Here is a 140,442-nt window from a genome sequence, read left to right on the forward strand (position 1 = left end):
CCGGGAATGGAGTCTTTTGTGTGAGAACTGTCTCTAGGCTAGTATGGCAGGGATTGTAGAATGGGAGGAAGGCGGGGACTGGAACCATAGGAGGGTTGTGAAAAACCTTAAATGCCAAGACAGGAATTTCTCTCTGTTCGTAGAAGTAACCAGGAGCCACTGGAGTTTGTTGGGTTAGGGAGATGATTTGAAAATCACTTTGGCAACAAAAATGCTACCTTCTGGGAAGTCCTCTTAATTCCAGTGCTTTCCCTCTTTTAATTATTTACTTCCTATTTGCAGTTTGCTTTGTATATATTTGTTTGCATGTTGTCTCCCCAACTAAATTCTAAGTTCCTTGAGGGCAGGGAGTCTTTTGCCTCTTTGTATGCCAGTGGGTTAGCACCATGCCTACCCCATAGTAGGCACTTAATGTTTACTGATTGGTTGGAAAGTAGAGCTAGAGGAGGTTTTATAGTACTAATCCAAGTGAAAAGTGATGAGGGCCTGATCTAAGGTGGTGGCTGTGTTACAAGAAATCTAATACTAGGGATCCTTTGCAAGGAGAAACACCGTGGGGCCCAAGGAACCGAATTGACACTCATGGGTTGGACAAAATCTGGGTTCTTTTTAGGACCACCTGTTAACTCTCCTTTGGGTCGTGTGTTAATTGGGCTTTTAAATTTCTAGATAGTCCCCTGGACAAGAATCCAGCCGAGATCTTCCAGATGGATTCCACGCAGATAAAAAATGTCCGGGCTAGGCTGGCAGCCCTGAATTCTAACTTGAACCAACCAGAGGTTAATCCATTTCTACATGGAGGTCTTGCCCTGGAGTTTGTAACAGGTATGGGGGTGGCTGGGAATCTAGGGTGTAAGTTCTTGCCTAGGGGTGGGTCTGGTACCAGTCTCCGGGGACTGGATGACTTTTGGGGGGAGTGTGTACCCTAAAGATTGGCAATGGGTGATTATAATCTGCAGTTCACTGTCAATGGGCTGGCAGACACAGGTGTGACCACACTAACCCTCAGCTGGATAGCATGTTTTATGCAAAGCACTAAAGTAGACCAATTTGAGGGATACAAAACATACAGCTTTCACTCTTGGGAAAAGTCAGGCAATCTAGTGGAAAAACATTCAGGACCAAATATTAAAGTATCAAATGAATATAGTATATTGAAGAAATATATAATAGAAACAGTATGGTTGATCAAGGAAGCCTTCCTGGCAAAATCATTCGGCCCTTCATTCTAGCGTCCAAGTAGCTTATGGAATCTCCATTTGAGCTACTGAAAGTGGATTGGGAGAAGGAATTAGGTTTAGTTGCATTTTTCAAAGGGGGGGGATTGAGAGGTACAAAGTTCCATTTCATAAACCTTTAAGACTTCGGAAAAACATACAAGAGAAACCAATTATTTTTTTCTTGGTGAGGCAATTGGGGTTAAGTGACTTGCCTAGGGTCACACTGCTAGTGTTAAGTGTCTGAGGCCGAATTTGAACTCAGGCCCTCCTGACTTCAGGGCCGGTGCTCCATCCAAAACAATTATATTTAAACAGTTATAAAAGTTTAGTTTGCTTTTGGGCCGTAGCGCCTGAGGGTAGGAGCCTGGGTTGGCCTTCCGCGGTGCCCGCCGGGACAGTCCCACAAAAGAGCCTAAATAATCCGAGCTTGCAGGTAGCGGTTAGGCCGCCGCTCTTCACCCATCTCTCATTCTCGTGTTTCCGCAGCCCAAGAGGAGCGCACCGCCCAGGCGGTCCTGCTCGGCCTGCCGCCCGTCGTGCAGAGCGCTATCAGAATGGAGAGCGGCACGGGCTTCGCGCGGCTCATGGCGGCCGCCTTTCAGTGCAGCTCCGACCTCAAGGCGATGGCCGACTTCCTTTTGCAGCTGCAGGTCCCCAGCCGCCGCAGCTGGGACCGACTGCTGGCTATCGAGCGCCAGTGCAATCTCTGGACGCGGGAAGCTTTCTACGTCATGACCGGCGTGGAGCTACTCGACAACAGCCAACTACTGCAGAGTGACGTGGTGGCCAACGTCTTCTACCGCTGGCAAGGAAGCCAGTTAGCCGCGGCTGCTGCGGCTGCTGCTGCTACTGCTGCTGCTGCCCAGGGGCGGGGCCTGCATACGTTTGCTTATCCTTCAACTCCTCCTGCTTCTGATTCTGCTTCCGCTTCTGAGCCTGCAGGCTGGGTCCCGCCTCCGTCTGCGCCTGCGCCTGCGCCTGCGCCTGCGCCTGCAGGCTGGGTCCCGCCTCCGTCTGCGCCTGCGCCTGTGCCTGCAGGCTGGGTCCCGCCTCCGTCTGCGCCTGCGCCTGCAGGTTGGGTCCCGCCTCCGTCTGCGCCTGCAGGCTGGGACCCACCGTCTACGCCTACACCCAGAGGCTGGGGCCCACCTCCGTCTGCGCCTGCGCCAGTGGCTAGGGGTGGGTGTCCGTCTTGGAGTGCGCCGAGATGCTGGGGCCCCCCTCCGTCTGCGCCTATGCCGGCGCCGAGTGGGTGTCCGCCTTCGGCTGTGCCGAGAGGCAAGGGCCCGCCTATGCCAACGCCGAGGGGCGGGTGTCCGCCTTCGGCTGCGTCCACAGGCGAGGGTCCGCCTGCGCCTAGAGGCTGGGGCTCACCTTCGCCTCGGCCTAGGGCCGTCCCGAGGGCCAGGTGCCCACTTTTAGCTGTGCCAAGAGGGGAAGACCAGCCTGCGCCTAGCGGCTGGAGCTCACCTCCGCTTCAGCCTACAGCCCCGCCGAGGGGCGAGTGTCCGCCTTCGGCAGCGTCCACGGGCGAGGGCCCGCCTGCGCCTGCGCCTGCGCCTAGAAGCTGGAGCCCACCTCTTCCTCAGCCTACGGCCGCGCCGTGGAACGGGTGTCCACCTTCGGCTGCGCCGAGAGGCGAGGGCCCGCCTCCCCCTATGTCAGCGCCGAGTGGTACGCGCTGTACTGGGTATTGAGACCCCGAGCTTCTCCGACGCTAAACGTGGAATAGGATGGTGGGTTTTTTTTTTTTTTTACTTTCAGTGGGGCAGTTGGGGTTAAGTGACTTGCCCAGGGTCACACAGCTAGTAAGTGTCAAGTGCCTGAGGTCGAATTTAAACTCAGGTCCTCCTGAATCCAGGGCCGGTACTCTATTCACTGCGCCACCTAGCTACCCGGTGAGATGCGTTTTTAAACATTTTATCAATAAACTTTGCCTTGACGAAAAAAAAGGCGTCCAAAGGGCGGGACTTGTAGTCGTTCGGCGAGGTGGGTTAGGGTAGGGGAAAGGCAGCTCAGGCGGCCCGGCACGTGGGGGCCGCTCCGGAACCCAAACAACACCACGTGGCGGGGCCGGCGGCGTGACGACACGCGCACGGGACGCCCGCCGCCGTACCCTTGTTGAAGGGGCCGTAAAGCGCGAAAGGTCGGGAGCTCGAGATCCTCCCGCCCCTTCCGCACCCTCCCTGCCCTCCCGAGCCGGAGCCGACCCTCCGGAGCTCTCCTGCCGCCTCCTATAGCTCGCTCCTCGGCGGGGCCGTGAGGTAAGGCGGGGCCGCGAACCTCCCTCTTCTATCTCCCTCCCTCCCTCGGGGGCCCCCGGCTCCCGCGCGCCCCCAACAGCTCCGCCCCGCGCCCTTGGCCTCGGCCTGGCCCCGCCCCTCGGTCCTGCCCTTCCCCCGCGGCCGGCTCGAGGTCAAGTTCACCCCGGTTTGCTTCCCGCCTTTCCCCCTTGGAGCCTCCGAGACCCCAGTCGGGTTTAATGTACCACTGGTTCGGGCCGCTGTTCCCTTGTGGGGTGGCCCAAGTAGACCCTGAGAGGCCGGGGCTTCCTGCTCGGTGCCGCCGACCTGCTATTTGGGCCCGAGTGATTTCTACGCGGAGGCCCTGGGCCCAGGCCAGCCCCGGAGGGGCTTTCCTGCATCGGTAAAATAGGGCCCAGGGCCCGTCCTTTTCTAAACCGAGTAAAAAAAAAAGCTTCTTTTCTATGGACTACTTCCTGTCTTTAAACCTGCATAGTTTCCCCGTTTTTAAAAAACAGCCAAAAAAAATTAATTTCTGTTATTCGTTCCTGTTCCCTGTACTCTTTTTCCCTTTGATACCAAATTTACTTACTAGCAACTGATGCTACTGTGCCTATGTAAACTCACGCTTGCAATTTTGAATAATAAATTGTTTGAGCCTTTTAAGGCTTGGAGGCCCTCCGTGTTCTTGATCTGATCTCCTTGCGTGCAGAGTTCTTAAGTTCATTGTTTACTTGTTAGCTATATGGTGCTTTACTTAGAATATAAATTTCTTGAGGTCAAGGACTTTTTTTCTTTCCTTAACATTAAAAAAAAGGGAGTGGTGGTGGGATGAAAACAAAAAACAATTACAGATACTTAGAGAAAAATGGTTTTGTTCATTCATATAATATTCTAAACTCCTGACAACTCCTAAAAAGGCCAACCGTTTACATATTATATCTAATCTCTTCCAAAAGTTTAAATGGAAACATTCATCTAGTCGAAACCCTCATGCTCCCTCCCTTGAAATGTCATCTGGAAGGGGCAGCTAGATGGTGCAGTGGATAGAGCACTGGCCCTGGATTCAGGAGGACCTGAGTTCAAATCTGGCCTCAGACACTTAACACTTACTAGCTGTGTGACCCTGGGCAAGTCACTTAACCCCAATTGCCCTGCCAAAAAAAAAATGTCATCTGGGTTTATCTCAGCTAGGTGGCTCAGTGGATAGAGTCAGGAGGACCTGAGTTCAAATTCGGCCTTAAGACACTTGACACTAGCTGTGTGACCCTGGGCAAGTCACTTGACCCTCGTTGCCCCACCAAAAAATAAAAAAAGACGATAGACTTTGACAAACAAAAAACCCAAATACCTCTGGGTATTAGTTGTTTTCTGTCCTTTTAACTCCAACTTGATTGCATTCAATTTCCTTTCGATTACCTAAATTTACAGCTGCTTCTGCCCCTTCAGCAGTGGGAAATTCAGTGAATACTTATCCTTAGGTCTGCCTTGGTTCTATTGGACATGCTGTTAGACACTTCTGTAGACTTTTTCCGATGGCATTGTGGGTCAGAGTTGTTCAGTACAAGTGTCTCTTGCTGACTTACTATTCTCACTCCTGGAATTATGCTCTTGAATTTCCTTGGCCTTGATTTTTTTTTTTTAACTTCAGAATAGTGGCCCAATCATCAATCTCTATTCCTTATTTCTCTCCCAAATTCTTGTCCACTTGTGCTTGTCAACCTGAAAATTAATAAATCATTATAACAACTAAGGTCTTAGACATTTCATAGCTGATGCTAAGAATGTCTAAAGATGGAATCTGGGGATAGGGTAGGTTTCTCTCATTTCACAAGATAAGTTGTTTTACATAATAAGCAAAAGTACCTAAAGAAAGCTTGGGACAAAGGGAGATTTGACCAAGTCTGGTCAGCTCCAGGTAATTCATTGGCCTGAAAGTGGAGAACTGGTCAGCATCAGTCAATTCTTTGCAAATTGTCATGCTTCTGTCTTATTCCATGTAGGCGATTCCTTTAGGGATCCCATCCTTAGGGTTGACTGAATTCAATAGCATCTTCAGACATTCCTTTAGTTTCTCCTGAGGAGTTATTAATACAGGCTCTTGACAGAGAATGTCTTTGCATTGTGATCTTTTTTGATTTCCTTTGCTTTTTCCAGGCCTTCATCAGACTCACCTTCCTGTCACAGGGGAAATGGTGTTGGGGGTCCTTGGGTATTCCTCTTTAAAGAATTACATCTTTTCACACACAAATCCAATTAGAATAAAATAATATTTTGTTTGAGTGCTAGAGAAAGGAAACCTTGAGAGAAGTCTCAAGGGGATATAGATTCAGAGACACAGTTCTGTTGTCGAGCTGGAGAAAGGCCATAGCTTTTATGGAGGACGGATGGTGGAGGGACAGATGGGGTGATGACTCTAATTGGGGGTGATCACCCGAGGGTGGAACATCCCCCACTGGTGGTAGGGCAGTCAAGCCTAATGGGCTAGAGATAAGCTTGCTTCAAGGTGTGTTCGTCTTTTCAAGAAGACCCATGTCAGCTGGCTAGTTTTTTTTTTTTTTTTTGTGAGGCAGTTGGGGTTAAGTGACTTGCCTAAGGTCACACAGGTAATAAGTGTTACTTGTCTGAGGCCAGTTTTGAACTCAGGTCCTCCTGACTCCAGGGCTGCACCACCTAGCTGCCCCAGCTGGCTAGTTTAAATTTCAATAGTGCTCCTGGGCAAGTCACTTAACCCCATCGCCCAGTAAAAAACAAAAAAACAAACAAAAATTTGGGGCGGCTAGGTGGCGCAGTGGATAAAGCACCGGCCCTCGATTCAGGAGTTCCTGAGTTCAAATCCGGCCTCAGACACTTGACACTTACTGGCTGTGTGACCCTGGGCAAGTCACTTAACCCCATCGCCCAGTAAAAAAGAAAACAAATAAACAATTTAATAGTGCTAATCCCATACCATTCCTTTGCCAGACATGAGAACTCAGGCATCCACAACTGCAAGATGGTGTTTTGCAGAGGATTCAGTGATGCCAGTTTTTAGTTCAGAAGAATTTTTGTTGAAAACTAGGTTTCTAGTCAATAGATTAAAAAAGTCATAGATGAGGGCCAGCTAGGTGGTGCAGTGGATAAAGCACCAGCCCTGGATTCAGGAGGACCTGAATTCAAATCTGGCCTCAGACACGTGACACTTACTAGTTGTGTGACCCTGGGCAAGTCACCTAACCCTCATTGCCCTACCCCCCCAAAAAAAGGCTGTAGATGTTTCCACTTACGATTTATTTTTCTTGGTTTTAGAGTCCCTCCAAGTTTCCTTTTTCCTCTTTCCAGCTGTTTTTTGGGCACACATGACTTCCTTGTCACCTTTGTGCTCTTCATCTTTGTTCTCATTCTCTGATGCCTTAGCCGTCACAGGAACCCTTTCCCTTTGGCAGGTGTGTTGATAGCTTCCCCTTTAGAACCTTCCTCGTTTTCTTCATCCTTCTCTTCCTCATATTCAAGTCTCGTTTGGTTGGAATTGAACATGTTTTCATCACTTTGAGTGACTCAGGGTCTTTGTCCCCCTCCTGTTTCATTGTCCTTATCCTTGGCATTCTACCCATTTTGGGCTGTGTTTTAGTTGGAATGACCGCTGCTTCAGCCTTTCTTACCTGCTGTGACAACTACTTTGGCTGGGGTTGGGCTTTCTTTGGCTTTGGGTTTGGGTTTAACAGGGGGAGATGCTCCTTTGGTAAAGGTCAATACTCTTTTCTTGGCAGATGTGGCAATAATGGCCTTGTTGGTTGGCTGGTTTTACCTTTTTTCCTTTCTTCTGAGGGACCACAGTCTCTTATCCAGTACTCTTCTTGTCATCTTCTGACATCCTCTTCCTCACCATCTTTTCTGTCCTTTGGGGGAGGATCTGTTTTCTTTGACTCACCTTGATTTTTAGTAACCTTCCCAAGCCTCACCATTGTGGGGATCTAGGTTAGAGAGGGCGGATCCTTCAGCAGGAGCCTAAGCAATGGAGAGTGTTATTGGCTGCTGTCCACCAGCACCCTTTTGCTGGTAGAGATTATTATAGCCTGTTGTGTTCCTCAGTGATTTCATGTCATTCTTTGACTGTTTTATCTTGGTTTTCCTCATTTCTTTTTTTAAAGATTTCTTGACTCCTCTGCTTTTTTCCCTTGTTCTTGGTAGCATTTTCTAAGTTATTTTCTTTATAGTACCTTCTAAAAAGCCTTTTGAGTTTCACATGTTGCTCCTGGTGATGATTCTACAACATCAAAATCCTTACATTTAAGTTGTAGTTGTGTTATTATCTACCTATAGAATATTTCTACTTTGTGTGTTTCTCGGGGTGGGGGGTGGGGGGGGAGGAACAAATAAAATATTGCTACTTATAAATTAATGGCTATTGTACCAGTTTAGGCTGTAAGCATGTATCATCATCATCACCATCACCATCATTATTTGCGGGGCAGTGGAGGTTAAGTGACTTGCCCAGGGTCACACAGCGAGTAAGTGTCAAGTGTCTGAGGTCGGATTGAACTCAAGGTCCTCCTGAAATCCAGGGCCGGTGCTTTATCCATTGCGCCACCTAGCTGTCCCCATAAGCATTTATTATTAAAGTATATTAAATATTAGTAAAGAATTGATCCTGTGGTGTTTAACACAAGCAGAAATCCCACCAGCGCCATTTTGTTTCTACATTACCTATACTGCCCTAAGAGGAGAGTGCTCACTAACAGGGCAGCATTCAGAGCCTAGAGTGCAAACCAAGATGGCGCCTAGGGGTCTAAGTTCAGTATTAAATTGAGCTGTATGTGATGACATCAGGGTCTAATTGGAGACCCCTGAGGGCAAGGTCTGGTGAATTCAGATAGGTGTGGCTTAATCAGTTAACTGAGCTAATCAAAGAGTCTGTTCTCCACCTCTGTTGTATACCCTACTCAGAATTAGAGCTCAGTCCTAAAAATTGACCTCTGAACTGGGGAGAGGTAGAGAGAAACTGAGTCCCCCCAAAATCCATTATTTTTGTTTGTTTTAAAACTTTTAGTGAGGCAATTGGGGTCAAGTGACTTGCCCAGGGTCACACACCTAGTAAGTGTCAAGTGTCTGAGGCTGGATTTGAACTCAGGTCCTCCTGACTCCAGGGCCGGTGCTCTATCCACTGCACCACCTAGCTGCCCCCCAAAAATCCATTATTAATAATAATTTTTTCACAGTGCCCTTAACATTTGTTTTCATCATGTCTTAATTCTGTGAAACTGTTAATGGTTACTCACTACTTGCTTCAGCAAGCTCGCGTTTTTCTGTCTGGCATCTATAGCTAGAATGGGCCTACTCTAATTGCTCTACAGATGATGAAACTGAGGTCCATTGACTCTCCGTAGGGTCACCAGGCTGTGACAGCCCAGATTCAGACCTAGCTTATTTGACTCCTTCCGCTAAATTCTGCTGCCTCTAATTTGAAGCTGTCATAGTTCTGCTCTAGTCAAATCCAGTGCCTTCTATCTGCCTGAACCCTGCTAAGCCCCGGGCATACCTTATTTATTCAGCCTTAGCTTCACCATTCCTCAGGACCAACTCTGTTCTCTTGGGGCCGGTTTCTTTGCCTTTTTGCACATATATTATGGGCAGCAGCTAGGTGGCGCCATAGTGCACAGAGGGCTGGGCCTGGGGTCAGACTCCTGCTGAGTTCAAATGCAACCTCACTATTCCATGCTGTGTGACCCTGGGCAAGTCACTTAATCCTGTTTGCTTCAGGTCCTCATCTGCCGGATGAGCTGGGGAAGGAAATGGGAAACCACTCCAGTATCCTTGCCAAGAAAACCCCACAGTGGGATCATGCAGAGATGGACACAACTGAATGGCGACACGTATTCTTCTCATTCCTGTTCAGATTTCGTATTGTAGGTTCATCAGTTTAGAACCGTAAGGGAATGTAAAGGCCATTTTGCCCAATATCTCCCTTCCCCCCTCCATATTTAACAGGTGCCAACAGAGGCCAAGACATTTGCTAGGGTCACGCGGCACCTTACCCAGGTCTTCCAGGCTTCAAGTTCAGCAACAAGCATTTTGGAAGTACCTGCTATGTCCAAATTCTGTCTCTTGCTTGGTGTTCACTGGCCTCCTTCTTCTATGAAGCCTCTCTGATTCCTCTAGCCTGTGTTGATCTGTCCCTATGTTCTCTTCTTGAGGTTACTTATCTGTTTTGTACAATTTAGTACATTTCATATCCTTTTATGTCCTTTTATGGTTCCATGGACGTAAACCAGGGCTGCTTACAACAATCAATTGTATCTCCCTTGGAGGGCAATGCCTCATGAGGATAACAATTCTTTTTTTTTTTTTAGTGAGGCATTTGGGGTTAAGTGACTTGCCCAGGGTCACAGAGCTAGTAAGTGTTAAATGTCTGAGGCCGGATTTGAATTCAGGTCCTCCTGACTCCAGGGCCGGTGCTCTATCCACTGCACCACCTAGCTGCCCCAACAATTCATTTTTATATATCGATTTGCAAAATGCTTTGCTCACAGCTACTCTGTGAGGTAGAGATAGCGTTTAAGTAGTATCCCTATTTTAAAGGTGAGGAAAGTCTTACATCTCTTAACAAAATGTTTGCTGTGTAATAGATGCTTTGTTACAAGTCTTTCCAATCAATCTTGTATGCTGAATTGAATCAAACCTGTCTAGTTTCTCCCTCTCTAGGTTGAATTCTATGGCTCGCTTCCTCTTCTGTGAGTGAAGATCACATTTCTGGAAAGTTGACAAACAAAAGCCATCATGTTTTTCCGGTCGCTGTGTGATATTCGGTGGCAGAGAGCCAGTCAGAGATGGCGGAACAGGGCCCAGTCAGGGCGCCACATTTCTGCCGTTACAGAGTCTCAGCCTTCTATCTCACTCCCCAGCCATGCTCAGGTGGTCATCTGTGGGGGTGGAATTATGGGCACGTCTGTAGCCTATCACCTTTCCAAATTGGGCTGGAAGGATATTCTCCTGTTGGAACAGGGCAGGTAAGGACTACCCTGCATGACTCGCCTGCTGTGCTGCGCCAAGCGGCTGGTATTGCCTGCTTCTTTAGGCCTTTGTGTTAGAAGATCTTTTTCTTCCCAATAACAGCTGTGATTTTCCCTGCACTATTGAGATAGTATTCAAACCAAAGCGCAGATAGTACTTGTGGTTGGCCGGCGACTTATGTCCTTTTCTGGTTTTTGAAGAAAGAACATGTTCCATCAGACACGTGACACAAGTGCTTAGAAAAATGTGTGCTTTCTCTTAAATTTGGAATATTTCTAAATGCTCCTATAATGAATCAGGCAATAAATTGTCTTCAAGAAATCGACTAAAATGGGGGGGCAGCTTGGTGGTGCAGTGGATAAAGCACTGGCCTTGGATTCAGGAGGACCTGAGTTCAAATCCAGCCTCAGGCACTTGACACTTAACTAGCTGTGTGACCCTGGGCAAGTCATTGCCCTGCAAAAAACCAAAAAACCCAAGAAATCGACTAAAATTAACTGAGGGAGTTTAGGGGTTGGGGAAGGATGGACGGCTTACAGCTCTATACGTTCCCATATTCTTTTGATCTTTGGTCCCATTCCCGTTCCTGTTTGTGATTTGTCTTACAGGCTGGCTGCTGGATCCACCAGGTTTTGTGCAGGCATTGTTAGTTCAGCTAGGCACTTTACCTTAAACCAAAAGATGGCCGATTATTCAAACAAACTCTATCAACAGCTAGAGCAGGAGACAGGTATTCAGACAGGTAAGACAGTGACATCTTTGTGTCCGAGCGTTCCTCGAACTTCATTATTCTTTTCCTTCTGTCTTGACCCAGCTTTGCATGATCCAGTGTACTGGACCAGAAAAAAAAAAAGCTTCTGGGCCATTTCTGTCTATTCATCCTTTAACGTGTCAAGTAGAAGTCCAAATTTCCATATTTTTGAGAGAAATTGGGGGAAGGAAGAGCACGTGCTACCTTTGGGTGCTTAGTACCCATAGGACACTCATTGAAGAGTCATTTTCTTACTTGTGATGATGGATTTGTTTAGCTTCCCGTGGAACCCTTTAGCTCCTGGTTCTTAATCACAGGCTGCATCTCCAGACCCTGGCCCAGATGTGTGCTATTTATTACTAGGGAGATTTGGCGGGATTGTAAGATCAGCATTAAGCCACTGCTCCAACTGGTTTATTCCAATAATAGAGTAAATTCGAATCTGACCTCAGACACTTACTGGCCATGTGACCTTGGGCGAGTCACTTCACTTCTGTTTGCTTCACTTTCATCCACTGTCAGATGGGGACCTGTCTGCCAGTTGCTGTGAGGATGCATTGAGATAACATTTGTAAAAAATGCCAAGCACAGTGCCTGACATGGGTATAAATGCTCATTTCTTTTCCTTCCTTTGATAGCATGAATCGTTGATCGGTTGGCCTTGTTGGATTGGGCCTTGATAGCATGTAGTTCTTGGGTTTAGGAGACAGGGGTTTTGCCCTTAAAATGACATATTTTAAATTTAATAAGTTGTAGTTTAATGTAAATTTTTGTTTCTAGACCCATGATATGAGGAAACTTCCTGTTCCCATACAGATTAGCAGCTTCCTGCAGCTTAGAGAGTTAGAGACATGTCTGCGGGCAGTGGAGAGGTACAAGGAATGAATGAATGAATGAAATGAATGAAAAAGCATTGATTAAGCACTGACTCTGTAAGAGGCATTGTGGCAAGGGCTCAGGATACTCTGCTCTCACAGAGCTTCCCCTCTGAGACGGAGAGACAACTCAGGGAGAAGATTTCAGCTACAGGTCAGATGATGAGGCCTCTTATGCCTCAGAGGTCAGAGTGCGTATCTGTCAGAGGCCACGGTGCAACCCTCATCTTTTTGACTCCAAGGCTGGCTTTTTATCAACTACACATATTGTCTCTCAGTGCAATTCAGCTGTATCATGTAATTGCAAGGAGTTTGATCTCTTTGGATGAATCCTTTGCTTTTTAAAACTGAAATCCAGGGGCAGCTAGGTGGCACAGTGGATAGAGCACTGGCCCTGGATTCAGGAGGACCCGAGTTCAAATCTGGCCTCAGACACTTGACACTAGTTGTGACCCTGGACAAGTCACTTAACACTCATTGCCCTGCAAAAAAATAAATATAAATATAAACTGAAATCCATATGGTCAACTTCCACACTCTCTGTTAAGATCAACCATCTAAGGGGCAGTTAGGTGGCACAGTGGATAAAGCACCAGCCCTGGATTCAGGAGGACCCGAGTTCAAAATCTGGCCTCAGACACTTGACATTTACTAGCTGTGTGACCCTGGGCAAGTCACTTAACCCTCATTGCCCCATCCAAAAAAAAAAAAAAAAGATTAACCCATCTATTTAGGTACTTTAAGAGTGATTTCCCCAGATTTAAAATCCCATTCCTCCCAATTGGTTATAGGCAGGGTGTACTAGAGCCAACTGATACTGGCTCTTGGGAATTGATTGTTAAACATTCAAAGTTAACATCCACACCCCATAAACTGGCAAATACTACAGATTTGGGCTTGATTTCTTGTTTTGTTGATTGCCTAGACTTAAGAAAGTGATGGAGAAAATGTTAATAGTGTAGATTAAATTTATAGGTTTATCTAATTTTTTGTTTAAATAGTTATTGACTAGTTACCAGTATACCCATCTTTTTTTTAATTTGAATAAGCATTTATTAAATGTTTAAAATATGCCATTCCCTATATTACGCTCCAGCGATATGAAGACAAAAATAAAAACATAATGAAAATGTTTTAAGGTAATGTTATAAAATGTTTTTGTTCCTTTTGAATTTATGAAGGTTTTTTCTGTTTGTTTTTATTTCTGACCTAGGATTTCCTCACTATTATAAAATTATGATAAGGAAATTCCTGCATATTTTTAAGAAATGTTTCAAGTTTTAGAAAATTATGGAACACGTGAGAGTTTATTATTTTAGTAATTCTTTTTATTTATGGTTTTGGGTTCCAATTTTATCCCTCTTTCCCTCCCTCCCGCCTCTCTGAGTCAGCAAAAACAATCAGATATGGGTTATACATGTATGATTATGTAAAATATTTCTGTATTTGTTATTTTGTACTCTTTTGTTATTGAAATGGCCAATTATGCTTATAGTTTTTCTAATATTGAACCAGCCCTGCATTTCTGGTATAAATCCCACCTGGTCATAGTATATGATCCTTGTGATATATTTCTGTAATCTTTTTGCTAGTATTTTATTTAACATTTTTGCATCAATATTCATTAGTGAGATTGGTCTATAATTTTCTTTCTTTCTCTGTTTTGGCTCTTGCAGAATTCCTATCTTATAGGACATATTTCTGTAGGATTCTTTAGGGAGGAGGTTGTGAAGATGTAGGACTCTAGCTTTAGTTGATTAGATTTATTCTAGTTGTATTTAATTTCTTTAAAAAAGTTGAGTCACTTAAAGATCTTTTTCTGTGGGAAATGAGATTTGCCTGCATATTGGAAGTGTTTCCATTAATTCCTCCAGTAAAGTCTATTAGAGAACTTTCTCTGGTCTGACTTGGTTTTTCATGCAGGCTACATAAGGACAGGCTCAATCTTGTTGGCTCAGACTCAGGATCGACTGATCTCTTTGAAGCGAATCAACTCGAGACTGAGGTATGTCTAAGGCTGAGAGAGAAGTGTCTCTACCTGTTGGCTACTGCTTTTTGTAGTGATGCTGGTAACCTCCCTGCATCTTTGTTTTCTGTGGCAGCGTAATGGGCATCCCTTCTGAAATCATCTCACCCAAGAGAGTGGCTGAGCTTTACCCACTCATTAGCATCCATGACCTGGTGGGGGCCATGCATGTGCCTGAGGATGCAGTGGTATCACCAGCTGATGTGACTCTTGCATTGGCAAGTGCTGCCTCTCAAAATGGTGAGACGCTTGTTTGCTTGTTGATGGGGTCTCAGCTGTCCCTAGTAATAGAGTTTGTTTTCCTTTTTTTTTTTTAACCCATAAAGAAACAAGTCTGACTTTTGAAAGATTGTTTTCCATTTGGGATAGTCAGTTACCATTTAAAAATGCCTGAGTATTAGGGTTCATTAGCAATAATAGTCACTTTTTTTCATCTACTTTTCCCATTACTGTCCCAGCGAATTGCTTTCTGTACCTATTTGTATACTGTAAGCCTAGAAGGAATTTCTCACAGTTCTCAAAGCTCCAGGCTTAAACACCTTAGATATTTAATCCACAGGTTTAAAAAGTTGTAGGGAGGGGCAGTGGATAGAGCACTGGCCCTGGAGTCAGGAGGACCTGAGTTCAAATCCAGCCCCAGACACTTAACACTTACTAGCTGTGTGACCCTGGGCAAGTCACTTAACCCCAATTGCCTTACCCTCCCCCCCAAAAAAAAAAAAGTTGTAGGGAGTGAAGGTGATGGAGGCAAGGGTTGATGGGAAGATAGACTGGGCCTTGAGCCTCCCTGACTGATGCCTGTGGTTCTCATGTCTGTACCCTCTAGAAATGATCGTATTTGGGGATGAGAGTAATTCCCTGAGAGAACTGGGCATTTTCAGAATTAGGAAGGGTCCCTCCACTTATTGTCAGTGAAGCAGGTCTGCCATGTATTAAAACAGGTAGAATGTCACTTTATACTGTTTCTGAAAATTAAAGGCAAAGAGTTAGATTTTCATTCCCAATTTTTGTAGCTCATTGAGTATCTGGCCTACTGTTTTAGAGGTCTCCCTTAAAGAGAGAATGTGATTTGAAATTGGTTGGGACATAAGATGTTTGTATCCTCTCTAGTGCCCAAACTTAGGATGATATTTTAACTTGCTTCCCTTTCTTTGGCACAGGTGTTCAGATCCGTGACAGAACAAGTGTTGTTCATGTGATGGTCAAAAAGGGTCATGTGACAGGAGTAGAAACGGATAGAGGAGACGTTGAATGCCAGTATTTTGTCAACTGTGCCGGTCAGGTTAGAAGCGATGTGTCTCGATTTCGTCTTGTTTAGCCTCTTACATTTGTTGAGTTTGAGTATCCAGGATGCCACATATTTAATCATGTAAAGATGTGGATAATTATGTTATTAAGTAATTGTAAGAAAGCTGAATGATTCTATTTTGGACCAGATAAAAAACCTGGAACTAAAATTAGATATCCATTCCTTGTGTCTGAAAGAGAGTCACCTTTAGACTTGACCTTCTTACACACTTGACTAAGTGAGGTGATCATGATCAGAAACTTAAGTGTATGGCCAGCCACCCCTGTGGGTCTGGTTGTTGCACTGGGTGTCTTTTTTTAGCAGCTTCACAATTAAGTTGCTGACTTATTTCCCTAGTCAGGGGCATGGAGTTCAGTTTGGCTGTTCTAAGGAAAATTGTTTTCCTTTTTCACTGTTCACTGTTTTCACCTGTTTAAGGTGAGCTAGGAAATTCATTTATGGTTTGAAATTCATTTAGCCACTGTCGTTTTGAGGTCTATAGGTGGGACTATGCCTTATTTTGCTATTAAGAACTCGTTTTTGTTCCTAAGAGATTAGGTATCCTCTAAGCATGGAGATGAATCTTTTTCTTGTGTTCCAAAACTGAACTCATCTCTTCAATGTAAACAATACAGTGACATTTCCTATATGGACTAATGCAGGCTGAAACTGGCTTTCCATATCTGACATTGTAGCAAGAGCACAAAAGTCACTTGAAATTAAGGTTTTCAAGAGACTTAACTTGCTCGTTTGTATTTTTTTCTCCCCTTCCCACCCACAAATAAATCTGTCCATTTGTAGTGGGCTTACGAGCTGGGTCTGTCCAACGAAGAGCCGGTTAATATCCCGTTACATGCCTGTGAACACTTCTACCTTCTGACTCGTCCCCTGGAGACCCCACTGCTGAGCACCACACCAAGTGAGGACTTGTACTTTTTAAAACAAATCTTGCTCATTTATACTATTCTTTCTTCTGAAAGGGAAAAGAACTTACCCCAAGGACCTTTTCATTTTCTAGGGAATATTATAGGGAGGTAAACCCAATACCAACTTATTTCTTTAAGGTCGGTATTTATTAAAAACTAGCCAAAACATTATTTCACCAAACCACTGTTCTCTTACAAGTAAATTCTTTTTCCCAACCATCTTCCCATGCTATCTGAGAACCCTGGTAAGGAAAGAACTCTGGTTTTTGCCACAGTGATCTGATCCATAAGAGTAATTCAGACAAAATAACAAGAAAGATGTGTAGTGTAGATTCTCTGTGTGTATGAGCCTTGTGTCAGAGGGAAGATATTGACATCATCTTGGGGCCATCACCCCCAAACAGGTTCCATAGCCCCCTCTTTCGGCCTGAATTTCATTTGATACAATGGCACTAAAGTTCTTGAGCTATAAGCACCCACAGAGACTCTGTAGTCATTGAATTAAGAGTGTAGGGGAGGGGCAGCTAGGTGGCGCAGTGGATAGAGCACCGGCCCTGGAGTCAGGAGCACCTGAGTTCAAATCCAGCCTCAGACACTTAACACTTACTAGCTGTGTGACCCTGGGCAAGTCACTTAACCCCAATTGCCTTAGGGGAGGGGGGGGGAAAGAGTGTAGGGGAGGGAAGAGTGTAGGGGAGGGAAGAGTGTAGGGGAGGGAAGAGTGTAGGGGAGGGAAGAGTGTAGGGGAGGGAAGAGTGTAGGGGAGGGAAGAGTGTAGGGGAGGGAAGAGTGTAGGGGAGGGAAGAGTGTAGGGGAGGTGGGGAAAGTGTAGAGGATTAGGATAACAAGAGAAACATTCTCCACCAGCTTTGGAAATGAAGTTGACTTGGAGGTGGCTGACCAACTTCTACCCCATCACCATCCCCACCCCCCACAGAGAAATCCATCAGAAGTATCTTTTTTTTTTTTTTTTTTTAGTGAGGCAATTGGGGTTAAGTGACTTGCCCAGGGTCACACAGCTAGTAAGTGTTAAGTGTCTGAGGCCGGATTTGAACTCAGGTCCTCCTGACTCCAGGGCCGGTGCTCTATCCACTGCGCCATCTAGCTGCCCCCAGAAGTATCTTAAAGATAGAATGCCTGTGACCCAAATGGATTCTGACCTGGGTGACTTTGGCGAGTTCATCAATAAATAAATCTATTTCGTTGGTTTCCAAGCCCTGCTTTGTTAATTCTTTCTCTTTTTTGTCTAGAAAATTATCTTAACTTAAAAAATATGGAGATTCTCTTCTCCCTATTCCTTTGTTGCCATCTCTTCTCTATAGCTATTGTGGATTCAGATGGAAGGATATACATTCGGAACTGGCAAGGCGGTATCCTATCTGGAGGCTTTGAAAAGAACCCTAAACCCATCTTTACTGAGGGCAAGAACCAGCTAGACATTCAGAATCTACATGAAGACTGGGATCATTTTGGTATGTGAATAGCACTATGATAATATTGTCTCGTATTTGTGCATCACAAACATCCTATTGGATCCTTGTAACTCTAAAAGTAGATTGGGCAGTGATGTTTATCCCCCTTTTACAAATGAACCAAATGAGGCTTAAGGAGGTTATGAGTTATCTAAAGATATAACTGATTAATGACAACTAAACTAGTACTTAGGCTGCTCCATTCTTTTTTTTTTTTTTTTTTTTTGGTGAGGCAATTGGGGTTAAGTGACTTGCCCAAGGTCACACAGCTAGTAAGTGTTAACTGTCTGAGGCTGGCTTTGAACTCAGGTCCTCCTGACTCCAGGGCCAGTGCTCTATCCACTGTGCCACCTAGCTGCCCCTGCCCCATTCTTTTTTAAAAAATAAACATTCTAAAAGAGTATTTTATTTTTGAGCTGCATAAGTAGCCACCCAACAGATCCAGATTTCTTTGTGTATAGACATAATCACAAGGCTCCCAGGCAGGGGTCATGGATCTTTGACTTTGATGGTTGCTGAATCACATGACATGTTCCTGTGACTGCATCTTATTTTTTTTTTTACATTACATTACTTTTTTGTTTTTTGTTTTTGCTGGGCAATTGGGGTTAAGTGACTTGCCCAGGTTCACATAGCTAGTAAGTGTCAAGTGTCTGAGGCTGGATTTGAACTCAGGTCCTCCTGAATCCAGGGCCAGTGCTCTATCCACTGCGCCACCTAGCTGCCCCTACATTACATTACTTAAAGAAGAGAAAAAACCCATCAGCCAGGACTTTCTATAAAATTCAAGAAATCACTGGAAAGCAGTTGGATTGTTTTTCTGTTCATAGACACCTTAGGAATTCATTGCCCCTCATGTGAGAACCTTCTGCAGAATTTTTTTTTTCCCCGGGGCTGTGAGGGTTAAGTGATTTGCCCAGGGGCACACAGCTAGTAAGTGTCAAGTGTCTGAGGCCAAATTTGAACTCAGGTCCTCCTGAATCTAGGGGACCAGTGCTTTATCCACTGTACCACCTAGCTGCCTCTCTCTACAGAATTTTTAAAAACCTTTCTGTGATCCTATCTCTTTCAAATTTTCCATTTAGGTAAATAGAGCAATAGCCTCTTTGCTCTGTAGAATTTTAAAAAGATGCCCTTTCCTCTTTTGCACAGTAATTATATCACTGCAGAAATTTTCAATCATCCTTCTAAGGTGTTTTATTTCAAATAGATTTCACAGCTGATCCTCTCTTTTTTTTAATTGTAAGATTTTCCTTTTAAAGGTTTTTTTTTAAAAAATAGGTTCTATGAAAAAAAAAATAGGTTCTAAGGGGGGCAGCTAGGTGGCACAGTGGATAGAGCATTGGCCCTGGGTTCAGGAGGACCTGAGTTCAAATCCGGCCCCAGACTTGATACTTCATAGCTGTGTGACTCTGGGTAAGTCACTTAATCGTCATTGCCTTGCAAAATACAACAACAAAAAAAAAAGAGTTAAAGGGGCAGTTAGGTGGCGCAGTGGGGCAGTTAGGGGGCACAGTGGATAAAGTACCAGCCCTAGATTCAGGAGAACCTGAGTTCAAATCCAGCCTCACACACTTGATACTTACTAGTTATGTGACCTTGTGCAAGTCACTTAACCCTCATTGCCCTGCCAAAAAAAAAAGGGGGGGTTCTTATGGAAGAAGAGGAGAATGAAAAATGGGGGATTTAAAGTCTTTGCTTTCTCTGCAGTTGAGAATTATAATATTTTTTTGTATTTCTTTTCTGCTTAGAGCCTCTGCTGAGCTCCCTGCTGCGCAGGATGCCAGCCTTGGAAACTCTAGAAATTATGAAGTTGGTGAACTGCCCTGAGACCTTTACACCAGACATGAGGTGCATCATGGGGGAGTCTCCAAATGTGCAGGGTTACTTCGTACTAGCTGGAATGAACTCTGCCGGAACGTCATTTGCTGGAGGAGCAGGGAAGTAAGTAACTCCAGTACAATTGTAGAGTTCACTGTGACTGCTTCTGTTTGCTCTTTGATACACTTCTCAAATCAGTCCCTTGTAATACTAGGAGGTGGCACTGCATGCCACTAAAGGCGTGTGACTATTTTTGGTTTTGTTTTTTAAATAAACATACCAGAACTTTCGGTTAAATGTTGTCCCTTTCAAAGGAGTCACCTTCAGAGGCTAGATACTTATTCTAACAAAACCAAAAGTATTTCAGGAACCCTTCTTTGAGAATTGACTTGCATTAAAGTGCAGTGATTAAGAACCAAGTCTGCTAAGAGAGGAGTGGAGTCAGACTGAGAATTTCACTTAAGGTCAGAAGGAGCTTTGGGCTCAATGAGGTGACGGTGGCAGTTTTCCTTGTGGTTCATAAGTCATCTCTAAAGACATTTCCAAATACACTTTGAATTGGATGCTAATGTAATTTCCAAGGTTGCTCCTTTAAGGGACAGTGCCCATTTTGATATGTAAAGTATGGTGTTTAGAACTTTTTGGTCATACATAGTATAGTGCCTGTCATCAGGCCACTGGGCTGGAAGCAGCAACGTTATACTGAGGCTTCCCAGAGAAGTAAAGTGAATTACCCAAGAGCACACAAAGTCTTTAGCAAAGCCAGAAATGGACCTTGGTATCTTCATTGGCAGTGCAGACCTGTTAGACCCAGGTGGTCCATAATCATCCCATTGAGGCTGGGAAGATGGGGCACATCTCACTCTCCCTGTGGTAGCCAGTTGTAGGGCTTGTCCAACCACACCCACTTCTGTTATTCCCTGTCTCCCTCCCTCTGAGCTTGGGGTCAACTACTCAGACCCTTGCCTGGGTGCCCAAGCAGCTGCTGTGCAGGGGCTGCTGGGACAGGCCCCTCTCTGCCAAGCACTGCTCAGAAGGTTGGCTCTGTGCTGGGCAGGAACAGGTGGGATGGATTTCATTCCCCTTCCCCCTTTAAGGACACTGCTGTCCTTTCAGTCACCCAAGTTTCACTTTCCTATACCTTCTATGTCCAAGCAGCTGCCCAGTCTTGTTTCTCATCTCTGTCCTCTCCCCTGCACAGTCTACTTGGTTCCGAGCCCTTACTACCTCTTGCTTATACTTTTGCAACAGTCTCCTGTTTGGCCTCTCTGTTTCCAGTCTCCCTCCTTTGCAGGCTTCTTCCACGTGGCTGCCAAAATGATTTTCTCACAGTTCAGGCCTGACCAGGTCACTCCTGTGCTCAGTAAACTTCAGGGACTTCTTGTTAACTTGAGGAGCAAATATTTCAACTTTATCTCATCTTTAAATTCTCTTTTTTAATGTTAAGTTTTGTTCTATGGATAAAGACTAGATCAGACAAGTCCTTCATGACTGAACTTCCTGTGCCAGTGCAGGTTGGCATATTCTTTGCTTCTTGTTTTTTTTTTTTTTTAGTGAGGCAGTTAGGGTTAAGTGACTTGCCCAGGGTCACACAGCTAGTAAATGTCAAGTGTCTGAGGCCGAATTTGAACTCAGGCACTCCTGAATCCAGGGCCAGTGCTCTATCCACTGCGCCACCTAGCTGCCCCGGCATATTCTTTGCAACACATAGTTTTAGAGCCCTGAGAGGGCAGTGAGTTTGCTGGTGTCCATCCCTGGTGCCCCTCCTATCATGAGTTGGAGTAGGACTTGGGAGCAGCCACACCAGCAGGCTGTTTCTCTGAATCCTGGAATGTTTATAATTGTTAGTATGATAGTGTAGGTCTGTCACCTATAAGTAACTCTACACTTGTGATGTGTGCGTTCAAGAATGTTGTATTGTGGAAAGAGACCACTGCTTTGGACTGTTGGAAACGAGAGCTTCCTGTGCCTTTGTTTCTCGAAACAGGTACCTTGCTGAATGGATAGTTCATGGTTATCCTTCTGAAAATGTATGGAGTTTGGACTTGAAAAGATTTGGGGCTCTGCAGAGCAGCCGTACCTTCCTCCGCCACCGTGTCATGGAAGTGATGCGTGAGTGAGCCTTTTCCTTCCTCCAGCATCCCTTGCCAGTCCCTTCCCAGTAGACACACAGGCACACACATATATATTTACCAATAGATGTCAAAAGATAGGAACAATTAGTTCTCAAAAGAAAAATTATAAACTATTAACAACCATATGAAGGAATGCTCCAAATTGTTACTAATAAGAAAAATGCAAATCAAAACAACCCTGATCTTTTACCTCAGATTCTACAAATTGACAAAGATTTCAGAAGATAGGAATAGTCAGTGTTTGGGGAAGATAGACCTAGTGGTGCATTGTTGGTGGAGCTTTCGATCAGTATGACAATTTTAGAAAACAATTTAGAATTATGGAAATAAAAAATGACTAAAATTTCCAGATCCTTTAACCCAGAGATTTCCATGTTTAAGCATATACCTTAAGGAGGCTGGATTATCCCAGTTTATCAATCTCTCTCTCTGTAAGGGGCTAAAATTCTAGCTATACTGTCTAAAATATCTAATGAGTGGTCACCAATAAATTATAAGCTTTAACAAGAGTTTTAGACTTTTAGGGGCGGCTAGGTGGCACAGTGGATAAAGCGCTGGTCCTGGATTCAGGAGTACCTGAGTTTCAAATCCGGCCTCAGACACTTGACACTTACTAGCTGTGTGACCCTGGGCAAGTCAATTAACCCCCATTGCCCCCGCAAAAAAAAAAAAAAAAGAATTTAGACTTTTAAGCATTTATTAAGGAGAATAACAATTTGGTGGAGAAAGGCCTAGATTGATCTATCAAAGGGAGAGTGCATTTTTAGCTCCGCTCTCCCCCAGAGTCCTGAGGAAAGAGAGCAGAACGCCAGCCTCACCCCTTCTCCCTCCCACAAGCAAACATCAGAAGAAAAGCTGCATGGCTTGCCCTCAGGCACCTTCTCCTCCTGGTGGACCTTTCCTACAGTAGCTCTCCAGCAGGTGGCGTCATTCCAGTCGTTACAGTAGCCTTTGCTTCGTTCTTCAAAGGAACACTTTTTCTTCACTTAACTAATTGCTCCTCCCGGTACGCTCCTTACATTTGTTTTAGTCCTTTACCCTAGGCCGCGTGGGCCGCTGTGTCAGTGTGAGTTGTTTATGTACTGGATATTACTTGGAGCATTGCAAGTTTGGCCCTTCCTCCTGGGGAAGTGGGGAGGGGGTTCCCTGTGGAAGCAGGAAGGCCTTCCTCTGTTTTCCAGTGATCCCTTTCTTTTGTGATGTTCACCGACAGTGCTGACTGCCTTGGCGATCCTCAGCACGCCCGTGTTGCTGCCATCTTACAATCTGAAAGAGGCTACGTATTGCTTAGTGGGCGTTTTCCTACTTTCTAGCTTGTTTCCTTGTTATTTTGGACTTGTAAACTTTCCTAGGTAGTAGATTCACAAAATTATTCTCAGAAGCCTAATCCTCATTAATGAGGTTCCTGATTATTCATTACTCATTACTAACACAGGAGACAGCTTCTAACACATTCCTAACTTCTTATCACCATCAATTTCTCCATTTTCTCCCTTTCAGTTAAAAAAATTTGTCTTGAATCTCTTTAGATTATTGCTCACTCTGATGGAATCCATGCCCAGATTTTGCTCAACTGTTTCTAAATAGTCTATGAGTATTTATGTTCAGAAGTGTGACTGAAGCTCTTAATTTAATTTACTGTTGGTTTCAATGCCCAGGACACATGTACAATAAGGCCTTTGAGTGCCATTCCGTGTGAGAGTGCTGATGTCACATCATCTCACCCAATCCATACTGACAAGATTCCCCACTGCTGTCATTTGCAAGAATGTCCTCTTCTGTCCCAAGCACTGGGAAAGATTGAGGATTCTGAGCTAGTCAAGCAGTCCCTGTCTTCCATGTGCTTTTGAGGGGGTTGAAAGAACCAACCCCCTTGCCTCTTGTTTCTCACTGAATAAAGCCCTTCTTGCTTTAGTGAGTGTTTTCACCTGCTTTTCTGTTCATTTCAGCCCTGTTATGTGATCTTAAGGTACCGAGATGGGATTTCCAGACTGGTCGGCAGCTGCGCACATCTCCCCTTTACGACCGTTTGGATGCACAGGGAGCCAGATGGATGGAGAAACATGGCTTCGAGAGGCCCAAGTACTTTATCCCACATGGCAAAGGTGACACCTCATTGTAGTTTATGTCCTGAAAAATGGAGAAAAAACCAAATACATTGTGGCATATGAAAGGCATATTTTTTTAGAGAAGAAAAACTGCTGGATTTTAGAGAAGAGAGGCCTTGGTTCCAGTTCCCGATCCACTTTGGGCAAATCATCTGACCTCTGTATACCTGTTTCCTCATTTGTGAAATGGGAAAATAGCTTTCATTCCTTCACAGTGTAATCGTGAAGCTCCAATACGATAATTCAGCAAATGATTAAAAGGACACAAAAGTACTTTGTAACCATAAAGTGCTATATACACGCTGTTTGTGTTATTTGGGTTCAGATCTGTGATTTCAGAGGCTTAAAACAACCCCTGGACTACTAGAGCAGCAAAGGATTTGTCACTTAATCTTAGTAAATTGCCTGGGGTGTAGTAGAAAGGATAAGTGACTTGACTTGCCCAGGGACACTTAGTCTCTGTCAGAGGAAAAGACTACATCTTTCTGACCTCAAGGCCTATTTTCTCTCGTGTATCATGCTGCCTTTCATATATTTAACAAGCAAGGTAAACAATCATCTGTTCTTGACTTACTCACTGGAATATATAACAAGCCCCTCATAGGAATCCTCTTTCCTTTCCTTTTTAAACTTGATCGATCATTTCTTTCCTTTAGATCTATTGGCATTGGAACAGAGCAAGACGTTCTACAAGCCAGATTGGTTTGACATCGTGGAGTCTGAAGTCAAGTGCTGTAAAGAGGCTGTGTGTGTCATCGACATGTCCTCTTTTACTAAATTTGAAATAATGGTAAGTGTTTGGGAGCCCCAATGGCAGGTCACAAACCTTCCCTGGATCTGACACCAGCACCGGGGTTTTTAGTCTTTGTTTTTTTAGGGGTTTCTCAAATTCCTTTCACAGGTTTTGGTCTTATTTAATTTTCTCAGTTCCAAATTAACTGCTACATTTTCTTTGTCATACTTAAAAGAGATACAATCAAAATTTCTGTTTTCTCCTGTCTTCCTGATGTCAATTCACCAGGCATTAATTAAGCCCTAATTTTGTACCAAGCTTTGGGCTAAGAAAGACAGCTCCGGCAGCTCACAGTCTAATGAGGGAACAACGAGCCCATAGCTATGTACATACATGGGGTGGGGGGTAAGCTAAATGGAAGGCAATTTCAGAGGAAGGGGGGGGGGGACCCAGGAAAGCCCTGGGGGGTGGGGTTTGAGCTGAGACTTGAATATAGCACAGAAGCCAGGAGGTCCAGTGACCCAGGCTTGGAGGGCAGAGTGTCATGGGTCTGGGAGGATCAATTGTCCTGAGGAGCTGGATCACTGAGCATGTGGGGCCAGTAAAGTATTACACGCCTGCACAGGTGGGAGGAGGTTATGTGGTTGTGGGCTCTGAATGCCAGGCAGGATTTTGGAGTTGAACCTGGAGGGAGTGGGGAGCCCCAGAGGTGATGGGGAGGTGGGCTGACAAGGTTAGACCTGCCTGGGGAGTGGAGAAGGGGCTGGAAAGGGGAGAGACATGAGGCGGAGGAAGGAGGAAGGAGGAGACTTGTGGGAGTGCAGACCAGAGAGGTCCCACGGGCCCAGTGCGGTGGGAGCTGTGAGTGGAGAAGAGGGTCGGGGTCAGCGCTGCCAAACTGTCATTTTGGGTAGTGGTGCTCTTGAATTTTCTCTGCATATCTGCTTCCTCTTCAGAACTCATTGGCCTGAAGCTGTTGTGCTAACTCCTTTTCCCTCCTCAAACCCCACAGTCCCCTGGGGCACAAGACTTTGAGCTTCTGCAATACCTCTTCTCCAATGACCTGGATGTGCCTGTGGGCCACATTGTGCATACGGGCATGCTCAACGAGGGTGGCGGCTATGAAAATGACTGCAGCATAGCTCGGCTTAGCAAGAGCAGGTGAGCAGAGTCGGGGTTCCCCTGCCTCCCATGTACCCCCCCCCCCATGGTGGTACAGGGCATGGCTAGGAATGTGCTCTTTATCAGTTTGTGAACAGTTTGCTCTTTGGACACTGAGACTAAGAAGAAATCACAGAAATAGATCATTGGGTGCTCTTAATTTGGGAAGTCTCCCTATTCTGTGGAGATTCCCGCAGTCTGTCAGCCAGACCCCATGCACTTTGTGCCAGCCTTTTCTGTGGTTCTCCTCAGGTGGCATTCAGCTTGTTTGGGACAAACTGCCTCAGTTTACCCAAATAACTCGAGGAGACCACCAAGTCAAGCAGAGACAGATTTATTACATCCTCATGAAGATGGGCAAAACCCAATTACACATTGAAGTCTTGCAAAGATAGGCCCAATCCTCTAGGTTTTTATAGTAATCTTGAAAAGGACTGTCCCCATGTACACCTAGGGTGGATGAGATCACAATCTAACATCCAATCCTGTCCCACCCAAGGTGCATACCCAGCTCGTGATCCATGTATGGAGACATGTCCAAGAACAAAGGGGAGAAGGGGAAGGGGTACAAGTCTGAGGAATGTCAAAGAAAGAGGGAGGCAGAAATCACTCCCTTATCTGACTGCAGTTAATCCATGACAGGGACTGGGGTTTTGACATGTGAGAGAGGAGTAAGCTGACTGGTTTATTACAAGCCATAAACTAAGGTGTAGCTGGCATGTGGGAACTAAGCAGAAGTAAAGTAAATAGTGCTAATTGTTAGAACTGTGACAAGTGATAAAAACTTACTGGGGGACTGGATATCTCCCAGACCCCATCCCCAAAGTTTACAGAACTGTTCCAAGTCCATTATCTCAACAATAAAACTTAAAGAAGACAGTGAGAATTTGACAAGTAATTAGCTTTTAGGCAAAGTGAGAAGCTAGCTATTGGGGGGGGGTGGCTAGGTATCTTTCATTCTCCATCCTCAGAGTTTAATCTGACTCAAATCCATAATTGTCCCACACAAGCCCCAGCTACTTCTGGCTCTTGCTACACTCTGGATGCTTGGAGAAGACTTTTGTACATGGACCACCAACATTTTCTCCACTGGCCTGGAGAATAGAGAGGGAGCAGAATTCCCTGATAACTTCATTGAACATTCTTTGCCACCTGTTTTGTTTTGGTTTTTTGCCACTTGGTTTTAATTTTTTTTTGTATTTTGCTTTCCAGTTTCTTTATGATTTCTCCCACTGACCAGCAGGTCCACTGTTGGGCCTGGCTCAAGAAACATATGCCTGAGAATAGCAGCCTGTTTTTAGAGGATGTGACCTGGAAGTACACTGGTAAGGTGGGCTGGGGGCAGAGGGGAGTGGTGTCAATGTCAGAAGGTCCAGGTTTAAATTTAGGCAAGATAAACTGAGGTCAGTTTGGCTTAGGCACTTGCTTTTTTTTTTTTTTCCCCAATTAATTAATTTTTTTTTTAGTGAGGCAATTGGGGTTAAGTGAGTTGCCCAGGGTCACACAGCTAGCGAGTGTTAAGTGTCTGAGGCTGGATTTGAACTCAGGTATTCCTGACTCCAGGGCCGGTGCTGTATCCACTGCACCACCTAGCTGCCCCCTTAGGCACTTGCTAATTCAGCAGGACTGTTGTATTCACTATCTTGAGCTTCCATTTAAGATAGGTTCTGGCTTTAACAACCTAATAACAACTAGCATTTATATAGCCTGTTAGGATTTGCAAAGCACTTTATAGATATTATCTTAGTTGATCCTTCAACAGCCCTGGGGGGCTATGAATATCCCCATTTTACAGATGAGGAAACTGGGGCAGGCAAGTCAAGGGACTTGCCCAGGTCACACAGTTGTAAGTGGCTGAGGCTGGATTGGAACTCAGGCCTTCCTGACTCCGAGTCTAGTGTTCTGGCCCACCAGTTGCCTCTAAGTCACTGCAGAAGATTGAAATCAGCCTAATGGATTTTTTGGCCATAGGGAACTAGCCCTTCATGCTCTTTTGTTGTGGTCTATAAACGAAAGCTTGAGGTGATTCTGAACTTCTGAACTTCTGAAAAGAGTATGCCTAGATATTTTTAGGTTCAGTTTCCACCCTGCCCACCTGTCTGGTACCCACCAGACACATTCAGCTATTCATTTATGAATATTAATTGAAGGGTTGTTTGGAAGCTTATGAAAGGGTTTGGGGGGGGTGTTCTCTTACAAGAAGACTGGCTAAGAAAAGGGGATGCTCACACACAGTAGGCCTAAAGAAGCATAATCATCTCAGACTGGACACCTTTAACTTTTTCTTTCTTGTGTATATTTCCATTACTGAAGTTCTCAGGATAATTATTCTGTTATAAGGAAGGTGCTTCCGGGGCAGCTGGGTGGTGCAGTGGATAGAGCACTGGCCCTGGAGTCAGGAGGACCTGAGTTCAAATCCGGCTTCAGACACTTACCACTTGCTAGCTGTGTGACCCTGGGCAAGTCACTTAACCCCCATTGCCTCACCAAAACCAAAAAACAAAAAAAGGAAGGTGCTTCCTCTTCCATGTGATAGCAACACTGTTCAAGGGAGCTTGGGGCGGTTCCTGCATTGATCACAACAATGTCAGTCTGGGCACAGTATCAAGGACCCTGAGAAATGCAAGTGAAAGGGTTTTGTTTCTGCATAGTAGTCAGAAGTAGAAACAGATTTTTTTTATCTCAATATTTATGTTTCTAAATTTTATAACAAGAATAGTCCAACATGATGCCCAGTTAACTGTGTGCACCTGGAGCAAAATGGTTGTTCTGGGAAGTACTAATATTACCAGGTACCCACATGACATCATATAGAATGTGAGCCTCTTAAGCATAGAGGTTGTTCTTTTCTTTGTATTTCATATGCCCTGTGCCTGGCACACAGTAGGCACTTACTACATGCTTATTATTAAGTGTTGGATGCCTGTGTTTCTTGGTTCCCTTCCATGCCATCAGATAAGTGAACAGTCTCTCATTCTAGCAGCATTTACCACCATGCTATCTCACCTACATTAGCTCTGGTAAACTTCTTATTAACAATATTGACAAAACTCCATTGGTAATTGCTATTGTAGAAGGCTTGGTCATACTTTTCTATTTCTGTAGGGAAAGTTTGACCAAGGCATGGCAATAAATATCTCTCTATAACTCTTTAATCCTAATTAAGATTTACATAATAGTTATAAAATGTGAGTAAACCAGTCTCACTACTACGTGTGTTCCAACTAAAACGTCTCGATTCAGACTATGGAATACCTAGGCATCTTGGACTTCCTTGGGCCTTCCTGTGCAAGTGTAAAATGAATATAGAGTAAACCTTTGTCATTCACTCAGAGAGGCCAAATATTTCTTCTTTTCTCTTTAGCTCTCAATCTGATTGGCCCCCGTGCTATGGATGTTCTCTCTGAGTTATCTTATGCCCCTATGACTCCAGACCATTTTCCATCCCTCTTTTGCAAGGTGGGTAACTGTGGACTTTTGTTTCTAGATTTATGTTTGGAATTGTTTTGAGCTTTGGGTACATATTTCTCATTCAAGGTTATAGACACAGAGATGTTTTTGACTTTGAACAAACAAGGAATATAATGAGTAACTTTTTCTCCCTCTCACTATCGTATTATCTTTGTTCGTTCATCATTGGAATTCATTTAAAAAATGGACTTAAATCTTTGAATGTCACTATCGTATTAACTAATTTTCACAGCAGTGGATTTAATTTATTTTCAAACTCCAAGATTATAGGCCTTAGAAAATGATATTTTCTAATATATATTTTTCCTTGCAATGCTTCCTTTTTTTCACAGCCAGTATAAATGTGATAGTAGAGAGTATCTTCTTGAGTTAGAAGTTATTTTTTAAAAGTTCATGTATTTTGGGTGTCTCTTAGAAATACCATCGATGTTTTTAGTTTTTCATTTCCATCTTTCTCAGCTTAAACTAATTGAAACTATTTTGTAGATTAAAAAAAAGCTTGCTGCAGTGTTTCTAGAATTAAGTACACATTTAAAAAAAAAATAAAGTATTTTATTTTTTCCTGTTACATGTAAAGATAGTTCTCAACTTTTGTTTATACAAGCTTTCCAATTTCTTACGTACATATTTTTAATGCAAATATAATGCTTCTTCCTTTTGTGGGGTCTTTCCCCTCAAAAGGCCATGGGTGAGAGCTTAGAAGAGCCCTCTATCCGTTATCCAGTGACTTCTGCAGAGTGGATCTTTGCTAATGCCTACCCATTTAAGGAACAGCAAGACTTAGAGAGCATTGGGTGGACTCTGGCCCTGTACGCTTGGATATTCAGTGATCACAGAGGTGGTGTGAGCTGGGGCTTGAGGCAAAGTTCCAATCCAACTGGGCATCTTAATAGTAATGGAGGACTGAACTCTGTGGTCAGAAAAGAAACTGGTTCCATTGGGTAAATAGATTTTGACCTACTCATTTGTTTTCCTGTTGCTTCAAGGAGATTGGCCCCTTGACAGAGACCATAGGAGTTTACTGATATTTGAATGTGCTTCTGATCGTTCTCTGAATGTTTAGGGTTAGACCTCAGGTACATAGACGGGCAGCCAGATGCCACAGTGGATAGAGTACCAGGTCTGGAGTCAGGAAGACCTGAGTTCAGATTGGGTCTCGGACACTTAGTAGCCATGTGACCCTGGGCAAGTCACTTAACCCTGTTTGCCTCAGTTTCCTCATCTCTAAAATGATCTGGAGAAGGAAATGGCAAACACTCTAGCATCACTGTCAAGAAAATCCCAAATGGAGTCATGAAGAGTCGGATACGACTGAAAAATGACTAAACAACAACAAAAATGCCACTGCTTTAAAAAAAGTTTCTTAATGTTTTGTTTTTTTTTCAAAACCTGGTGGGTTTGGCTTTTTTTTCCCTGTCTTCCCCACCCCTCTTAACCATTCTGAATTTTAGTCAAAATTTCCTTAGTGGTAGCCTCTTAACAGTCTTTTCAAGTTAAACCACTGCAGCTTTGTCTATTTGCAGATGATTCATAACACAATTGTTGTGCTGTTGGTTCATTACCAGGTCACTTCTTCAAAAACTTGCCCTTCTCTTCAGAGGGTCACTTTGATTTTTATCTTTGTCGTGGAGCTCGGTTAAATTCAGTTAGCGAAGTCTCTACTGCGTGCTCTGCCTTGGTCTGACGCTTGAGTGCTTCATCAAGCCTCTTCTGTCTCAGTTATGTGGGGCTGTGATCGTGGTCATGGTTTCCCAAGTCACCTGTCAAAGTGTTGATTGACAGATGAACCCTCCCGTTCTTCTGTGAAGACTCAGCAAATAGCTGTAGCGCTCTTCCCTTTGCAGCCAGAATGAGTGGGTGAGTCTGAGCTGATGTTTCATCCCTGCCTGAGGTAGTGGCACCTTTTGATCAGTCACTTTGTGTCCTTTGAGTAAGTGTATATTCTGCTTTCAATATGTAGTAGACATACTGAAAGTACACTAAGAAGCTACTGAATTGATAGAACTGTGAAACAAGTAGTTGTGGAATTATTTGAAAGTCTGTTTTTGACAGGGATTATATGACCTTCAAATCAGAGTTGAAAGCCGTTGGCTCAACTTTCAGGCAAATGCATTTGAAAATGGTTTACTATTAGTAGTAAATAGACTCCTTCATAACTGCTTTATTAGAGGAAGGTCAGCTAGGTTTCCTATAGAGAGAGAAAATGTTTGTGTTCCTTTTCTTAAGGAAGCTGTTTGCTTTCAGGCTTCTGGGCTTTTCCACGTTCTGAATAGGAGCAGTAACTTCACTGCCATCTCATGAAATAGTTGGCAGGCAGAGTTCTGGGAACCAGTTAGGGTTCCTTAGCTTCTGTAAACACCATTAAAAAGCTAGAAGCCAGGTCACTCCTGCTATGGGAGAGAGCTAATCTGGGAGGTACAAAGTACTTCCTTTGTGCAGCGGAGACATAGGATCTATTGGCAAAGCCATCCTGTCTCTGAAAGAACTTGGACTAGAGAGGAGTCATCTTTGGCTTCTGTAGTTTTTATGAAGTGAAGTGAGTCTAGTTTTTGTTTACTGCTTGCCCTCTCTAACTCAAGAAAGAGGTAGCGCTTGGTAGGATTCTCTCCCAGTGACTACTGCTCTCCCAGAAAGGCAACAAGTTATAAACAAGATGGTGCTATTAGGAATGCATCAAGGCAGCCAGAAATGCAAATGATGTTGTTGCCTCCCTTGAGAAGCAGAGCATTCAGAGTGAGGGAAAGGCTAGTCCCACCACACTCTCTCCTGCTCAGAACACACCTGTATGCTGTTATTGGTGCCACTGTTCAGAAAGGACACTGACAAACGAACGTACCCTTCAGAGGAAGACAGAGACTGTACCATTGGAGGATTCATTGAAGGAGCTACCAAGCGTATCGAGCATGGAAGGGATTCCATCAGACTTTTCTTCTTTGGTCCTAGAGGGCAGCATGAGGAGCATTGGGTAGAAGTTACTAGGTACATTTTATATCAGTTCAAGGGAAGACTTGCTAACAATTAGAGCAGTCCACAAAGGGGACAGTGTTTTGGGAAGAAGTGGATTCGCCTTCCCTGGAGATCTTGAACCAGACACTAGATGATGGATTGATGGTATTAAAAAGGTATAGAAGAGGGGCGGCTAGGTGGTGCAGTGGATAAGCACCGGCCCTGGATTCAGGAGTACCTGAGTTCAAATCTGGCCTCAGACACTTGACACTTACTAGCTGTGTGACCCTGGGCAGGTCACTTAACCCCCATTGCCCTGCAAAAAAAAAAATAAGGTATAGAAGAAAAAGTACACATCAGAGGTCATTTCTGCTTGGAAAAAGGTCAAAACTGGCAGAGTTCATTAGAATTTTCTCTAGCCCCCATGGTATCCACTTGCATTTTACAGTTATTCTGTAACAAAAGACAAATTTCCAAAGCAGGGTAAAAGAAATGCACATAGTTTAGTTTGGGGCTTTTGATTTCCTTAAATAGAAAAAGAGTAATGTTATTGATGAAATATGTGCCCAAAGCTAGTAACTCCCTTCTTAACTCTTCCTTTTAATTTGGTCAAGAATGAACAGAGCTAATCTTAGTTTCAATGGATCACCATCCCTGTTTGAACTCAGTTGAGTCTTCTATTCAAGGATGACTAATAAGGTTTTCCATTTGGGTGAGAGTAAGGCCTGCACACTGCAGTACTGTCAAAGCATGACTACTTCTTCTTTTTTTTTTTTTTGTAAGCAATGATTTCCCCAAAGCAGCATTTATTTTATCCACTGAATTCCAAACAAAGCGTTACTTCTTAATCTTTAATGGTTCACCTGAGTCCTTAGTGCTAAATGCTTGCCAGCCTTTTAGAAACTGATTTGCTAGTAGAGTACATGAGCCACTCTCCCAAGTCCTGTATAGCTAGGCCTAATCTTTCTCTACATTACTTTGATGGACATCTCTCCCTGAAAGGGCCCCAAAGCCACCTCAGGTCTAACATATCCAAAATAATTCACCATTTCCCTGAAAAACTATCCTTTCCCTAACAACTAATAACTTCCTTTGTTTTTTTTCTTGTTTCATCCTTTTATTTATTTTTTTAAAAAGAAAAATGGAAAATTTTTATTACAAAAAACTGAAAAAGGTTTGAAATGAACAAAATATAGTCACAATTAGAAAGAAAACAATTAACTGAGAAAAAATAACAGCCTTCTTTCTTTTGAGGGCAACACCATTCTTCCAGTCACCTGGGTTTATGACCTAAATGTCACCTTTGACTCTTTCCTTCCATCACTGGCAGTATCCAGTTTGTTGCCAAGTCTTATCAGTCCTCTGTCTATAACGTCTGTCAAATCTGTCCTTTTTTCTGCACTCACAGGGCTTCTGCCTTAGTTCAAGCCTCATCCCCTTTCACTTGGTCTAATACAATAGCCTTATAGGACTCCTTTCTTTCAGTTTCTCTTCTCTCTAATCCACATTCAGCAGAGCTACCAAAGTCATCTTCCTCAGGCACATCTAACTCCATCACTCCCCAGCTTAGAAATCTTCAGTGGCTCTATGTGGCTTTGAGAATAAAATACAAACTCTTCAGCTGATCCTAATCTAGGCCCCACCTAACTCAGCAGACTTACTTTATAAATACCCCCTTTCAAGTACTCTCTTCTAGCCAAACTGGTCTGCTGGTTATTTCCTATACTCAATATGCCCTCTCCCTTCCTCATGTCTGCAATACATCTCTCTTCACAAGGTTTAGCTCAGCTTCTGTCTGTACTTGAAACCTTCCCTCATCTTCCCAGTTTTTATACATGCACACACATACATACACTCCCCATACCCATATATGTATATATATACATGTATGTGTATGTGTGTATATATGTATATAATGTATTTATTTATATGTGTGTATGTATCCCCACCCCTACCCCCACCAAATAGAATCTAAGAGTCCTGAGGGCAAGGACTGTCATTTGTCTTTAAACCAAAGACAGTACCTAGCAGAAAGAGGATTCATTCAGTGCATGATTCAGCATTTTCAGGATAGTGTAACAGTGTAGGCATTTGACAAATATTTATTAAATTAGGTTGATCTGGTGATGTTCTTGATGTGAGAAAAAATTTTAAGAAACTTGTTCTTTTTTGGTTCCAGTAGACTAAAGGGGGAACACCAGAATGGTCTAGTGTCCTTTTCATTGCAGTCTATATTTCTTAGGGTTGGAGTTAGTGAATGCCCTTTGCCTGGTAGGGGGCCTAATGGTTACCATATTACTCTGTTCCTAACTTCTTCCTCTGCCTTGGTTCCTATAGGAGATGAGTGTGGGTTATGCAAACGGAATCAGAGTGATGAGCATGACTCACACAGGAGAGCCTGGGTTTATGCTATATATTCCTATAGAGGTAAGAGAGTTACATGAGTTTTCTAGTATTAACAAAATACGGTTATTGATATTGATGCAGATCATTCCAACAGGCCGCCCAGATGGTTGGTGACTTTTAATTACTCTAGGCAAAATTTAAGACAAAGTTTAAAAAAAATGAAATTAGCTACTTGTATTCTTGTTTTTTGTACTTGATATGAGTTCATTGTGTGCCAGCAGCCTAAACAAGGTGTGAGAAATCATTATCTTGGGGGGGGGGGGCAGTGCTCTTCCGTTCTTTCTTTCTTTTTTGTTTTTGTTTTGTGGGGCAGTGAGGGTTAAGTGACTTACCCAGGGTCACACAGCTAGTAAGTGTCAAGTGTCTGAGGTGGGCTTTGAACTCAGGTCCTCCTGAGTCCAGGGCCGGTGCTCTATCCACTGTGCCACCTAGCTGCCACCTCTTCCCTTCTTTCTTTCCCTACTGCAAGGTCCAGTTCTTCTTGAAAGTAGGATTACATTGAATCTATCCTGGTCAGGCCCAACCCAAGCTTACAAGGAATCTGGGATGGAGAAATCCATTATGTCTTGCTAAAGAGACAGATCTTTTTGTCTAGATAGGAAGGCCTCTGCTCCAGTGAGGGGCTGTTCGACCTGTTAGCCCAAGCCTGAGGGTGGCCTGGTATAGCCCTTCATTTTAATATAGCTCGCCTCCAAATTAAGTTGACCAGTCAGAGGTGATAGGCATCCCTCAGGAACACTTTCTCTTTGAAAGGCATATAAGCTGTGATCCCAGTGCCATTAGGGGTCTTTGGTCTGAGAGAGACAACCATTGACGATCCTTTTATTAATAAACTGTAGGCCCGGTTAATAAAATGATTAAATTACCCAGAAACTGTGTCTCATATTTTTAATGGTAACAAAGATTAGGGTAAGTGATGCTACCTCTGTGTTCAACTTCTCCTGCATATGAGACTGTGTAGCCTCCTGTGGAGTCATATTAATTTTCTTAGATGACATCTAGTCTCCTAAATTTGCTTGTAGTTCAGAAACACCTATGTATATTTAAATTAGCTGCCGAGTAAGATTTCCTGAAACCAATTTTTTTTGTTTTTTGGTTTTTTTGCGGGGCAGTGAAGGTTAAGTGACTTGCCCAGGGTCACACAGCTAATAAGTGTCAAGTGTCTGAGGCTGGATTTGAACTCAGGTCCTCCTGAATCCAGGGCCGGTGCTTTATCCACTGCACCACCTAGCTGCCCCCTGAAGCCAATTTTTTAATGAATGAATGCATGAAAAAAAACCCACAAAACATTTATTAAGCATTTACTCTATACCAGAACTATTGAGCTAGGGATACAAATACAAAAGACACAAACAATCCCTGCTCTTAAGGAACTAAATTGTAATGTCTGGGATAACAGCCAGAGGGGCTTGGGAGGACTTGGTCTGGATAGTTACTGGAATGGTGAGTGGAGTCTCTTGGGAGTGGAGGGATACTTCTCATCCAGAAACCAAGGCATTTGATCTTGCTTCCTGAATTGAGGAAAGGGAGTGATGAAAAGGGTGCCTGCTAGGGGCAAAGAGGGGGAGGAAGAGGTCTGAAAAGAAGGTTTGAATGGAGCACGCCGAGGGTAGGGACCAGGACAGTGGGGCCCCAGGGCGAAGCCAAGAATAATTTAAATGCCTCACCTATTAAAACAAAAACTTCTTTGTTCACTGAGAGGATCTTTTTAAATTTGGGGATGGAGAAATCAGAGATTGGCTTCTTAGTTTTTCTTTTGATTACTCTATGCTCCCAGAGTTCATCTTTGTTGGTGTCTACTCAAGATTAGAAGCTGTTACACAGACCTAGAGTTATCCAGAACATTGCACAATACTCATTTTATCAAAAGAAGCAAAATGTGTGTGTGTGTGTGTGTGTGTGTGTGTGTGTGTGTGAGATGAAGACTATCTTAGTGACTTGAGAAATGGTGAGAGTTATAGTAAACCAGAATAGGATGAAAGTTGTGGAGTGGACCCTTTTGTAAGTAATAGCAATACAAATTCCACCTTTAAGCTATAAGTATATTTGTTTAACAAGTGTTTATTAAAGACCTTTGCAAAACACTCTTTGGTATTTTGGGGGGGTTAAAAGAAGTAAAAAATCTTGTCCTATCCTTCAAGGATCTCATTGTCTAGTTCAGGAGAATAGTATCCTAGTGTCTTGGTTTTCTGTTAGAGATACACTGTGTGTTGTATAAAGCTTTTTTAATGGTTCCAAATGCAAATCATAAACTTCTATTTGTGTCCTTCCAGCATGTCAGATGATGGAATAACGGGACATTTTTTTAATTGTCATTTGAGGGAGTTGGGAGCCTATTAACAGGATAGGGTATCCTGCTAAATTCATGTTTTTAAGAAAGGGAATAATCAGTGCCACCTGGTTTGGACTTTACCTATTGGTTTGGCATGGAAGGAATCTTGGGGACTATCAGCTATGCATTTGAGCCAGAAGGAGGCTTTGCAAGTCCTTTAGCCTGGTCTCATTTACCCATCAGTATTAATTCCCTAAAATGCAGCAGTAAATTCCATTTCTCCTTATAGTACGCCCTGCACGTGTACAACGAGCTGATGAGTGTTGGGCAAAAATACGGAATCCGAAATGCTGGCTATTACGCTCTTCGAAGTCTTCGCATTGAGAAATTTTTTGCCTTTTGGGGTCAGGACTTAAACCCATTCACAACACCCTTGGAGTGTGGACGAGAATTTCGAGTGAAATTGGATAAGGTATGTGGGTGGTGATGCTGAGCAGATTCCAAAGGAGGGCGATCGTAGAGGATCACGCTCAGAAATGACCGATTTGTAGTGATGGGTAGATCATTAGGGATAGGGTGTCCTTGGCCTGAAATATTTTATCCACAGGGTACAAAACTGTTATTTGAAAATACGGTGTCTAGAAAATCCTTGTTCTTAATGCCCTAGTTATGAGACCTCTCAGATTGACTGCTTTTCTGAATGCAGGGATGAGTGTGGCATCTGCATTGTCATTCATTCCACACTTAGCTGCCTCTTGTCCCAGCAGATGTGTTAAGATCTAGTTTGTTGTTTTTAATTAATGCTAGTTTGTCTTATGCCTGAAGTCTTACTTAAATATTTTAAGAAGTATTTTATCTCTGCTGTTAAAGAGGTACCCTTTGGGATACCCTTAACACTGAATGTGGCTCACCTAAAGTGTTGTGCTTTATCTCTATTGTAAGAATAAAGGTTAGAGGGTGACACTGTAATACATTGAGATCAAGGACTCTTCCCTTAGTGTTGTTTCTCAAGACCAAGTAATGGTGACCTACACTAAAGTCCTGTATTTTTTTTTCCAGGGAATGGATTTTATTGGTCGTGATGCCCTGTTGCAGCAAAGGCAGAATGGAGTGTACAAACGCTTCACTATGTTCATTCTTGAAGACCATGACACAGACCTGGACCTCTGGCCCTGGTGGGGAGAGCCCATTTATCGGAATGGGCAGTATGTTGGCGTGACCACCAGCAGTGCCTACAGCTTCACTCTGGAGCGCCACATCTGCCTTGGTTTTGTGCACAATTTTAATCAGGAGACTGGGGAGAAGCTAGTGGTGACCCCTGATTTCATTAACCGTGGGGAATATGAAATCGACATTGCGGGGCAACGCTTCCAGGCCAAGGCCAAACTTTACCCGTTCAGCTCCCTTTTTACTTACAAACGAAGAAAGGATGAGATAGAAATGAGTGACTTGCAGGGAAAGTAATCCTAGTAGGGAAGCCTACTGCCTTCCTCTTCACACTAGGATTACCTACTAGGATCATTTTGCCAGCTGCTTCTTCCTTCCTACATTGTTTCCTATTCTTTCTCCATTTCTTAATTATGAAGGTTATTTTCAAAATCTTGAGACTGTTTGAAACTTAGCCTACATTAACAGTTTTTAGCTTTGAAATCTTTTTCATCTTTTCTTCTTTAAGTACCCTATCCAGTACCCCCTCCACTTTCTTTCAGTCCCCCGAGCCCCCTAACCTTAGGTTGGCAGATGGCATATGGTACACTTGATAGTCTGAATAGGAACAAAGATCCATTCAGCAGCAATAGTTGCACCATTGTAGCTGCCCTTTGAAGAGCAGCAGTCTGATTCCAAGTACTTTGCTCTGTCCTTGCCACCTACAACCAAGAACACCTGATATTTGCTGGCTTCTACTTTAGCATGAACCCTTCTCTTTCTGCTCGGGCATTCTACATACCACTTCAATGGAGTGGCCAGATCTCATACCCACTAGGGCTGCATCCAGACAATGGCTCGAGGAGATGATCCTCTTAGGCAGTTCACTGGGGATACTCCGATTTACATTTTCCTCATGTACATTGTGCAGAGGGGTTTGGTGCAATGACACACTGAGCAATAGAACGATCAGCTACCTCATTGGTGTGAGACTTGGCAAGGGTTTTATTCGAGTAGTGTCAGAAAGAGGCGGCCTCCAACTTGGTGTTCGGGTTCTCTCTTTTAAGGAGCAATTGAAGAGATGTGCCCAGGGACGGTATCCCCGTCAATGAATGTCAAAGATGCTGTTTTTCTTTCTCAAAAGTTTAGTCCCCCCTTCTTGATTTTCTTTTCTCCAGTTGTGCTGCACTTTCTTTTTCACTAGTTCAACCTTACTTGGCCTGTCTGTAGTAATAAAAGCTTCTGATCCTTTGAGGGAAAATCAGCTGGAATTATCTGTGTGTGAGTCCAGTAGTTACACCTTGCCAGCCATGCCAAGTAATAGCCATACGTTTGATCCACTTTGCTCCATTGAAGAGGGAAGTATCCTCTCCAGTAACTTGAGCCTGCCTTCCCATCCTCTTCTCCCTCTAGGGAATCACTCCATTACTCATTCAGTTGTCTTATTTCTACTCCCGTAGCTGAGTCAAGGCTGGGAAAACGGAGCAGGAGGAGAGGAGTGTCTCACAACCAAAGAACAAAACAACAGATAGAACTGTTAGGAAAGACTTTCGAGACCAGAGTCTGGGAGTTGGGAGGAAGGTGGAAGAGCAAACATGGGCAGAAGGGCTTTTCTGGAGTGATATTCCAAAGGCCAGGCAGAGCATGTTTTACTTGGTCTTGAGGATGGTACCATTGGATATGGGTAGCATGCTGCTCCTATCTGGAGATTTTGCACTAATTTAAGTTCTTTCTTTGTACATAGAAGTTTGGACTTTCCAGGATTGTATGTATGCGTGTCTCTTTCCCCTAAGAGAGGCCTCGCCCACCCCCTTCCCAGCAGGGGTCGATAAAGTTTAGCAGTTGCATTATGACATCGCTTCACTGCTTGGAAAGAAAAATAGAAAAGAGGCAGCTGTGCAGTCATCCCAAAAGCATTCAGTTAGAAACTTATCTGGCAAAAAGGATACTTGGCTTGCTTGTTTTTTTAGTTACTGTTCCTCCTCATATCCCTGGGCAGGAAGGAGCATCCCCTTCTCACAGATAAGAAAACCCAAGGAGGGGAGAAACCAGAATGGGCCAGCGGGGGACTCCCCCACCCCCATACTTTGGCCTCCTAGTCTGCTGTGCTTGTCTTTAAAATCAGTCCACTTCTTTTCATTTGGAGGGAGGTCCAGACCACCTTTAGTTGGGGCTTCTGAAGACCAAGACGTTATTTTTTCAGTAATTTGGGATTTTCCCTTTGTCCAGCTGTAGGAAAGGCTTCTTAGGGAGTGAAATCTGAGATGCTTGTTCATTTGGGTGCAGGCTTCTTGTGGAACAGATTCAGGGCCAGGAGTGGCTAGTGGACCCGTCCATGGCAGAACAGGTTAGCTCCCTTGGAACAAAAAGGCCTCGTGGACATGATCCTGTTAAAAGGAGATCTAGGGGGCAGCTAGGTGGCAAAGTGGATAGAGCACCGGCCCTGGAGTCAGGAGGACCTGAGTTCATATCTGGCCTCAGACACTTAACACTTACTAGCTGTGTAACCCTGGGCAAGTCACTTAACCCCCATTGCCTCACCAAAAAAAAAAAAAGAGAGATCTGGATCCCAAGGGCTCAAGATGGCCAAAGCATCATCTCACCCCACTGTCCCATCAGACTGCCCCTGGCTCAGGGCGTCTGAGGGAGCTTGGTGCTGTCTGTGCAGAGAGAGTTCAGCTCAGCTCTTGGGTTAACAGGCTGTGCTCCAGCAGCAACAAAGTCAGTCCAACCAGAGTCTTCTGAGGTTCCCCTTCAGTTTGGGTGTGGTCACGTCCTTCTTGGTTATCTTCCTTTTTGCAAATGCACCAATGTTCTCTCAGGTACAGAGAACATTTGGGGCTCACGTGAACACACACGGTTGCATGTCTTCTGCGAGCCTCCTTTCCATTCAGGCCTGTGCATCTGGGTCTGCCTTCTTGTTGCATAAGTCATTTGCTTTGGGAATCTGAACTTCAGCCAGAGGGTATTCGGTTTGCTTGGCAGATTCCTCTCGCTGTGCTAAGAGGCTAAGAGACACTGAGGTCAAGGAACAGGATGACTTACTAGTGCAGAAAGGTTTGAAAAGACAAAGTACTTTGTGATTCAGAGTGAATTTTACTGACTCATCACAATCATAGAATTGAATATTGCTTGCTGTGGTAAATCAGTCTCTTGATGGAAGCTGGGAAGGGTTTAAGGAAAACAAGTTGCTTAATCTTTTCTGGATAGTTTGACTGCTATCAGTATCCCAGATTGTTGGCAACAAGTGCACTGTGATGACAAAATGAAGTCCCTGCAATAGAACCCCTTTCTTCTTCCCAGAGTAGCTCAATTCTTAGTCACTCTCTGGAGGAATGTTCTTTACTTTTGCATTAGTGCACAGACTGGTACATCATTTATATCTTGATGTATTCAGAGAGATCAGATGACAACAAATAACGTGTGTGACCTATACTTATGTTATCACTAAAATGCAGAGATTGTATTTGTCTTAACTTTTCTGATAGAGGAAGAGAGAACAATGTCCTTTTGACCTGGACTAAGGTCTCTAGGCTAATAAGGGTTTCTACTTCCATGAACCGAAGTGTGGGTATAAAATCCATTGGAACCTGAAAGAAGATCCACATGAGCAGGGTGTTTGTGCCCCACAATCAATAATTATATGTAGTCTCTAGTATTTCACACTCATTCTCTGTGTCATAAGATGAACTTTCAAGATTCATTGCTCTGAAAATATCCCGGCTTTCAGGTATTTGGACACTCTTAAGTCTTTAATTGTTAAAGAAAACATCATAATTACTGTATCAGATTGAATGAAAGTTCACATTTGTGCAATTAACTTTTTTTCTGTGCAGAAGACATGGGCCAAGCATTCTCCAAAAGGCTTTGCTTATCTAAACAGATGGGATTATAATCTAATGCTCTGTACTCACAGGCTTCTAGTGCCACAAAGCCCCTCATTTTTTTCCTTAAATGTTTTATCATAGTCACACTTGTTATTTTGAGAGTTCCTCCCTCACCCTCACGCCTTTTTCCCCTGCACACTAAGATTCCAGGAACTTTTGTCACTCCCTTACCCCCAGTTATGACTAAATCCTAAGAAGAAATTTGGCCTGTCTATTAAGGAACACCACTTGTATTGATTCTGGGTGGGGGCAGGGAGGAAATGGTTTTGTTTACGTGTTAGCATCAAATTTTTGGTGAGTGCACAATTTCTCAGGTATGTTACTAAGAAACAAGACAACCTTGAACCTCGAGAGCTGCGTAGTTATTAGACAATCCCAGTGCTAGCCAGGTTTCCTTGAATTGGTGTATGAGCTTTTGTGTCGCAGCCACATCAGGCTGAAACAACGACTACCATGTTGTTCTCTGATTTAATGACATAATTCTGAAATTGGCACAACAGGCACTTTTTTTTTTCCAGAAGAATAGAACCAAGTAGTTTAAATTTTGTAACCCCCAACACAGTTCCCCACAGTACTCTAAGGTCATTCTTATGTTTTTTCCTAGAAGACGCTGTTGCTTTACTTACTGTCTCTTCTTGTTTCAGAAAGAGAAATACCCTTGACCTTTGTGTGATCACATTAACCCCAGGTAATAGGGGGATAAAGGTATAATTGGTTATGCCAGGCGTGGGCGGGCAGCTGTCCTCTTCCTTGACCATCAAACTTAAGGACTTTGGCAGTTCCCCTAAATGGCACAACTGTTAAAGGTGAATCCATCAATAATCTCTTGGTACCATCTCTGTCCCTCCTACAGCATGGAGAGTACAGCTCTCCAGCTAAGTAGAAGCAGGTAAGTTTTCTCAGTAGTAAGGCATGAATATCATTTTGATCTCTCTTGGGCTGCCTCTTTACACACTATAGTCCACAAGGGGGCTTTTAAGAGACGCAAGGTACAAGTTCTGTTGATGGCTAATAGAAAGGGCTCCCTCTTGATATCAGTGTCGTGATACGGAGACTCCCTGGCAGGAAAGCATCATCTAGCCTGTTTTCTGCCAGATGGCTTTAGAATAAACAAGTTGCCCCATACCCATCATCTAACCCCACAACAAAAATACGGTAAAATGAGTTTTGAAATCTACCCGTCTTGTTATAAAACTCAGTTAAGTAATGAACCTGCTCCGTGTCTTCAGAACCCCAACCATCACCGAGTTGGGCCCTTGGTTTAAGGTGCTAAAATCACTAGGCTCCTTTCGTGAATGAGGGCTTTGCCTTTTAGTCGTTCTTTGCTGGTCTTTTCTCCATCGAGCACCAGAGCTACCCTTTGGGTGGTCTGTCAAGTTGGGCAAAATGAGACACACCTTCTTGGACCACTTTGCTTATTCTCTGTGAACATCCCTACGTTTCATTCTTCAGCCTTCTCCTGCCTGCTCCTAAGGACGTGGCTGACTCTGTTATGAGAACCGGCCAGTGTTTCCCCTACAGACAAGAATGAGCACGCAAAAAGCTTGCGCTCTCGTCGCTATTTTCTAGTGCCTTACACGGGGGAGGTGGCCAGCACAGAAACTCCATTTCATTCTGAGTCTCCATGTACCTTCCTCCTCATAGCCACGTTGCTCCATAGCAGGAAGAAAAAAGCTTTCCACAGATGTATTTGAATGAACATTGTTCTAGGAGCACAATTCATGCTTGAACTATCCCTTGGTCATATAAAATACCATTGTAATTACTGTAAAGTATCGTATTACATTTCATTTGTGCAGAGCGGTGAAACCCAGCCATGTCCGGCAGGCTTAGAGTGAGAACATGATCCCCAAAACACAAAGCACTTTAGCAAATTGGAATCCTTTGGTCCACTGACTTGTGGACCCTGTCCACAAGGCTGGGTTAGCTGAACATTGTGCACTGTGCTTATATGGAGTTGTATTTCAATGAAGATTTTCTGGTCTGTTCACATATCACAATGTTTCTTTATGAATAAACAAGCATTTAATTACTCTAGCCCTAGTGCCTGGTGGAATGATTTCTCTCTTGACCTGGTATACATATCTAGGACAATTCCATATTATTGAGGTGCCCTCCGAGCTCTTAGAGCAGTGGAGGAGGAGTGTTGAGACTCAGAATGGGGAGAAGTCCTTGATTCGAATTCTGCCTTTTGGCACTTGCCACATGACCCTTCTCTGAGGCTCAACATCTTTTGTACAATGGGGATAAAAATACTTGCTTCACAATGTTGTTGGAAGGATCTAACGAGGGGTCAGAGTGCTTTGTGTACTTTGAAGCATCGTATAAATGCCAGTGATTGGTTATGCCAGTGGGCCACAGGCTGTGGAGATTCCTACCAAGTTGGTGTGAGAAAATAATTAATAATGGATTTCTTGGGGGTAGCTAGGTCAGAAGGACCTGAGACACTCAGACCTCAGACACTTAACACTTACTTGCTGTGTGACCCTGGGCAAGTCACTTAACCCCAATTGCCTCACACACACACACAAAAAGAATAATGGATTTCTTGGGGGACCCAGAGATCAGTCCTTTCTCTCCCCTTCCTCCCCATACCAGAAAGTCCTGTTCTTATCTGGGACAAACCTATGGAAACAAAAGACAGAAATGGAGACTCTTACTAGCTTAGTGAAGGATTGATGAGATCAGATAGATGATGGACTTTGCCTAGAGGAACTTGAGGAGGGTCTTTTTCAATTCACATTCTTCCTGATGTCATCTGTAGAGTTCATTTTAATGTAGACCACCCTCAAGTCATGTCAACCAATGGAATTGAGTGATGCTAACCAATTAGCTTTGATCACTCTATAATGACTCACCTCTACCTAAAGAGGATAAAAATTGGAAGAGGCCATGATCTCTCTCTCTTGGCATTTGTGTGCTCTTGGCTTGGCCCTCTCTTTTAGGACAGCATAGGTCTGACGGCCAGAGACCCTGAGAAGTTAGGGAGACACTTGGTCAAGCCTTTGCTGGTATATATAGTAATATTAGTTAATAAAGGCTTGTTGCCAAAACTGGTTTCAATAGCCATAGCAATTAATTTAAAAACCAGTTTTAGCTTAATTTAAAAAAGTTTATTGGTGAGCCACATACCTGAAACTTCTGATTTTAATCTTCAGTCTTCTGGGTAAGAACCTCTGCCTATATGTCTGCCCCTATTTTTGATGTTTTGGGTCCATGCCTGTCTGTTTAAATTTTCATGTGCTTTTATGCCTGCTTCTGTCTAAATATTTGGGGAATTTCACTCTCAAACTGTCTGATTTAGCCTTCAGAATGCAGAGAGATTTGGACTTTGCCTTAACAAGCCAAGCCCAAACCCTTTTACAGAATAAGTTCATAAGAAGATTTAGTTAGGTTATCTGTAGAAAGGGTGATTTAAAATTATATGTAATGGGGGCCAAACAGTAAAAAGTATGTACCTGGGGGGGGGGTGGGCAGCTAGATGGTGCAGTGGATAAAGCACCTGTCCTGGATTCAGGAGGACCTGAGTTCAAATCAGGCCTCAGATACTTGACACTTACTGGCAATGTGACCTTGGGCAAGTCACTTAACCCTCATTGCCCTGCCAAAAAACCCAAAACAAACAAAAATGTACCCCAAGGAACCCCCTTAGAAAAAATCCTTATAGAATGAGATTGGGGCTCTTTACTAATCAAACCAGGAATGAAAAAGAAGCAGTTTATTAAACTCTGTTACACCTGGTATGAAACTTATGTTAACTTATCAAGGGGACCTTTGTGGTTTAAATATGATTCTGTTAATTATCAGACGCTGAGGGATTTAAAATTAGTCATAGGGAACAGAGCTCCCAAAGAATTGGTTTACTGGTCTCTCTGGAGCAGATTAATGGACTGGGAGACCATGCATGGGAACACGGGCCCAGCTTCTCCCCCAGCCTCCCGACTAGAGCTGTGTCAGATTGGGCTTCCACCTTCCCAATCTGCCTCAACTCCTCGGGCATCTCACTGGACTCATCTTCCTCTTCCTTCACCTCCAAAGCCTTACGCCATAGCCTCCATTTTACCATTCTTTTTATGACTTCCCACTTAATCGTCCTAATCCCTCCTCTGTCCCCGACCCCTCTCTACTTGCTGAATTTCCTCCTTCTCCCGAAGTGGCCTCAGCTCTTCCTCTTGGCATGGCCAAGACAATATCTCTGATTCAGCCTACTCCACCCTGCTGCTCTTCTGAGGCACTAGATTGCTGCCCTACAGTTGCTCCCCTCACTGGCACCCCCATGACTTCAATAGCCATGAGGCCACCTTTTACTACTGATCCTTCCTGTTCCTGGTCTTCTCTTGTATCCTCTAAATCAATCTCAACTGAGATTCTAGCTTTCTAGAGGAAAGAGAAACCAAGTATGTGGAAGAGATATCCCTAAATTTGATGAAGATCCAGCAACAGTTGTAAGCCATTTTTTTTTTTAGTGAGGCAATTGGGGTTAAGTGACTTGCCCAGGGTCACACAGCTAGTAAGTGTTATGTGTCTGAGGCCAGATTTGAACTCAGGTACTCCTGACTCCAGGGCCGGTGCTCTATCCACTGCGCCACCTAGCTGCCCCTGTAAGCCATTTTCAAGCAATATTTAGGAGATTCCAGTCCACTTGGGGTGATGTAACAGATCTCATGCAAACATTATTTTCCCCAGGAGAAAGAGCAGATATAGAAACTGAAAACTCCTTAGTAATTACAGGGAGGCAGCTACATGCTGGCCTTTAGAAGATCCTAACTGGGACCCCAATTTCCCTAAGCATTTTTTTTTTTTTGCAGGGCAGTGGGGGTTAAGTGACTTGCCCAGGGTCACACAGCTAGTAAGTGTCAAGTGTCTGAGGTTGGATTTGAACTCAAGTACTCCTGAATCCAGGGCCCGTGCTTTATCCACTGCGCCACCTAGCTGCCCCCCTAAACATTTTAATAAATTAAAAGAGGCAAGATAAACATTGTTAAAAGCAATGGAATTACTTTTAGGTCTTTTTCCCAAAGAAATCATGGAAGGGGGAAAGGGACCCACATGTACAAAAATATAGCTGCTCTTTATGTGGTAGCAAGGAATTGGAAGTTGAGGGGGTGCCCATCAATTGGGGAATGGCTGGACAAGTTGTGGTATATGAATACAATGGAATACTATTGTGCTGTAAGAAACGATGAGCAGGAGGAGTTCAGAGATACCTGGAGGGTCTTGCATGAGCTGATGATGAGTGAGATGAGCAGAACCAGAAAAACATTGTACACAGTAACATCAACATTGAGTGTTGACCTACTGTGATGGACTATATTCTTCTCACCAATGCAATGGTACAGAAGAGTTCCAGGGAACTCATGATAGAAGAGGATCTCCAAATCCAAGAAAAAAAAAAAAAGAACTGTGGAGTATAGATGCTGATTGAACCATACTATTTCTTTTGTTTTGGGTGCTGTTGTTTTTTTTTTTTCTATTTTGAGGTTTTGCATCACTGCTCTGATTTTTTCTCTTGTAACAGGATTAATGCATAAATAGGATTAATGTTATTATGTGTATATATATATGTGTGTGTATATATATATATATCTATATGTGTATGTATATAGATATATAGATATAACCTATTTCAGATTACCTGCTGTCTAGGGGAGGGGGGAGGGAGGGGAGGGAGGGAGAAAAATCTAAAATTGTTAGCTTGTATAAACAAAAGTTGAGAACTATCTTTACATGTAACAGAAAAAATAAAATACCTTATATGTAAAAAAAAAAAGCAATGGAATTATGTGCTAGCAAAACAATTGGCAAAAATTTCTAGACACAGCTCAGGAAGTTAATGAAAGGCCTAATGGATTTTATGATAGATTATGTAAGAGTGCCAAGTAATATGCTGGATAAGATCCGTTAAATCTTAGAGATGCACATTTCATTTGTTGTCATTTTATAAATAAATCTTTACCAGAAATAAAGAGGTATTTTGAAAGTCATTGTCCAGGATGGAATATTATTAACTAATATTAATATATAGACCAGCAAAGGATTGACTATGTGTCTCTCTAACTTCTCAGGGTCTCAGACCATCAGACCTGTGCTGTCCTAAGAGGGAGGGTCAAGCCAAGAGCACACAAACACCCTAGAGTGCCAGGAGTGGAGTGAGAGGCCTCCAAGCCTCTTTCTATCTTTAAAAATGATTCTGTGAGGGGGCAGCTAGGTGGCGCAGTGGATAGGGCACTGGCCCTGGAGTCAGGAGTACCTGAGTTCAAATCTAGCTTCAGACACTTGACACTTACTAGCTGTGTGACCCTGGGCAAGTCACTTAACCCCAATTGCCTCACTAAAAAAAAAAAAAAAAGATTCTGTGACCTAAATACTTGAAAGAGCTTTAGACATTGTGCCTGGGTATTTCAGTGACTTACACATGTATTTATTGATGGGTGGAGAAAGGACAAAATTAGTCCCAGTATTTTGGGAATTTACTTTTTAAAATTCTCAGGCAAAGGGTGTGACCTTCTTTGAGAGGAAATACATGATTGTGCCCAGAATTGCTGCCCATCCTGCATTCGGTTCAGCATGCCAACTGGTATAGTGCTAGGTTGAAATAACCTTCCAGCTATTTCCACAAATTATCTCTGTAAGTAAGGTATATATGCTGGTAATAAACCTGAAAATCTTTAACCCTACTGGTCTTTCTCATGGTTCCCTGAGTCAGTGTGAGGCTCTTTTTTTCTCGGCTGTCCCCTAGGTTTAGCATTAGGCAAAATTGCCCCAATGCCAGATGCTGGTGGTGATAGACAGAAGAAAGATAGAATCTGCTTATCTCCTTTGTTATCCTAAAAAGAAACCAGCAGGTGGCACCATTTGCACGTAAATTGAGAGGACCAGAGTGTGACCACCGAGGAAAATTAGAAACCTGAACCAAGGAAACCCAGTTTGCTCTAGCTAAGGGAAATGGTCTGGCCCATCAAAGAAAGCCTGTTGAACTGTGTTAGGGGTACACTCCTCTTTGGCTTTTTTTGGTTTTGGTTTGGTTTTGGTTTTTTGGTGAGGCAGTTGGGGTTAAGTGACTTGCCCAGGGTCACACAGCTAGTACGTGTCAAGGGTTTGAGGTCGGATTTGAACTCAGGTCCTCCTGACTCCAGGGCCGGTGCTCTATCCACTGCATCACCCAGCTGCCCCTGGGGAAGGCTTCTTATAGGAGTAGCATTTTGTTCATTCTCTAAGAGGACCAATGACATCAGGAGGGTGGGATCCTGATTTGGAAGTTAATTGGATTTAAGTGAGGCAAGACTGTGCAAAGTCATCAGCCTCACTCTCCTCCAGAGCCATCTGGGTCCAGTGACAAGACAAAGGTCAGGATGACTGGTTTCAAATTTTGTTTCCATACCTGTTGTCATGGGGTGCAGAGCACCCCAGAAGTTCTCTGGGGCACATCAAGGAAGCTTCTCCTAGAGAAACTAAACCAGAGGACAGATAACACCTAGAGAGATAAGCTGAACCAAATCGGACTGATCTAGCTTGGGATTCCTACCCTTCGTTCTGGTCTCCCTTACCCTAGGGAGATAAATTTGGGTGTGGCTGCGGCCTTTGTGTTATGAAAAGGGATCTGTAGCCACCCCTCACCCAATTCCTCTAGTCACTACCAGTGGGGGATGGTCCTCCACTCCTCACCCAATTCCCCCAGCTACCACAAGTAGGGGATGGTCCTGCCTCACTAAAGGAACTTTTCACGGGCAGATGGTCCACCCCCATCAGGCCTCTATAAAAGTACTTTCCAGTCTCCTGTTCGGGGAGATTTGGTACCTCTGAGCTATGTGCTTTATGCCAATCTCCCCATGAAAAGTCCAAGGATTTCTTTTATGGTTTCCCTCCCCCCACCCTTTCCTTCCCTTGCTCCTAAATAAACTACCACCTTATTCTAACTACTTTTGTGTGCAAGAGGGTGTAATTCTTTAAAGAGGAATTCCTAAGAACCCCAACTCCTACCCCAACCCCGTACCCCATTTCCCACTATATCACTGTCTTCCTATGAAAAAACCCCAGATCAGAGAACTGCTAGGGGAAAACATAGTAGCAGAGTATTTATCCCAAGAACAAGCAGGCACAAATCATGCAGAGACCCCTTCCAAAGAAGAAGCTCAAAGACTCCCTCTGAGGATATATAAGATTTCTTTGCTCGCTGGTTACAGGGTGTTATCAGTTTCATTAGCATGATACAAATCAAGCTAAAAGCAAATACTATAACAAGAACGGACAATCGACAGAATACAAATCAGTTGAACGCTTTCAGTTATAACAAGAATGTAGGAAATACCAATCAATTTAATAGTTTGCCTTAACAGAAACACTGTGATAAAATTATGATTCCCCAAAAATGGGGTTTGGCAAGGATGAGGATGCCCAGATGTTTTTTGTTTTTTTTTTTAGTGAGGCAATTGGGGTTAAGTGACTTGCCCAGGGTCACACAGCTAGTAAGTGTCAAGTGTTTGAGGCTGGATTTGAACTCAGGTACTCCTGACTCCAGAGCCGGTGTTCTATCCACTGCGCCACCTAGCTGCCCTGCCCAGATGTTTTTAAAGATAGGGACTAACTCTCCTGGGGAAAGAAGTCGGCAGATAGGGACTTACCTGCTAGCTATCTGGGTTCAGTTTGAAGTTCAGTCCAAGGGCATTTTGTTCCTATTAATCCAAGGTTTCATAAAATCCTTTTGGATAATAAGGCAGCTCCATCAAATCCAGGTGGTCCATACATTCATCATAACACTGGAGATGGCCCCCATGTAGAATTTTAGGATTTGAAGGAGACCAGGGGGGGTCAGTTGTTGAACGGGAGCTGGGGGAGCATCCCAGTCATGGGGAAGAGCCAGAGAAAATGCCCAGAACCAAGAGATGGAGCGTCTTGGTGAAACAGCCAGGTGGCCTGTGTCACTGGGTCTAAGAGTGTGTTTTGGGGAGTAAGGGATAAGAAGACTAGAAAAGTAAGAGAGGGGATTAGGTTATGAAAGGTTTTAAATGTCAAATGGAGCATTTTGTATTGGTTCCTGGAGGTAACAGGGAGCCACTGAAGTTTACTGCATAGGAGATGGGGTAGTGACATGATCAGATCTATGCTTTAAGAATAGGTCTTTGGCGGGGCAGCTAGGTGGCGCAGTGGACAGAGCACTGGCCCTGGATTCAGGAGGACCTGAGTTCAAATCCAGCCTCAGACACTTGACACTTACTAGCTGTGTGACCCTGGGCAAGTCACTTAATCCTCATTGCCCTGCCAACACACACACACACACACACACACACACACACACACGCACACACACAAGAATAGGTCTTTGGTAGCTGAATGGAGGATGGATTGGAGTGGGGAGAAACTAGGGACAAGCAGACCCTCCAGTGGCTATTGTCATAGTCCAGGTGTGAGGTGATGAGGGTCTGGACCACAGAGTTGGCAGTGACAGAGGAGAGAAGGGGGCATATTTGAGAGATTTTACAAAGCTGAGATTGACAGGCCTTGGCAACAGCTTAGATTTGGGGGATGAGAGACAGGAGTGAGTCAAGGATGACTCCTAGGTTGGGAGTCTGTTGAACTGGGAGGATGGTGGTGCCCTCAACAGCAATAGATAAGGTAGGAAGAGGGGAGGGTTTAGGGGAAAGATAATGAGTTCTGTTTTGGACATACTGAGTTTAAGAGGTCAAGACAAAGCTTGAGAAAAGGCCATTGGACATGTCCATTAGGAGACTGTTAATAACTCTGGAGAAAGCAGCTTCACTGGAGTGATAGAGTGGGAAGTCATATTGTAAGGGGTTAAGAAGAGAGAGGAGAGGAATTGGAAGCACCTCTTGTAGACACCTTTTTCAGTTTAGCTACATAGGACAAGTTAGCAGGGAAGGCAGGATCAAGTGAGGGTTTCTTCAGAATGGAGACAGGGGCATGTTTATTTATAGGCAGTAGGAAATGAGCCAGTGGGGGGGGGTCGAAGATTGAAAAATAAGTGAAAGAGTGGGGATCGCAGAGGGGGAGGAGACAATGGCATGAGATTCCTTGTATAGGTAGAGGGATTAGCCTCAGCCAGGAGTAAGGATATTTCATCATGGTAGAAAGGTGTGAAGGAGGAAAGTGGCAGAAGACACCTGAGTGATAGATGAGGAAGAGGAGAGAAGAGGAAGCTCACCACAAATGACTTCATTTTTTTCCCCTGTAAAATTGGGGGGGGCAGGGCAATGAGGGTTAAGTGACTTGCCCAGGGTCACACAGCTAGTAAGTGTCAAGTGTCTGAGGCCAAATTTGAACTCAAGTCCTCCAGAATCCAGGGCCGCTGTTTTATCCACTGCGCCAAGTAGCTTCCCCTGTAAAATGTGAGGCAAGGTTCACACCTGAGAGAGTGGTGGTGGTGGTGGGGGGACAGGGAGCCCCTGAAGGTTTGAGGACATGAGAAAGTTCAGGAGCTGCTGTGGAAACTGGGAGAGTTAGTGGATAGGGGATATCTAGTAGGATTGCCGAGCAGTGGAGAGTGCCTAACTGAGGTCATGTAACCTAAATTTTCAGGGTTAGTGATTTTCTCCACTTTTCTTCTGCTGCCTGTGTGGAGAAAGTGATCAGGGTGGGAAGCATGACCTCTGCTCCTTCCTAGCTGCCAACCAAGATGTTCCTGAAAATAGGAGCTTGGCTTTGTTGCCAGTTTAATCCTGGGAAGAGTGCAAGTGAGTTCGATGTAAACTGAAGAAACTGAGATTTTTCCTGTGCTGAGGTAGATGCCTCTCTCACAGCCCTGCAGGAGACCCCCACCCCCTGCATCTATGTACCATCTGATTTTCTAGGGTACAGAGTGTGTAGCCTCATGTTTTCTTTTCTGTTGCCCCAGGGTAGCCTCGCACACTCTGCCCGGTTGTGGTCTCTGGGCCGGCTCCCCTAGGAGAGCTGCTTAAACACCCTCCCTTTCTTCCTGTAAGTCTGGGATGGCCAAGACACAAAGCACCTATACAGGGATGGACTGGACCTGCCTCCTGAATCTCGGTTTGGCTTGGACATCTCAGGAACTGAAGCTTAACTTGCTCTGGCACTGAGCCCTTCTCTGGCTGGTCCCCAAAAGATGCTGGTTGCTGCTGATTGAAGGATCAAGAGAAGCCACCCTCCTTGCTTAACCAATGAATGAGGCTTGCTGTTTGTTGGGCCCAGGAAGACTTTTGCTACAGTAGCAGACCCTACCTTTGCCATAATGGTCATCTTTTTCCTACCCCATGCCACCCAAATGACTAAATGATTTCATCTTAGCTAAGGCATGATTGAGAGGGACCCAAATGTCATCACGACCCTCTAGAGGACCTGGTTAGGGGTGGGGGGGAAGCCCTTTCCTTCCCACCCAAACCAGCTGCTTTTTTTTCTTAGCTGCTTTTCAATCCCCTCTCTCCTGCTGTCTCAGTTCCCCAACAGATCCCTAGGGGAGTTGACAACAAGATCAAGAGTGGCAAAAGGGGCAGCTAGGTGGCACAGTGGATAGAGCACCAGCCCTGGAGTTGGGAGTACCTGAGTTCAAATCCGGCCTCAGACACTTAACACTTACTAGCTGTGTGACCCTGGGCAAGTCACTTAACCCCAATTGCCTCACTGGGGGGGAAAAAAAAAGAGTGGCAAAAGACTGAGTGGTTGCTTCCAAAATATATGGAGAACAGAAGGAATTGTGAAGTGACCCTCAGAGTGAACAGTGTATTATGTCTTTCTTCTGTGATCAAGTAAATGTTATCCATAATTAAATAAATGTACATTGTTATTCAGTCCTGTCTAACTCTTTGTGACCCTATTTGGGGTTTTCTTGGCAAAGATACTGGAGAGGTTTGCCATTTCCTTCACCAGCTAATTTTACAGATGAGGAAACTGAGGCAAACAGGATTAAGTGACTTGCCCAGGGTGATACCCACCTCTAGGAAGAGTCTGAGGGCAGATTTGAACTCATGAAGATGAGTCTTCCTGATTCTGAGCCCAGTGCTCTATCCACTTTGACACCTAGCTGCCCTTTAACCTACCAAAGCTACTAATTATTGTTCTATTTAACCCCACTCTTTCTCGGCAAAACTAAAAAAAAATTTGTCTACACTTTGTGCCTCTACCTCCTCTCTTCTCATTCTCCAATAAAACCTCTGCAATCCAGCTTCTCTCCTCACCACTTAACTGAAACTTCTCTCTCCAATGTGGCCAGTGCTCTCTTAATGGCTAAATTTAATATCTTTTTCTCATCCCTCATCCTTCTTGGCTTCCTGACACATTTGATGCAGGGACCCAGAAGAAAATTTCCTAAAACTCCAAGGAGATTGCTTATGGTACAAGGACCCCCTAAAAGGATTTGAGTGTGCCCACTGTGGAAAAAGACACCTAGAGATTTTGTTTGGATTTCCTATGTATTTCAGGGATCTCTGGAGAAAATAGGGGTTCACTTTTGTTGTTTCAGGAACCCAGAGGGATTTTTTTTTTTTAGTGAGGCAATTGGGGTTAAGTGACCCACCCAGGGTCACTCAGCTGGTAAGTGTTAAGTGTCTGAGACCGGATTTGAACTCAGGTACTCCTGACTCCAGGGCTGGTGCTCTATCCACTGCGCCACCCAGCTTCCCCAACCCAGAGGGATTTTAAGATTTTGAGTTCCAATATTTTCTGCCTCTCTCCCTCCCTTGTCTCCTCCCCAAGACAAGAAGCAATCTGATATAGGTTATACATATGCAATCACATTAAACATATTTCCACATTAGTCATGTTGTGAAAGAAGAAACAGAGCAAAAGGGAAGAAAAACATGAAAAAAAAAACCCACAAAAGTGAACATAGTATGCTTTGATCTGCCTTCAGACTCCACCCATTCTTTCTGTGAATGTGGAGAGCATTTTCCATCATGAGTCTTTTGGAATTGTCTTGGAGCATTGCATTGCTGAGAAGAGCTAAGTCTATTACATTGATCATCAAACAATGTTGCTATTACTGTGTACAATGTTCTTCTGGTTCTGCTCACCTCACCCAGCATCAGTTCATGTAAGTATTTCCAGGTTTTTCTGAAATTTTCCTGCTCATCATTCTTACAGCACAATAGTATTCCATTACATTCATATATCCCAACTTGTTTGGCTATTTCCCAATGGATGGGCATTAGAGGGGTGTGCTCTTAATATAGGAGTTCTTAACCTCTTTTGTGTCATAAACCCTCTTTGCTCTCTGAAGACTGTGGTGCCCTTCTCAGGATAACATTTAAAAAAAAAATTTTTTTTTTGAGAGGCAATGGAGGGGGGGGCAGTTACGTGGTGCAGTGGATAAAGCACCAGCCCTGGATTCAGGAGTACCTGAGTTCAAATCCAGCCTCAGACACTTAACACTTACTAGCTGTGTGACCCTGGGCAAGTCACTTAACCCCCAGTGCTCCACAAAAAAAAAAAAAAAAAAGAGAGAGGCAATGGGGGTTAAGTGACTTGCCCAGGGTCACACAGCTAGTAAGTGTTAAGTGTCTGAGGCCGGATTTGAACTCAGGTACTCCTGAATCCAGGGCTGGTGCTTTATCCACTGTACCACCTAGCTGCTCCAGGATAACGTTTTTAAAGCATAAAATAAAACGCATAGCATTATAAAGAAAACCAGTTATATTGAAATATAGTTATCAAAATATTTTTTAGAAACAAGTTCATGGAGCCTAGTTTAAAAATTTTTGCCTTAGTGGAATAGAGAAAGGGTGAGGTGTCCCAGCCAAATTAATTTGTTTTTCCCCTTGATCATGAGGAGATGACTTCCAAGGGAGTCTGGGTCCCTAATTGCCTGTGGATAAAACTCCACTCGATCTGGGGAGCTCTTTAGGGAGTGGGTTTTTCTTATGAAGTAGGAAGCTCCTTTCCTTTTGAAGTTGGTCAGTTATTAAATCTTCCCTGTGTGTCTTGGGGATGGGGGTGGGTCTAGAGTAAAGGGGCCCCTTTAGAGGGAAAAGGGGAGGGCAAAGTATCCCCGTCCTCCCTAGCCTCAGTGATGGTTTTGTGGTAGCACTTGGTGCCCGGCAGAGATCAGAGTGCAGGAAGAGGGCAAGGATGAGGACCCCAGCCCCACGTGGAGTCAGAGGACACATGTTATTACACAAGCAGCAAACCAAACTGGTTTGATTTCTCATCTGAAGGATAAGGTGGACATTTCCACTGAGGCACATTTAGTAAAGCAGATTCATGACTCTTCAAGGAACCTAGCCAAGAAACAACAGAGGTATGGGCCCCTTTGCCATATCATGTGGCTCAAAACCCGAACCCTCTTTATCTATCTGTGTCTCTCGAGGTGCTTGTGGGAAAGACCATCTTATCTAGTCAATAGTCAGTCAGTAAGCATTTATTAAGTGCCCACTATGCTTCAGGCATTATATCAAGGCTTTAGCTTCCTAAAAGCTGGCTAACTAAAAGAAATCAAAAGATCATGGCAGGAAGCACACCAGTGGGGGGCTTGCGGATTATGGCATTAGGGAAAAAAACCACAAAAAAACCTCTACCTCCATTAGAATGTAAATTCTTTGAGGGCAGGGACTGTTTTTCTTTTTGCTTTTATTTGTATTCCTAAGCACTTGGTATAGTGCCTAGAACATAGTAAATCTTATTAAATGCTTGTTTTCTCCCTCCCTCCCTTCCTTCCTTCTTTCCTTCCTCTCTTCCTTTCTTCCTTCCTTCCTCCCTTCCTTCCTCTCTTCCTCCCTCCCTCCCTTCCTTCCTTCTTTCCCTCCTTCTTTCCTTCCCTTCCTCTACCTACTTCTTCCTTGTCCAGTCTTCCATATGATTTCTTTATGCATTCTTTATTCTGATCAATCTGTCCTGTCAATTGCTCTCCATCTATAACCTTCCATCTTTCACCTTTACATAGACCATTCTCCATGTCTTGGATGTGCTTCTTCCTTCCACCTCAGAATCACCGGCTTTCTTCAGAGCCCAGCTCAGGTGACACCTCCTACACCAGTTCTTTCCTGGGCCCCCTTTCCCTTTTGAAACTAGCCTGTATTATTTTATTTTATTTTTTATTTTTTGTGGGGCAGTGAGGGTTAAGTGACTTGCCCAAGGTCACACAGCTAGTGTCAAGTGTCTGAGGCCAGATTTGAACTTGGGTCCTCCTGAATCTAGGGCCAGTGCTTTATCCAGTGCACCACCTAGCTGCCCCCGCCTGTATTATTATTATTTTTTTACATACTTTGTGTTTGTTTATGTACTTCTTGTGTCCTCCCAATAAAATGGGAGCTCTCTGAGGGCAAGGATATTTTCATTTTTGTGGATGGCACTTAGTAGGCATTTAACAAATACTTATCGATTGATTGTCAAGGAGGATCCTCCTGGAGCTAAGGCCAACTTCGATGTCCAGAGTCATTAAGGAGTCGACTCCCATCCAAAGTTGGTGCCTTAGGGAAAACTTGCTTTTCTCTCTTTTCTCCCCATCCTCACCCCTTACAAAACAAAAATGATGGCTGGTGGCAGGTATCTCGAGAGAGTCTTTTTAAACTAGTGTCTTCCAAGCATAAGCTAGTGTGGAATGAGTCTTGGCCTGGGAGTTAGGTCACTTCTGTTCTAATCCTAAACTGACCACTAAGTAGAAGCGTGGGTAAATCACTTCAACTCTCAATTTTCTCTTCTGTAAAAATAAGACAGTTGGTTAGAGTGATCTCTAAAACTCCTTTCCAGCTCTAACAGTCTATGACTCCCCTTTCCTCCCAGGAGCCCCAGAGGCCTTGTGGGGCTTGGCAGGGGAGGCCTGCTGGACCGTGCAACCTCTGCAGCTCTTGGGCCTGGGCCTTTGAAATGGTTTACTGCTCCATAAGGCAGCCTTTGTAACTCACACCCCTCCTCCCCCTGCTTCACCCCTGGCTGCTCACATCTTCCTTTCTTGGTGGACAAGGGCAGCTCTGTGTGAAGGGCAGAACCGAGGAGGGTTGAAGCAAAGGTGAAGGAGGTTGTGCTTATTGGGGTCAGAGCAGGGAGCTGAGGGTAGGAGTTAGAACTAGGGAGTGACCCGGCTCAGGTGGGCAGCAGTTATAGGATCAAAATCACAGACACAAGAGCTGGAAGAGACCTTCAAAGTCATCTTATCCAGTGGCTTTATTTTACAGATAAAAAGACTGAGGTTCAGAGGGGGACACTGATTAGGTGTCACACAGAGGTTTATTTCTTCTCCCTGATGTGATTTGTCCACAGCTATCTGTAACTCCCGTCATCACTTAGGACCGCCTATTTTGATTCCTCCCCTCTTCTAGCCCCCTCAAAGTCCTAACCCTTGGGCTAGATGGAGATCTTGTAAAGTGCTGATATTAGCATATTGCTGACTAACCATGTTCCCCATATTCCCAGATCTTTTCATTTCTCCCCCCTTTCCCATATTCCCCAACTTAACAAGCTATAGTATAGTCCTGGGTGAACTGAACCCCCTCTTCTAGCCTAAAACCAGGGTTGATATTTAGGAAGAGAATGTCATTTTCTTCCCCCAAACCCCAACCTGGTCAGGGTTTAAATGTTGGATTTTCTTCTGATGGCTCAGCTTCTCATGATCATTTTTTTTTGGTGGGGCAATGAGGGTTAAGTGACTTGCCCAGGGTCACACAGCTAGTAAGTGTCAAGTGTCTGAGGTCAGATTTGAACTCAGGTCCTCCTGAATCCAGGGCCAGTGCTTTATCCACTGCACCACCTAGCTGCCCCCTTCTCATGATCATCATTAATGGGTACAGTCCTCCTCCAGAAGTCTCTCTATAGATTTCTTCAGACCACAGCCATCACCTCTCCAACTCCACCTGCTAGGATCCAGCTTCTCTTCCCTTATCCTCGGTGGCTGGACGAGGCCATATGAACGATGGAAGTCACCCTTGGGTAGGGGAATGGAAGAAGGAAGTAAGTGAAGGTTAGCTTCTGCCGGGACTCCTCCAGAGGGACCTTGATGGATGATCCTTTGGCCCAGACTTGCTTTTGGATGTGGGACTCTTGGCCTGCTCCCTGCCCCTTCAAGGTCTTCCTGTTTCATTGAGCATGTAATGAGAGATCCCAAAGGCTGGAATGGTATTTCTGTGTTCTCTGTGGGATTAGCATCTTGGAACTGACCTTGGAATTTGGAATTTGACCTTCTAGGCAAATTTGCCTAGAAGGTCAAATTCCTGGCCTATAAAGGATCAGAGGAGCTAATCTCTAAGGGGATCAGACTTGGAAAAGACTCTCACTACCTTGAATAGTTTTGGTGGGAAGATAGGAGTCATATAGGTGGCTTGGCAGAGGCAGTCTCACCAATTCTCCGCTGATGTCTGATTCACTCCAAGGTGAGTCAGACTCATTGGCTCTTTTCTTCTTCTTCTTCCTTTTGCTGGAAGGGGGAGATGGAAGGTGGGAGTCCAACTTAATCCTTTGAGCCTCAGGTCTTAGTGACCCCCAACGAGTACCACAAAATACATGCAGACAACCAAGATATAAAGATTTCCAACTACCCCTTCTTATGTTTTTGTATGTCAAACGGATGTGGTTTTATTTATTTATTTTTTTTGGTGAGGCAATCGGGGTTAAGTGATTTGCCTAAGGTCACACAGCTAGTAAGTGTTAAGTGTCTGAGTGGATGCTGTTTTATATGTGAGGATACAATGACGATTTGTCCTGGCCTGAAGAGGTGGAAAATGTTGCAGGCAGTTACATAATGTGAGATTTAAAATTGGATATTAGATCATAAATCTCCCCTACTTAACCTTTCCCTTAATTTATCTCCCAAACTAGTAAATGGAAGCAGCTTTTGGTTTTCTAGATAGACCTTTTTATTTATAGTTATGATAGTCACAAGGTGATGTTGGTTAGAAGGATAGGAAAGTAGAAACACAATACAAATCGTCTTAAGTCTAAGCTTAGTCTATATTCCTTATAAAAACTCACCAAACCGAAAAAAGGCCACCTTTGGAGAGAGAGTCTGTGCCGCGCCGTCAGGAGTCCCACCAAGCAGGCAAAAACGCTCCTCTCCTTCTCTCCACCCCGGAAGTCCCAAAAAACCCGGCAGGCAGTCTGACATGCGCAGCAGGCGCACTGTACCTGGCAGGCAGTCTGACATGCGCAGCAGGCGGACTGTACCCGGCAGGCAGTCTGACATGCGCAGCAGGCAGACTGTTCATCTCCTCCCCAAAAGGGTGGTCCTTGAAAAACTGGCGTCTTTCAGTTATCCTAACCGACTGTTAAAAACTTTCATATTTTACCACATTTCCCCCCTTTGCTTCCTCAAGAAACGGAATGTTTCCTTGATGGAACAGTAAAAAGAACATAATAACTTTTGCTGACTAATAATATGCGAACAACAATACAGAAAAGGAAGAGAGGAAAGTTTTTGTCCAGAGGGGCGATTTTTTTTTTTTTTCCTCATGAACCAACGCTTTGACATTAGTCTTGCAAAGGGAGAGCCTCTGCAGAGAGTACATGTTACAGATAGTATATAACAGAAAGGAGATAGTAAAAGCTAATAAAGCAAAACAGTTCATATAAAGTCTCTGAGTTCTCTTGTCTTCTTGAAGTGGTAAGATGTCATCAGGAGGAAACTGGATTCTGGTCTGGAAAACTGGATTCTGGACTCTGGTCTGGATTCTGGATTCTGGTCTGGAAAGCTGGATTATCTTCTTTAACTGTTTGAATTGCTGTATTTTTAAAACCTTAGCATAGCATTGTCAATGATCAAATTAATAAATTCCATTACATTCCCTCCTTTATATGGTTAGACTTGTAATAGAGGGTTGAGGTAGTTATGCAATGTGTAACACTTTTTACCACCATGTGTCTGGATCAAAGCCAAATTTAGTATGTGTTCATGACACCTGAAAATGTTATGGAAAGGTTATCATACCATATCTCATGGTTCTGAGACAGCCAGTGATTGTGCTAGGCCACAGGTGAATTCAACTGAGATAAAAAGATAAATAAGTTCAGTTAAATTAGGTTAAATTAGGAGGGAGAGAGGATGAATACTGGACTGTGCCTAGTAATTGTGCTCTACATAGTCACCATCATAAGCAAACCATGGACTTACGTATACCTGTCTCTCCTTTTGTTGCACATATATTCTCTCCAGGGCCTGCATCAGAGTTCACAGCAAGTTAGTCTCTGAAATGATAAGTTTCCATATTTCTGAAATCTCATTAATTTCACCAAAGACAATATGATGGTAAAAATGTGTGCTATGCTGCATAACTGAGAATATATTAGTGATATATACAATAATTCCAAACCATACCCAGAGTATAATGACATATAAATAATAAACGAATGTAAATAGCTGATTATATTAGACATTGTTACATAATCTTCTTCTAGCAAGTAGACCACATCATCTTATACATGAATTCTCTAGTATAACAGTAGCAGATACTTAAAGTGGTGATTAATTCATCAAAAAGAAATAAGACTTCAATTAGCAAGATTCAATATTCAATGTTTTCAGTGAGGTATCAAGCAATTTCTGGTACTTTTTAGTTAAACAGAACAACATACAAGAGAAAGGAGAAAAATAAATAAATAAAACAAAACTCATTAGAACTCATGGTTCTCTCAAAAAGAAAGAGTAAATAATAATCACTTAGTTTACAAAATTTAGTTTTAAAGAAAAGCAAAAGAAACAAAAGTAAAAAAAACCAAAGCAAAACCAAAAATAAAAAATAAAAAGCAAAAGATTCGCTAAGCACCCTTTTGTGCTCTTAAAGAACTTAAAGGTGCGGTCAATTCCAGGTCTTTTCAGTGCCTTTCAAAAGTCAAAACAAAAACAAAAAAACCAAAAATTAATAAAAAAAAATAGTTGAGGTAGGCCAGAAAACTAGGCCATGTACTTCAGTGCTTTTGCCTGTAGAAGGAAATGCTTGTTAAATTATAAGGTATTTAAGCTGCTAGAGTTTGGGGTATGCCACATTGTTTTAACTGGTTCCCCAATTCTCTGCATGCCAAAGTGGCAGGGGTTTCTGAATTGTCATTGATCTTTCTAATGCTGTCATAATGTTCTTTATGGTAGAAAATGTGGAGTTCTCTAGCATCAGTTTTGTCTGTGCCACTGATTTTCAATAAAGGCTGATTTAATTGATGAACCACAACATTCAGCTGATGCTGCTTAGCAAATGCTACAATTGTATCATTTCCTCCCCACTTTCCAAATTTCTTTAATTCATCAACATATTCTTCAAAAGGGGAGTCATTTACTCTAAAAGACTCAAACTCTTGTCTATGGTTAATCATATAAGAAGCAGCTTCTTGTCTGTGTCTGAGATGATTTCTACAGTGACCTTCTAGCTGGTCTGCTAAAGCCCTAAAAAGGCAATTTCCGTCTCCTGATACTTTACGAAGACTGAGTCCCAGAGCATTTAACTGATCAGTGGGATTATCAAATGGGAACTGCCTGTTTCCTCTGAACTTTCTTTGCTCTTTAACAGTTGCTATCGTTAGGGTTTTTACCTCTTTAGCGCCTACCTCAGGTCTATCTGAAATCTCTTCACCTATGAATGGTGCAGGCTTTATATGAGAGCAATGAATCCATGAGTCTTTTTCACCAATTTTAATGGCAGTAGGAGTTGTCAATAATACCTGAAAAGGTCCTTCCCAGGCAGGTTGAGTTCCACTGGTTCTCTGAAAATTCTTTACATATATTTTATCTCCTGGGTTGAAGTTATGCAATGAAAAGTCTAATGGTCCTGCCTGGACCACAGCTCCTGCCTCATGGAGTTCACGTAGCCTGGTCTGTAATTCCTGTATATAGGAGGCAACAGAAGTATCACCTCCCACCAGTGATGTATAAACTGGGGAAAAAGTTTTAGCTTGGATAGGAGGGTGACCAAAAAGCATTTCATAAGGAGATATATGAAGTTCTCCTCTTGGTCTACTTCGTAGATAGAATAATGCCAATGGTAGAACATCAGGCCATTTCAAATGGGTTTCAGTACATAATTTGCCAATCATACTCTTAAGCTCTTTATTCATACGTTCGACTTGGCCTGAACTTTGTGGATGGTAGGGCGTGTGGAATTTTGGAGTCACTCCCAAGAAAGAGTAGATTTGGGATAAAATCGAATCAGTGAAATGTGTGCCTTTGTCAGAATCGATGCGGGCTGGTGGGCCAAAACGAGGTACTATCTCTTTAAGAAGAATTTTGGCAACAAAGGCAGCTGTGGCTCGGGGGCTGGGAAAGGCCTCCACCCACCGAGTGAGCTGATCAACTATAACAAGGCAAAATTTATAATGTCCTGCTTTTGGCATAGTAATATAATCAATTTGTAAGTGCTCAAAAGGTGTATATGCTAGAGGACGCCCTCCATAAGCTTTGGCCTTAAAAGCATACTGATTATAAGACTGACATGTGGAGCAGCCCGAGCAGATTCGAGATGCTGTATTAGTCACACCTGGTGCTATCCAGGTTCTCTTAATAGAGTTACAATGCCTTGTGTACCAAAATGGCCTTTTCTGTGAACAGAGAGGCATACCTGGTGGTAGAATTTCCGGGGAAGAAATGGCTTACCTTCCGGAGACACCCAGATGCCATTGATCTGTTTCGCCTTAAATTTCTTCTCCAAGTCCTACATTCTCTCAATTCATGCCCCTCCTTATGACAGTAACAACACACCTTAGTGTCCTTGTTCCGGTGTTCACATGGCTGACAGGAACAACACACCTTAGTGTCCTTGTTCCGGTGTTCACATGGCTGACAGGAACAACACACCTTAGTGTCCTTGTTCCGGTGTTCACATGGCTGACAGGAACAACACACCTTAGTGCCCTTGTTCTGGTGTTCACATGGCTGACTAGGAATCACCGGTGCCAGAATGCTCTGTTTGGGGTGATCTGGACCTATCTCACGTGAGTCAAAGACATAATTTGCAAGTTCCTTAAGTCTATCAGCTGTTAAGCTCCTCCAATCTGGACATTGGGTCAGAAAATATTTGCGTACTTCTGGCAGTGAATTACAAATAAACATGTTGAGAATAATATAAGAATCTTTTGAATCAATTGGATCTAATCTGGTGTATTGCCTGGCGGTCTCACAAAGCCTATCGTAAAATCTGCTTGGTCTTTCATTAGCCTCCTGAAATGTGCTCATAAATTTCGTCCAGTTTTCGGGTTTTCTAGAGCATAATTCCATTCCCTTCAGAAGTGTTTCCCTAGCATCCTTTAATCTTTGGAAATCCCTGTCATTATTATAATTCCACTCTGGATCCTTTAGAGGCCATTCCTCATCGGCCTTACCCTTCGCAACAAGGGCATTTCCTGCCGAGATAATATCTGTCATCTCAGTTGGGGACAGTAAAGTTTCCATAAGGCAAGTAACATCAGCCCAAGTGGGTTGATATATATTAAATATAGTCCTTAACTGTGAAACTACACCATTTGGATGTTTCTCAAAACTAGGGAAGATTGTTTTCCATGAGCTCAAGTCAGTTGCTGTAAAGGGGTGATATTTTCTAACCTGAACTGATACTCCCTTTTTATTAAATTCTATATCTTCCTGCAAGGGAAGTAGTTTCAGCTGATTTGATTCTAAAGACTGGCCAATATCCGTTTCTGTAACTGGGTTACCTCCAGTAGGGGGAGCTATCTTAGCGTCTCCCTCGCCACGTGGTGAGGCTGGGTTACCTTCAGCAGAGGGAGCCATCTTAGTGTCTCCCTCGCCACGTGGTTTACCTTTAATCTCTTTCCATATTACAACTATGATAATACCCATAATGAGAGTTACAGTCATGTGAACTATCGTGAGTATGGTATTACAATTTATTTCAACTGCAGGCAAAAAATTCCTACTAATATTAAACACATTTTCAGTGGAGACAGTTACACTCATACCATTATACCAAAAAGATTTTGCTGTGTGAGTGAGGAGGAGACCTATAACACAATGAAGGAATACCGAGTAAACTAGATGTCTAAGTCTGGACAGTATGGTACCCCAACATGCTCCAATGCAAAAAAACGAAAAAACCAAAGGGAAAATGACATATTCGATCATATTTTAAACTGGGCTGGCTTTTTCCTTTAAAACAAGGCTTTTAGAGGCTTAAAGTCTTTAAGGGAGATTAGACAAAGGGAAAGTCCGTGGGGGGGGGGGGGTATTTGGAAAATCCACCGAATTAGCCGGCTTATGGCCAAACTAGGGAGGGTGGGAGGGTCCTTAAGGTCCCTTCGGGGTCGCCAAACTGTGAGATTTAAAATTGGATATTAGATCATAAATCTCCCCTACTTAACCTTTCCCTTAATTTATCTCCCAAACTAGTAAATGGAAGCAGCTTTTGGTTTTCTAGATAGACCTTTTTATTTATAGTTATGATAGTCACAAGGTGATGTTGGTTAGAAGGATAGGAAAGTAGAAACACAATACAAATCGTCTTAAGTCTAAGCTTAGTCTATATTCCTTATAAAAACTCACCAAACCGAAAAAAGGCCACCTTTGGAGAGAGAGTCTGTGCCGCGCCGTCAGGAGTCCCGCCAAGCAGGCAAAAACGCTCCTCTCCTTCTCTCCACCCCGGAAGTCCCAAAAAACCCGGCAGGCAGTCTGACATGCGCAGCAGGCGCACTGTACCTGGCAGGCAGTCTGACATGCGCAGCAGGCAGACTGTACCCGGCAGGCAGTCTGACATGCGCAGCAGGCAGACTGTTCATCTCCTCCCCAAAAGGGTGGTCCTTGAAAAACTGGCGTCTTTCAGTTATCCTAACCGACTGTTAAAAACTTTCATATTTTACCACAATAATAAAGACTTGTGAGAAACAATTATTACTAACTGATATGCTGGGGTCAATTAAGTGCTCTTCCCTTCTTTCTTTCTTTTTTTTTGGGGGGGGAGGGGTTGGGGGCAGGGCAATTGGGGTTGAGTGACTTGCCCAGGGTCACACAGCTAGTAAGTGTCAAGTGTTTGAGGCTGGATTTGAATTCAGGTCTTCCCGAATCCAGGGCCAGTGCTCCATCCACTGCTCCACCTAGCTGTCCCTCTTCCCTTCTTTCTTAGTTCTTGTTTCCTCTAGTTCAGACCCTTATCTCCTCATTATTGCACTAGCTGCTAGTGGGTCTACCTGCCTCAAGTCTCTCCCCATCCAGTCCATGCAGCCACTAAAGGTATTTTCCTAAAAGCCTACATCTGATCATATCACTCCCCTATTCACTAAATTCCAGTGGCTTCCAGGATCAAATACAAAATGCTTCAAAGTCTTTTATAAGCTAGCACCCGGCCCCCATCACACACACACACACACACACACACACACACACACACACACACACACAAAACACAGAGTTGTCTCATACTTTCCAGTTTTCTTATATTTTCTTTTCTCTTCCATTCAATGTTGCCAGTATCCTTGTTGTTCTTTGAACAAGACTCCCCATCTCTTGACTCTGGGCATTGTCTCTGAGCCATCCCCCATGCCTGGAACATTCTCCCTCTTCTTCTGGCTTCCTTGACTTCCTTCAAGTCCCAACTAAAATCCCACCTTCCACAGGACACCTTTCCCCGATCCCTCTTTTTATTTATTTATTTATTTATTGTGGGGCAATGAGGGTTAACTGACTTGCCCAGGGTCACACAGCTAGTAAGTGTCAAGAGTCTGAGGCCGGATTTGAACTCAGGTCCTCCTGACTCCAGGGCCAGTGCTCTATCCACTGCACCACCTAGCTGCCCCTGGCCTCAGACATTTATTAGCTGTGATTGTCACTTAACCTCTGCTTGCCTCAATTTCCTCACCTGCAAAATGGAAATAATAATAGTATCCTCACAGGTTTTTGTTTTTGAGCATCAAATGATATAATATTTGTAAAAATGTTACATATTATAAATATTTTTTCTTTTTCTTTTCTTTTTTAAAAAATATTTGTTATTTTTCAGTCATGTCTGACTCTCTGTGACCCCGATTGGAGTTTTCTTGGTGAAGATACTGGAGTGGTTCGCCATTTCCTTCTCCAATGTTATAAATAATTCCATATTATTTTTAAAATGCTAAGTGCCTGGAACTATTTAAATGTTTATTCTCTTCCCTGCCCCGCCCCCCCCCCCCCCCCGTAAATGCTTATTGGCTCACTGACTGACAGTGGACAAGCTAGATTTGGATATTGGCCCGGCCACTTCTAGATAAGTGACCTTGAGCAAATGGTTTTGCCTCTCAAGCTTTAGTTTTATCTGGGAGGTCACCTAGTTAGATGAAAGGAAAGGGGATGTCCAATAGGCAAAGGGAATGGTGAAGCTGCAGCTATAACAACCTAGCACCAAAAGGATTGTACCTGGATGTGCATTCTTATTGAGCTTTCTTCTCATTACTCTATTTAAAGGGACAGGGCAGAAGCATCCATTTAGCCTATATTGGCCTATCTGTACAGGGCTGAATTCGCAGTATAAAGCAGTATAAATGTTTGAGAGACACTCTATGGTCAGTCTATGGTCCTGGCTCTAACATCCTTCTACTCACTCAAGTTCATAACCTTAGAGTCATGCTTGACCCTTCATTCTCACTCACCCCAACATCCAGTCCATTGCTGCCTTGTCAATTCCACTTCCATAATATGCCTCATGTCCTTCTCTCTCCTCAATCACCAACTTTGTTCAGACTCTCATCAGCTCTGGCCTGGAAGACAGTGATGGCCTCTCTGCCTTCAGCTTCTCCCCTCTTCGGTCTGTCCTTCACAAAAAGCACAGACCTGATCATGTCCCTGCTCTGCTTTAGAAGCTTTTAAAAATGGTTCTCTATGGCCCCTAGTAGAAAATATTGACCCTTCTGTTTGGCATTTTAAACTTTTCACAATCTGGTGTTGCCTTGTGTTCCCAAGTTGATTACATATTAATCACCATCATGAACTCAGATCAGCATACATTATGCTCTATCTTCTCTCTCCGTTTCTTTGCCAAGCAGTCCCCCATCCTTGCAGTGGCTCCTCACCACCATCTTTAGAATCCCTGGCTTCAGAGGCAGCTAGGTGGCGCAGGGGATAGAGCACCGGCCCTGGATTCAGGAGGACCTGAGTTCAAGTGTGACCTCAGACACTTGACACTTACTAGCTGTGTGACCCTGGGCAAGTCACTTAACCCCCCATTGCCCTAAAAAAAAATAATAATAAAGAATCCCTGGATTCTTTTAAAGCTCAGTTCAAGTATCATCTCCTTATGAGGCCCTTTCTGATTCTCCCAGTTATTTATTTTTGCCCATTATCTTTTTTTTTAGTTTTCAACATTTGTTTCTATAAGATTTCTAGTTCTAAATTTTTCTCCCTGCCTCCCCTCCCTCTCCCCTCCCTGAGACAGCAAGCAATCTGATATGTGTACAATCACATTAAACTTATCTCTGCATTAGTCATGGTGTGAAAGAAGAATCAGAACAAAAGGGAAAAACCTCAAAAAAGAAAACCAAAAAAAGTAGAAACTGTATGGTTCGATTTGCATCTAGATTCTACAATTCTTTTTTCTGGATTTGGAGAGCATTTTCTATCATGAGTTCTTTGGAATTATCTTGGACTATTGTATTGCTGAGAAGAGCCAAGTCTATCACAGTTGTTCATCACACAATGTTGTTGATACTGTGTACAATATTCTCCTGGTTCTGCTCATCTCACTCAGCATCAGTTCGTGTAAGTCCTTCCAGGTTTCTCTGAAATCCTCCTGCTCATCATTTTTTATAGCACAATAGTATTCCATTACATTCATATACCACAGCTTGTTCAGTCATTCCCCACTTGATGGGCATCCCCTCAATTTTCAATTCTTTGCCACCACAAAAAGAGCAGCTATAAATATTTTTGCACATGTGGGTCCTTTTCCCTTTTTTATGATCTCTTTGGGATAAAGACCTAATAGTGGTATTGCTGGGTCAAAGGGTATGCCAGTTTTATAGCCCTTTGGACATAGTTCCAAATTGCTCTCCAGAATGGTGGATCAGTTCACAGCTCCACTAACAATGCATTAGTGTTCCAATTTTTCCACAGCTTCCCAAACATTTATTATTTTCCTTTTTTTGTCATATTAGCCAATCTGATAGGTGTGAGGTGGTACCTCAGAGTAGTTTTAATTTGCATTTCTCTATTCAATAGTCATTTAGAGAATTTTTTCATATTGCAATAGATAGCTTTGATTTCTTCATCTGAAAACTGCCTGTTCATATCCTTTGACCATTTCTCAAGTGGGGAACCCCCATTATCTTTTTTTTTTGGTGTGGCAATGAGGATTAAGTGACTTGCCCAGGATCACACAGCTAGTAAGTGTCAAGTGTCTGAGGTCAAATTTGAACTCAGGTCCTCCTGAATCCAGGGCTGGTACTTTATCCACTGTACCACCTAGTTGCTCCCCCCCCCCATGATCGTTTTTTGTGTGTAAGGCAATTGGGGTTAAGTAACTTGCCCAGGGTCACACAGCTAGTAGGTGTTAACTGTCTGAGGTCGGATTTGAACTCAGGTCCTCCTGATTCCAGGGCTGGTGCTCTATCCATTGCACCACCTAGCTGCCCATTTTCTTTTTCTCCACCCCCCCCATTATCTTTTTTTTTTTTTTTTTTGGTGAGGCAATTGGGGTTAAGTGACTTGCCTAGGGTCACACAGCTAGTAATTGTTAAGTGTCTGAGGCTGGATTTGAACTCAGGTCCTCCTGAATCCAGGGCCAGTGCTCTATCCACAGTGCCACCTAGCTGCCCCCCCCATTATCTTTTTTAAAATGCTTAGAATTTTGTTTTTCCCCAGCTACGTTTAATAACAATTTACAACATTCATTTTAAAAATTTCGACTTCCAAATTCTCTCCTCTTTCCCCATCCTCCTTATTGAGAAGGCAAGTAATTTGATATGTTATACATTTGTACATTTGTTATACATATTGTATTGAAGCCTTTTTTTTTTTTTTGGCAGGGTAATGAGGGTTAAGTGACTTGCCCAGGGTCACATGACTAGTAAGTGTTAAGTGTCTGAGGTTGGATTTGAACTCAGGTCCTCCTGAATCCAAGGCCAATGCTTTATCCACTGTGCCACCTAGCTGCCCCCCATATTAGACATATTGTAAAAGAAAACATTGACCAACCCCCCCCCAAGAAAAATCAAGTTTAAAAAAGTATGCTTTGCTCTGTATTCACCCCATTATCCTTTTAATTTTCTATGAACTTTCCAGAAGATGTTTATATTGTGTTTGCTTATCTATGTTCTCCTTTCTTCCAGAAGAATGAAAGCCCCTTGAGAAGAGGGACTCTGTCACTTTCATGTTTATATTCTGGGTGCCTAGAACAGCGCCCGGCACCAAAAAGATACTTCATCCATGTTGGGCAATTGAACTGAAAAGCTGGTCAGCGGCCAGAGAATGTCCTAGACTGAGGATAAAAGAGACCTTGGTGTCTGTGAAGCAGGCTTGTCATATGTCCTTACAAAATCCATTTGTAATATGAATTATGTTCCCTGAGGATGAACTGCGTCTGTCTCCTCAAATCCAGAATCCACTTGGCATGATATGGCAAATGTTAGTGCCCTGCTAATAGGACACTAACCACCCAGGGGAATGTTGGGAGGATTAAATGAAGCAGCAGAGAGGAAAACCCTTTAGGAACTGCATAGACTGTGGAGAAGTGAGGGGTGAGGATGAGGATGGCTACAGTTAGGTTCTGACAATGAAGAGATTTGAAAGATAGGGTAGATGTGGCCTTGGTCTCTCCCTCATCCGGTAGAGAAAGAAGTCCATCTTCTATCAGACTTCTGTTCAAAGGATGGACCTTTGACTCTGCAGTGCCCGGTCTATGTTGGCAGCCAGGGTGGCCCAGTGGATAGAACACTGGACCTAGAATTAGACCAGAATTCAAATCCGGCCTCAGATACTTCTTAGCTTTGTGACCATGGGCAAGTCACTTAACTGCTGCTTGCCTCAGTTTCCCTGTCTGGAAAATGGGGGTTTCGAGGATCAAATGAGATAATATGTGTAAAGTGCTTTACAAGCCTTAAAGCTCTATATCATCACCATCGTCATCGAGGAGCCCTAGCAAATGTTCCTTTGGGGGACCTCCATGGGAGCAAGGAAGAGCAGAACCCCCAGGGCCATGCTGACTCTAGTGAGCAGAGTAGACTGTTTGACCAGCAGTCACGGGGTGGGAGCAACAGAGACAGTCACTCTGGTCCCAGGAAAATATTCAGTTTCCACACCTCGGCTTCTGGGAAGGGGGTGATAAGGGTAGACTTCCGGTCAGAGAGAAACAAGGCAGGACAAGCCTGTTCCTTTTGTCTCAGGGACTTTCATTCCTTCCAGACCCTAGTTCATAACCTTGGGGTCATCCTTCATCCTTATTCTACCCTATCCCGCATATCAAAATCATTGCCAAATCTCACTTCTTTCTCTTTGACGTTTCTCATATGTCCCTTTTTCTCTGCTCATGTAACCACACCTTGGTTTGGGTCTTCATTGCTTCTTCTTCTTCTTCTTTTTTTGTGTGTGGGGCAATGAGGGTTAAGTGACTTGCCCAAGGTCACAGCTAGTAAGTGTCAAGTGTCTGAGGCTGGATTTGAACTCAAGTCCTCCTAAATCCAGGGCCAGTGCTTTATCCTCTGCGCCACCTAGCCGCCCCTCTTCATTGCTTCTTGCCTGGATTATTGCCAGAGTAATACACTTTTTTGTAATGAATTTTTCTTTGGTAATAATTTAATTGAAGACTTTGCCTAAGACATTTGTGTTCAGGCTAGGATGGAGGAGTGGTGGGTTTCAGATGTAGTGGCCTGGGTTAGGGGACATAGAATGAGCTCACAGATGGGAAGACTTTGCTGGAATCTGAAATACACAGGAGATGGGGAGCTGGGGGCAGGGTCCAGGGCTTGAAGAGGGGGGCAGCATGAGAGAATGTGGGATTGAAGCAAACAGGGAAACAGCAGCAGCTACCTGAACCTTGCCATCGTGGCTGAGTTTCCCGGGGCCTTGCCCATCATTTTCATGGAGCTCCTTCTGTACCCCATTTCCCTCTTTAGCCTCAGGGGATGTGGACAGTCTGGTGACAGAAAGAGGCTCTGCAAGGAAACAAGGAAAGTCCAGACTCCAGGCTAGTGATATCACCTTAGAAGTCATAGCTTCCCATTGGGTCTGTTTCCCCCTTTGTAGAGGAAGGAGAATGGTTTTTCCTTGAACTTCTCTCTCCTTTCCTCCTCTTCCACGATGCAGAGGGGTGATGAGAAGATGATAAACAAGGGACTTGGAACTCTGGGCCACAGAGGTGTGAGACAGACTGAACAAGGGCATTTCCTAGGTGTTTACAATGGGGATAATGATAGGTCCCAGACACTGGGGTCTGTGCATGACAGACTGGGCTATCAGAATACTGGACATTGCCAGTAAGGTCCATGTGTCTGATCAAGCTGAGATTGGATTGGCTGAGATCTATCTACAGGGCCACGCAAAGTGCCTGGATCAATTCTGTAGCTCAGGGAACAATGAGCCAGGATTGCACCTGTGAAGACAGGCAGGATGAAGATGACGTTGGTGATGAGAACTGTCATTTGCATATCTCTTTAAGGTTTGAAAAGCATTTTACAACAACCCAATAATTTAGGCCTTACAGGAATGATGGCCCTCCCCTACTTTACAGTTGAAGAAACTGAGGCTCAGAGAGGTTAAATGTCCAACAGCAAGTGTCAGAGACAGGATTTGAACCCACATCTTCTTGAGTCAAAGTCCAGCACTCTACTGGGAAGTGGGGTGCCCAAGGTAATAAAGGCTTGATTTGGGGAGGGGGAATACAGAGACATGGAAAGACAACTGTAGGAGATAAAGAGAATGCTGGGGAAAGGCATCTGGACGATAAATAATTGTGTGTTGTATGTAGGGGGGAGAAATAATCAGATAGTGTGGGAGGCAATGAGTAGGTGGCATGGTCTACCATACTGACTCTCAGTGTCTATTTTTCTTTTGTGATCTGGCCTGGAAAGGCCAGAGTGACATCACTGGATTCCTTTCTCCCAGTGATGACTGGAAGGGATTCTAGTCCCAGAAGCCTTTAGTTTCCATAGTAACAGATGCTTACATCAGATATCCTCTTAACTCTGGGTTATATCTTTGCGGCTTAGGCGCAGGTTTCTCCAGGCCTCTCAGTCAAACCCTTCTACATTTTCAGAAATAATTGGTGTTTACCACTGGACCTTCTAATGGTCTGGTGGCTGGTTTTTCCCCGCGTGTTTGGGGAGGGAGGTGTGATAAGGGAAGCCACTCACATTTCTTCTGCAGAGTTTGAGTCATTTTAGGTTTTTATTTTCTTGGAAGCAGAAGGGACCTAATGTAGTCTAACCCTAGAGACGAGGAAACTGAGGCCCAGGGTAGGGGGAGTGACACTCTCAGGCTCATACAGGTCACAAATGGCTGAGTCAGGGCCTGAACCCAGGTGTCCTGATCCGCAGGTCATGGTTGTTGTCCCCACCCCCACCCCCAGCATCCCAGTTCTGCATACTAGGGCAAAGAGCAAGGAAGCAAGAAGAGCAGCCGCTGCTTCCAGCTGTGGGTCTTACTTAGCCCTAGCCTTGATGTGAAGCAGCTGCGGACACAGAGGAGGGCCCCCACTGCCAGTGAGCTAGAACTCATAGGGGGAGATGAATGCGGTGATCCGGAAGATGTGCTTTCCCAGCAGAACCTTCTTGGAGAGCTCGCTCATCTCCAGCTGCACCTCCAGGGTGGCGGGGCCCGGCACGGGACTGGTCAGCACCAGCTCCCCAGTGTGCCGGTCTGAGCGCTGCACAGCGAAGGCCCCAAGGCCCCGGCCGCCAGTGATGGCAAAGCGCAGGCTATCTCCGAGGAAGCGGGTGGTGGACATCCTGAAGAGCACTCGGGGCACCGTGCGGTTGGACGGAAGGGGTAGGTAATGGAAGGAGATGGAGTTGGCCGCCTGTCGGCAGGCCTGGTTATCCACTGGGCACGGGTTCCGCTCACACTGGCTGGAAGAAGGTGGAAAGGGAGAGACAAGCTGGGGCCTCCTCCCCTGTCCCTGCCTTTCTGGTGAGGACAGGTGAGGCCAGGCATTAGCCTGCTTTGCACCAAAGAACTCCTACCTCCCATCTCCAACGGGGATAATAACTGCTTAGCATATACAACAAACATTTCATTTGATCTCCATCTTTCTTTGTATCCTTGCCACTTAGTAGGATTTTCCCCCCCAAGGGACAACAGGAGTTAAGTGACTTGCCCAGGGTCACACAGCTAGTAAGTGTCAAGTGTCTGAGGCCAGATTTGAACTCAGGTCTTCCTGAATCCAGGGCTGGAGCTTTATCCACTGCACCACCTAGCTGCCCCCCACTTAGTAGGATTTTTTTTTTTTGCGGGGCAATGGGGGTTAAGTGACTTGCCCAGGGTCACACAGCTAGTAAGTGTCAAGTGTCTGAGGTCAGATTTGAACTCAGGTACTCCTGAATCCAGGGCCGGTGCTTTATCCACTGCGCCACCTAGCCGCCCCTAGTAGGATTTTAATAAATGAAAACAACCCTAGGAGCTAAGTGCTATCACCCTCACTTTACACATGAAGAAACTGAAGCAGATAGCAGTTAAATGACTTACCCAGGGCCACTCAGCTAGCTAGGGTCTGAGTCTGAGTCTGGATTTGAACTCAGGTCTTTCTGACTCTAGGTCCTTGAAGAGCTATCCACTTTGCTAGCTAGCTGCCCCTCCTTCCAATGGGGGCTGCAGTGGTCTGATTTAGATGGTGGTTAATGGAATCGGGGGAAGGTTAAACTTGACAGTGGCTCTTTAGGAAAACTGAGGACTGCAAAGTGATAGCTGCCTCCAACTGAATGTACTGGGATAGAGGAAAGGAGTGATATCCCAGTCCTTCTGGGGCAGCCTAGCTGAACCGGCTTCCCGTTACTTCCAGAATCAAATCTAAGATCCTCTGTTTGGTTTCTGAAGACTCATAGCCTGGCCCCGTCCTACTTTTCTATCCTCTGAAGTCTTCCCCTCTACACCACCTGGTGATCTAGTGATCTTCCTCTCTGTTCCTTATGAAAGGTGTCCCAACTCCATTCATTTTCTTTTTTCTTTTTTGGTGAGGCAATTGGGGTTAAGTGACTTGCCCAGGGTCACACAGCTAGTAAGTGTCAAGTGTCTGAGGCCGGACTTGAACTCAGGTCCTCCTGACTCCAGGGCCGGTGCTCTATCCACTGCGCCACCTAGCTGCCCCCAACTCCATTCATTTTCACTGGCAGCCCCACCACCCTTGGAATGCCACCCTCCTCTTCATCTCCTGGCTTGTGTGGCTTCCTTCAAGTCCCAGCTAAAGCCCACCTTCTGCTAGAAGGCTTTCTCGGGTTCCCCTTCTAGACTCTCTCCAAATTATCTTGCACGTGTGCTGTTGGTTGCTGTTTTCTCAGCGTGGTGTTTCTCTTATTAGAGTGTAAGCTCCCTGAGGGCAAGGACCTTTTTTTCTCCCCTTTCCTTTTCCCCATTTCCAGTGCCTGACACATAGCAAGACTTAATAAACGGCTTCTCGACTTGACTTGGATAATGGGCCCCTCCCAGGAGAGTGGGGCCAGGGGGGCTGGAGATGGGCGACAGGGAGATGGTGGGCAAGACGGAAAGGCCCAGGCAGTCACTCACAAGGCTGATGTCTTCACATAGCTGGTGTTGTGCCGGGGCCGAGGACATTCTGGCCGCACACATTGGAAGCCCCCAAAGACATTGATGCACAGCTCACCTCGAGTACAGTTGTGCTGCTGATCTGCACACTCGTCCACATCTGGCAGAAGCAAGACAAACATTTCTCTTACATTCACTGTCTCTCTCTGTCTCCCTTTCTTTCTCCCACTTGCTCCTCTTTCTCCCTCTTTCCCTCTATCTCCCTCTCATCTTTGTCTCTCCTGTCTGTCTCTCATACCACACACACACACACACACACACACACACACACACACACACACACACACCAGGATTCCTTCAGTCTTGGGCTTATAGAGTCAGGACAAGAGAGAGTGGGAGGAAGCATGATCATGTGGAAATAGCTCTGAATTTTGGTATCAAAGGATCAGGGTTTGAATCCTGACTCTGCCACTTGCTGTTATGTGACTTTGGATAAGTCACTTGACCTTGCCAGTCCCGTTTCCTCATCTGTAATATAAGGAGACTGAATTAGATGGTCTCTCGGGTCCCTTCCAGCTCTAGTTCTATCCTCTGATGATCCTCGAGATAACCAGTCCTATCTGGGTCCTTTTCAGCAAAGGCTGGGAGTCTGACCTTTCCCAACTCAACCTTTCCTTGCGGCCGAGGGGAATGCACAGAGACAAGGGGAGAGGTCTCAGAGCAGGAAGTCCGTAGTTCTCATCCTGGCTCACTTGGTGCTACCCCCACCCCCTCGCCTCAATGTCCTTTTATACAGTAGGGGGTGTATAAAATCCCCCCCAAAACCCTAAAAAAAAACCCCACAACTCCCCTCCAAAATCCTTCCCAAACCCCTGGGGACACGGGGAGGGCCACGAAGAGACTGTCCCTAAGCCCTGAGGAGAGTTAGAGTGTACCACGTGATGTGCAGGCTTAGTCTCTAGAACCTCTAGAACCTCTAGAACCAGGGCTTCTCAAGTAAGAGGAGGTTCGCGCAGGAGAGAGCAGAGGGGGCGGCTCCCGTAGAGGAGACGTCTGAGGGCCTAGGGCTCCAATAGCCCTTGGGGAGGAAGGGGGCAGCTGAGTAGGAGTGCCCACCTTCGCACGTGTTTTGGTCCGGGTTGAGCAGGTAGCCTGGGGGGCAGATACAGCGGTAGGACCCAGGTAGATTGATGCAGCTGTGCACGCAGATCCTGTTCTGCTGGTTCAGCTGGAAGATCTGGCACTCGTCCACGTCTGAGGTGAGCAGCAGAGGGGCAGGTGATGAGAAGGCCTGAGAGCGTTGTCCTCCCTCTCCAGCCCCTCCCACAAGGCTGAAACCTCCACGGCTACTCCTATCAGAGCCTCTGAGGCTGGAATGGAACTTAATTGGACCAGAGCCCAGCCCCTTCCATTTTTTTTTAAAATTTATTTTAAAATTTTTATTATTTTTTTGTGTGAGGCATTTGGGGTTAAGTGACTTGCTCAGGGTCACATAGCTAGTAAGTGTCAAGTGTCTGAGGGCGGATTTGAACTCAGGTTCTCCTGAATCCAGGGCCGGTGCCCTATCTACTGCGCTACCTAGCTGCCCCCAGCCCCTTCCATTTTAAAAATGAGGAACTGAATCCCAGAGACATGGACTTATCCAAGGTCACTCAGTAAACAGCAAAGCTGGGATTTGAACCCAGGTCCTTGGACTCTTTCCACTACATTCTGTTGCTCAGAGCCATGGGTCTCCAAGATTTTGGCTAGAAGAGACAGGATGCAGATGGATCCTTTGTCTAGAACCCTATACTAAGCTGAGTTCCCTTGTTCCCCTCTCCCTCCCCCGGGGCTCCCAGGGAGTGGTGGTCCAGAGGAAGGAGTATTTATTGGACTGGGGAGATCTGGAGAGCAGGGTTCCAATCCCAGCAGTCCACTTGAGCAAGCATAAATCCAGAGTATGCTCCAGATTGGAGGGTGGGGGTGGGGATACAAAGGGATAGGTGCAGGACCTATGATTTCTTTGGTATAGGTTGCCCTCAAGGGGCTTACGTTCTATGAAGATCACGCACAAACACAAGGATCGACATGATCATTGAGAGGAGAGAGCGCCCTGACAATTTTCCTCAAGGTGCTAAAGTTCATAAGTCAAGAGGTTCCCGAGTTGGAGATGAGGAGGGAGAGGGTCTGCCAGTGCATGGGCACCAAGGTGTGGTTTGGCTCTGAACTAACTCGCTAAGGGACCTTGGGCAAGAAAGGGCCGGTGCCCCTTCTGGGGACTCTATTTTTTCTTCTGTAACATGACAGACTCAGGTGTCCAAAGTCTTTTCTAGGACTAATGTCTTCCAGGGGCAAGTTTGGCCTTTCTCACCTTGACACAAGCCGCCGGCACGCATCTGGAAGCCCAAGTCACAGCTGCACTGACGGGCACCCTGCCCATTCTCAGCACATCGGGGCTGGCGGCTGAAGGATGAGTTACTCAGAGACACCCAGTCTGTGAAGAGTTGGGGTGGAGGGTAGGCAGAAGAGGTCACAGTCAGAGAGAGCAGCCTCCCCTAGGGTACCCTGCTCTGTATGACTTAGCATGATGCCCAAGGGGTCTCAGCATGGGCATTGGGAGAAGGGTGCACAAAGAGCCCCAGATTCAAGCTATCTCTCAAGCCACCTAGGTCTTGAATGGTCCAAAGTCCATCCTCAGGGTAACAAACTTGAAGAGGAAGATGCTGAGGGTCAGAGAGCCCAGCAAGGGATTGGCCTAGGAATAAGGGTGCGATAAAGCTAGATGGAGCTTGTGGAGATTAGCATAAGGGTTACGTGTGTCCATGTAAGCTAAGTTTGTCCATGTGGGCTCATGGATGGCATGACTAGATGCCCAGGTTCCGTCAGGCCAGGGTCCTGTGCTGTAACTTCTTAGGACATCCTCAGCTGATCTCTGTTGGATGTAAATGTATGAGAATCCCTTCCCCACTCTGCCTACATTGTCGATGCTTTTTCAGTTCCCCTTCAAATGGCCCGTGGTGGCGCCTGATCTCCCCCTTGCCCCAGCCCAGGTATCAGTGACAGCTCTGCCTCTGGGAGACAGAAGCTTCTTCTTGTCCTGCCTGGGAGAGGTGGAAGTGGGGCCGTTTCCTGGGGATGGTCCTGCAGGGGTACAGTAGGTGGGGGCACTCACAGGAGGTGGCTGGGGTCTGACAGTTATTTCCGGTCCAGCCACTCGGACAGAGGCAGGCGTATTGCTGCACTTCATCCACACAGGTGCCCCCGTTGGTGCAGGGATGGCTGGCACAGTCATCAATACCTAGGGGCCAGGAGGGAGAGGGAGTCCTTCATCTCATGCCCTGTCCTGCCCCAGAGAGCCCTTGGTACACTCCCCAAAACTGATCCCTGGGGGCAGCTAGGTGGTGCAGTGGATAGAACATGGGCCCTGGATTCAGGAGAACCTGAGTTCAAATCCAGCCTCAGACCCTTAACACTTACTAGCTGTGTGACCCTGGGCAAGTCACTTAACTCCAATTGCCTCACCAAAAACAAACAAACAAAAATCCCCCAAAACCAAAAAAACTGATCCCTGAAGTTTGATTTGGTTCTGCGACCGTCCAGTGGTGGGGACCTGGAAGGGAGGGATTTGTGCTTGGCACCTGGGGATAGGGGTGTGTGTGATTGTCTGGAACCCCTTCACTGGGGCCAAACAAAGAGCCTGGATCAGATCCAGCATTTAGGACTGGGAGCCTGTGCCCCCTTCACAGCTCAGACATTCTTCAGCATTCTTTTGTCCTGTGACGACCCCCTCCCCCACCCTCCAACACACTTGCCCATCCCTTGGAGCTATGAATACGTTACTCTTGCAAACGGGCTGCTGTCCACTCCACGTTCTGTTCTCCTGACACAGCCGAGATTCAGAGCCCACCAGCTGGAAGCCAGCGTCACACAAGAAGTGCACCTCATGTCCTATGCCCACTTTTCTCCCAAGCTTCCTGCCGTGCGTTGGTATAGCCAGATGGGGGCATGTTTCTGGGGGAAGGGGAAAATAATAATTCACATTTATGCGACGATTTGTGACTAACACTGCTCACCTCAGAGGTATTGCATATCCATCATCCCCATTTTAGGATGACAGAACTGAGGCATGGATGCCTTACCCAGGATCACACAGCTAGTATATTTCAAAGTAGATTTTTATTTTATTTTGGTGAGGCATTTGGGGTTAAGTGACTTGCCCAGAGTCACACAGCTAGTAAGTGTTAAGTGTCTGAGGCTAGATTTGAACTCAGGTCCTCCTGAATCCAGGGCCGGTGTTCTATCCACTGCACCACCTAGCTACCCCAATCTATTTGGGGGGAGGGGGCTGGGCAGTGAGGGTTAAGTGACTTGCCCAGGGTCACACAGCTAGTAAGTGTCTGAGGTCAGATTTAAACTCAGGTCCTCCTGAATCCAGGGCCAGCACCACCTAGCTGCCCCAGCTAGTATATTTCAAAGCTGGGATTCAAACCCAAGTGACAACTAAAAATCCAGAAATCCCCCGACTAGATTGCAAAGGCTATTAAAAATATTTCCTACCCAAACTTTGCTTCACTTTTAGATCTGAAGGGGTCAAGGTCCAAGATCAGGGAGGCCTGGATTTAAAGCCCAGCCCAGATGCTTACTAGTAAGTGTCCAAGGCTGAATTTGAACTCAGGTCCTCCTGACTCCAGGGCCAGTGCTCTATCCACTGTGCCACCTAGCTGCCCTTATGAGGGGACTAGATCCAAGCACGGGGTAGAAAAAAAATCCTTATTTTTTCAATTTTAAGAGTTATTGTTGGGGGCAGCTAGGTGGCACAGTGGATAAAGCACCAGTCCTGGATTCAGGAGGACCTGAGTTCAAATTCGACCTCAGACACTTGACTGTACTAGCTGTGTGACCCTGGGCAAGTCACTTAACCCTCATTGCCCCGCAAAAAAAAAAAAAAAAAAGAGTTATTGTTAGAGGAAAATCAGAAGAGAATAGAAGCACGCTGTCTTATCTCAGTTATCTACATCTATGGGAAGACTGTCCAGCCAAATCATAAGATTGTGGGATTTCGGGGCAGCTAGGTGGCACAGTGGATAAAGCACCAGCCCTGGATTCAGGAGGACCTGAGTTCAAATCTGGCCTCAGACACTTGACACTTACTAGCTGTGTGACCCTGGGCAAGTCACTTAACCCCCATTGCATGGCCAAAAAAAAAAAAAAATTGTGGGATTTCAAAGTTGTAAGAGACCTTAGAGGTCATCTAAGTCAGTTCCTTCTCTTTTACAGGCGATGAAACTGAGATCCAAAGAACAGAAGTGACTTCCCCAAGGTCACACAAGGCCATTACCCAGGCCCCTCTAATCCTTGGGCAGTAGTTTACCCAAATGGGAGTTGGTCCCTCTTATATTCCCTTACTTCTGCACCCCAACAGCCCCACGGAGGCCCCAAAGCTGAGTCCATACAGAACAACTTAGTCTCATGGGAATGTTTACGTTTGGGGACTTGATACCTGAGTAGCTGGGGCGGGTCCACCCAGCCTCTAGCACCAAGCAGGGCTCCCAATTTACCCTGGAAACCAAACCCTCTCACAGGTCCGTCCCTAGGGCTGTCCTTCCGCAGCCCTGAGGATGAACAAGGTCAGGTCCCTGGGGAGCCCAGCCCCTCTCCAGCTGCCTCCCCCGAGCTTCCGCCGTTACCGTTCCTCCTCGTGGCCTGTTTGTGGACGCTCCCCTGGAGCACGGTGAGCTGCTTCCTGAGGCTGCGCAGGCCCTGCAGCTGGGCAGCTTCCTGGCTGGACAGCAGTTTCTGCATCTGGCGAATGGTAGCAAGCACGGATCGCTTGCTCAGGCAGCCCTGGAGGAGGGAAGGAATCGAGGAAGAGGGACCCACAGAACCCACCATCTGCCCCCTGCAAAAGACCACAGATGCTTGTCAGAGGTCTGCAGAGGTCTGTGCTCTGAGGCCAACACTGATGGAGGACAAAAACCTGGTCCTTTGCTCCTCGCTTGCCCCAAAGCCCTCCCCTTCCCAGAGTCCCCTAGTCCTCTGGGGCCAAACAACACAAAACTAGCTCCTCTTCTCATCCTTCTGCCCAGTTTCTTTCTTTCTTTCTTTCTTTCTTTCTTTCTTTCTTTCTTTCTTTCTTTCTTTCTTTCTTTCTTTCTTTCTTTCTTTCTTTCTTTCTTTCTTTCTTTCTTTCTTTCTTTCTTTCTTTCTTTCTTTCTCTCTCTCTCTCTTTCTTTCTTTCTTTGTTTCTTTCTCTCTCTCTCTCTTTCTTTCTTTCTCTCTTTCTTTCTTTCTTTCTCTCTCTCTTTCTTTCTTTCTCTCTTTCTTTCTTTCTTTCTTTCTTTCTTTCGTGAGGCAATTGGGGTTAGGTGACTTGTCCAGGGTCACACAGCTAGTAAGTGTTAAGTGTCTGAAGCTAGATTTGAACTCAGGTCCTCCTGACTCCAGGGCCAGTGCCCTATCCACTAGTGCCCTATCCACCTAGATGCCCCCTTTTGCCCAGTTTCAAGGATCTGGAGGGACCTCAGAAATCATTGAGTCCACTCCTCTCATTTTACGGATGAGGAAACTGAGGCCCAGAAGTTGAAAGTTAATCTCCTGAAGTCGAGAGGCAGCTAGAATGTCACAGTGCACTAGAAGACCTGAATTCAAATCCTGGTTGTATGTTCCTGGGTGAGTCACTTAACCTCTGTCTGCCTCAATTTGTTCATCTGTAAAACGGGATTCTCTGACTCCAAGTTCCTTCGACCAATTCTGGTATGGCATGGCCTCCAGCCCCTATCTGTTCTGGTTAGCCTCATCTGGACACACAACTGCTGAGGGCCAAATATCCCCATGGTGATTCTGCAGAGCACAGCAGATATCTGTCAATTTCCTCATCTTGGACACCCCATTACACTGTTGACTCATGTGGTGTCTCAGGAGACGCTTTCTGTCAGCAGATGGGGATGTAGTAGATAGAGCATGGGACTCAGGAGTCCGGAAGACCTGAGTCTGAATCCTGCCCCAGACACTCTCAGCTGTGAGGCCCTGGGCAAGTCACTTAAGTTCTCCTACTTTTATCTTTATCCATCTGTAAAATGGGAATAATCAGGGGGCAGCTAGGTGGCGCAGTGGATAGAGCACTGGCCCTGGATTCAGGAGGACCTGAGTTCAAATCCGGCCTCAAACACTTGACACTTACTAGCTGTGTGACCCTGGGCAAGTCACTTAACTCTTGTTGCCCCACAAAAAAAAATAATAAATTTTTAAAAATAAAATTAAAAAATGGGGATAATTAGGGTTTACCTCAGAGGGTCATTGTAAGATCAATGAGATAATCAGTAAGGTGCCAATTAAGTGCTGACTATTCTTATTGATATTATTTTTGCCAAAGAGGTCCACTTAATTAAATTTTTTTTTCTTTTAGGACAAAAGGTGTCAGAGACAAATGGCGGGAAAGCCTGATCAAATTCAAGAAGGCTGGGTACTAGGTTTGATTCTTCACATTGACCTCTCGTTGTCTTGATTTCACCCTCTGGGAAATGGGTGTGCTCATCTTCCAGTTCGGAATGTGCCCCTTTGGGCATGATGCTCCCTGCTTGCTCCCCAAGGGGAGGGTTAACAAAGAGAAGTCTTGGGGCAAAATGATCGAAGGGACTCCCCTTACCTGCGCATCGCTGAGAGGGACCTGAAGGACGCTCAGGGAAAGAAATAGCAACCTGAGCATCATTGTGTCTGGAGGAGCGAGCCCTGGGGCAGGGGAGAGCCGAGGCAAGATAGCCTGAGGAGAGAAGAGATGACTGGTTAGAGGTAGGGCATGAGGGCGTGGGCACGAGGGAGCCTTCCTCCAGAACTCTGTTATTCTTACTCCATCCAGAGCATAGAAGGCTGCCCCTTGCTGGCAGGGGACGGGGGAAAGGAAGGGAGACTTGGGGTGGGGGTGGGGCTCAGGAATCTTCTGCCAAGGACCAGTCAAAGCAGCCTCCTGAATGTCTGTGGCAAAGAGATGGTCACTGACTGTGAAGAACTTCCCTGGGGGGATGGTTGGAATCCACTACGCTCTCCCAGGGCTGGCACCTCTTTCCTGCTGCCTCCTGGAGGCATCTCCTCTGGGGTGTCCTTGGCCGCTCTCCACAGTGGGCATCTTCCAGCCCTTTTTGTACGGCCGTCCTGTCTGGCTCCAGTCTCACAGTGTCTAGTTAAGAGCCTCCCTCAGGACCAGAGCCTTGGAGCGCATTCATTTCACTCACAAGAGGTCCAAGATTCCCATGCCTCCCTCCTCCCCTAAGATGCACCCCTTTCCCAAACACCTTACCAAGGTGGGGTGTCCTGCCTGGAGGCACAGCTGTGACCTGGGGTCCCTGGGTGCTGTTCCCTCTTGCTGGCTGGTCCTTTGGTCTGCTCTGAAGGATCTTGCCACCTCTCTCTCCCTCTGACTTTCCAACTTGAGGGGGCGGGGCCAGGGAGGGGCTGCTGCCTTCCCTTTCCAGGGTCCCCCCTACCTACCACCAGAGATCTGCCTGTAAGGGAGGGGCTTGCGGGCAGGCCAGACTCCAAGGGGGCCTGGGAGCTTTCTGGTGTGTGTGTGTGTGTGTGTGTGTGTGTGTGTGTGTGTGTGTGTGTGTGTGTGCGCGCGCGCGCGCGCTCGTGTATTCCTTGGGGGGGGGGCTGAATTTTCTCTCCACCCCCCAAACTTGTCTTCTCCTCATTCCTCCCGCCAGCATCCAGGGAAAAGGTGAGGCAGAGAGCAAAGAGCCCACAAGCTTGTTTGGATTAAAGGCCTCTCCCTGAGTCCCTGGCCTGGCACCAGGCCCTTGCTCCTGCGGCTGTGAAGATGGAGAAGGGCAAGAGGGATCCTGGAGGCTGCTCTTGTCCATCAACACATGATTATGGAGCCCTACTATGGGCAGCACCTTGGGCCAAGCTCTGTGGGGAATGCAAAGAAAATGAGGACATGGGCCCTATTGGGGGGGAACCCGAGAGCTAATGAGTCAAGGCTGGGTCTACTGAATGAGTGAGGACATTTATCAGCTACTGGATCCCAACCAGGGGATTTCCTTTATCTTCATCTTAATCCTCTAATAGTCATCACTGCCCCCCCCCCCCCCCCCCCCCGCCCCAGTTTTGTGAGCATCAAATGAGATAAGGCATGGAACGTTCTTCTACAAACCTCAAGCTGTTAGCATTGTTATTGGGGAAGATGATATGTACATTTATAGGAATATAAAAATAAATACAAGGTGATGGGGACAGAGAAGCAAGTCTGGTTTCATTTTGCCCTCTCCTGCCTTCCAACATTGACCATTGTCCCATAATCCCTCCCTCTGCCTCCCCCCTCCCCCCTCATCTCTTCTTGTATGCATTTGGGTGCTTATGTGCTGGATGGATTGTAAGCTCCTTGAAGGCAGGGACTGTTTTTGCTTTTTATTTATTTATTTACCTATCTATCTATTTATTTTTGGTGGGGCAATGAGGGTTAAGTGACTTGCCCAGGGTCACACAGCTAGTAAGTGTCAAGTGTCTGAGATCACATTTGAACTCAGGTCCTCCTGAATCCAGGGCTGGTGCTTTATCCACTGCGCCACCTAGCTGCCCCCTGTTTTTGCTTCTCTTTATACACTAAGAGTTTAGCATGCAGTAAGCACTTAATAAATGCTTGTTAACCAATTGACTAAGGTGTGGGTTGGAATAGCTGGCTATTAAGGTTCCTTCTAACTCAGAGACTTCAGGATTCTGTGATCCTTGAACCTTCTGCTTGTTCTGGAGAGCCCTGACATGGAAGAAGGTTGCCCTAGAAAGGGTCATTAGCATCTGGGGCCCTGATGCTCTGGGTCTGGGCCTGGAAGGGAGAGGAGTTGGCAAGGAATTGAGTGAGAGGCTTGAGGCCTGAGCTGCTGCCAAGTCTGCCCAGCCCCACACACTGTGCCCATTCAAAGGAAAATAATCATCCATTCACACCCAGTGGGGAACTGCTTGGCAATGCCCACTTTTCCATCAGAGAGGAGACGGCGCCCTCTGCTGGTGGGAGGTAGGAGTGCGAGGTGTCTCCCTGGGACACACCCCGGGATTCTGGGCCATGAGGTCAGCAGGTCTAGATTCAGAACAGGAAGGTACCTTAGAGGTCAACTAGCCCAACCCTATCTTTTTATTTGTTTTGTTTTTGTTTGTTTTTTTCGGGGCAATGGGGGTTAAGTGACTTGCTCAGGGTCACACAGCTAGCAAGTGTCAAGTGTCTGAGGCTGGATTTGAACTCAGGTCCTCTTGAATCCAGGGCCAGTGCTCTATCCACTGCGCCACCTAGCTGCCCCAAAATTTCCTTTTAGAAATTATTATGTTACTCTGAATTGAACAGTAGCATAAGTTTCATTCTAAAATGTCATAATGGCTATAAGATCTCAAAAGAGTCTTTAAGTAGTTTTGGTAATATGTAAAAATTTTTTGGTAAAGAATGGAAAGAAGGGGTTTTCCTGTTACTTAGTGACAAGGCTGCTTGTCACTGGGCTGGTTTGGATGATGCATCATGGATCTACCTGTGTTTATGCACACAGACACCCAGACACCCTATCCTTCCCCCATTTCCCCCTCCCCTCCCCAGCCCAGCCCACTACAGAGCACAGAGCCTTGGGCTAGGAGGTCCTCGCCTGTGACCCTGCAGAATGAATCAGTGACCGCCCTCTTTGTGGGAGGAAGAATGCAGGGGAGAGCTCATTTCCCACTCTCCTTGGGCCGTTCCATACTAACATTTTGGGCCCCAGGAAGGGGAAGAGAGGAAAGTGGGCAAACATTTATTAAGCCCCTTCTGTGTTCCAGGTGCTAGACTGGGCCTTCACCGGAGGTCAATCCCCCTAGGGTGGGACTCGCCCACAGGGCATCTGTGTCCTCTCCACCCCAGCAACATCCTCCAGGTCAATTGGCCCCAGACCCTAGAAGCATCAAGGAACCGTGGCCATCTGGCTGACTCAATGCAATGGTGCCTGAAACAGCTCTTTGTTTGACTCAGCTCTGACTTTACCTGTTCTTGCCTCCTGTTCCGCTGAACCAAGACGTTTTTCTTGCTCCCTCCCAGGGGTACCACAGAGTTGGGCCGGGACCCAGCTTCCTTCCTTCGTGGCCTGGACAGCCTAGAATCAAACAAATGCTGAGATGGCCCCTCTGCTCCCACCTCGGATGCCCCTTGGCACCGGCACAATCCTGACCCTGCTCCTCTCTGCTCTATTCTTCTTGTATTGTTACCTCCCGGGCCCCAGCCCTCCCAGGAGTTGGGCCCTTCCAGCCTTGTGAGGGGAGCTGTTTGCCCCTTTTCAGATGGCACACGGTGTGCTGTTACCTTCTGCCCATGTTTAATTCATGGCAAGGTTGGGGCGAATTTCCTGGGAAAGAGAACTCCCTTGGGATCTTGCCCAGTCTTTCCAACCTCCCACCATAACTGACCCTCCTAATCCCCAATATTCTCCACTTTGATTTGGGGGGGGATTTAGGAGTCACCCCCTGGCAGGAGCTGGTATGGGCTCAGGTACCGTAGCAAGTACCCCCTAGTCCTGCCAGCCATTCATTAATCCGCTGCCTTGGAATGTCTTCTAGCCAATCAGCAGGGGCCTCTGGGACTCCCCAGCATTCTAGTAACTCTCCAATGATTAGCAGGGGCTGGGTCAGTGCACACTGGGCTGGGTGGACCGGCTGGGAGGACAGAGAGGATTCTGCAGCTCTATCTGTCTCAGTTTTGCCTCTCTCCTTTCAAGAAGCCAGCAACTGTTTGGACAGAGCGGGACTGTTTGGACAGAGCGATTACTCAACAGTCTCTCCCTTTTGTCTCCCCCTGCCCAGCCCAGACTGTCTAAAGTTTTGAATAGACGTGAGTGCCTGGGAACGGGACTGGAGAACAGAGACGGGCATAGCTCAGAGGCCCAGTCCCTCTCTCGCTGTCCTGCTCTGCCTAGCCCTGTACCAACATATCCAGTGCCCGAGCGGGAGTTGCCCCACATGCAGGAACCATGGGGGTCGTGCCAGAGGCTCCTGACCTTGCTCCTGAGTTTCCTTCACTTGACCTGGGCAGAAAGCCAAATGTCCCAACTGCAGGAGATTCCTCTATATCAAGGTAACGGGGGTTGGGGTGAAGGGAGGTATGAGATCTTTGGAAGTCTGGGCTGTGGAAGAAGGTGGGAGATTTGGGAGCTCCACAGGATGGGGTTCAGAGACCACAGACAGCCACCTCTGCTTCCCAGGGCAGGAGTCTAATCCCCTAGAGATTACTTCATGAGATTTCCCTGAAGGAGACAGGGATAAACAGAGCCCTGAAAGATCAGTGGAGGTCCTGGAAGGATCAGGATGGGATGGTGGCCCACCACCTTTTCTCTCTGCTGGGCTCCCAGTGCCCACTTGGATGCCTGCTCCTGTGGCTTCTTGAGCCCAGAGGTACTTCAACCGATTCCAAGGCTGGGTTTGATTCAGTTTAACTTTCTGACCTGAAATGAGCAGCCGAAAGACCAGGACGGGTCCCGGGGCTGGACGGGAGAAAAGTGCAGGAAGTGTCCCTCCCGAGAGCCCCCTCGGCCTGGTTCTGGGCTATTCGTTTCCACCCTCCCTTCAGATGGAAGATGGTCTGAGGTGAAAAACCAGGGCGTGGGTCAGGGTTGGGGTGGGGCGTAGAAACATTTTAATTTGTGGGATCATAAATTTAGAGCTGTCCCAGCCCCTCTCCTGATTTATGGAGGGAACTGAAGCTCAAAGCTTAAGGGACTTACCCAAGATCACAGACGTGGCGAAGCCAGAATTCAAACACACTTTAAATCCAGTATTTTTTTCCCCACCTGAAGCTTGCCAGGGAATAGTCTGCCAGATCTATGCAAACCACATGCAAATCAGATCCCACTATATGCAAATTTGGGGTGGGTGTGGGGGATTTCAGGTGTTCAGATGTTGGGTCTCTTAGTCTCCTGCATTCCTACCATCTCCCAGGGCCTGCTGTCTGTCCTCATCTCCCCTGCTTCCTAGATTGTTCCAATGGGGCCTCCCTGGTCCGTGTGTGGGCTGGGAGGAGGGGCAGGGAGTGGGACTGAAAATCCCATCATAGCTTAGCTGTGGATCCTTTGGGGGCTCCTGGAGGAGTCACTTGGCATCTCTTTCTTCCTGCCTGTGACTTCTCAGGGATTCCCCCCCCCGCCCCCCCCCCCATGGACAGTCTTTTGGGCTTTCCTATATTTCTTCTTGGCATTTCTTAGATCCTTGGGGACGATGTGCCTGATTCCTTCTGACCCATTACCCTCTGCCATCCCCTGAGTGCTCCCCAAGAGAGAAAAGCCCTTGCAGCCTCAGCCCCTGGCCGCCCCCCTCCACCCTCCCCACCCCCGTCTCTGTCTCTGTCCCTTTGTGTCCTGCTTCCAATGAGAGGTTTCTCTTCCCCACCCCTTCCTCCTCCCTGTCTCCCCCTTCCCCATCACCATGGAGATCTGCCTGCCTCCTGTTGCAATCTGGGAGACAAGTGTCGGGCCCCTGCTGGGCTCCGGGCTTTCAATTGGCCTCCCTGTATCCTTGACTGACTACGGCCTGACTGTCTGTCTGTCTATGTGTCTCCCTCTGCTCTACCACTGCTCATCCCAGCTCTGAGCTTGAAGGAGAGTTTCTTGCTTCTTGCCCTACACAACAGACTTCGGAGCAAGGTCCACCCGCCAGCTGCCAACATGCAGAGGATGGTGAGTATCCAGAATAATAATAATAACAACAACAACAACAATAATAATAATTAGCATTTACAGAGCTGGGTCCTGGATTAGTGTAAATTTATGGCTCCCCTGAAGTGATAGCAGGTATTCAAATTCACACTATTTACAGTTAAAATTCTATAAAATATGGCTCTTGGTTCCAGCCCAATGCAAATGCGTAGTGAAAATTCAAACAATGGGATGACTGGACTTCCGGTGTGTTGATTATTTGCACTTATCAACACTTGGCTCTTTTTTTACTTCATGGTCATGAGTACGGACCTTTCTTCCTGCCTCCCTACTCCACCACAGGAAACCTTCCCCACCCTATCCTACCCTATCCTCCCTAGCCCCTGGAGAAGGGCAGTGAGGGTGATCCAAGGTGTTGCTTTAAGCTAGAACCCCAAATGAGGAAAGGCTAAAGGGACTGGGGGTGTGTACTGGTAAAGAGAAGACTTGATTCTATTCACTTCAACAAACATTTAACTGAGCACCTACTATTCACAGGTTGAATGCTAGCTAAGTGAGGAGAAGTGGAATTTTTTTTTTTTAGTGAGGCAATTGGGGTTAAGTGACTTGCCCAGGGTCACACAGCTAATAAGTGTCAAGTGTCTGAGGCCGGATTTGAACTCAGGTACTCCTGACTCCAAAGCTGGTGCTCTATCCACTGCGCCATCTAGCTGCCCCAGAAGTGGAATTTTTTGCTAAAAAATATTCCCTGCCCTCATGGAACTTACAGTCTAATAAGGATATCAATCTCTCTACAAGCATTTTTTTAAGCCCTAACTATACACCAGGCACTGTGTGAGGTGATAATTTTACAAGGAAAAAGCTAAAAAAGGTTCTTGTCTTCAAGGATCTTAGATTCTAACAGGAAAGGGGACAACATATGCATATAGAAATATATGCACATACATATACATATGAAACAAATGTCTCATATATGTACATATGTATATATATATTCATATATATGAAACAAAATGAATGCAAGGTAGTTTGGGGAGGGGGTGCATCAGGAAGCCATGGCGTCTTAACTGAGTCAAGTCATCTCCCCTCACCGCTTTGCACACAGTAGATACTTACTATTTACTGAAGGAATAATAAATATAACATATTGTGTAAGAGCATTCAAGGTTATGTGAGGTGTGAGAGAGGGTGAGGGTGGCTATGGAATCTATCAATGCCCTCTGCCTGTTCCCAGTTTACACTTAATAAACTTAAGGCCTTGGCAGTCTGGTTTCACAGAGGCTGCGCTGGCGTTAAAGCAGGCAGCTTTCCCCCGAAGGAGGGTGGTTTAGCTTGTGACTGAGGGAAGGATGAGGATCTCTTCTCCTGGGACACTTGAAAGCTGTGTCAAGCTGTTCCATCTGCTTAGAGTCGGGGGAAAGGACAAGGGCCTCCCCACCCACCTCCTGGGAACCTGGGCAGTGACTTGTCGATGATGAGGCCATATACAGGATCCCTCTGCTCTGGGAGGGTGATGGAGACCATGCTGGGCTTTGCTAGAGGCCAGGCCTGGGGCCGAAGGATTGTTTCTCCCTCTTCCCACTCCCTGCTGGCTGAGCCCTTCGTGCTTAGCTCCAGTCCTCATGCTTCATCAACCCTGTCAGAATTAGTTGCAGCTGGGGGGGGGGGGAAGGAAGTGTGTGTGTGTGTGTGTGTGTGTTGGGGAGAATGGGAGGGGGGCATATGAAGCTCTCAGGAGAACCAAATCCTTCCTGCCCCTGTGGCAAATAAAAATAGCTAGCATTTATATAACTAGCTTTTTAAGGTTGGCAAAGCACTGTATATGTATTATCTCATTTGATCCTCACAACACCCCTTCCCAGATAGAAACTCCTCTCTGGAACCAGATGAAGGCTTGGGCAAACTACCAAGCTAGGGGTGGGTATGGAAGAGAGAGAGAAAGAGAGACAGACAGACAGACAAACAGAGTGAGACAGAGACAGAGAAAGAGACAGACACAGACAAACAGACAGATGGAGACAGACAGAGACAGAGAGACACACAGAGAATGAGAGAGTGAAAAAAGTCTGAATCTCCACATGGTGACCATGTATATGAGTCGAGGGAGGAAGTTGTGGCAAGATCATTAGGTAGAGGGGGCAGCTAGGTGGTGCAGTGGATTAAGCACTGGCCCTGGATTCAAGAGTACCTGAGTTCAAATCCGGCCTCAGACACTTAACACTTACTAGCTGTGTGACCTTGGGCAAGTTGTTGCCCACCCAAACCCAACAACAACAACAACAACAAAAATCATTAGGTGGGACTAGCTGTTTGAGGTGTCCTTCCTGAATAAATCATTCTGGGGACCTCTCATATATCCCTAGAGGCCCATGCCCAGCTCATTTGTCTATCTTCACCCATAAGTGATGAAGGCAAGGATAGTTCAGTGGGTAGGGGACCTAACTTAGGGAACTATGGAGAAATCTAATCACTGCAAATAGTCCAGGACTTGGTCAGGGACACCAGGGATAGCTGGGTCCACCTCATACAACAGTCAGGAGCTTCTGTAGTGGGGGCACACCCACAGCCTCATGTCTCCACACTTGGCTCTCTCCTTGAAAGATTTCTGAAGAGTTTCAGTGTCTACCTGGCCTCCCAGGCTGAGGGTTTTTTCTACTATAAGGGCTGGGAGGAAGAGACTACAGCCTTCTGATTTCCCCTGCCCCTGGGAGGAGGGGAGGCATCCAACTACAATTTCAATTGAGGGAGACTAAGCAAGGGTACCTGGAACCCACCCTGGCTTGCTCCATGGGGGAGATACCCAGAAAAGGTGTCACCCCCAGACTCTAGTCCCAAAGAGACCTTCCATCTGACCAGGGTGGGCAAAGGCAGGGGCACAGGGATAAAGCACCAACTCTCCAAGGCCCCAGGGTTCTTTCTTCTGGGCCCTGGTACAATGGTTAACTAGACCCTGGGTGTGAGGGGTTCTCCCTGGCTGCTTCCCTAGGAAGTGAACATTCAGTCATCATCCATCTGGCTGGTTCAGCCCCCAGCTGTGGAGGCTGGGAGACAGGCCATAAATGCCTTCCCAGCTCAGCAATGACCTTGAATGCCTGGAGGTGAAGTTCCCAGGAGGTGGGGGTGGGAGTATCCTGTCTCCTTGGTTCCCAGGTCTCCTCTCCCTTCCTTGTTGCTAAGCCAGCTTGAATCTCCTTGGTGTATGTAGCCCATGATCAAGGTCATCACCAAGGTCAAAGTACCCAGAGCTGTCCATGGTGGAATGTATCCACTGCTGTTATCCACACACTGTGCACCACCAGACACACCTATTAACCTTCATATGCACATACACAACCCGGCCCCCAAGCCATGAATATTGAAACAACCTCCACACATAACCTACCTCCTCCTGCAAACTCCTGTAAATACTCAGAAGCCCCACCACCTATGTATGCATGTATGTTTGCATGTATGCATGCATATGTGTATGCATGTGTGTTCATGTGTGTATTTGTATATGCATATATACAAATACATTCCTCCTTACCTCTATAAACTCTCTCCACATACACATATTGCCCACTCACAAACCCATACACATACTTACTTTATTTTATTTCCAGTTCTAAATTATCTCCCTCCTTTCTCCTTTCCTCCACCCATGGAGAAAGCAAGAAAACCAAAAGTGGTTGCAAACAGGTATAGTTATGCAAAATAAATACTTGCATTAGCTGTGAGAAGAAGAAGAAGAAGAAGAAGAAGAAGAAGAAGAAGAAGAAGAAGAAGAAGAAGAAGAAGAAGAAGAAGAAGAAGACAGAAAAATGTACTTCAATCTGCACTCTGAGACCATTAGTTTTCTATTTGGGCATAGATAACATGTTTCATCATGAGACCTTTGAAATTGTGGTTGGTCATCATGTTGATCAGAGATACCAAGTGTTTCAAAATTGATCATAAATTGTTCTGGTTCTGCTTACTCCACTTTGTGTCAGTTCATACGAGTGCCCCCAGGTTTTTCTGAAACTATCCCCTTCATCATTTCTTACAGCACAATAGTATTCCATTGCATTCATATGCCATAACTTGTTCAACCATTCCCTAACTGATGGACATCTCCTCATTTTCCAATTCCTTGTCAACTCAAAGAAGAGATGCTATAAATATTTTTGTGCATATGGGTCTCTCTATCTTTGATATCTTTGGGGTACAGACTTAATAGTGGAATTGCTGGATCAAAGGGTATGAACAGTTTAATAGCTTTTGGAGAATAGTTATAAATTGCTTTCCAGAATGGTTGGACTAATTCATAGCTCCACAATAAGTGCATTAGTGTCCATGTTTTCTCATAGCCCATCCAGCATCTGTCCTTTTCCTTTTTTTGTTATCTTAGCCAATCTGATGGGGGTGAGGTGGTACCTCAGAGTTATTTTAATTTGTATTTCTCTAATTATTAGTCATTTAGAGCATTTTTCATATGGCTATTGAAATTTTGGATTTCTTCCTTTGGAAACTGACTATTTATATCCTTTGACCATCTGTCAATTAAAGAATGGCACTTTTTCCTGAAAATTTGAATCAGTCCCTCCATATCTTAGAAACATCATAGAACTTGCCACAAAGATTTTGCCCAAGTTTCCTTATTTTCTTCTAATTTTAGCTGCATTGATTTTGATCTCTTTGTGGGGGTAAATTTTTAATTTTATGTAATCAAAATGATACTTTTTACTTTCTGTGGATATCTCTATCACATTTGATTATGGACTGTTCCTCTCTCCATAGATCTGCTGGATAATTTCAACTCTCCACTAAATTGCTTATGATGTTATCCTTTTTGTCTAAATCATATAGCCATTTTGAACTTATCTTTGTATATCCTACAAGATGTTGGTTTATAACTTACTTCTGTCAGACTACTTTCCAATTTTCCCAACAGTTTTTGTTGAATAGTGAGTTCTTACCTTAATAGCTAGGATCTTTGGGCTTATCAAACATTAGGTTATTGTGCTCATTTGCTTCTGCCTGTGGGGTAATTAATATGTTCTGTTGATTAATTTCTCTGTTTCTTATCCAGTACCAAACGGTTCTGATGATTATAGCTTTGGAGTATAGTTTGAGATCACCTACATTACCATTTAAAAAATTACTTCCTTTGATATTTTTGACCTTTTGTTCTTCCAGATGAGTTTTATTATTTTTTGTAACTCTTTAAAATAATTCTTTAAGGGAAGTTTGATCGACATGGTACTGAGTAAGTAAACTAATTTAAGTAATGTAATTTTTTATTATGTTGGCCTATGCCCAATTGATATTCCTTCAGTTATTTAGATCTGTCTTTATTTGTCTTGGCAAGTAAACTCCCAACTATTTTATGCTGTCTGTAGTTATTTTAAGTGGTATTTCTCTTTCTAACTCTTCCTGCTGGAAATTGTTGGTAATATACAGAAATATGGATGATTTGTGTGGGTTTATTTTATATCCTGCAAATTTGTTGAAGTTGGTAATTGTTTTGGTTAGTTTTTTTAGTTGACTCTCTAGGGTTCTCTAAGTAATCCATCTTATCATCTGCCAAAAAACACAATTGATAAAAAATTATATTTTTAACTGAACCGATGCCAAATAAAAGGAACATTTGCATCATTGCAGTAGAATAGAAAATGAGGATTGTACATGAACTTGTGACTATTATATACAACTGTTTTTTTTGGGGTGGGGCAATGAGGGTTAAGTGACTTGCCCAAGGTCACACAGCTACTAAGTGTCAAGTGTCTGAGGACAGATTTGAACTCAAGTCCTCTTGAATCCAAGGCTGGTGGTTTATCCACTGTGCCACTTAGCTGCCCCTGGGTTTTCTTTTTAAGTGAAGGGCAGGTTCTGGGTCTGTAATACCAAACTCCCATTCATACTGTCAGGTGAGTTCCCATAGGGAAGTTGCTACTTCTCCCCTCTAAATGTCTTTGTTTGGGTCAGGGCAGTTTTCTAATGCTTTTGCTCACAAGCTCCTAACAGTGTGCTTCCCCCATTGAGTATCATTTGATATCAACTGGTCAACCAGATGCTACTAGATTTTAGAAATGTGTATTTACTAAAGTGGCAGTTAGTATAAAACATTCCCCCAAAAGTCTGGGACATACTCTCTATCAAGTGTATATAGAGTCCAAGGGAGAGTGAGTTCAAGCTTACAGCACATGTAGCAAATAGGGTAACTCTTCTTTTCTTGGAGATCCTTCTTAATGTTCCCCCTTAGACAGGCACTGTGCTGAATGCTGGAATGAGTCTTTGCTTTGATGGTCAGTATAAAACTTCAGTGATGATAATAAGAATCTTTTTATCTAATGCAGTAGACTCTGCCACAATCATTTCAGAATCACAGTAAGAAAAAAGGAAGAAACCCTAGAGATCATTCAGTACTTAGGTGGAAACAGTTTTATTTCTCACTCTGCAAAGTCCAGAGGAGCCTGGTCATTTTCAGGGGTCAAAGGGGCTACCAAGAACATCAGAGGTTCACTGTGTGACCTTGGAAGCTGAGTAGCAGCTAGCTATTTTGGAACTAAAGGAGACAGCTCTAGGACACATGGCATGAAATTCGCCCCCAAATTAATTTTTTTTTTAAAGTGAGGCAATCAGGGTTAAGTGACTTGCCCAGGGTCACACAGCTAGTAAGTGTTAAGTGTCTGAGGCCGGATTTGAACTCAGGTACTCCTGAATCCAGGGCTTGTGCTCTATCCACTGTGCCACCTAGCTGCCCCCCAAATTAACTTTTAAAGACAAATTCAGTTGTGTGTGTTGGTGGGGAGGAGACCGCCATCTGTTCCTATTTTAACTTATGATCCTTGCTAATTACTTGCTAAACTGAGTTGTTGTTGGTGAAGTCCAAGTGCTGTCACTGCCCTCTGAATTTGGGGATTGATGTAAATACAAAAAGCATCTCTAAACATATTTGTTTTAAAATTATTTAATTTTAATGAAATTTTACTTCATTTAAAAAATAAATAAAGAAAAGGAATTTCTGTGCCCTGGACCAAAGACCTGTTTGCTCCACCTTAGTTGTGGCCCTGCTTGGAGGTTTCAGCCTCTCTGGGTCTTTGTTTTCCTTTAATTTTCAATTTACTCCATAGGGAATATGAACCCTTTCTCCTCATCTATTTTTTTGGGGGGTGGGGCAATGGGGGTTAAGTGACTTGCCCAGGGTCATACAACTAGTAAGTGTCAAGTGTTTGAGGCCAGATTTGAACTCAGGTACTCCTGAATCCAAGGCTGGTTCTTTATCCACTGCACCACCCAGCTGACCCTCTCCTCATCTATCTTAAAGAGGCAGTGGTGTGTGTGTGTGTGTGTGTGTGTGTGTGTGTGTGTGTGTGTGTGAGAGAGAGAGAGAGAGAGAGAGAGAGAGAGAGAGAGAGAGAGAGAGAGAGAGAGAGAGAGAGAAAGAGAGAGAGAGAGAGAGAGAGGGATGGGGTTTGGGGGACATTAAGGTCTAAGTTCAATGAGGAATAACTATTATCATTTTATGTGCAAGTGGGACCATATGCCTGGGAGAGGAGAAAAAAAGTCTATCTCCAGCACTAGTAGATGCTTACAAAGCAAAGGCTGAATTAATTAAATTGAATTATTTTAATTAATTCCATTGAATTAATTAAAGGTAGTTTAAAAGGTTCAGCGGTTTTGTGATATATGGTAACTCAGTTCTGGAACTGGATCCAAAATATGTGGTCTATGGGGAATGTAACAGATGTGACTTTGTGATCTTTTCTAGTAGAACAATAATCCTGCTGGCACCCTGAGCTCTGTGCAGCCTGAATAGGTTGACAGGGAGAGCCTGGGTGCTGCACCCATGTGCCCCCCTCCTTGCGCTCCCTCACTGAGAGGGACCTGCTGTCTGAGTCCTCTGCCTCTGCCTCTCCTCCAGGACTGGAGTGATCAGCTGGCCAGGCTGGCCCAGGAACAGGCAGCCCAGTGTTCAGCCCAGGGCATACTCCCTGCCCCGGCCCTGGCCCTGCAGGTGGGCTGGAACATGCAGCTCCTGCCTGCTGGGGCTGCCTCCTTCACCGATGTAATCACCTCGTGGTTTCGAGAGGGGCAATGGTATACCTACTCGGCTGCTCAGTGTGCCAGTAACTTGACCTGTTCTCACTACACTCAGGTAAGTGCCCACTTGGGACCCAAGGTCCTGTTTTCCTAGGGATTCAATCCAAACACCAACTCAAGGTCATATGGTAAAGATCCAGAGCTGGAAAAGACTTCCAAGGTCATCTAGTCCAGGTCCCTTATTTTACAGAAGAGGAAACCGAGGCTCAGACAATGACGTGGCTAACCCAAAGTTGTCACACTAGTAAAATTTGAACCCAGGTCTTCTGAATTCAGTCTTTCCGCTTTCCATCTTGTAGCCTCCAATTAGTGGAAGGGCTCTTTAATATATTAATGATCAATTTTAATAGTAAGAGGTGGGACAGCTAGGTGGTTCAGTGTTAAATGAGGAGTCAGAAGACCTGAGTTCAAATCTGGCCTCTGACACTAGCTGTGGGACCCTGAGCAAGTCGCTTAATCCTGTTTGCCTCAGTTTTCTCATCTGTAAAATGAACTGGAGAAGGAAATGGCAAACCATTTCAGTGTCTACCAAGAAAACCCCAAATGGTGTCACAAAGAATCAGACATGACTGAGCAACATATTTTTTTATGTTTTTATATGATAGTAAGAGGGAGATGGCATAGTGGCTAGAGAAACCTCCCTTAGAGTTTGGAAGACCTGAGTTCAAGTCTGATTTCAGACATATTCTGGGTAATTGACCTTGGGGCAAGTAAACTTTTCATAGTCCTATATCAATTATGCAGACTATAGTCTTGGAATAGCTGCTGATTCACACTGGTAGAGTTTTCTTATCTGGAGTTCCCTACACTAAAAAATCATAAGTCCAGACAAATGATAATGATGAAGATGTTGGTGGTGGTGGTCATGATGATGAAGATGATAGGTAAGTGTACAGAGTGTAGACTTGGATTCAGGAAGACCCTGAGCAAATCTCTCTGGGCCTCAGTTTCCTCTTTTGTAAAATGGGAATAATATTAGCACCTATTTCTCAGCATTGTGAGTCAAATGACATAACATAGGTAAAGTGCTTTGCAAACTTTAAAGTGCTACATAAATACTAGCTATTATTATGTATAAGGAATATTAATTTATAAGAAATAACATATCTTTTTGCATGTCTGTGTAATCTATAATAATATTATTTAAGGTTAAATTAAGAATATGACTTAATTTAGTTCAATTAACATTTAGGAAGCATCTATTCTCCTGACTCTACTATTTTTGGGGAGACAATTAGGGTTAAGTGACTTGCCCAGGGTCACACAGCTAGTGTCTGAGGCCGGATTTGAACTCAGGTCCTCTTGACTTCAGGATCTATCCATTGCATTTCTTACTTGCAGGACCTTAGGTAAATCACTTTAACTCTATGGGCCTCAGTTTCCTCATCTATAAAATGAAAGAGCTGGGCTAGAACATCACCGATGTCCCTTCTACCTCTAAAGTCATGCTATATCGGGGCAGCTAGGTGGAGCAGTAGAAAGAACACTGGTCCTGGATTCAGGAGGACCTGAGTTCAAATCCAGCCTCAGACACTTAACACTTACTAGCTGTGTGACCCTGGGCAAGTCACTTAACCCCAATGGCCTCACTAAAAAAAAAAAGTTAGCTAAATTCATGCTATGCAAAGCACACTGGTCCTCCTGGCCTGCTTGCCTGCTTGGGACACCCCACACCACCTTCTCTGCCCATTGCTGTCTCTCTTTTCAAATTTCAACTCATCAGATGAGCTCTCCCCAAATCTGTGTGATGGGGAATGTGGGGATATGCAAATTGAGACATGTTCTCCTTTATGGTTCCCTCTACATGGTTCCCATCTTGAAAGACCCTCATCACACCTTCTCCTCTGGGGGGTATGGATTGGGCCATACCCAGAAGGGGCAGAAGATGGGGGTGGGGGTGGACTATGTCCAGTGACTCTAGGCCTGTAGACCCTCTCTTTCTCCTGCAGCTTGTGTGGGCCACTTCAAGCCAGCTGGGCTGTGGGAAGCACCTGTGCACAGTGGGCCTCCTGGAGATGGAAGCATTTGCTTGTGCCTATTCTCCTGGGTAAGGTCCCCCCATGTGTGGGCCTGGGGGATGTGGTCCATCCCACATCCATCCTTCTGGACATCAATTTTCCAGTTGTGTGTGGGGGAGGAGTCAGCCCATAATGAACGTTCCCTACTTGTCCCCCACCCTCCCATCCAAGTCACCAGATCCTTCAGAGCATCATGGGTCTAGACCTGGAAGGGTCTTTAGGGACCAATGCGTCAATTGTCATGTCCTGATTGGGCATCAGTCTGGTGAAGCCCATGGACCCTTCTCAGAATCCTGTTTTTAAATGCAGAAAATAAAACACAAAGGATTACAAAGGGAGCCAATTATGTTGAAATATACTTATTGTAATATTTTTTCACTCAACAGTATTTTATTCTTCCCAATTACATGTAAAGATAGTTTCCAACATTCATTCATAATATTATAAAAACAAATTCATGGACTCCTGAAATCTATCCACAGGACCCCAGATTAAGAATCCTTGATTCTAGTCCAAGCTTCTCATTGGGCTCCAGACATAGTTAATGACTTGACCATGGTTATACATGGTACACAGTTCATGGTAGAAGAGTCAGAGGTTATGTGGCTTCAAATGCAGCACTTGTTCAACACCCCTCCACTTTTGTGTTATCTCTCGTGCAGAGGCAACTGGGAGATGAATGGGAAGACTATTGTCCCTTACAAAAAGGGGGCCTGGTGCTCACTCTGTACTGCTGGTGTGTCAGGCTGTTTCAAAGCCTGGGATCATGGTGGTGGGCTCTGTGGTGAGTGTTTCCCTGGGTCTCTTTTTTGTTTGTTTGTTTTTATTTTGTGGGGCAATGAGGGTCAAGTGACTTGCCCAGGGTCACACAGCTAGAAAGTGTCAAGTGTCTGAGGCTGTCCCTGGGTCTCTTTTTGCCCTCTTCTTCTTCCTTCTTTGTGTCCTCCTAAACTAGCATTTCAGGTATGTTTTTCTGATGACTCAGAGGAAGCTAAATCTTCTGGATGGAAGTGATGTGTCGGGGAGATGCACATTCTGATGAGTAGCTAATGATTTCTATGCAAGTCCTTCCCCTGGTGATAGCACCTAAGATGCCATCAGGCCCCAGAAATGCCATCCTGAGGATCCTGGCATCCCTGGAATTGGCCTGGACTAGTGGGGTTGTGTGCTGCCCCTAACCCTTACCCATTCATCTCCTGTTCTCTCTCTCATCAGAGGTGCCCAGAAACCCATGTCGGATGAGTTGTCGGAACAATGGACATCTCAACATCAGCACCTGTCACTGTGACTGCCCCCCAGGTTACACCGGCAGGTACTGCCAAGGTGAGGAGGTTCCTTGATGTCTGTGGGGACTATACAGTTTGGAATGAACAGAGGTGGGGGTGGGCCACAGAGAGCTGAGAACTCAGTGCACATGGTACATCCATGGGCAGAGCTACTGGGTGGCATGGCTCCCTGTTCCACTCAGCAATTTAAAATTGCTAGAGATGGGATGCAAAGACAAAATGAAAAACAGTTCCTGCCCTGAAGGAGCTTCCAAACAATTGGCCAGACAGAGGCAGCATGCACACAAATGGCGGAGAAAAAGGCAGAGACAGAGATAGAGAGAGACAGAGAAAGACAGAGACACACAGAAAGACAGAATCAGAGAGAGAAAGTGAGAAAAGGGGAGAGATAGAGACACAGGGAAAGACAGAGACAGAAGGAGAAAAGGGAAAGGAAAGACAGAGGCAGATAGAAAAAGGGACAGGGACAGAGAGAGGAGGGAGGGAAAGATGGACAGAGAAAAGGGGGGAAGGAGACAGAAACATATACAGAGAGGAACAGAGAGAGGTGTAGAGAAGAGAGAAAGAAGAGAGAGAGAGGAAGAAGAGGGACAGAGACAGAAAGAGCAGGATGGAAGGGTGAAAGGAGGGAGAGACAGACAAAGAGGGAGGGAGGGAGGGAGGGAGAGAGAGAGAGCGAGAGAGCGCGCTCCAGCGAGAGCGTGACAACAACTAAGATGATGAAGATAGGCTTCGCAGAGGAGGCACCCTGAGAGTAGCCTCAAAGGAAACTAAGGATTCTTAGAGACCAAGATTATCCAAGTCTATCTAAGGAAATAGAGTTGTAATTAGATTTTTTTTTCACTTGGGACAAAAACAGAGGGTTTCTTGTTGATGATATGTTTTTGAGATGGCATAGCCACAAAAAGGAAAGTCTACTATGGGGCATACCAGGAGATAGGGAGGTTCCATCTTGCAGGAGCCTGGAGAGTGAGGTGAGCCCAGGGGTAGGACCCTGGGGGTGGCCACTGTGCTGTGTGGGGGTTGATGAAGCATCCCACCGAGGCATAAGGACAGTGGTCACTGTGAAGAAGAGGCAGACCTTCCCAGGGAGAGAACACAGGGGCCAAAGTGTACTCTTCCAGATATAGATGCTTGGGGCAAAGCCTCACTTGTTCTGGGAAGAAGAGTATTATAGGCATATTATAGGGAACAACTTGACCAAAACCATGGAGTTGGGAGATGGAATGCAGAGTTTATGGAAAATGCATTGGTTGGTTTGGCTAGATCATAGAATGCATGAAAAAGAATAATGTGAAGTGAGTCTGGAAAAATAGACCAGTGCCTGATTGTGAAAGACTTAAGTGCCAAGCTAAGAATTTATATTTTATCCTAAAGATAATAGGGAGCTGCTGAAATTCTTGAAAAGGGAAGTCACATGATCGGATCTTGTCCTTTAGGGTTATTTTGACAGCTATGTGGACAAAAGAGACTGGAAGCAGGAAGTCTAATTAAAAGACTTTTGCTATAGTTTAGGCAAGAGCCAAAAAAAGGGAATGGACTGGGAAGATTTTGTGGAAGTAGGATTAATAAAACTTGATAAATGATTGGATAAGGGGCAGCTAGGTGACTCAGTGGATAGAGTACCGGCCCTGGAGTCAGGAGGACCTGGGTTCAAATCCGACCTCAGACACTTAACACTTATTAGCTGTGTGACCATGGGCAAGTCACTTAATCCCAATGGCCTCACCAAAAAGAAAGAAAGAAAGAAAGAAAGAAAGAAAGAAAGAAAGAAAGAAAGAAAGAAAGAAAGAAAGAAAGAAGCAAGCTTGGAGACAGAACAGATTTGGGGTTAAAGATAATGAGTTGTGTTTGGGGCATATTGAGTTGAAGATGTCAAGGATGTGTTGAGATGGAAATGTCTACCAGGTATTTAGCTGGGCAGAGCTGGCATTCAATCAGTCAATCAATAAACATTTATTAAGTGCTTACTATGTGCCAGGAAGGTAGCTAGGTGGTGCAATAGATAGGGTGCCATGCCCAGGGTCAGGAAGAGTCATCTTTTTGAGTTCAAATCTGACCTCAGAGAAGTCACTTAACCTTGTTGGCCTCAGTCTCTTCATCTGTAAAATGAGCTGGAGAAGGAAATGGCAAACCACTCCAGTATCTTTGCTAAGAAAACCCCCCAAAAAGGGTAATGGAGAGTTGGACATGACTGAAAAATACCAGGCACTGTGTTAAGCACTGGGGATACAAAAAGGCAAAAGACATTCCTTGCCCCCAAGGAGCTTACAATCTAATGGGGGAGACAACATGAAAAAATATATACAGGATATATAGGATATATAGGCTATATATAGGATAAATAGGAAACAACAGAAAGAAGGCACTAGGATTACCATTCAAAAAAGAGAAGAGATTAAGGCTTGGTATATAGATTTGGGAGTCATTTGTATGGATGTGATAATTTAATAATTGTATGGGCACTGGATCTTAAGTTAGGAGTTCAAATCTTGCTTCAGATACTAATGGTGTGACCCTGGGCAAGTTACTTAACATCTGCCTGCCTCAATTTCATCATGTGTAAAATAAGGATAATAATACCTCTCAGGGTTGTTGTGAGGATCAAATGAAATATTTGTAAAGGATTTTGCTAACCTTAATTTGAGAGCTAATATGATTATCATAAAGATGGGAGGGTCTAGGACAAAGTATGATTAGAAGGTGGGATATAGATAATGATCCAGAAAAGACCAAGAAGGAGTGGTCAGACAGGTAGGAAGAGGACCAAGAGAGAGAAATGTCATGGAAGCAAAAGGGAGGAGAGGGTGTTCAGGAGGAAATGGCTGTTATACATCTTCAAATGCAGACAGAGGTAAAGAAGGATGACAGCTGAGAAAATGCCATTGGATTCATCGATTAAGAGACCACTGGTCACTTTGCAGAGATAAGTTTCAGTCCAGAGGTGGAGCAGGCAGCCAGACTAGAAGGGGTTGAGAACTGAGTAGGAGGTGAGGAAGGTAACTGGATGGGAGTGAGGAGCACTGAGCTGTAACTAGTGATTTCAGCACCTGGGACAGCTACTGCCCTGGGCAAGGACTACCAATTGGGGACAAGCAGCAGGGAATGAGCCCTTGAATTCACTTTGCCATTCATGATGTGAAAATAATTTGAGAAGTAATTAAGATGAATTCAGTTGAGTTGGAGGGAAGAATTAATTATTCAGGTGACTCAGAGTTGGAAGACACCCCTCAAGGTTAAAGGATCCCATGCTTTCTTCTCACCAAAGAGGCTTTCCTCCCACACAACCTACAGGACAGATGATAGACTTGGGATCCATACTCACCCCAGAGTTGGATACGGTCTTCTGTACCCTCCACTAGCCTTGTCCTGGGTTTGCAGGATCCCCTTCTCCTGGGTTCCTTTTAGTCTGCCTGAGGAGGAGTACAGGTGTTGAATTTTTGCTTCCTTTCAATTTTCCACCTTGGGCTAGTTTTGGCTCTGGGAAGTAATGAGGTGGACTCTTTCAGGGAGAATAAGGTAGGGAGCAATACCCACACAAGCAAAAATATATTCCTTGAATGCTAGGGTGTTGGAGGCAGGGATCAGGGATGGGAGTGGCGGACTGGCCTGGGTCAGGGCCAGCTTGCCCAGGCTCTGGGTACTTTCCAGTCAGGTGCAGTGTCCGCTGTCAACATGGCCGGTTCCGGGAAGAGGAGTGCTCCTGTCTCTGTGATGTTGGCTATGGTGGAGCTGAGTGTGCAAGTGAGTATGGCTTTCCAAGTCGTTCTCTAAAGTCAGACCAAACCTGGGGCTCTGGATTCTCCCTCAGGACTCAGGGAAGGCAGGACTTGCCTGCTGAAACTTGCCAAGACCTCTCTGTGTATATGGTTTCCTGAGTATGCAGGAAAGGTTCCCTTTCCAGCTTCACTAATGCTTTTCCCCTTCTCACATTCAATGGTTCAGACTAACTCTTCTTGGGCTGTTTCTCATACATAGCACTTGACCTTCCACTTCTTTGCCTTTCCACCATGCCTGGAATGTACCCCTCTTCACTTTTACTTCAGAGAATCCTCTGCCTTTAAGACTCACTTCAACTACCACTTTCTACATGAAGCTTTCCCTGATTTCTCCTAACTGCTAGTGCTCCTCCCTCCCAAACAACCTCATGATTATTTAGTATTTAGTACTGATATGTGGACACGTTGTCTCCCATGATTGACTGGAAACTCCTTACGGGCAAGGACAGTTCCATTTTTGTCTCTATAGCCCCAGAGTCTGGCACAGTGCTGGCCTAGGGAGCCTGACACAGTGCTTACTAAATGCTTGTCAGTTGACTGACACAGCCAGGTGCTCCTGTCCTGACCTCAGGTCAAGACATGTGGGCAGGGCAGTTAGATGATGCAGTGGATAAAGCACTGTCCCTGGATTCAGGAGGACCTGAGTTCAAATCCGGCCTCAGACACTTGACACTTACTAGCTGTGTGACCCTGGGCAAGTCACTTAACCCTCATAGCCCCACTGCCCCCAAAAAGACATATGGGGCACTCAAGGGCACTCTTCTTTCTCAGTCAAGGTCCAGTTCCCCTTCCATGCCTGTGACCTTTGGATAGATGGCAGCTGCTTCATGATCTCCCCTGAGGCAGATACCTACTATGGAGCCAAGAGTAAATGTCAGGTGAAGCTCTTGTTCCTATGGGCCCTCTGGGCTGGGGGTGGGGTCCTCTGCTTTTCTGGGACCTGAGTGAAAGGGAGGGAGGTCTTGCAGCCCCTGGCAAAATATGAAATCTGAATCCTCTGGGAGAAGCTAAAGCCTCTAAAGTGGCTGATGGCATGGAACTAAGCCCCAGAGAGTATGGGTAACAATCCCTTTGGTGTGATGGGTCTTCTCCTCCAATGCTAGACCTTATTTGAGTGCTATTGTCCATTTAGAATGGAGTTGGCCTATTTTCTCAGGCTAGGGTGCAGCTCATGGGAGCCAGTATGATACAGGGGAGACAAGGCAGGATTTGGAGTCAAAGGACATAGGTTGAGTCCTGGTTCTGTCAATTACTACCTTTGTGACCCTGGGCAGGTCATTTAACCTCTCTTTGCCTCAGTTTCTTCAACTGTAAAATGGGCATATTAGCACTTACCTTGAAGGGTTGTTTTTTTGTTTTGTTTTTGTTTTGTTTTTTGCGGGCAATGGGGGTTAAGTGACTTGCCCAGGGTCACACAGCTAGTAAGTGTCAAGTGTCTGAGGCCGGATTTGAACTCAGGTACTCCTGAATCCAGGGCCGGTGCTTTATCCACTGCGCCACCTAGCTGCCCCCCCGAAGGGTTATTGTTTTGAGGATCGAATGAGATAACATGTAAAGTTATGCACAGTGCCTGGCACATAGTAGGTATTATAGAAAGGCTTATTCCTCCCTGCTTCCTCCCCTTATTCTCGTGATTACCAGTCCCAGAAAGCAGACATTGAGGAAGCTGCTTTGGTTTAGTCAGTTGTCAGTCGGCTTTTAGGAGATTTGGGTGGGTGGGTGGGTGGGGGACAGGGAAACTGCAGAAGAGACAAACTGTCTATTCAGTTTAATTCAACCAATATTAATTAATGACAATGCACTGTACCAAGTGCTAGGGATACAAAGACAAATCAGCCCTTGCCCTAGAGAAGCTGATCTTTTTCCTGGAAATGTCTGTGCTTCCTATTGTCTATGGTGCTTGGATTGCACTATTATGTGGAGTAGATTGGGAGTTGTAATTGATAGGTTGACAAATAGGCAATTTAAAGGAAGAGAGGGAGGGAGAAGTATTCTCCTGGTACCTGCACCTTGGTTAGGAGACCCCTGGGTGACAGGAGAAAGACCTCTCCTCATACTCTAATTGGGAGAGACAACATAAAAGGAAAATGCAGCTTCAGGGCAAATGGAAGGCCTGGAATCCTAAGGATGTGACAGTGGGGAGGATGGAGAGGTCCTTAATGAACCTAAGCAGGCCAGACTACAGTTCTGGGGGACTACAGGGACTGGAGATAGGGCACATGGTAAAGCCAGGAGGACCTTAGAAGGCAATGGCAGGAGACAAGGTAAGTCCTGGTGGCGCTTCATCTCACTGGAAGGAATAGAATTGTTGACTCCCATCCCATCCAAACAGTGATCAGTCAAGCAACCTGGATGCAGGACAACCTGGATGGAGCCCCCATTGGTGATGCTGCATGGTGTCCCCATGAGGGCCAAATGGAGACTAGGCACTGGAGTTGGTCCCTACTGGTTGCCTGGTCCCAGAGGCCTTTCTGAAGCTTTGCTCTGGGAGGGGGTGGGTAACCTCTTAACAATAACAACAGCAACAACATCCAGCCTTCGTGTGGAGCTTTAAGTTTTGCAAATTTCTCTACAAATATTATTTCATTTGATCCTCCCAACAATCATGGGAGATAGGTGCTCTTATTCTCTTCGTTTTATAGATGAGGAAGCTGGGGCAGACAGAAGTTAACTGATTTGTCTAGCAAGTGTCTGAGACGAGATCTGAATTCAGATCTTCCTGACTCCAAGTCCAGTACTCCATCCACTGCACCTCATAGTTGGGAAAATTCACTGATATTTTCTTGATCTTTTTGAGGCGTAGATAATGGGGTCTCAGGGTCTTTCTGAGGAAAAAAGCCCCAGAATGCCTTGGGTTCCCTGGGGTAAGATGGTACCAGTGACAGGGCTAGTGACTTTTAGGAGAAGGGTGGAATGCTGGCTCAGATTGAGAATCAAAAAGTCCAGGACATCCTCGCCTTTTACCTGGGACGCTTGGAACCACGCAACGAGGTGACCGATTCTGACTTTGAGACCAGAAACTTCTGGATTGGTGAGCACGGTGGCTGGAAGTGAGGGGTAGGAATAGGGCCCTGGAGACTCCCCAGAACCACCCCTGCCCACTTCTAGAACCTCAGGGAAGATTCCATAGTTACACTTAGGATCTTGGAATAAGAGTGGGTGGATCCCAGAACCCCATGTGGAGATAGTGGGGATTGAAAGCAAGAGATGAGGGGAAGGAGATCAGGAATCTGGCCAGCTGTTGTGTTAGTGACTTTTCACTGGGAAGGGCTAAGGGAAGAAGAAGAAATGTCTTCCAGACAAGATCAAGGAAGGTGGAATGGATGGGGGTGGGAGGGGGGAGTCAATGGGTGTGAGTGGGAGAGGTTCCTCAGTGGGCAAGAGCCTTCAAGGAAGACATGCAAAGAAAAGAAAGAAAAGGCGACATGGGGCCCCTAGACTCAAGATGGTAGGGCAGGCCTTCCTAATCCCTCCCTTCAGTATTGATTTAGGGTTGAGGGTAGAGGCAAAAATAGAGATCCCAAGAGTGGTAGATGGTGAAAACGGACCTGATGGTGCTGTCTTTACATAGGACTGACCTATAAGACCTCCAAGGACTCTTTCCGTTGGGCCACAGGAGATCGCTACTCCTTTACCAGTTTTGCCTTTGGACAGCCAGACAACCAGGGGGAGAGCAGGGAGTATGCTGCGTAAATGTTTAACAACAAGCTTTCAAGGGGGGAAGAGAGGAGAGAGAGAGAGAGAGAGTGAGAGAGAGAGAGAGTGAGAGAGAGTGAGTGTGAGTGTGTGTGTTGTGTGTGTGTGTGGTGTATCACACTATCCATATAATCAATCTTTAATTAATTGTTTTGGTTGATTGTTTGGACTTAAGAAAGTGATGGAGAAAATATTAATAGTGCAGATCTAAACTTAAAAGTGTCTTGTGGCTATGTGTCTATATTATATGATTTTATATATAGTTATATATGATATAATATATACATTTTAAAGTTTCATATGTTGTCTATTAAAAGTATGTCATGGATATATATATATATATATGTATATATATATATCACATTAGTGTGTGATTACTTTATATATATACCAGACACATTTTTGTGATATAGAATATATAACCTTTTCAGTTTAATTATGCATCATTAACATTTTCTCCATCACTTTCTCAAGTCCAGACATTCTGCAGCAAATGAATTAAAAACTAATGTGTGTGTGGGGTGCAGCTAGGTGGCACAGTGGATAAAAGCACTGGCTCTAGATTCAGGAGAACCTGAGTTCAAATCCAGACTCAGACACTTGACACTTACTAGGTGTGTGACCCTGGGCAAGTCACTTAACCTTCATTGCTCTGCAAAAAACCCCCAAACAAACAAACAATACCCCCCCAAAAAAACTAATGTGGGGGGCAGCTGAGTGGTGCAGTGGATAAAGCACTGGAGATGTAGTATTCCTGTGGTCAGAACCTAGAGCTGGTTCATGGGTGGATATTTACAAAGTGCCTGTTCTGTGCATAGACCCATGCTATGGACCATCTATCATCTGGGGGTCTGAGTGTTGGGGGGAGGAAGGAGGCAGAACTCATCTCTAAGGATCTCAAGATCCTCATCCCTGACTGGGCTTTCTCTCTGAGATTATTTTACCACGCTCCTCTTCCCCATTAAAATATAAACTCCTTGAGGGCAGAGACTGCGTTTTTGCCTTTCTTTGAATCCCCATTGCTTGGCATAGTGCCCGGCACATGGTAATACCTTAACAAATGTCTCCTCCAGACCATACATTTTTTTTTTTTATCACGGCCCTTGGTTTTAATAGCTGGCTAGCTAGCTAGCATTTCTACTTGGAGGTATGTAAACCCCTTTACATAGGCTATCTCATTTGATTCCTCTAACCCTTTCTCTTATTCTGTTCCCTCTCTCTCCACAAACATCACCAGCATGGCTAAACACTGGGGGAAGTGATGGCAGAATAGGAATGCTCTGTTGTCTTAAAGGGTTTTTTGTAATTTTTTTTTTTTACAAAATGGGTGAGAATTTCCCCAGAGTCCTCCTTGGATCCTCTGAAAACAACTTTGAATGTTCCCAGCCCTGGGGTGGTGGGGGTGAGAGGCTAGAAAACAGGAAGAAGAAACTACTTGCTGGGTTTGGGGGCAGGGATTTTCAGTAATTAGCAGGGTTCTTCACTCCCTGCTCCTGCTCCAGGTAGCCCTATGGGTCTTGGTAGGGACAGCATCTTCTGCATTGCAGACTATTTAGTCTGCAGTAGATTTGTAAATTGAGAGTTGGGGCTGCCTACCTGCATGGCACCTCATCCCCCAAGCCTCCACCCTGATCACTCCCCATGGGACAGTTGTCGATTCTCTCTGTCTGGGACTCTACAGGTTTGGTAACTGTGTGGAGCTGCAGGCATCAGCTGCTTTCAATTGGAATGACCAGCGCTGCAAAACCCGAAACCGTTACATCTGCCAGTTTGGTGAGTGGCCTCTCTTTCCCCCAGATCTCACAGTTCTAGCCCTTCCTTTTCCCAGCCTTGTTTCCATGGGAACAGGGAAGCCAAGCAAAGAACTCCCGGCTTAGCTCCCTCCCCCATCATTCTGTCCCTCTACTTCCTCCACTGGCTGTCTTCCTTTGCCCCTTATTCTCACCATGAAGGCTCTTCTCGGGTAGACACCTAGTCCCCTCCTTGGTTCTTCTTTGTTTTCTAGCTCTAGCAGGGTTATCCAAGAGTATGGGGAGGTGGGAGGATCCCTGGGTCAGTTCAGGCATAGAGATGATGCTCTCTATGCCCTGGGCTGACGGTCTGAGCTGATTCTATTATGAGAGCACAAAGCCTGAGTAGCAGTTTGGAGGCAACATTGGATCTCTTGGGCAGAACACAGCCAGCATCCTTGCGGGGGGGGGGGGGGGGGGTGTGTGTGTCTCCAATTCATCTTTCCTAGGTTGCCTGAAGGACATATCTTTCCCACTGTGGACCTCAATAAATGTGCCCTACCTTTCAGCCTGGTCTGTTTGAAATGGGCTGTCCAAGTGAGGTCCAAGTGGGTCTTTGACACTTGACTTTGGGGTCCTTCACAGCCCAGGAGCACATTTCCCAGTGGGACCTGGAGCCCTGAGGTGGTACTACCTGTCATCTCTGCCAGCTTCCAGCCAATTCCTCCTTCCCCCTGACCCAAACCTGTGACACCCATCTGGAAGAAGATGATTTAGGCAGCTCAGAAGATGCTTCCGGCTCTAGGATACCCCCACCCGACATCTTCTGTGCTCATCTGGCATCTCTGTATTCCCATGAAAGAGTGATGGAGCCCAATGAATGAGGCAGAAGGGAAAGGGAGTGTGCTAGGGCACGTGAGTGTTAAGTGAAGCCAATAGAGACTTGGCAGGCGGAAGTAACCACCAGAGGCCCCTAGTCACTAACCACCTCACCTTCCTTGTGCCCTCTTGGATACAGGGTAAGGGGGGTTTCTGGGCCACCTTTTTCTCTTAATGCTTTTTGCTTTGGTATCTTTCCTTTTGCTTTTACTGGTATACAGTGAGAGCCAAGAGATGTGTGCCAGCCCCAGCTTTGGCCATCCTGGAAGGATCTGCCTCACATCATAAGCATTGCTCATTAGATCATTCAATGCCTGCCCCTGGCAGGAAGCATGGGTAGAGAAACCACACCCCAAGCCCCTCTTGTGTGTGTGTATGGTAGTGAGTCTGAGTCCCACGACCTGGCTAGTGATGGGACTGGGCAAGAAACGTAGCAAAGCAGCAGCTCTGGGCACTTAGAATGTATCTTGTGAAGGAATAAACTAATTTATGCCTAAACATGGTGGTGTTTTCTTCACTCTTGACCCTCCCTTGTCTCCTGGCCTGGAGAACAGAATTATTTAGACTTGACCAATGTCTCCCCTAGGTTTTGGAATGGGGCTGCTTTCTTCTCTTCCATGCCCACGTCTGTGCCCACTCAACTGAAGGAGTCCCTAGGGGTTAAGAGAAAAATGTAGGAACAGGGCAGGGTGGGAAGTGGGGGAAAGTCTCAGCTCAGTTGGCAAGAGCAACAGCAGCAGTATCAGAAAAGTTTCTCTTAGCTGTGAGCAGCAGTGTGTGTGTGTGTGTGTGTGTGTGTGTGTGTGTGTTGTGGTCCCCTTTGGTAGACTGTGATGAAGCCTTTTGACTCCTCTCAATAATGCTTTTAAATTCATAAAATAAAATACACAGGAGAATAAAGGAAACCAATCATATTGAGATGCATTTTTGCCATCCAGGTTTGTCAATAACCCTGAAGTCTATTAACAGTCTCAGGGACAGCTAGGTGGCACAGTGGATAAAACACCGGCCCTGGATTCAGGAGGCCCTGAGTTCAAAGCCTGCCTCAGACACTTGACACTTACTAGCTGTGTGGCCATGGGCAAGTCACTTAACCCTCATTGCCCTGCCAAAAAAAAAAAAAAAAGCTAACAATTACTATGCACCAGGAACAACACTAGGAGCTGGGAATGCAAAGACAAAAATGAAAAAAAAAAAAGGTGTCAAGTGTCGTCAGAGAGTCTATATTCTGTTGGCAGAGACGATTTGTAATCATACTCACAAAATAAATGCAAGGCAATTGGGGAAGGGGAGGCACCAGCATGCTCAGATCAGGCCAGGCTTCATTGATCTGGTGGCATGAACTAAGTGTTGAGGGAGGCTTGGGACCCTAAGAGGTGGAAGGGTAGGGGAGGTATTACAGGCATGGGGGACTGCCTGTGTGTGTGAGGAAGAGCAACAAGTATTAAGTGCCTACTATATCCCTAGATGCTGGGGATACAAAGAAAGGTAAAAACAGCAGCCCACAATCTAATGGGGGAGACAACATGCAACTGACTGATAACTATGTACAAGCAAGATCTATGGAGGATAAGTTGGAGATCACCCAAGAGGGAAGGTTCTAGCATTGAGGGAGAGGCTTTTTTTTTTTTAAGTGACTTGCCCAGGGTCACACAGCTAATGTCAAGTGTCTGAGGCTGGATTTGAACTCAGGCCCTCCTGAATCCAAGGTCAGTGCTTTATCCACTGCGCCACCTAGCTGCCCCGAGGAGGAGGCTTCTTGAAGGAGGTGGGATTTTAGGAGATTGGGGGGGGGGGGGGGGGGGACAGCCTGAGATAATGCCGGCAGCTGGGAGGTGGAGTAGCTTATTTGAAGAACAATGTCATTGGATCATGGAGGGGGACTAAAGTGTAAGGCATAAAAGGTAAGGTTACATGCAGGTTACATGAAGGGCTTTAAAAGCCAAACAAAGAACAGCAGGAAGACAGTCTGTCTGGAGTCCAAAAGCAGATTACTAAGACTGGAAGGTAGGTTAGAGCCAAGTCATAGAGGTCTCTAAATGCTAAATAAAGGCGTTTTGCATTTGATTTTGAGAAGCAGCAGGGAGCCACTGGGGTTTATTAAGCAGGGCAATAACACAGTCAACACTTCAGGAAAATTACTTTGGCAGCTTTGTGGAGGGATGGATTTGAGACATGCCACGGAGGTAGAACCCACAAGACTTAAAAAACAAACAAATAAATAGATAGCTAAATAAATAAATAAATGTTCAGATAAATAAATGAGTGAACAAACAAATGAACAAATGAATAAATAAAAAGGAGGAAGAAAAGGAGAAAGGAAGAAGAAGATCTAGCCTTTATATAGTGCTCTCATCTGATTCTCAGAACTGACTTGGGAGCTAGGGGCTATTATTACAGTGGAGGAAACTGAGGCACCCCCAAGGTTAGGTGCCTTGCTCAATATCACACAGCTAGTATCTGATGCAGAATTTGAACTCGGGTCTTCCTAACTCCACATCCAGCACTCTTACTTATTCTGAGACCTAGCTGACAACTGATTGGTTATATGGAATGAAGGTTAGATTAGATGAGGACTTCTTAAACTTTTCCCACTCTTCCATCCCTTTTTATCTGAGAAATTTTTATGTGACCCTGGGTATATAGGTATATAAAATAGGTATACAAATGAAAAATTTACTGCCAAATTTTTTGCAACCCCCACATTGTTATGTGACCCCATATGGAGTCGAGACCCACAGTTTAAGAAGCTTTGGATTAGATGAGCTTGAAGAGCCCTTGCAGCTGTAATTACCTATGACTCTCCTATTCTACAGCCAGCTTTGTCTCTTGTCTCTGCTGCCAAAGTATGGCTGGAAAATGAGGGAACTGAGATTGTGGGACAAGGGGTATCTTTTTTTTCTTTTTCTTTCTTTTTTTAATTTTTAGTGAGGCAATTGGGGTTAAGTGACTTGCCCAGGGTCACACAGCTAGTAAGTGTTAAGTGTCTGAGGCCGGATTTGAACTCAGGTATTCCTGACTCCAGGGCTGGTGCTCTATCCACTTCGCCATCTAGCTGCCCCGACAAGGGGTATCTTTGAAGAAGGGCAAGAGAAATCTGTCCCTTTGGGCTAAGCTGTAGGAGGGCCTGCAGGCGGCTGGGGTGGGATGGGGTCTGATTCTGAGTCTAATATTCTGGGGTTCTCTGAGTAAGTTAATGGCTCAAGGTACCAATCTCTGATTCTGTAGACCCAAGGATTATAGCAGACACTAGAGGGCACTCCAGGTTCTTAGCACCCTAGCAAGGGCCCTGGGAGTTGCCCCCTCCATCACTTACACGCCTGGCTGTTAATGAAACAGTCAACAAACATCTGTTGAGCCCCAGAGTGCTTTGAATGGTGCCAGGTTTTGGGCAGCATGCCTATAGAAAAGAAATAAATATAGCTACCTATGTGTCCTTGGGCAAGCCACCATACCTTTTTGGGCCTCAGTTTCTTGATTTGTAAAATGAGGAAGTTGAACCAGATGACCTCCAAGGTCCCTTTTACCTGTAAAATGATAAATCACAAAACCCTGAGACCTCCAAGAGGCCTTGGAGGTGTAGTTCATCTAGCCCTCCCCTTCAATCTAGTTAATGTCAGTCACTAAAATCTTCATCTTTCAGCTTCCACTTTTCCTGGCTCCAAATATTTCAAAGCCCTTTCTCTTTTGACCCTTACACAACCATCCTGTGACAGAGATTAGGGACGGTGTAATTATCTCCATCTTATAGATGCAAAAACAGACGCAGGAAGGTTAAATCATTTCCCCAAGGTCACAGACTTCCCACTGTTGAAATCTGGGCCATAATTCAGATTTTCTGTCTCCTAGTCTAAGGGTCTTTACACTAGAAGAAATGTAGCCAGCTAGAGAGCTTTAAGCACATTTTTTTTGGGGGGGGAACCTCATTCTCACTGCTGCCTAATTTATTTATCCAGTTAATCATAGTTGTACACGTGTGTCCTTGTTAGCTCATGTTTGATCACTCATTCCTTGTTTAAAACATTTTAATCTGAACTTAGATGCCAAAAAAGAGCATTTCCATAGACATAGCAGAACACACAAGAAGATTCTATATAAAATTGTGAATTTCCATTTCATATGGCTTGATTTTTTTTTAAAAAAGCACATAAATTCTACATATTATTTCTAAAATTGTTCTGCTTATCTGTTCTCCCTTCTAAATTTGATTATTCATTTTTGCAGAGGGAAGGGGAGTTTTGGGTCCTTTCCTTCTCACTCATCCCAAGTCCTAATAGAATCTCCATCAAATCTCCCCTGGAGCCACCCTCTGTCTCATCTTCTCAAGGTGCCATCAGTGTCACCAGTACAGTGGAACATCTTTGCTCCTGAGGCGAATGGTCCTTTCTCCCAGAATCTTAACAAACCCACTACATTCGATGACCAGGTTTGGTAGGCTCAGCCCCTGTTGCCTGGTCTGTGAAATGCTTTAAACTCTTTGAAGGTGGAGATGGAGGATATATTTTCTTCCTCCTGCGTCTTTTGATCTCTCTTCTTTTCTCTTCTCCACCTCCCCCACAGAGAGCCAAGGCATGACGGATGGTTATTGGCATTAATCTGGAAAATGACTTATGAAGATGGATGATGTGAAGGTTACTGGTTCCTCTTTGCTAGGCTTCAGTAACTTTTAATTTATTCTCCCCACCCCCACCCTTGGCTTCAATCTTCTTCCCGTCTGGATCAGTTTAACCTGTGATGCTTCCCATCCAAACCCAGGCAAAGGCATTGCCATGGGTTCACACGTTTACACCTAGGAAAGGCTGCACGCTATAGGTCACATTGACACACCCACACCTTGGTGAAAACCACTCATCTACCTGCAACAGAAACACAGCATCACAGGGTGTTTGATGTGTGCATCAACAGGCCGATCCCTGGCGCCCAGCACTCAGTAGGTGCTTAATAAATGCTTGTCCATTAATTGATCCCTTGAGAAGCAGAGGAACAGATTGAAAATCAAGAAAACCAAGGGTGGCCCATGGGGAGGTCAGAACTGAGAGACCATTTTTAAGTCAGTCCCCTCATTGGTCAGAAACTGAGACCTAGGGAGATTAGATGAACTGTCCAAAGTGACACTGTTAATTAGTAGCCATCCTGGGAAAGGGGTCCGGGTCTCCTGACTGGTCCTCTATTCCTTCCACAACCCTCCTCCACCCATGGCAAGACTCTGTAACGGAGGGATTGATTTTGCCATTCAGAGGAATTAACCTTCATTAGAGCCTTGGTCTTTTAAAGGTGTGAAGTATGCTAATTGACAAGAGACCGAGAGAGGGAGAAATGCCTGTCTGCCCATCTCCCTAAAGTCCAGCTAGCTGAAGGGGGAGGAGCCCTCCCTGCTGTCCTGACTCATCCAAATCTTTGCCAAGGGAAGCAGGCCCAAGAGTGGCTCACGGCCGGGCCTTCTGGTTCTCGTCTATTCCAGTAGACATCCTCACAGGTGGGCACTGAGGTTTGGGCTTTGACATAACGTATGTGAAGTGCTCTGCGAACCTTAAAGGTGATTTACATGTCAGCTATTCGAATGATTATTTTTTATTATGATCACACCAATATTCTCCTTCCCACCCGGACGAAATAGCCGGAGAAATGCATGTGGATTCATTACGTGGACGTGCTTGTGTGCTCCTGGATAAGCAAGTCTGCGCCTGGGGGCGTCGCGTCGAGAAGCAGACGTGCACGCGTGTGAATATGCACGCGTGGCCCCAGAGCCGGTGCTCACGCATGCAGCATATGAATAGGCACGATTGTGCCCGTGATGCATGCAGGCAGGTAGGCATAAATGCATGCAGGCGCGGGTCTCTCAGGAGGCACGGCTGAGCACGCACGCACGCACAGGTGAGTGCTCACAGGTGCCTGCACGAGGGAGGCACCGGACAGTTCGGGCCCCCTCCCGCCGGCTCCTCGCTCGCTTCTCGCGGGCAGCAGCCCCGCCTTCCCCGGGAGCTGGCGCCTGGCCCCGCCCCCTTCCCTCGAGCTCCGCCAGCCCCGCCCCTCGGGCCGAGCCTCGGCCGCCGCCGCCGCGGGGGAGGGGAGGCGAGGAGGGGGAGGAGGAGGGGGAGGAGGGAGGCCGCCCGCCGCCCCCGCCCTCCCTGTGCGCTCTTCGGCGGCGGCCCCATGTCCCCGGGCCCGAAGCCCCGCGGCGGGCGGCCCCCCCCGCGCGCGGCCGAGGTGGGGCGCCTCGTGTCCCCGCCCCGCGCTACCGCGCTCCCCCGCGCCCGCCGGGGACATGGTACGTTCCAGTGGCCCCGCGCTCAGCCCCGCCGGGGGGGCTTCGGCGGCGGTGGGGAGGACGCGGCGGCGGCGGACGAGGGGCCAGGGCTCGGGCCGGCGAGCCGGGGCCGAGGGCGTAGCAGCGAGCCGAGAGCCGCACCCCCGCCGTCCCGGGCCACGGCCACGGCCACGGTCACGGCCACGGCCACAGCCGGCAGCAGCAGCGGCGGCGGCGGCGGCCTCGCCCCTCGCTGGCACCCGGCGGGCCCCCCGCGGGCTGGCATGACTCTGTTCGGCAGCGAAGAAGCGTGTCGGAGATGTGAGTGCCGCGCGTGGGCGGGCGCGTGGGCGCGGGCGGGGGGCGCGGGCCGGGAGCGCGCAGCGCGGCCCCCTCCCGGGCCGGGAGGCCGCAGCTCGCGGGAGCGCGCAGCGCACCCCCCCCTCCCTCCCCCGGCCGTCCCCACGCGTGAGCTCCGCGGGGCCTTTGTTCGCGGGGCGGGGGCCCTGCTCTGGACCGTTGGGGGGCGGCGGTTAGCGGGGCCGGGCCCATCGGGCTGGGCCGGCCGAGCCGCCCCGCCCCCTTTGCCCTGCCTCGGGTGCCCCAGCATTTGACCATCCCCGCCCCCCGCCCAGATCCTGCCGCCCCCTCCCCCAGGATCTCCTCGAGGCTCGTCCTTTCCCCGGGGAAACTGAGGCCCGGGGCTGGGAGGAGACTTGGCATCCAAGGAGGTTATGGAGAGGGGGACGCGGGGGGGGGGGTCACGCCCCAGGACCTTCAAGTTCAGGCCGTTGCACACGTGCAAGGATCGAGCTGTGGCCTGGGACTCCGGGGGTGACCTCGAATTTCAGCCTCTGTAGTCTATAAAATGGGCCGTGCTTTACGGAGCCGGGTCCGGGGGGTCCTGGCCAGTAGATTCCACTTTCCATGGAGGTGGCGAGGACCCCCGTTCCCCCCCCCCCGGGGGGATGATACACCGAGGACAGAGACGCAAAGCACCCAGCATTCTAGATGCTCAGGGAGAAAGGCCTAGGGAGTGGTTCACTTGGGCTCCCACGCTTGGCCCTTCCAAGGTCCATCCTCAGCATGGGGATAAGAAGTGCTTCCAAGCTGTGTCCTTCTGGCCAGATTTGTCTTTGTTGTCTCCAGCCCACTCAATGGGTAGAGTTGGCAAATTAATGAACTTAAGTGGGTCCCAGCTTCTTCATCTGTAAAATGGGCCGGTTGCACTTGACTAGAGGGTTCTTTTAGGCTCTAAATCCATGATCCAAGATGGACCAAGGAGAAATTAACCCCACTAATACTATTCACCCCATGCCTATTAGCAGCAACCTTGTCAGCCTCTGACTTTTTCATGTGCCTTTTTCTGTGCTATTATTGTGTGAATGTATCTTTGAGTCTTCATAAGTATATTTAATTTCAAGAAAACCTGTCACTAGGTGGAAATTGGAACTTGAAAACAGATAAATTAAGGGGTCTTAAGTGTCTGCACCACTGATGAATTCCTAGTCGACAGAGCTGCTCTCAGGCACCTGAGAGCCAGTACTCAGCTTCTCAGAAATCCTGGTCGCCTCCAGCAGGGTGATTGTACACTGTTGGACTGCTTGTCTTGCTTGGGCTTCCCCTCAGAGTGGTGCTAGTTGAGGTGATGTTTCACATGGGTGTCCCCTCTGTGTCTGATGGTACAGACCACTGCTGTCCACAGGCCTCCAAGGGCATTTTGGCAGGCAGGTGAGCAAATTCGACCTCCCCAAGGGGAAGGAACAGCCGAGATCAGCTGGGTGTGTTTAATGCTGACTTGTAGCAGGGTCTTCCTGGGGTTACTGGGCCTCTGAGATCACGGAGGAATCCAGGCCGGCAGACACATGAAGAATCCATTAGGTCACATTTTGTTCTTCCCATGGTTAAAGGTTAAAAATGGCTCCCTTTGTAGTTGACTTAGTTTGAGACTAACCACCGTGGGGGGTCTTTCCTCAGAGAGAGACCCTCTGCGACTCATTATTTTGGAATCTTTTATCTGTTGTGCTGGGCTTTCTGCCCTAACCTCTGGGGAAAATCTCTTGTTCCGCAGCTCTCTTTTCATCTAAAACATTTAATCACTTGTCTGCCTCATCTTCCTCTTCACATTTTTCACCCCCCTCGTTCATTCCTATTCTTGGAGTTTTGTGTCCCTTCTCATCTCTGCAGCAAGCAGTCTGTCCCTAGTTTTTCCTCTAATCTGGTCTTTTACACTCCCATTTTTGTCATTCACTCCTTTCTCAGCCCTCTTGCTCTGCTTTTGTAGGGCTAGCCTAGGGTGTAATTCAGTTGGGGACACGAGGCCTTCGTCAGTCCATTACAAACAATTGGCCCTTGTTAGGATCCTGGGTGTCTCTGAGCTACTTCTCCAGGAGGGGAATGATTGGTGCTGTGTTATGGCATTTCATTGGACACAGCCGATAAGGATGTGGTGGAGAGGGCCTTAGATTTGGGACCAAAGGGTGGGCCCCGAGTTCCAGCCCCATCTCTGCTCTTTGTTACCTGGGTGATGCTGGGCGAGTGGCAGCTCCTCATTGTCCAATGAGGGGGAGAGAGCTCCATGGGCCTCCCAGCTCCAAATTTAGGACCTCATACTCCTAAGCTTGTAGCCATAGGGCAGAGGGAAGGAAGCTAAGCTGTCTATCCAGGCCCAGCCACTGCAGCTGGTGAAGTGAATCAAGAATGAAAGGAATGACCAATCAGGAGCCCATCAGCCTGGGTCTTGTGTTCATTGTCCTTGGGGTATAACCTTGAGCATTTAGTGACTGAGCCTCAGGTGGTCCCTCCTCAGAGTTGGAAGGGCCCGATGCAGAATGCCCTCTGTGACATCCCTGCAAGGGGGAGCCCACCACCTCCTGAAGCAGACCGCTTTTCCTTACAGTTGAGCAGACTGCCCGTTCTGGGCAAGGCACAGAGCCTTCACAGATGCAATCAGGGCTTCAGCCTGGTGCTAGGGATAGGAGAGAGGGTTATGGCAGCCTCAGGGAACTTACACATCTTAAGCACTTAATAAATCCTTCATCTTTTCGTTCATTCCCTGGAGGGAGACACTGTGGATGTAATTGTTAGGAGGGTGGTTCTTGTTCCAGACCTAGAGTTGCCCTTTGCCAGTCTCCTCTTTGTTCTCACTCTGCCCTTTTGAGAGGAGCAGAACAAACCTAATCTCCTTCCACATTCAGATACCTGGTGACCGTTACTGTGTCTCTCTGAGTCTCCAACATGCAACCTCTGCCAGACTGAGGGAATCAGTAGGTAGAAAGCCTGTTTTTCTATGTTAGGGGTAGTGCTTTTCCTCCTTCCGTAACAATACTGTGAAAATTAATGAGAAAGAATATGTGACATGCTTTGAGTTCCTGTGAAGAAAAATGGCCGAATAATTATGGGTGGTGTTTAGTTAGCATCTGGAGATGCCCGGATGACTGTGAAGGCTTTTGTACTTAAGTCCTTTTACCCTTAGTGGCAGAGTTTTTAACCTGGGGTCCACAGGAACACCCCACCCCCCAAGATTTCTAGAGGCCTGTGACCTCAGTGGGGGGAAAATGATACCTTCATTTTCACAGATCAGTAAATGAAATGAACTGAGCATTGCCTTTAATTACTAAAACATGATTGTGAGAAGGGGTGCTCAGGCTTCACCAGCCTGCCCAAAGGGGAGGGGAAACGTGCCTGCTTAGGCCCCTTGATTATCTATTTCTGCCTTGCCACCCTTCACATGCCCTGTCACACACCTCTTGTTCCTTAACTATTCCCCACTGTCTCTGGAAACCCAAGGGTGAGTTGGATTCAGGTGCTAGTTGGGGAGTCCCAGAGGGCCTGGACCAGCCAGCTGCCCGCTGCTGCTTGTTTAACAGGTGTGGGAGAGGTGTGTCAGGGTTGCCCCCAGGGAACCTTGGGCTCCTCTTAGTGAGAAGTGACACTACTTTTGTAGTTGGAGTATTCCCTTGTAGAGAGCCTGGCTGGACTTGTAGGTACAGCCCTCCTAGATAGAATAGTTCTCAGTGAAGTGGGTTGGCTCATCTCGGCATTTAACCTGTGGCCTCATTGGTCCCATCTTTCACTTGTTAGTTCTGTGTATTCAGCTCGATATAAACAGTCAGATGTTTGTCATAGATGGCTCAGGGAGAGTGTGAAATTCACAGATAATCAAAAAACCTCATCTTACTAATAAGTTACTAATTTAAAAGTACTGAAGTATACCCAGGACTGTCCTGGGGGGGGGGGGGCGCGGCACAAGGAAGGACTGAGGCGTGTCTCAGATGGTTCCGGCCGACATTTATGGGCAGTCGAACTGAACAGATGTGGAAATCAGACCATTCGCCAGTGGTGACCAGTAGGGAGCAATTGCTTTGGTCCTTCGTACTTGTGTGGTGCAGAGCTCTGTGACTCCCTCTCCCACCTGGTAAATGGTTTTAAAGAGTTGCCAGGGTCCAAACACTCATCCCACCATGTGTGGCAATTGTTTGATCAGATAACAGTTTGTCCCAGGGCCTGTGCTCATACATTTAGAGCTGCAGGGTGCCTGCTTCATTTTACAGGTGAGGAAACTGAGGCTGGGATGTTCAGGAGCTTGATCGTGATCTCACAGCTAGTGAGTATTGGCGTTAGGGCTACATTGACAATGTTCTGTCCACTAGACCCAGTTGACTCTCAAGAGGTGAGATGAAGGCCTGGTGAGGCACTTGGAAGTCCAGTCCATAGCTAACAGATAACCACCTTGAGGTCATTGAGGTACTCTTTTCTTGTTGCTTGTTCACACCATGTAGAGCTGGGTCAGGTAGTGAATGCCAGCAGAAAGATGGGCAAGAAATGAAGGGCACAGATGAATCGCTCATGACGCAGCAGCCCATGGAAAGCCAGTGTGTAGCTCTGTTTCTGTGGGCCTGCCCTGTGCCTTCTGGCCCAGCATGCTGGAGGACCAGGCTGCTCTAAATTAGAGTCCCTGGCTTTCTCATCCAGCCGTCCCCTGAAACAGATACCAAAGTCAAAGTAGAGGGGCTTTCAGAAGAGCCATCAGTGGTCACCAGCCACATGAGATATGGGTGTAGGCCAGGGCTTCTTAAGCTTTTTCCACTTGCCCTGGGTATGTGGGCATATAAAATCGGTAGACATCACCTTTTACTCTTGGTCAGATTTTTTGTGACCCCCACATTGTTACATGGCCCCCTATGGGGTGGCGAACCACAGTTTAAGAAGCCTTGGTCTAAGTCACTCTAGAGAATGCACATCAATATGTTGATGTACTTAGAGAATCCTGAAGAATCAACTAAAAAACTACTTGAAACAACAACTTTAGCAAAGTCACAGGATATAAAATAAACCCACATAAATTGTTAGCATTTCTATCCATGACCAACAAAGCTCAGCAGCAAGAGATAAAGAAATTCCATTTAAAGTAACTGTACAGAGGCAGCTAGGTGGCTTTGTGGATAAAGCACTAGTCCTGGATACAGTAGGCCCTGAGTTCAAATGTAGCTTCAGACACTTGACACTTAGTAGCTGTGTGACCCTGGGCAAGTCACTTAACCCTCATTGCCCTGCCCTCCCCGCTAAAAAAGTAACTGTAGATAATATAAAATACTTGAGAGTCTACCTGCCAAGACAAACCCAGGAACTCTCTGAACACAATTACAAAACACTTTTCACACAAATAAAATCAGATCTAAATAATTGGAAAAATATCAATTGCTCATGGATAGGCTGAGCTAATATAATAAAAATGACAATTCTACCTAAATTAATTACTTATTCAGTGCCATGCCAGTCAGACTACCTAAAAATTATTTTATAGAGCTAGAAAAAATAACAAAATTCATCTGAAGAACAAAAGATCAATATCAAGGGAACTAATGAAAAAAATACACAGGAAGGTGGGCTACCCCTACCAAATCTGAAGTTATATTGTAAAGCTGCAATCATCAAAACTATTTGGTACTGGCTAAGAAATATAGTGGTGGATCAATGGAATGGGTTAGGCACAAGAGACACAGTAGTAAATGACTATAGTAATCTACTGCTTGATAAACCCAAAGACTCAAGCTTCTGGGGATAGGGACTGAGTATTTGACAAAAACTGCTGGGAAAACTGGAGAGTGCACATCAAGAGAATTTTGAGGCTTCCATTTCATACTCAACAAACTGTCCAAGATGATAAAAGATGAAAATAATATTGGGGGGGCTGTGGGAAGTCAGATACAGGAATGTTGGCGAAGCTGTGAATTGGCCTAACTGTTCTTGAAAAGTTTGAAGTGACATGAGAAAAGGCTCTGAACTGTTTCCATCCTTGGTTCCATGAATCCCACTTGAGGGCCACATCTCCAGGCCTTCAGGGACAGAAAGCCCCAGTGTTCACATGCATGTTAAAAACACTGCTTTTTATGGGAGTATAAACGTGAATGGGGGAAAAACTGAAGACGCTTCATTTTGGGATAGAATGGAATGAGTCATGAGATGTGGAAGCTGTAGGACAGTGGCTGATTTTCAGGGGTGGTGGGAGTTTCTTGACTGAGTGTTTCCTGTACCAGTGAAGTCATGGACCCAAACTCTTAAGGGAAACACCAAGTATCATTGTGTCCTGGGTGCTGACCACCTTCCCAGTCTCTCTGGGCTCTTGTCCCTCTTCTAGGCTCACTCCCTCTGCGTCTCATACTGATATTCATGCTGGGAGGTTAGGGTCCCCTAAAGGGGTGACTGCTGCTTTGGGTTCTTAGGAGTAGCCATCCTCCTAACATGGTAGGTTGTGGGCCCCCACCAGTGTGCTTCCATGGGAAATTCAGAGACTGTGTGTAAAGTCAGTGGAGTCAGGAGCCCAGTGACCACAATCAGGGAAAGGAGAAACTCAGAAGTAAGTCCGACTCTGATGTGGTGGTTCCAGAGAACAGAGCATGGGGAGTCCTTCTTTTTGGCAGAGAGGCCAAGAATTCCTCACGTTGCATCCCTGGTCAGGCAGAGTGAAAACAAGGCATCGGGAAGACTTTTGTTTTTTAAATAAGGTACCTAAGATATCCTCATTCAGCCTTAAAGACTCTTACTGAGGGGAGACCTACCCACTTTGGAAAGGCCCGAATGATTGGGAAATTTCCCCTTACAATAAAACCTCAGTCGGCCTCTTGACACTTCCATTCTTGGCTGCCGCTGTTGCCATCTGGTCCAGACACAAGTCTGGCCCCTCCTCTCCATGCTGGCTGTTCAGGTGTTTGAAGTTGAGGGGAGGGCTTGCTGCAGGGAGGTGGGTTTCACTGGCATCAGTGCTGGCCTCCACTAACCAAGATAGTGCTTCTTCTCTACCAGAGCCCTGGGTCTTGAGTTGCAGCGGCTGAAAAATTAATCATCCAGCAGCTCAGCTGCTTCTCTCCTTTCCTCATTGGTTCATTCGTTGGGCCAGATGTCAAAGCTGCACCAAATCATTAGGTCAGACCTGGAGGTGATTAGGGTGTTCCTTAGAAAACTTGTTTTCTCTTCAGGGTTAAGTTCAAGAGCTGCTCTAGCTATGAAAAAGTAAATTAGAAAGACTTACCTGGGACACGGGTGGAATTCCAGAGAAGAGGTGAGGACAAGTCGGGTGATCCTTGATTTGAAAGTTGGGCAGTGAAGATGTCTTGGGCACCACACAGGCTGCCCCGTGTTGCATAGCTTTCCCGGGAGTTTGTCTTTGTGGCAGCTCCTTCAGCTCTCCAGATTGCTCAGGCTGTCCACTCCACTTGCAAACACGCTCTGGGTTCTGTCTCCACCTGGTGGGCATGTGTTATCTCCCCCTCATTTGTCTTTGCAGAGTGCTTGTTGATGATCGACTGACTCCAGAAACACTTCCTGGAGGCCTTCACTTAGACAGATTCCTCAGAACCCAGCAGAAGGAGACGCCCAAGGATTCAGCTTGCTTTTAGCTCCACCTCCTGACTTTCCACTTCTCTGAGTCCTTTTCATTCGGTCGCAAGCTTGTAAGTTGGTGTACATTTTTATGTTTGCACCAAAGAAAGGGGGTGCCTTGGAGTCAGGAGTTGGCTTTGAATCTGGGCTCAGGTGCTAATGAGCTGTGGAACTTAGACCAAGTCAATGAACCACTCAGGGCTTCATATATTGAAGGGATGGGGCAAGATGTTCTCTCGGGTCCCTTCTAGCTTTCCATCCTACCAACTACGAACATCAGAGTTTAGAATCTAATGGCCAGTGGCTCCCAGAAATGTTCTGAAAAAGGCCACCTTTTTATGCCTTCTGTTAAATCTGATACAGTAAACATTAAATGCCACATTGCTAAGGCACTAGGGGTACAAAGACAAAACAATCCTTGTTCTCAAGGACCTCACCTTTTACTGGGGGGATACATTGTGTACGCAGGTAAGTAAAGATAATTTGAGAAAGAACAGAGGGTAGAAAAGGAATAAGAAAAGGCGTACTGGAAAAAACGACATCTGAGCAGGATTTTGAAAGGGGCTAAAAGGCAGAAAAGTATATTCTGTCCTGATTCAGTTTGCCAAGTGTTGAAATGCTTGGCTTCTGCTGTGGGTGGAATATTGAGTTTGGCCATTTAATTCGGAACATAGGTGATGTGTGTGAAGTGTGGTGACTTGAAATCAAGCTGGGGAGGGAGGTGTGAACCAGATTGTCGAAGAGAGAGTATGCCAGTCCAGTAGGTATTTCATCCTAAAGGTAGTAGGGAGCCATTGAAGATTTTTGAGCAGGTGAGTTAGTGGCATGGGCAGAATTGTGTTTTAGACATATTAACCTGCCCACGGTGGAGGTTGGATTGGAAAGGGGAGAGCCTAGAGACACCGATTAAGAGACTCTTGTAATAGCCTCTGAGAGAAGGAGGATCCAAATGAGGAGTGTGACCATGTGACATAAGAGATCTTGTGGACATAGGTTGGAGACTGGCCAGGCTGGAAGCGGGACAGCACCTGGGGAGCTCTTGGTTCCCATATGACATCAGTGCTGACTCTGTGGAAGTGATGTCCACACTTGACCCACCAGTCTGCTCCAGTACCAACGCTGGCACCCTTTGGGATGGGAGAGGTGATGTTCAGGGCAGAGTATACTTTTTATTTATTTATTTATTTATTGCAGGGCAGTGGGGGTTAAGTGACTTGCCCAGGGTCACACAGCTAGTAAGTGTCAAGTGTCTGAGACTGGATTTGAACTCAGGTCCTCCTGAATCCAGGGCCAGTGCTCTATCCACTGCGCCACCTAGCTGCCCCCAGAGTATACTTCGGAGTGCTCAGTGAAGGGCGGGGAGGGCTGCCCACATCTTTAGAGGTGCCATGCCCATCTTGACCCTGCTTTGGTGCTCTATGCCCGGTCTTCTGGGGGTCTCTGTGTCCCAGGAGCATCACCTCCCTGGCCCTCTGCAGAACGTTCTCCCTTAGAGTGCTCGCCACACAGGAGCCTCTGAAAACATGTTTCCTGTGGCTTCACTCTCCACTGCTGTTGCCCGCTCCTCAAGGAAAGCTTTCTTGCTGACGTCCCTTGTGCAGTGCCTCCCACTTGATAGATGGGGGTGCATTTGGTGTGCTTTGTGCCCCATTCAGAGAACACTTCCTAGCAACCTGCCTGAGTGCAGATAGACTTTAAGGCTGGGCCATGGCATCCTGCCCTAAGCCCTTGGTTCCTTTGGTGATTGTAGGTTGGTGCCTCAGGAGCCTGCTCTCTCCTTCTGGAAGGGCTAGGACTGGATGTCCTGGGGACCCCTCAGACTCCCCAGGCTCCCTCCCCCAGGTCCCTTCCACAACAACCTTTACAGGCTTCTCCTGCTGCACTTGGCCCCACGCCCTTCGTTCAGCAGCACCGGCCTGCTTACTGCTCCTCCATGCCTGGCACCCTCTCCACTTACTTCCTCCTGACGCTTCGGCTCAGGCCCCTTTTCCCTCATGAGGCTTTTCTGGGTCCCTCCCCTTCCTTCTGAGATCACCTCCCAGTTACCCCTTAGGTCTTGTACTTAGGACCGTGGCGAGTCTTTCCTGGTAGAATGTGACCTCTGTGAGGGTAAGAACCTGCTTCCTTGCTTTGTCTCCCATGTTAGGACTGCCTGGGACGCGATCTGTGCCCAGGAGATGCTGCTTCTTTCTTTATATCATGCCAGTAATCCTGGGTTTTGTCTTAAAATAATTCTCGCTATGACATCTCCTTTAGTCAAAGTGATTTTAAGTATAGAGTGAGTTATCTAGTAGAGAGAACTGAAGTCAGAAGATCTGGGGTCATCCCAGCTCTGATCAGAGAAAGAGGAACAGGGCCCCCACATACAAACATATTTGCAGCTGCTCTTTGTGTGGTGGCAGGGAATTGGAAATGGAGGGGATGCCATCAACTGGGGAATGGCTGAACAAGTGGCGGTAGATGAATGGGATGGAATTGAGCTGTAAGAAATGGAGAAGGGGCTGGTTTCCTGAGAAACCTGGGAAGGTTTGTATGAACTGATGCAGGGCGAAGCGACCAGAACCAGGAGAACAATTGGTATGCAGCTTCAACACTGTAAAGAAGGGCACCTGTGAAAGCCTTGGGAGCTCTTCCAAAGGATTCTTCCTGACCGAGGGGACAGCTATAAGGGTAGGGGGCTGGGGGAGAAGGGCCAGGGTGGGAACATGCTTTTTTCTTGACTATACATTTTTGTAAGTTTAACATGTATTTTCTCAATGAATGAGGAGGGTGGAGGTGGGAGGGAGAGAATTTGGAACTAAAAATAAAATAAAATTGAATTAAAAACAAAGTCACAGCTCTGTCACTAAATTGTGTGGCGTTGTCCAAGTCACTGCATCTTTCTGTCTCCATTTCTCATCTGTAGAGTGAAGGGGTTGGACTGGGTAATCTCTGACATCCTTTACAATTCTGAAGCTGTAGACGATCTCTACCCTAAACTCATTTTTTAAAAAATCCAGAGTCGTTGGGGGAGTCTGACATGAGTTGTCAGTTTGCTGAATTCATGTCATTTCCCCTCTGAACTTTCCCTGAGGACCCAAGCCCAGCCTGCCCTTCTCACACAGTTGGTGGAGCCCAGCAGGGAGGCTGGGACTGGCAGGACCTCCTCGGCAGCTGACTGAGCCTCACCCCTCTGAGCAGGGGGCTGGACCCTGGCCCATTGTTGTCTGTCCAGCCCTTCTGGGTTTGGGAGGGTCAGGGGAAGGGGTGATGGACTGGGCGGGGCAGGGGGGTGGAGTAGCTCTCGAGCCTTTTTCCCTGTTAGAACCTTTGCATTTAGGTGCTCAGTCTTTCCCCCACAGAGATGAAGGCCCGGGTGCTTCTCTCCTGCCCTTTGGTTCCAGGGCCTGCTCCTGGAGAGATGCAGATCACTGACCTTAGGTTGGGGAGGGAAGGTCTAATGTTTCTTCTGGCACTTTTCTTTTCTGAACTCAGCATTTTCTGGAGGGCCGGGGAAGCACTAGTCAGTCTCAGGTCCTTTTGATTTGGGAAGGCCCTGGCCCATGGTCCCCATAGGGGGCCGGGGGATGCCACACCACTTTGAGCTAAAGCCTCCAGCTACCTCTGGTGGCGTTACACATTTTAAAATTTTCCGTTACTTTGATGGCCTCCTTCCCCTCCCCTTCTTGACAGTGCTAGCCTGCTTTCTCACGCTTCTGATTGCTTTCTCCCTCCTTTCTCTCTTTCTAGATTTAGACATGGCCAGAGACCCCAAGGGGAGCCGGGCCCGGCCTGGCCAGAAGCGACAGCACAGCGCTACCCTCTACCAGTGAGTCTCTTTCAGAGCTTTGGGGGCAGGCTGGCCTTGGGACCCAAGAAAAGTGGGGGGGTAGGGTGGGGAGGCCAGGGTGCCTTTCATTCCACTGCCCAGGGCTCATGACTTGTGCCAACCAGGGGCCCAGAGGCCACTCACTCCATTCCCCTGACCCAGGGCAGAATTCCCAGGGCTAATGGCTGTTGATACAGCACCAAGCAGGGTTCTCTAGCAAGAGTGTGTGCTAGCCAGACTCGGGATGGGAAGCTTCAAACCAGGTAGGACCAATTGGGAACATTCCTACAGGGGAATCTGGGGGCTGATGCCTTTGAAGTCTTGGCTGTGGCTGGATTCATAAAGCCGGCCAGACTTTCCCCTCCAGCACCCCTGGAGATGGCTCCTGATCTCAGCTCTCTCCTGTTATCCTCCCACTTGACTCAGCCGATCCCAGGAAGGTGGGCAGAGGTGTTGCCACCCTCCCACCAACCACTGGGGCATTCCCGAGTCTCTGCTTGGTTACTCACTCTTCATTAGCCTTGGGTGGGGCATTGAGAAATCTCCCAATGGGGAAACGAGTGGATGGTGGTGAGCCCAGCATGAAGGGAGGCCAGGCTTCCTTTTCATTAGGCTGCCGTGGAACGGGATGGGGAGGGAAGGGAAAGCAAAGGAGAAGCTACCGAGTGAAATCAGGCCGAGAGCCTTCTTTCTTCCAAGGGACAATGAGGCCGAGTCAGCAGGGGCAGAGAAGCCAGGGTGCCCAGCTGGGCATTGGTCATTCGCCCGTGCGTGTGAGAGTCCAGCCTCTCGGGGCTGACTGCTTTGCTTGTTGCCATGGGAATGGCCCTGGAGTGCTCTGGCCCAGACAGGGAAAGGGCTGCTTTCTTTCTCATGACCGCTTCTGTGGGCAGCTCCCTTCTTCCTCTGTCAGTGAGGTGAGCCAGCCCCAGCCAGTTAGACCTGGACGCCTTCCCTCATTGGTCTGTTCTCAGCGTCATCCATCAAGTCGGTTAGTCGAGTGCTACTGTCGGCTGTTCTCCACTGACCACACCTGCCCCTTCCCCCAGTCATTTCTATCTCCTGGCCTTCTGTTTGTCCATGTTATTCTCCACACACCCTCCCCACCTCCTTCAAGGTGTTGACTTCAGAGGTCTGTGGGCTTAAGCTTTCATTGATTGTCCTGTGGGGTGGGATCCGATTGGATGGGCAGGGAGAGTCAGAGAATGGTGATTGTGGGGAGGTACACAGCGGTTGGTCGTTCCAGATTTTGTCATCATGAGGGTGGCCTGGCTTTTGATTGGGGTGGGGTGGGGAGATCTCTGCAGGCAGAGGCTCGTTGGGCTTTCGGCTCTCCAAATTGAAGACCACATGACTGCTTGATGACTGAATTTTGGTATTCTCACCTCCATTCCCCCCATTTATTAATTGCCTCCTGTGTTATCATTGGGAAACATACAAATTCTGGATAAGTCATATTGTCTACCTTTATGAAGCTTTACCAAAGTAGGGCTGAGGGGAATGTGATGATTTCAGGGTCAGTGAGAGATGGACTGCAGAGAGATTTCCCTACTGTCTGTCCTCTTTGTTCTCCCTGTAACAGAAAAGGTTCAGCAACATCCATCAGACGTGCTGATCCGGGTTTGGCCTGGATGCTGAACTTGAACCCAGGCCTCTTAGACAGTGCTTGAATAATGACCGTCTGCTCACTCTCCCCTCCTAGCTGCCCTATCCCCATCAACACCAGCCTCCCATCCCCATGGCTCTCAATCTAGGAGTCATCCTGGACTCCTAGATATCTCTCCTTCCCCCTTCCCCAATTATCCAAGTTGTTGCCAAGGCCTCTTGCCTCCCCTTTGTGGCCTCTCCCAAACAGGCCTCCTTCTTTCCTCTGACACCCCTACCACTATGGAGCAGGCCCTGGTCACCTCATGCCTGGACAATTACAACAGCCTGTTGGGCAGCTCTGCCTGTCCCAAGTCTCTCCCCATTCCTGTCCATCCTCCATTCAGCTGACAGTCATCTTCCTAAAGTATGCCCAGGAGCACCCATGTCACCTCCCCCACCCCCTTGGCCCCCTCTCATCCTAGGACCAAATACAAAGTGCTCTGACTGTCGAAGCTCTTCATGACCTGATGGTCTCCTACCTTTCCAGTCTTCCTGTACTTCAGTCCCCATCACATACTCTTCCACGCAGTGACACAGGCCTCCTGGCTGAGCTCTCTCCCTCCTCATTTCCCTGGCTTCCTTCATATCCCAACTGAAATCCACCTTTTACAGCAAGTCTTTCCCAGCCCTTCTTAACTCTAGGGCCTTCCCTCTTTTAATGATTTCCTATTGTTCCTGTGCATAGTTTGGATCGGTTTGTTTTGCTTATTCTCCCCCCATTAGATTGTGAGTTCCTTTTTTTGTGCCTGGCACATAGTAGGTGCTTGATGGATTTCAATTGCCTGACTGGCAATTCATACCGAACTCTTGGCTGGTGTCTTCACACTGCTTTTCTGTTTGCAATGCTGCTAGCCCTGGGCGGAGAAGGCAAAGGGCGGGGCCTGCACACAAATGCACTTGTTCGGGAGGGTTGTCCTGTGGGCACTGGGAGAGATGCAGGGACTAAATGTAGAATGGAGGAGGGAAAGAACCTAAAAATGCCCAACTCTTGCATTGGCCGGGAATCGAACCAGGGCCTCCCGCGTGGCAGGCGAGAATTCTACCACTGAACCACCAATGCTCCGGCCGGGAGGGAGCCTGCTCCCAGCTGCCCAAGCAGTCAGCCTGAGGCCCCTGGTGCACAGCCTTGTGTCTTACAGCAGTAACTGCCCTGAAAGGGCCAGCGGAGGAAGAGGAGAGGGTGAGAGGAGGGCCCAGGGGAGGGAGTCAGCCTCCGGAGCAGTCCCTAGCTCTGGGTCAGAGGAGGAGCAAAATCAGCGGCAAGATAAGCGAGAGATGAGAGAGGAGCTCCATCTCCTCCCGGAGGGTCTCTGAGGGGCGCGGCCTCCTCTCCCCTTCCCCCTCCCGTCATCCATGGCTCCTCCCCCTGGAGGGTTGGGCCAGCATCTGCCGGGGGAGAGAGTCTTGTTGCTCGGATGCTTCCCTTGATGCTTGTATTTATTTTCTTTTGAAAAAACTCCCCTTGCTTCTTCAAAGCCCAGCCCTGGCCCAGATTTGTGAGGAAGGGGGGGGGGTCATTCTTGCCTCTCTTGGCCTGCGAGGCAGCCTTTGGCAAAAGCTACCTGGGCTAAGGCGGGCCCTTCCTGCCCAGCTGTCAGCCCCTCTCCTGACCGCTCCCCTGTACCTAAGCCTTCCTTCCCTCTGTTCTGAAGGCGGAGTCCAGCAGCCTTGGCTAGATGGGGAAGCGCCCTGAGTACTCCAGCCCCGACCCAGCGCCCCGTTCTGGGGCTGGTAGGAGGCGGGGTGGGCTCTCCTCTCAAGGCCACTCCTTGTAGGCCACAATAAGAGGAGGGGGAAGCTCAGCTGGACTAGCCCGGCATCAGCCTTCCCCGCAGGCAGTCTCCTCGCCGGAGCCCGCAGGGCTTCGTTGTTTTGGGTGGCGTTTCTGTGCTTCCCGTTTGCAAGGCTGGCACAGTGCCTGCTGTTTACCTGCTTCACTTTGCATCAGTTCAGAAGCCTTCCCACCCTTCTCTGTATTCTTCCTATCAGGCTCCTCCAAGAGCAGTGGCTACAGCAAGGCTGTCATTCAGCTAACCCTGCCCCTGCCCCTGTGGGGCATTGGCATTTTGTCTGGTTATGGGGAAATAGGTGGGGGTAAGGATGGGGGTTTTAGGAATTCCTCTTTAAAGAATTACAGCCTCTGCCCTGGCCTCATCTCCCTGCCTCACTTTCCCCTGATGTCACTTGCTTAGGGGCCCAGTTAGGGAGCATTTCTTTGGTGCTGGATGGTGACCTTTCTGTTTGGTCTGTTTTCTCTGCAGCAGTAACTGTGACCTGAACTATGAGCTGTATCGGGAAGACTTCCCCTACAGGTGGGTCCTTCCTCCCTCTCAGCTCTAGCCCCTTCCAGGAGGTGATGCCGGGGGAGGGGCACTCACCCAGCCTGAAGGCCTCCCAGGGAAAACGGGGGAGCGTGGCTGGAACTCCATTCAGGGAGCCCTCCACTGTCTTTTTTAGGGTGTACGAGTATCAGAGGATCCCTCCACTCATCAACCGTGCGCCGGTCAAGAGCAGACGCACCCACATGGGTTCAGGGGGCAAGAGTGGCCTCAATCCCCACATCCCTCCGCGAAGCAACAACCCGCCCCCCGTCCGGACAAAGTGTAAGCTGGGAGACTGGAGGCCCTTGGGTGGGGGTGGGGGGTCCTCAGAGGCGCACTGTCTCAGGAGTCTTCTTGTAGGGCTCTTTCCCGTAAGTGGTTTTCAGGCGGGGTGCAGACATGAGGTGTCGGCTTCTCTAGAGACCTGCACTACCTTCCCTCCCCTCTGCTTCCAGCTCTCTGGGACCCCTCCCAGAACGGCGAGAGAGTAGGCATTAGGGAAGGGGGTCTGTGGTAGAGAGCTAAGCCTGGGCCCCCTTCCCCGGGCCTCCTCTGGAGTCCTGGCCAGGATGCCTGCCGCCTCAGCCTCGGGCCCAGCTCTGGGCCACTTTTCTGAGCACAGGCCATTGCTCTCCCTGCCCCTCCACAGTAAGAGCTGAGGAGCTGCACTCCATCAAGGGGGAGCTGAGCCAGATCAAAGCGCAGGTGGACAGTCTGCTCGAGAGCCTGGAGCGCATGGACCAGCGGCGAGACCGGCTGGGAGGTAAGGGAGCCCTGGGGGAACCCCAGGTCAGGCATCTCATGCTGCTGCCGGCCACCCTCCCCATCCAGACCTCCACCCCCTCCCCTTCATTGTGTCCTGCAGATGCCCCCTTGTAGAAACGCCTGGAATGGATGAAGGGAGAGATCCCAGACTCCTCAGGTTCATCACTGTGCCTTACGCTCACATAGCGCCTTACAAGCATCATCTCATTTTATCCTCACAACTCTGGCAGGGAGGGGCTGTCTCTATGCCCATTTTACAGGTGAGGAAACTGAGGCAGGCAGCGGTGAGGTGACTCGCCCAGCTGGTAGGGGCCAGAAGTTCCATTTCAACAAGGGGCTTCCTGACGCCAAGCAAGGCACTACCCACTGCTCCACCTGAGTCCTGTCACATCTGGGCTCCAGAACATCATGAATCCCAGTTTTTACCAAGTTCATTCCTACCAGTGGCAGGCAGAGGGGCACCGGTCACAAGTACCTGATGACACGTGCTTACTGCTGCCAGTCTGATGGTGAAGAGGGGGCCCATACACCCAGGCCTTGCAAGTAGGGCCCAGCCTCCCACTGCTGGCCTGGCGCTGCCCCGCAGTCAGGAGAGGACTTATCCTTCTGATCAAGTTGGTTCTTCTTGCCCAGGGGCCCAAGACAGCGAGAAGAAGACGGCCTCGGCCAGCGGGGAATGCTCCAGCGCAGTCGCGGAGACCCAGCGAGAGCCCCGAGGCAAAGAGAGCCCTGAGCCCAGGGCCCGCGGCCGCAGGGATGCCGACAGTGCCGAGGAGAGCACAGACACGGAGGAGGCCGCCAGGGTCTGTGCCCTCTGAATTCCTCTCCCATCCCACAGCTGCTGTAGAACTGGGCCCGGTGACCTTGTTCCTCCCCTACTCCCTCCTGCCCCTGGGCTGGTTGGGGGAGGTGCTGAGCTCCCATGGGCCTGGAGCCCACGAGAGGGAGGAGGAAGGGGCTGCTGTACACCTTCATTCAGGGGAGGGAAGGATTGGCCAAGCTCTGGGATGAAGGCCCTATGAGGGGCTGAGATGCACCAGGCCAACCATAATGGGAAGGGCGCCAAGGTTGGGGGAAAACCAGATCAGCTCTTGGGATCACACACTTCTGAGTTAGAAGACTCAAGAGATCAGTTAGTTGAGGTCTTCCCTCCCTCCCTTCCAGCTGGCTCATTCAGCTCTTTTTTGGGGGGTGGGGAGGGAGGGGAGACCAATTACACTGAGGAATTCTCCTTTGACCCAGCCTTGGATGCTGGATGCTAAGGTTCTTGGGGATTCAGCTTGGCGGTCTGAAGAGAGAACAAGGTCCTGGCATGTGGCTGGGCACAGATCCCCATCTCCATCCACTGGGGCCTTTTGCCTGGTGAACATTCACATTAGGAGAGGTGCTTTCATAGTGGCTCTGAGTTAGATCCAAGGTCGATGTTTGGGTCTTCTTGGAAACAAGTTTTTAGAAGCCCACATCTGACTTAATTTTTTTTCCCCACACATTTAACTCCTCTGAACTCTTGACTTGGGACCTCCAAAAACAGCCGAGAACCCTGGGAAGGTCTAACTAAACCTTTTTTCCCCTTACAGATGAAAAATCACACATCAGACCCTGATGGGAGCCAGTAGAAGCTCGGGGGCCCTTTCCGTGGCCTCCCCAGGTTGGATCCTTTCCTTTTCCTGTGTTTGTATTTCTTTGCGGCCCCCCAGCCAGTGCCACGTGTAACCTGCCCTCCAGTCTCCCTGCAGTTACAGTAGAACTGGTGTTCTCCAGCCAACTTTGTCTGCTCCTTGACCACGGGAGCTGCTGGGTGTCCCTTGTCCTCTACAGAACCTGGGCCGAAGTCCCTGAGACCCAAGCCTAAAAGTATGGCTCTGGGGAGGCATGAAAATCCAGCAGGTCTAGCATTCCCCTTTGAAAATCACCCCTCCTTTCCTCTGTGCTGTTTTCCCCACCTCATGAAAAAGGGGTCCCCTTGGTAATAAGACTTGGCACATCAGGGGCATCTGGGGGAAGAGTCCGGGCAAACGCCTCACTTTCTTTACAAAGATGCTCAGTGATAATTTTCAGTTCCCCACCTTTCCTGGGTACCCATTCAGCATCTCTTCTTGGGGAAACATTCCCGGGGTAGAACTGGCACCATCCCAGCCCCATGACCTCTCTGGCACAGTCAGCTTGTAATAGTATTGGCTCTTTTCCTGGGTCCTCCTGGGCTGCTCCCTATGTCAGCCATTTAACACAGAAAGCCCATGTTCCTTCTGGGGCTCCCTAAAGCTGTCCTCCACTGCAGCTGGTGTGCGGGAGATGTTGGCCATCTACCCCCTGGTCCCAGCAGCCTGAGGAGTTGGCTTTGGTATCATTCTGTGCCGCCTCTAGTCCCTGAGAATGCCAGCCAAGTCAAGCAGTGGACAGTGCCACCTCAGCTCCCCGTGGCTCCCCAGGGTGTCTCCTGTTTTGCACTACTAGCCTTCACGTGACCCCTTTCTCTCCCCGTCCCTACAGAGTTCCGTCCCCAGTGGTGCATGGGAAATGTAGTTCTGTTGCTGACAGGTGCGTTTCTGCCCCACAGAAGATCCAGTCAGGCTCTCGGTCAGTGTCGCCCTGCTTAACCCTGTTATCTCTGCTTTCCCACCTTCCCCCCAGGCTGTCCTTTCACGACAGGTGTAGTTCATTCTCACGTTCAGTTTCTAGCTTGTCTCTTTGCTGGTCCGATACTGTGTCTGTATTTCAAATCTGCTCTGGAGAAGTGTATTGTGTTGAAAGGAAAAATTAAAAGTTTGTATTTCTTTTCTCTGGTTAAACGGGTGTCGTGGATGTATGTGTTCCTTCTCCTCTGCTCAGCCATATTGTGGCCCAAGCAAGTGGAAGCCTGTGGGCCCCAAGGTTTCCTCTCCTGTGCTGGAGATCCCAGAGCTGGGCCCCAGAAAGAAGTCCAATGGAAACGCCGTTAGGGTCTTTGCCCTGCCCCACCCGCCTGCTCACGATTGCCAACAGCTGCTTCCTTCTTAGCAGACCCTGGGATCTAAGACCCAATAAAGTCACACTTCCTAGTGCCCTTGGCCCAACCTCTGCACAGGGACCAGGCCGGCCATGCTCCAATCCCTCTTCAAAGTGACTCAAGTGGAGCTTTCCTGCCTTTAGAGGCTTCTAGAGCTGTCACAGCTGTGACCACCCGGGACAAAAAAGGACCTTCAGTTAAACTAAATGTGGCTTCCCAAGAACAGCTGGAAGCTGGCTGCTCCCCTCCCTTGATGCCGGTGGGCAGTTCGTCCCTATCCCTAGGCTAGGCTCCCCATCTGCCCAGCCTCTCAGCCCTCCCTCTGCTAACCGCCCCATTAGGGCTTCAGAGGTCTGGGGGCCTTTTGTATTTTGTTCCCTCTCCCCCCTCCTTCCCTATGCAGCTTTTTCAAGTCCCACCAATACCCAGCCCTGGGAGGGGCTGCATGCACAAGCGCCTCTCAAGAGCAGAAAACAGTGCAGGAGACCCCCCCCCCCAAGACACCAGACAGAAGCTCTGAAAACATCAAACAATCTTTTCATCAACAATAACAAATGGCTCAGTGGCTCAAAGTGCAGCGTCCCATCCCCCATAGTGCTCAGTCCTTTCCCAGCCTGCCCCCCAAGTCCGGAGAGTCTGGTCCGATGGCAGGCGAGGTGCGGGTCCCCAGGCTATGGCGGGTCACGCGGTGGTGGTGTGGGTGGATCCTCCACTCGAACTCGGGGGTCCCAGGCTGGGGTGGGTCGGGTGGTGGCGAGATCGAGGTGGGGGTGGGTGTAGTCCCCCGATCTCGCTCTGCAGGGGCGGGGGAAGATGCCGGTGGGTGGGTGGTGTGGCCCCCCCCCCCATCTCGAGCTCTTTGGTGGGTGGGGATGGTGGCGATGAGTCTGGTCCCCGCTCTTGAGCTCGGGAGGGGGGGGTCCCCGGGGCTGGGGGCTGGTCGGGCGGTGGTGAGATCGAGGGGGGAATGGGTTCGGCCCCGATCTCGAGCTCAGGGCGGGGGTGGTGGTGAGAAGTGAGATGGGGAAGGGGCGGGGCTCAGGCCTCAGGGTCTCCGGCCGCGGCCGGGGTCTCAGGGGCCGCAGCGGGGATTTCAGTGGCCGCGGCCCCGGGGGCGGGGGCCTCAGTGGCTGGGGTCTCGGCGGCCGGGGCGGGGGCCCCGGGGACGGGCGGCCCCCGTCGGCGCGCGGCCTTGACCAGGCACTGCTGTAGCACCGGGTAGAGGCGCTGGCAGCCCTCGAGGCCCAGGCGCACGGCGTCGGCCCAGCTCTCGGCCGCGCCGGGCTCGCCGCTGCCCAGCAGGCCGGCCACTTGGTTGAGCACGGGCATGAGCGCCACCGTCAGGCGGGCGGCGGCGCGCTCCTCCTCGCGCCGCGTGGGGTCCAGGCGCCAGGCGGCGGCCGGGCCCGGGCCGCGGCTCAGCGCGCAGCCCACCACCAGGTCGTACATCTCGACGCCCGCGTCGGCCAGCGCCAGCGCGGCGGCCGTGAGCGCGGCGGCCAGGGCCGAGCCGCCGTCCTCCAGCAGCAGGGCCGACACCTCGAGCTGCGCGCGCGGGTAACGGCTCAGGCGCACGGCCGGCTCCAGGGCCTCTTGCAGCGCCAGCGCCAGCTCGCGGTCCTCCGCGCCGCCGCCGCCGCCGCCAGCCGGGCCCGGGCCCGGGGGTCGCCGCCGCCGCGGGCCCGAGAAGGGCGCCCGCCGGAACTCGCACACCAGGCGCCCGCCCGCGCCGCCCGCCGCCGCTCCCGCGCGCTCGCCTTCCGCCGGCCGCGGCCCGGACACGGCGCACAGCACTTTGGTGCGGCCGGCTTCCAGGTAGGCCGAGCCCTTGGCCTGGCTCAGCAGCCCGGCGCGCGCGTACACCGGCCTTAGCCGCGCGGGGTCCCGGGGCCCCGCCGCCCGCCCCTCTCCGTCATCCTGGTCCTCGTCGTCGTCGTCGGGCCCCGACCGCACCACGTACAGCGAGGGAGGCTGCGACTCTTCGGGCCCGCGGATGCGGCGGTGGTCCCCCGGCATGGCTGAGGTAGGTGTCTGACGCAGGTGTCTGACGCCACCGGCCGCTTCCGCCCCCGACCGCCCAAGAGCCCCCGCGGCTTCCGCTCGCCTTCCGCGCTGCTGCCCCCTGCTGCCCAAGGGAGAGAGCGGCCGTCGGCCCGGATCGCGCAGGCGCCCTGAGCCTCCGAAGGCACGCCCGGCCCGCACCTCAGAGGGCGGCTCGTGGGGGCACGCATGCAATGGAAAGCGTCACGTGGGGGCACTCGTGCACCTCGGATGGCGGCACGTGCGGCGCGGGGCACCTCGGAGGGAGGCACGTGTGGGCACTCGTGCACCTGGGAGGACGGCTGCCTGGGTGCCCGCAGGCATGCATGCACCTCGTGGCACCCTCGGGCACGCGTGCCCCTCGGAGGGCGGCACCTGCGGTTTCGCATGCGCCTCGTGGGGAAGGGTGTTCCGTGCACGCTCTAATAGGATCACTGGGGTTTACGGAAAGCTTTCCTAGGAGGCTCCCGCAGTAGCCCCAGCAAGCACGGAGAGCTCCCGACCCAGAGGGTGGTCCCCTGAGTAGGGCCGTGGGGGTGGATGCAAGTGGCCTGCGGACAGGCCGGCAGGTGGCCGTTTTTAGAGCCCTGATCTGGGAGTCTCCAAATCCGGCTTGGAGGCAAACTCCCTTAACCTCCCTAAGCTCCGTTTCCTCCTCTGCCACGTGGGACCAATCGTCATTAGAGCGCCCCTCCCCCAGACTGGTGGCGATGACACCGGAGACCTGGGGAGTGGTTTGCAGCCCTTGGCACGCTACGTCATTGCCGAGAGAGCCCAGGAGACGAGAAAAGCTCCCCCCATTCTAGTCTGGGCGGTTGGGGGCGGGGCGGGGGATGAAGGATAGTGGAGCCCACCCTGGGCAGAGAGGCTCGGCCCTAGGGTGCCTCCCAGAGCCTGTCCCAGCACTGCGCATGCAAGGCGCCTAGGCTCCCGGGTTGGCTGGTTGGTTCTGCACGAGTGAATCACACACGTCCTTCTGCGTGGGGGGCCCTTGAGCCAGGGGCCGCCTGCTACTCCCTGCATTCCTGGCACTCCGAAGAGCTTGGGGCACATTTGGTAGAACAGAGGCTCCCTGAAGGCAGGGGCTGGCCCCCAGCCCTGTGTGTAGCAGGAGCTTCAAGCTTTTTCATTTATTTATTAACTTACTATCCCCTTAACCGCTGACTCATCTACTTTATTTAAAAAAAAAATTAATTTAAGGGGCAGCTAGGTGGCACAGTGGATAGAGCACTGGCCCTGGATTCAGGTGGACCTGAGTTCAAATTTGGCCTCAGACACTTAACACTTACTGTGTGACCCTGGGCAAGTCACTTAATCCCAATCGCCTCACCAAAAAAAAAAGAATTTAATTTAAATTAAAAAAATTTTAAACTTAAATACAAAATGAGAAAAGGAAAAAAAAAGTTGCCATGTACACAGCAGAACATAGGAGTGGATTCAGTATAAAACAAATTTATTTCAAGAAAACAGAGGGCAGCTGGGTTGGGCAGTGGAAAAGCATAGCCCTGGAGTCAGGAGGACCCAAGTTCAAATCCTGTCTCAGATACTTGACGCTTACTAGCTGTGTGACCCTGGTCAAGTCACAACTCTCATTGCCCTGTCCCCCACAAATAAAACCTATAATAAATACTAGTTTTCAAATCTGCCTGGACTTTCTTCGTCCCCTCGTTGGTTTTCTGTTCTGTTGTGTAATTTTTACTTTATTCGTTTACTCTCCCTCTCCCCAAAAGAAGGCTACAATTAAGCATGGATACACAAAAATCTATACACATAACACACATATACTCATATACATATATGTAAGGCCATACTGTGCTTATTTCCATTCATCATGCCTCTCTGAAGGTGGATAGTATCTTCCTTCACAAGTCCAAGTCTTTCCACACCTTTCCATGTCAACCAGCTCATCATTTCCTACTCCACAGCAATATTTCAGCCCCCTCACGTCCTATCTGATTGTCCCTGGAAAAAATCCTCCCCCCCATTTTCTTCATTCCTTCTCTTCTTGGATGCATAGGTTTTATTTATACAAGAAAATGTTAATTTGAAATAATTGAAATTACCCATTTTAACTTCAACAATGCTCTCACCTTATTATATAGTTTAAGGTCCAGTATGGCTGAAGCTATTTCCTTTACATCTTTTTTCCTGGTCTTTTTTAAGTTCCTGACCTTTTCTTCATCCAAATGAACGGTTATTTTTTCCAACTCAGTAAAATAATTTTTTAATAATTTAATCGGGATGACATTGAGTCCGTAGATTAGGTAAAATTGTCATATTTAAAATTATATTGGCTTTACCTACCCATGAACAACTAA

The 140,442-nt window shown here is 46.7% G+C and overlaps 5 protein-coding genes and 1 non-coding gene across 11 annotated transcripts; 3 read left to right on the plus strand and 3 right to left on the minus strand.

Moving 5' to 3' along the window:
• The first annotated feature begins 2,379 nt into the window (after positions 1 to 2,379).
• Positions 2,380 to 43,914, plus strand: PDPR (pyruvate dehydrogenase phosphatase regulatory subunit). Of its 6 annotated transcripts, none has more exons than XM_043983211.1 (18): positions 2,380 to 2,399; positions 10,145 to 10,449; positions 11,062 to 11,195; positions 14,003 to 14,084; positions 14,182 to 14,345; positions 15,266 to 15,387; positions 16,195 to 16,312; positions 17,642 to 17,791; positions 19,543 to 19,735; positions 21,600 to 21,724; positions 23,697 to 23,852; positions 24,512 to 24,645; positions 25,601 to 25,749; positions 26,962 to 27,074; positions 29,114 to 29,208; positions 34,504 to 34,593; positions 37,134 to 37,316; positions 37,904 to 43,914. In XM_043983211.1, the coding sequence occupies exons 2-18, from the start codon at positions 10,220 to 10,222 to the stop codon at positions 38,306 to 38,308; spliced, it is 2,643 nt and encodes an 880-aa protein (XP_043839146.1). In that variant the 5' UTR covers positions 2,380 to 2,399; positions 10,145 to 10,219; the 3' UTR covers positions 38,309 to 43,914. The 6 variants fall into 6 exon arrangements, with proteins under 6 accessions (XP_043839146.1, XP_043839144.1, XP_043839145.1 ...); XM_043983209.1 differs by lacking the exon at positions 2,380 to 2,399 and adding an exon at positions 2,867 to 2,956; XM_043983210.1 differs by lacking the exon at positions 2,380 to 2,399 and adding an exon at positions 2,868 to 2,956 and having other exon boundaries at positions 10,130 to 10,449.
• Positions 43,915 to 73,055: 29,141 nt separating this feature from the next.
• Positions 73,056 to 83,849, minus strand: LOC122744059 (fibulin-7-like). Its single transcript, XM_043989388.1, has 9 exons — positions 83,625 to 83,849; positions 82,977 to 83,090; positions 81,019 to 81,175; positions 79,172 to 79,342; positions 78,504 to 78,629; positions 77,703 to 77,825; positions 76,469 to 76,606; positions 75,374 to 75,512; positions 73,056 to 73,722 (listed from the first exon to the last, which is right to left on the minus strand). The coding sequence occupies exons 2-9, from the start codon at positions 83,037 to 83,039 to the stop codon at positions 73,362 to 73,364; spliced, it is 1,278 nt and encodes a 425-aa protein (XP_043845323.1). The 5' UTR covers positions 83,040 to 83,090; positions 83,625 to 83,849; the 3' UTR covers positions 73,056 to 73,361.
• A 3,125-nt stretch (positions 83,850 to 86,974) lies between these two features.
• Positions 86,975 to 111,090, plus strand: LOC122741601 (C-type lectin domain family 18 member C-like). The gene is made up of 12 exons (XM_043985250.1): positions 86,975 to 87,404; positions 88,907 to 88,998; positions 96,863 to 97,096; positions 98,991 to 99,088; positions 99,722 to 99,843; positions 100,275 to 100,382; positions 103,997 to 104,089; positions 104,896 to 105,002; positions 107,026 to 107,155; positions 107,696 to 107,792; positions 109,502 to 109,593; positions 110,196 to 111,090. The coding sequence occupies exons 1-12, from the start codon at positions 87,290 to 87,292 to the stop codon at positions 110,231 to 110,233; spliced, it is 1,326 nt and encodes a 441-aa protein (XP_043841185.1). The 5' UTR covers positions 86,975 to 87,289; the 3' UTR covers positions 110,234 to 111,090.
• A 5,492-nt stretch (positions 111,091 to 116,582) lies between these two features.
• On the plus strand, positions 116,583 to 135,881 carry LOC122739482 (RNA-binding Raly-like protein). Its single transcript, XM_043981213.1, has 7 exons — positions 116,583 to 116,997; positions 128,287 to 128,365; positions 132,274 to 132,324; positions 132,470 to 132,615; positions 132,983 to 133,096; positions 133,732 to 133,901; positions 134,676 to 135,881. The coding sequence occupies exons 1-7, from the start codon at positions 116,583 to 116,585 to the stop codon at positions 134,712 to 134,714; spliced, it is 1,014 nt and encodes a 337-aa protein (XP_043837148.1). The 3' UTR covers positions 134,715 to 135,881.
• Positions 131,002 to 131,072, minus strand: TRNAG-GCC. Its single transcript has one exon. It is a non-coding gene; the product is annotated as a tRNA-Gly (tRNA).
• Positions 135,882 to 136,599: 718 nt separating the features above from the next.
• On the minus strand, positions 136,600 to 138,199 carry EXOSC6 (exosome component 6). Its single transcript, XM_043980706.1, has one exon. The coding sequence runs from the start codon at positions 138,098 to 138,100 to the stop codon at positions 137,123 to 137,125; it is 978 nt and encodes a 325-aa protein (XP_043836641.1). The 5' UTR covers positions 138,101 to 138,199; the 3' UTR covers positions 136,600 to 137,122.
• Positions 138,200 to 140,442: the final 2,243 nt, after the last annotated feature.

This window comes from Dromiciops gliroides, chromosome 2 (assembly GCF_019393635.1).
Source record: "Dromiciops gliroides isolate mDroGli1 chromosome 2, mDroGli1.pri, whole genome shotgun sequence".
Lineage (NCBI taxonomy): Eukaryota > Metazoa > Chordata > Mammalia > Microbiotheria > Microbiotheriidae > Dromiciops > Dromiciops gliroides.

What these genes read in the sequence shown, in the direction of transcription:
- LOC122739482 (XM_043981213.1), top strand. Translation starts at nt 116,583, where the DNA reads ATGTCCCCGGGCCCGAAGCCCCGCGGCGGGCGGCCCCCCCCGCGCGCG. An exon ending in CGAAGAAGCGTGTCGGAGAT is followed by an intron (nt 116,998 to 128,286) that starts GTGAGTGCCGCG and finishes CTCTCTTTCTAG; the next exon opens with ATTTAGACATGGCCAGAGAC. An exon ending in ACACGGAGGAGGCCGCCAGG is followed by an intron (nt 133,902 to 134,675) that starts GTCTGTGCCCTC and finishes TTCCCCTTACAG; the next exon opens with ATGAAAAATCACACATCAGA.
- PDPR (XM_043983211.1), top strand. Translation starts at nt 10,220, where the DNA reads ATGTTTTTCCGGTCGCTGTGTGATATTCGGTGGCAGAGAGCCAGTCAG. An exon ending in GGAGACAGGTATTCAGACAG is followed by an intron (nt 11,196 to 14,002) that starts GTAAGACAGTGA and finishes TTTTTCATGCAG; the next exon opens with GCTACATAAGGACAGGCTCA. An exon ending in CTTTATCCCACATGGCAAAG is followed by an intron (nt 23,853 to 24,511) that starts GTGACACCTCAT and finishes TCTTTCCTTTAG; the next exon opens with ATCTATTGGCATTGGAACAG.
- LOC122744059 (XM_043989388.1), bottom strand. Translation starts at nt 83,039, where the DNA reads ATGATGCTCAGGTTGCTATTTCTTTCCCTGAGCGTCCTTCAGGTCCCT. An exon ending in TCCCTCTCAGCGATGCGCAG is followed by an intron (nt 81,176 to 82,976) that starts GTAAGGGGAGTC and finishes TCCCTCCTCCAG; the next exon opens with GGCTGCCTGAGCAAGCGATC. An exon ending in TGCCGGCGGCTTGTGTCAAG is followed by an intron (nt 76,607 to 77,702) that starts GTGAGAAAGGCC and finishes TGCTCACCTCAG; the next exon opens with ACGTGGACGAGTGCCAGATC.
- LOC122741601 (XM_043985250.1), top strand. Translation starts at nt 87,290, where the DNA reads ATGCAGGAACCATGGGGGTCGTGCCAGAGGCTCCTGACCTTGCTCCTG. An exon ending in CACCGGCAGGTACTGCCAAG is followed by an intron (nt 100,383 to 103,996) that starts GTGAGGAGGTTC and finishes GGTACTTTCCAG; the next exon opens with TCAGGTGCAGTGTCCGCTGT. An exon ending in GAGCCAAGAGTAAATGTCAG is followed by an intron (nt 105,003 to 107,025) that starts GTGAAGCTCTTG and finishes AGTGACTTTTAG; the next exon opens with GAGAAGGGTGGAATGCTGGC.
- EXOSC6 (XM_043980706.1), bottom strand. Translation starts at nt 138,100, where the DNA reads ATGCCGGGGGACCACCGCCGCATCCGCGGGCCCGAAGAGTCGCAGCCT.